The 144,179-nt window shown below is 41.9% G+C and overlaps 1 protein-coding gene across 1 annotated transcript; it reads right to left on the minus strand.

Annotated features, from left to right (window-relative positions):
- Window positions 1–11,216: 11,216 nt before the first annotated feature.
- VIPR1 (vasoactive intestinal peptide receptor 1) lies at window positions 11,217–115,354 on the minus strand. Its single transcript, XM_061474415.1, has 13 exons — window positions 115,101–115,354; window positions 81,830–81,926; window positions 65,036–65,143; window positions 49,146–49,249; window positions 44,318–44,418; window positions 42,291–42,423; window positions 27,221–27,374; window positions 25,219–25,279; window positions 22,810–22,879; window positions 19,866–19,957; window positions 15,187–15,316; window positions 13,824–13,865; window positions 11,217–12,304 (listed from the first exon to the last, which is right to left on the minus strand). The coding sequence occupies exons 1-13, from the start codon at window positions 115,155–115,157 to the stop codon at window positions 12,113–12,115; spliced, it is 1,341 nt and encodes a 446-aa protein (XP_061330399.1). The 5' UTR covers window positions 115,158–115,354; the 3' UTR covers window positions 11,217–12,112.
- Between the last annotated feature and the right edge of the window lie 28,825 nt (window positions 115,355–144,179).

The following is a 144,179-nucleotide window of genomic DNA, read 5'->3' on the forward strand; positions in this document are numbered from 1 at the left end:
AGTTTTTTGGTTTGGGTTTTTGGCTTTGTTTTGTTTTTAGTTTTTTTTTTTTTCCAAAACAAAACATGTTTTTTTTTTCCCCTTCCCTTCCCTTCCCTTCCCTTCCCTTCCCTTCCCTTCCCTTCCCTTTCCCTTTCCCTTTCCCTTTCCCTTTCCCTTTTCTTTTCTTCCCTTCAGCAGCTAAACAAATTCAATCAGTTATTCATGCAGGTCCTAATAACCAATCCATCTGATAAATGCCAAAGCTTTCCTCTGAGATGGGGTAGCTGGGGAAAGCCTAGAGACCTTGTCTATAATTTTGATTCCAACCTTTATCCTTGTCCCGCTCTGGCCACAGTGACAGTAATCCTCTCAGAGACTGCTGGTGCCTGGCCAGTGATTGAAGCAGGAAAGGAGAAAACCATCCAGTCTTCTTTCCCAGCTCACAGAAATGACTGTGATTATAAATAATCTTCTAATTTACAAACAGATCCTTGGAAATGTGACTGTCATGAGCCAAGGAAGGGGCGAGTTCAGACTTAGCCAAGAGGACAAGACATGATTTGGCAGTGGGAGGATCAGGCAGTATAACTTACATTTGTCCTTGCTGCTGTCTCAGTGAGATCTCTGCTGAGCTGTGAGATGCATATGGACCTTCTCCCATCATAGACCAACACCTTTGGCATTTCTCAAAAGCCAAAGAGCTTTGCTGGAATAGATCCCCAGGAGTCCTCTGTTAGACTCCTGTATATGACAGGGAGAGAGGGCTGTAGTTCAGTGGAGAACTAGATCACACAGGCACTGACTTAAATTAAACTTAGCTAGAGGTGTTAAAGATAACAGGAAGGGATTCTACAGGTACATAGCAAGTAAAAAAGCCCCCTCAGGAAGCTCTCGGGAGAACTGGCTACACAGGATTTGGAGAAGGCTGAGGTTCTGAATTACTTCTTTGCCTCGGTCTTCACTGCCAAAGGCTCTGACCAAACCACCCAAGTCTTGGAAGGCAGACACAGGGACTGTGAGAATGAAGACCTTGGGCCCACTGTAGGAGAGGAACTGGTTTGAGACCATCTTAAAAATCTGAACGTGCACAAGTCCATGGGTCCTGATGAGATCCATCCGCGGGTCCTGAAGGAGCTGGCAAATGAAGTTGTGAAGCCGCTGGCCATCATATTTGAGAAATCATGGCAGTCAGGTGAAGTTCCCGATGACTGGAAAAAGCAAAATATAATCCCCATTTTCAAGAAGGGGAAAATGGATGACCCAGGGAACTACAGACCAGTCAGTCTCACCTCTGTGCCTGGCAAAATCTTGGAGCAGATTCTCCTGGATGGCATGCTAAGGCACATGAAAATCAACAAGGTGCTTGGTGACAGCCAGCATGGCTTCACTAAGGGGAAATCCTGCCTGGCCAATTTGGTGGCCTTCTATGATGGGGCTACAGAGCTGATGGACAGGGGTAGAGCAGTTGATGTCATCTACCTGGACTTGTGCAAAGCGTTCGACACTGTCCCACACGACATCCTTGTCTCTAAATTGGAGAGACATCAATTTGATGGATGGACCACTCGGTGGATAAAGAACTGGCTACATGGCCGCACACAAAGAGTTGTGGTCAATGGCTCAGTGTCCGGCTGGAGACCAGTAACGAGTGGTGTCCCTCAGGGGTCGGTGTTGGGACCGGTCTTGTTCAACATCTTCGTTGCTGACATGGACAGTGGGATTGAGTGCGCCCTCAGCAAGTTTGCCGATGACACCAAGCTGCGTGGTTCGGTTGATACTCTGGAGGGAAGGAATGCCATCCAGAGGGACCTTGACACACTTGTGAGGTGGGCTGATGCCACCCTCATGAAGTTTAACCATGCCAAGTGCAAGGTCCTACACCTGGGTCAGAGCAATCCCAGGCACAGTTGCAGGTTGGGCAGAGGAGATTCAGAGCAGCCCTGCAGAGAAGGACTTGGGGGTGTTGGTTGATGAGAAAATGAACATGAGCCAGCAGTGTGCGCTTGCAGCCCAGAAAGCCAACCGTATCCTGGGCTGCATCAAAAGGAGTGTGACCAGCAGGTCGAAGGAGGTGATCCTGCCCCTCTACTCTGCTCTCGTGAGACCTCACCTCTAGTATTTGTGCAGTTCTGGTGTCCTCAACATAAAAAGGACATGGAACTGTTGGAACAAGTCCAGAGAAGGGCCACGAGGATGATCAGGGGACTGGAGCACCTCCCGTATGAAGACAGGCTGAGGAAGTTGGGGCTGTTCAGCCTGGAGAGGAGAAGGCTGCATGGAGACCTCATAGCAGCCTTCCAGTATCTGAAGGGGGTCTATAGGGATGCTGGAGAGGGACTCTTCATTAGGGACTGTAGTGATAGGACAAGGTGTAATGGGTTCAAACTTAAATGGGAAGTTTAGATTGGATATAAGGAAGAAATTCTTTCCTGTTAGGGTGGTGAGGCACTGGAAGGTGTTGCCCAGGGAGGTTGTGAATGCTCCATCCCTGGCAGTGTTCAAGACCAGGTTGAACGAGGCCTTGGGTGAGATGGTTTAGTGTGAGGTGTCCCTGCCCATGGCAGGGGGGTTGGAACTAGATGATCTTAAGGTCCTTTCCAACCCTAACTATTCTATGATTCTATGATTCTATGACTTGACAGGAAATACATGATGCGGTGAAATAAAAAGCTGCACCCAGTCCAAACCAGAAATCACATTACATGCATAAATTTATTACATGTAATAAATTCCTTCATCACTGCAGACTGAAGCCTTATTTCTATCAGATCCCCATATTTTTTAGCTGTGAGCAGATAAGATGCAATTAAATATTATAGCTTCTAACTGTTTTATGCCAAAGAGTTCAGAGTTAATGGTTGATGAGAAACAGGCATTGATTTGGTGTCCCATTGAAGTAAATCTGTAAGGGTTGGGGGATTCAGTTTCTTGGCAACAGTGGCCAACTTAATATTGGGTTCTTGCTGCTGGTTATTTTCCTTCCTCTGTCAAATATGATTCACATGTGGATTCAAGTGAAAAGTGACAATAGGGTGCAAGCAGTTGTCAGGGCATGCCAGAAAAAAAGGGAAAGATATACAAATGAGCTTTAATCTTAGGTGGGAAGAGCATAGGTATTTCTAAGGGGTGAGATTCAGTCAGTCGTCTGATGATCAGGGATGGAGTCTAAGAGAGAGTTCATCACCAAGCACTGTAAACAGGGACTTAATGCCATATACATGCACTATAAGGGGGGACCAAAACTCTTGCCTTCTCTGGTCTTTGACTGCAAGGCCAATTTAGTTCTCCGAATAGTCTTCCAATATATATAGCAGTCTCCCAATACCTAAAGGGGGAATATCAGAAAGCTGGAGAGGGACTTCTGACAAAGGCAGGTAAGGATAGGACAAGAGAGAACAGCTTTAACCTGACAGAGGGGAGATTCAGATTAGATACTAGGAGCAAGTTCCTGAGTGTGAGGGTGATGAGGCCCTGGCACAGGTTGCCCAGAGAAGCTGTGGCTACCCCATCCCTGTCAGTGTTCAAGGCCAGGTTGAACAGGACTTGAAGAGACATGGTCTAGTGGAAGGTGTCCCGGCCCATGGCAGGGGGTTGGAACTGTATGATTTTTAAGGTCCCTTCCAACCTAAGCTATTCTATGATTCTTTGAATACCGCTATCTGGGAAATGGCTATTTTGAGATAACATGTCAACTTTCCTGGCTTTGCTTATATGATCCAACAAAACATTAAATGTGCAGGGAATTATACCAGTACAAATGATTCCTCTGCAAGTACGTGCTGACATAAGAGGTTTTAAGGCTCTCAAAATGTATGGTATTACAGCAGTGGTGCAGTGCCTAGGCTCTTTGTGCCACACTCCCTTGTTAGAGTCTTTCTGGACTTAGTCTGAGGGCAGACGGACTCTTTCTGTGGATTGCATTGAGTCACAGTTCAAACTTTACATCCCTAGTGGGAGGGAGGGAATGCAACTGGTTGCATGTGGAGTAAAGATAATTTAACCATTAAATTTGATTTACTACATGGGAAATTGCTTAAATGTCATGATCATCACGGAAGTCCTTGTCCTGGCATTTTGCCATGGAAACCACATGGGATCAAAGGGAAAGAATGCCATTGGCTGTATTTAATCGTGGCTCTTTCTGATGGAGAATTATGTTTTGTAGTCATGAAAAGCCACTTCACCAATGAACTTACACAAAGAAGCTCTAAAAGCCAAACTCAGAAATTTCCAGATACATGTGATAGCATTTTCTATCAAATTCAAAATAACAGTGAGTGTCTAAGAAGAGCAATGCTTTTCTTATTGTAAACCAGGAAGGATGGCTCTTGCACGGAGAACACATAGCAAGGGTCAAAGATGGTTGGGTTGATCTTTGCCTCAGACTTCTTAGGGAGTTAAGATTGGGCTGGACAGGGTACTGGGACATCTAGTCTAGGTGATGCTTTGCCTAGAAAGGTTGGACCAGATGATCCTTGAAGTCCCTTCCAACCTGGTATTCTGTTCTATGTTACATGAATATATATATACATGAATACGTATGTACACAAATATATGGACATGAATATATATGTGTATGTACCCACAAATATAGGAATCATTTAACATCTCTTGATCCTGGCAAAGGAACCATACTGTTGCATTATTATTACCTCCATGCATGAGTCTTACCTCTGAACGACATTCACCTAGCTCATGCAATGGTGTTGCCTTCTTTACAGTGGATTTGGGGATGCTGGGGCTGGTACTGATTCTTCTGCTGGTACAGATGAACTCAAAGAAGGTCTCCCGTTTTAAGAGTGATTTGGTCTATCTGGCTAACCTTACAAAATCTGAGATCATTATGTCCAGCTCTAGGAAACTGCCTTACCATCTCACTACCTCCTTCTTAGCCTTTCCTTTGTGTCTTCTTCAGGACTGGTAAAGATAAACTATATAAAATTTAAAAAGACATTAAAGTTATATATCAGGAGTAACAGACACAATGTCTTCATGATGGTTTTATTGCTTGTTTTCAGCAGTTTCAACCACCTCTGAAGCAAGGAGATGAACCAAATACAAAGAAAAAAATAGCCAATTCATTGCATATGTACAGATTCAGAACCAAATAAATAGCATTGGTCAAAAGGCCATGAAACAGAAGACAGACATTTCACCTGTGCTGAGCAAGTAGGCCTGTTCTCACTGGCATGAAGAATACATCACAAGCACCTAGGTAAATAAAAGTCCACAGAGACAGTGATTCTCTGTTCACAGCCAGTTTTTCTCACTCTTTGCTGTCAAAGCCTATATACAGGAGGGCAGAGCAGAGGTGCTTAGTTTGACTGAGAGGAGTCAGTTGGCACCAGCTACTGAACAACAGCTTGAGGTGTTTGAAACAGAGTATGAAAAATGCACCTTTGAATTCAAAAGTGCCTTTTTGAACTTATCATTGTCAAAGTATCAAAATTTTTTTAATTTTTTTTTAATATGCTATAGATTTCCTCTATATACAAATTTACAATATCCACAAAACCAGGGTATAAAACACTAGTGCTCTGCTGATGCCAATTCACATGTCCTAAAGGCATGGCCCTCAGAACCCAAATGGGTGTTGTTTCCCGTACAGACCTGTCACGTAGTTTCCAGCCACGTTTGTCTTCTTCCATGTGATTTCACAGTATGTTAGAAATAACCAGGATTTCAAACCCAGAGTTCTTCAGTATATAGTGCAATACCATGTAAGCAAACAAGGAGTTAGGATGTTCGGGCAGTATGAGACGGAAGAGACAGTCCACGGGCCTGGAAAACTCCTAATTCTTACAAGCCATTGTTTACAACTATACAGGTCTCCAGGGGAAATAACAAGATCAGTCATTGTAATTATATCTCATCAGACTGGTATGTAAATGCTGGGTTTGGAGGTGGGGTGAAAAGTTGACTGACTGAAAGACAATGGATTGAAATCCATGATTTTGGGACATCTGACTCCACATACCAGTCTGGGTCTTAATTATTTTCCATATTACAACATTTTCTTTTCAGAATGATAGCAGCAGAGTCATTCCAGATTGACATGGGTATATGAGGTCAAGAGTTTGGTCTCCTGCTCTTCGAGTGCTGTCTACAATCAAGAAGCATATGGTCCTTGCCCCCATGAGCATCGGTGTGTGAAAAGTGCAAAGTTGCTTTGCAAGTCAGGGAGCTTAGGACCACAGTCCTCATCTCCAAGACTACGGCACATTCATTGGTACAGGGATGCCTCAGGAGGAAGCACAGGGCTGTGCCTGGGCTGTTCCAACACCCCAGTCAAGATCCTTTCTTCAGCTGAATGCCCCACTTGAAAGCAGAGGGGCTGGGATGTGGCGGGGTGGAAACATGTTTTACATTGGCTTTGGTGTTAAATCTAGGTTCATCTTCCAGAGATCATCCCTGGCAGTGTTCAAGGTCAGGCTGGACGGAGCTTTGAGCAACCTGGTCCAGTGGAAGGTGTCCCTGCCCATGGCAGGGTGGTTGGAACTAGATGAGCTTTATGGTCCTTGCCAACTTACACCGTTCTGTGATTCTATGATTAAACATTGCTTCTCAGCCTCCTTGCTTCTGACCCAACATGTATTTCCACAGGCCATTTATCAAACCAAGTTGAACTTGTGCAGACAATAAAATAAACTTCTTAAAGACACATATTGGCATTCTGAAGTTTGAGAGATTCACTTTTAGTCTGAAAACCTGTCAGGTTTTTCTTAGTTTAAACGCTAGGGTGAAGGTGGAAGGAATGGAGACAAAATAACCTCAGCAAAGCCCTTTAATCCTTGCTATAGAGCCAAGTGATGTTCACTCCTGAGCTTTCTTTCTGCTTTTTAAAACCGGCAGTCTTCTGATAATCAGCAGGTGCATCTCTCCCTAGAAAGCTGAGATTTGGTCTTAGTCCATTTGCTTGCATAGCCCTGTGACACAGACACCATGCTGCCTCTTTTTGCTTCTGAACTGAACAGGAACCGAGTGGGATATTAAGAAAGAAATAAATCTGCTGATTAGTTAATGTAAAAAGCATTTTTTCTCCATTAACACCATCCTTGAAAAAAACAAAACTGTTTCCTAGGCAAAAGAAATGGAAAAAAAAAAAAAAAAAAATATTCATGCGTTTTCTCTCCTGGGCTTTTTTTTTGATAAACTGCCATAATGATGCATATAGATTTCTGTTTTAAAAAATAGTTTCAACTTAATGCCCTGAAATTCTGCAATAGCCCAGAGTTTCTTTACTGCTCTTTTTTAAACGCTAAATGTGGTCACATTCTTATTTCTTTTTGCTTATGAAAGGGCCACAGAGCAATATATATCCCTGCTGAATAGAAATATCTATAGCCTAATGTTAGCATTGAATCCTGTACCTCTAGACTTTGTGACAATAATTTGGTTTTTATATTTTCTTTGTTCCATACTTATTACTAAATGTTTAATAGTTTAATAACTGAAACATATAGTGACTAATTAACAGGAGGGGTTTGATCTCTCACTGGTATAAAAAAGAAGTAAACACTTCCAGGCTGAAGATACAGGAATTATTCTGACAGTAAATTCCAGTTTAATGCTGATGTACCTCAGGAGTCAGTGTCATGAACTGATTTTGGTGCATGTGGATCAGAATGTAGCCTGATTTCTCTAAGAAGTTTGGGAGTCCAAATTACTGATCCTCAAACATACCTAAAAGCCTGTCACATCTAGCTATGCCTCTTAATCTTCTTTTGTAACAAATTAATGCAGATACCTTCACTGGAGTCATTCCTGTCTTATACCAGAGTTAAAGGGGTCAGGCTGGTGCTTTGTGAGGAGCATTGGCAGTCTTGAGCACTGCATTGTGTATTCTGTGTGAGTTCAGGACAATGCAGCCTGGATTGCTGTTTGGGGCTGCAGTGAAGTCTCTGAACTCTATTTTGTTATTGAGTTGGAGGGAAAACAGAGGAAAGGAGGACCCCAGCATATGAAATCTCTCACCCAATCTAAGAAGGATGTGGACCTGTTGGGGCAAGTCTAGAGGAGGCCACCAAGATCCTCTGAGGGCTGGAGCACCTCTGCTCTGGAGACAGGCTGAGAGAGCTGGGGCTGTTCAGCTGGGAGATTGCTCTGGGGAGACCTTAGAGCAGCTTCCGGTGCCTAAAGGGGCCGGCAAGAAAGCAGGAGAGGGGCTTTTGACAAGGGCAGACATCCCCCCATTTGACAAGTGGGAATGGCTTTAAACTGACAGAGGGGAGATTTAGATTAGATACTAGAAACAAGTTCCTGACTGTGATGGTGAGGCCCTGGCCTAGGTTGCCCAGAGAAGCTGTCGCTGCCCCATCCCTGGCAGTGTTCAAGGCCAGGTTGGATGGGGCTTGGAGCAACCTGGTCTAGTGGAAGGTGTCCCTGCCCTTGGCAGGGGGTTGGAACTGGATGACCTTAAAAGGTCCCTTCCAACCTAAACCACTCTATGATTCATTCTATGATTAGTTATTGGGCCAAATTCCAGCACTATGGCAGTTAAAAGACACCCTGATCTGAATGCCATCATTCACTTGATTGTTCATATATCCCCTGAGTGAAAAGCTCTGATTTAACCAATGACTCCTCTGTTCTCTTGAAATATGAGGCCAACACAGCTGGGCTGGCAGCTCTGCACTGCCTGCATCACTAGTATTGCCATGCCTGTCATAGCAGGTATATTCAGCACATTAATTTCTCAAATACCCTTGACAGCATAATGATGTGTCTGGATGTTCAGTGATGAAATAATTGCACGTAGGATGCCTTGGGGCACTGTTCCTGGCATGCTTATGTAGTCAACATTTTTTTGAAGGAGCCCCTCAATTTAGAACACATCCTATCTTCAGGCTCCAGTGCAGAATAGCCTGATGTCAAACCTCATGGGCTGCAGAAGGCCCTGTGGCATGGGTGAATAACCTTTGGAATTTTTTCCTGTCGTGTTTCTGAAAGGCAAGCCCCTTCTTTCTGCCTTTGGCCTATGGTTGATGCTGGCACAGGTTAGCATAGGGCTGAAACTGAAGAGAAGCTGTAAATACAAAGCAGAAGTTCATCCTGAAAATGTTGTAAGCACAGGGAGAGAAAAAAGAAGGTGAAGAGCAGAATGCACAATGTGTCGCACTGCTCAGGGCTCACAGACATGGACCTTCTAACCCAGCAAGGCTGCCTAAAAAAAATGGGTTTCACTCACATCTCACAAAGGAGGCTGCTGGCAATGCTGCATCACTTATGCTCAACAGGTCTGTACTCAGACTCTTCCTCTGGTTGTCTGGTACCTGGGATCCAAGTTCACATCTTAGGCACCTCACTGGATGCATTAACAAGATTGGGCAGGGCTCCTGTGCAGCTCACCAATTCTGTTGGGCATAAACAGCTACCATGATAGATAAAGAGTGCAAATGACTTTGCAGCCTGATCAATCAAATCTTTCATAGACTGTCACTGCTTCCAAAATCTGAACCACTGAGAGGAAGCATTTTACATGTACAGAAACACTCAGAAGCTTCCTTGCAGCTAGCAATTCACCCAGTGAAATGTAGCACTATGTCAAATCCTTGCTTTGAACCAGGCACAGAAGAACCTCCAGCATCTTTTGTCTGAGTCCTAATCGACGTCTAAAAGCACACACCACAGCAGCACTAGCACCAAACACAGAGAGGGTCCTCTGAGAACCTCATGGAGATTTCAATGGGTACCTTGTTCCTGGGGTGTCAGGGCATAAGGGCTTCAATGCAAACAATATGGGGAAACTTTAAGCATTCTCTTGGTTCCTCTGGAATTAGAGATCTGCAAAAAGAGGATTTTGATGATCCTATGGTACATCCATACTGGATTCTAACTGCTGATACAGTTTCAGTAACATAGCCATAACCAAGATGGCTTGCATCTGACTAGCCTGGGGTCTCACCAGCTTTTTAATTCCAGGATCATCAAGACCATAACGACTATCTTCAGAGTATCTACCAATCCTTTTAGGCTGAGGGCTGGGTAGCCACAGACACAGTGTGGCAGAATCTGATCTAGCTCACTGAAAACTTATGACTGCTGTGTTTACCCTTCACAGCAGTTGTATTGTAGTTTCTCATGCCCCTTACTGACTTCAGCCCTCTACTCAATTCTCAGTACCACATGTGGAGAAATACTTTGGAAGCATCAAACTCAGACAGCAACAGGTACAGCTCTAGGGAGGATTATGGTATGGCATAACTGCCCCATCAGAACTGAGAAAGGACCTGGATGTCCAAGCCTGAAACTCTCCTCCTGGGCTCAGTGTGTTTTGTTGGCAGTGAATCACAGATGATTAAGGCAAGCAAAACAAACCTCAAACCCACCAAGGTTAAGATGCTTCCCATCAGTGAATTACCTTTCATTATGAAGAAAAAGAATTTCAGGTGCTGTTAGCATGAGTTGAGACCTCTAAACCCTGAAAGAGGAACGTATATGCATCGGTGACCCAGATTCTCCTTCACAAGGACATGTTACAGAAGGATGACAACCCAATTAATAAGCATACACAAGAGCTGGGCAGGGATTTCCCACCCTCAGTGTAAAACTGGTGCGAGCCTCTTTGATGCAGTTGGATGGGACTCAAACATGGGCATCCACATCTGTGTCATCTATCTTCTGACTGGGTTCGGGACTGTGGGGATTGTCTCAAATGCAATACATGGGAGTGCAAGGGGCATCTGGTGCCCAGTAAGCCACCAGCCTGGCATATCGTCTTGACACCTCTCCTTTGCCCCTCCACCAAGAAAAGAAAAATTAAAAAATTACTGTTCCCTTGGTTTTAACAGGATCTATGTGCATTCTTCAAATAGGGATTGCCCCTATAGGGACATTAATAGGCCTCCAGAAAAGAGGCAAAATACACATGCACATCTTAAAGATCTAACAATGCCTTCATCACAGGAAGAAAGCTCCCCTCAAAAGGCAAAGAAGAAATCAATTTAATAGCTCCTTCACTCCTTCCTGACTCCCGGAGTGCCCGTTATGCGCTGAGACAAACTTGCTTTGATGAAAGCAATTTTGTTTGCTGCTGTGAAGCTAATATTTTCATCTGGAGAGTGGCAGGTCTTATTCAATTAAGGATTACAGGGTTCTACATCTCCCTTCCCTGGCAGTGTGTGCTAAGTAAGTGCAAACGAATTACAGACCAATTGTTTTCCCCTGATCCCTGGGTGTGCTAATGCACCAAGATCTATGGGTGAACTTCAAAAGAACGAAAAATGCAGCCATGCTCTCCTTTTGGCATCTGTACCTGGATTTTATACATGCAAATTGAGTTATCTCTTCATTGAAAACAACCAAACAAAACACGATGTCATGAATGTAGTGCAAAGAAGGGCATTCATGCTGCTCCTTCTCAGCGACCTGATTTTTCCAGAGGGCACCCACGGGTGCTTAGAGAGCTTTTGCTAAGAAGGATGATGGGCAAACACACACTGCAGCACTGTGGCATTCTCCCAGGGTCTTTCCTGGTGCTGCATCTTAATCTTCACATATGTACAATGCAGAGGCAAGCACTGTGCACTGGCCTCTTCCCTTCCTGCTCATGTTCCTCTTGTCCCTACTCCTCATGTCCCTGACTCATTCTCCGGTACCTTATCGCCACTTCTTATCAATAGAACTTTTGGCACATTCATATGTTTGGCTTCCCAACACCCCTTCCCCCCCCCCCCCCCCCCCTTGCCTCTTCTTGCCTCCTTCTCTCCTGTACTGGCTCATTTTCTAAAAAGTGCAATTTATCTGTTTCAGAGATGCCAGTTCTGGTAAAGCCACCAAGGACTCAGTCTCTCCCCTCCCTTATCACCCATACTTCATTGTTTATGACACTTCAGGATCTCCCAGGCTCTCCTCAAGTGACTGGGACCTCTACTTGTAGTTATCAACCCCTGAGGGCTTGAAACTTAAGAGTGAAAGGTCTGAAAAGAGAGAGAGGAAAAGTATTTCTCTCCCTCCTGGCTGGTCTGAGCTTGTTCTGGATGCCAGTGGCTCTTCCAGTTTTGTGTCCTCTGTTGGCTCATGCGGAGCATGTCAATTCACAGGGATTTGTCATCATATCACAATTTCTGGGGGATTCTTCTGTCTTTCAGTTTGTCACTTGGATGCTTAGTTCTTGGAGAGGCTCTCCCTATCACACCAGAGAGAATTCGGCCTGGAAGCCAGAGCACCGGCGTGTCTTTGGTGAGCACTTGGTCAGCATGGAGATCTGGGTGCTGAAGTTGGTACCGTTGCTGCCTAGGGAGGGGTGGTGATACTTCATGTCTGAACCCAGGAACCGCTCCAGATGCCACCTCCGCCACTTTCGCTTGAGCTCAGCTTGGACCTAGGTGGTGGAAAGGCAATGAAGTCAGCAGAGGGGAGCATTTTGTATTGCTCTGGCATGATTGTGTGAGCAGCCGTGAGCAACCCACCTATGGAGGGGCCAAGAATTATTTTATAAAGGTCACTAAACTCAACGTGGCCAGAACTTTCAGACACGTAGAAGAGAGGTGACACTCCAGACAGCATCTGGAATCATAAATCTGAGCTTCAGCAGAAAGGTGAGCATAAGGAATTTCATATGTGATCCAGTGAAGGTACCAGACTATTTGACTTTAATGGCAACATACACTATACTTTGTGAATACAATTCCTTTTTTCATTGCCCTGTTTTTGTCCAAATACAAATGATTTAGTTATAGATTGCTTGTAAAGCTGTCCATTCAACTGTGCTTTTTTTATATAAGCTACTTGTTCCTGTTCAGGGAGTTTGCAGACGTCATCTGTTTGACACTGTTCAGATTCAAATCCTGAACAAATCTGACCAGCATCCCTGTCCCCTCTTGCAGCCTTCCAGTTCAAACTTATAGATAACAGTTTGAATCAGATAAACCAGCTGTGTATGAGGGTCTGTGGGATCAGCAAGCACAGGAACAGTACAATACCAGCATGCAAACCCCAGAACTGGAAATGTGGGAAAGGCAAGATCAATGCCTGTGAGGTAGAAACATGTTTACCTGGCACTTGTCTGTGCCTAACAAGTCATGTCAATGCCTGTATTGGTTTTGGATCATTCATAAGTTTGCGTGGTACTGCCCTGCTCTGCTCAGGCTTACTGGCAATGGTCTCTGCTGGAGCTGGGCTATCTGCCTGCATGCCACTGTGCAATGTGCACATGGCATCAGTGTGGCTGAAAGCAGCATCAGAGCTATAAGAGAGCACTTTGTGATTCTGGACACCCTTCCTCTCCATAGGAAGCTGGAGCACAAACCCAGATCACAGCTTCTTATTTCTTGCCCTTGATCAGTTTATTTAGCTGAAAGTGCTCCAGCTGACAGCAGCTTCAAGTTTTTAGCTACTCACACCTACTTAGTAGCCTTAGATACAAGTTTAATCAGTCTCTGCTGAATTTCTTATGGACAGATGGAGCATGGTACAAAAATATCACTGCACTAATGAGCCTTCACGTTGGCAGTGGGCCTGATTCTGTGGAGGATTCATTGAGGTACTGAACATAAATACAACTTAAAAGATGACTTTTAGCCTTCCCTGCTGAAGTGGTCCTTTTGAATCAGGGTTTATGCATGGTCATATGGGAGTTCTGCTTATGCTATCTCATGAGTAAATGACAGACTCAGCAGCAGCAACCCTACTGTGCACACAAAAGTCTTGATATGTTTATTAGTTGTGCTGGAAACTGACAGGCAAATGGCTGAGTTGTTTTTTTCTGGAGGCAGTGGTTTGACTTGGATGCTTCCTCCCAGTATGGTAACATCAGGAATGGGACACTTCTTAATTCGTTCTCCACTATCATTCAATTTGTCTTATCTGCAAACATAACCACACAACACTGTTGCTCTTACCTCCCCGTTGAGAAAACAGTACAGAACAGCCACCACAAATCCCTAGGGAAAAGGAGAGAACAGGCTTTTAGCACCTCTCAAACTCACTGCAGCCTTGGAAAAAGGGCATGCTGCTGGGGGACATTAGAAACCACTTGATTGCACTAGATTGGTTAAGGTACCTTGCAACAGATGTATGTATGGATGTCAGTTCAAAGATTGCTCCTGACTGGTGTTTAAAGCAATCCACAGTCCGCTCAGCTTAAAGAGGGGCACTTGGTCATTCAAACTGGGGCATTAGAGGCAAAAGGATGGGATACTAGACCTAGCTTTCCTGCTTGGTCTTGTCAGCTGAAATTCAGGAGATCTAAACATGCTCACTACTACATCACCAAGGTCAGAATGATCTTTGACATGATATAGTGCTAAAATTCCTTTCCGTCTCCCTTGCAGTAACACTTCAGTTTTAAAAATGGCAGATTTCCCTGAAAAAAAAATAAACTTATCTCTAGACCTTATGGTTGCCAATACTAAAGACAAGGAGTGAGTGTAGATCCATTTGTGTCTCACAGGAGAGATGCTGGAGGTGAAGTGACGATGATGTAGTTGGGGATGTTAACTCATTCACTAGTGCAAAAAGCATGTCACTGACACATGTATGGTACACAGTGACAGACACATCCTGCTGCGGGCTGTGAGAGAGCAAAGTGATTGGAGCTGATTAACAGATGAATGCAATGGGACAAAATACGTAAAGAAGTGCTTCTTTTCATGCAACAACAGGTTAACAGCCCAGCCCTGGAACTGACTGAAGTGAAGCATGCAGGGGGGTCTAAGAAGCAAACTTCATCAAGGCTTATAGAGATTAATGTGGAGGACAGCACCATTGCCCATCCTCACAGGAATCCTGCCTCCTATGCCAGTGAACTGGAATCCTGCTTAAGCAGGATCTACAGGCTGGACTTGGCTTATTAACAGAGGAGAAATTTCATGCAAGTCAGTTGGCTAAGACTAAGACAGGCTAAGCTCCTGTAAACGGCCAGAAAGACACACCTCCCAAAGGTGAATTATCTCATCTCACACCATGTCAATAATAAATAAACTGAACAGAGGTGCTCATTTTTTCCCTTAAGCACAAAAATACCCCAGGTGACTAACTTACAGAGGTACATTTTCTTTTCAGGTGCTTAAAATGAGGACAGAAAATCTCCTTCTGGAATTCCAGAAGGCAAACTATAAAATTATCTTCTATCCTGGCCAAGCAAAAGTATAAGAGCATTGGGCATGTCCAGGAAAATCCCATCTCACACATTTACTTATTCCCTTGTCAATTTTGTTACATTCCTCTCTGCCAGCAGACCTGGTGGCCCAAAGGTTGACTTACCTGGAATGACCCAACCACGAGCTCAAACACCAGCTTGACTTCTGCTTTGAAATTGTCAGGGAAGAAAGCAAACATGATGTAGTGAATGCCAAAGAGAGGGATCAGCAGCAAGGTGGACTTGGCCAGCCTCCTGTTGGAAAGACAAACATGAATCATAGGGAGAGAGGGAAGAGGAGCTAAAGGGCTGATGAGAAATCCTGCAGCTGAGCCCTATGCAACACTGAAACTTTAATTTGCTCCAGTACATATTTACTGATTACCTGGATCTTGATGGTGTAGCCTGTATCATGCATGTTAAGTGCCTTTGTTTGCCCTTAGGAGATGTGATATGCGCTACTTATGCTGAAGTCCTGGGAACATTCAGCCTTTTAACAGCAGTCTCAATGAGGCAGGACAGGAGGCTGTCTTTGCCCAGAAGGTGGAAGTGTCTGGGGCACAATGATATGGAGAGCGTTGAGACAGCTCCTCACAGCCTAATCTCCCCAGGATCCTTCTGACAACCAGGGCTGGGATCCAATGACACATGGAGATGGACCCTCAGCTGGCCACAGTCACTGTATGGCAGTTCAAACTAACCAAGGATCGTACTGGGAGCATTTCTATGGGCTTGCTTTCCTCCTCATTGACAGTTCTCATATAAATATATACGTGCCTCCACCTAAGGCAGAGTGAGTAGCCCTACATTATTTCTCCTTGGCCCACAGACTGAAGATGGCTGGTGATTTCAGATACAGTGACAACATAAAATGTGACATCTTTATTCCTAGTAACTACAATGGAGGTATTTCTTTCTTCCTTCTCTTTTCTTCCCCTCCCCCTGGAGATCTTTATTCATCTCTACAAACTAAATCACCAGCTAGCACTGTCTTTGTTTGCTTGGGATTTCTGAAAATTACAGCTTCTGGGACAGAAATGGTATGTTTAGCTCAGAATAATAACATGCTATTGCACAATGAATGTCTCCAAAGGAGGGGGTTGAACAGTTTTAGTTCTTAATGGTAGCAGACTAGGTAATCAGAGGTCTAATTAGGAAGAAGAGATTCTAATTTATTAAATATAATCATTATTAAAATATAGCTGATGGAATAAAATAAATCGAGGGCCTAACGATGCTTATGGGGGTTTTGGCTCCCTTGGTCATCCACATCCTCCTGCATCCTCCTGTCCCAGAGACTTCTGGAGGAATTGAAGCTACAGCTGGGATGTTTGAAATACTTGTTCTTCCATCTGCAAACCCTTCACCTCCAAAGTCTCATCAGGCTCAGTCCCATCAGACCATCTTCATTTATTTGCCATCTGCATAAGCCTGCTGGGAAGGCTGATGTGCCAGCTTTATGCAGATGATGATCATCAATGTATCTCCCGGCAGACCTTTTCAGTTTTCCCTAGGCCTGGACCAAAGACAGCTTGACATTAAGGCTGTTGTCAGAGGCTGTGGTTGCTCAGGGAAAGGCAGCTGGGTGCATCTAATTCCAGACAAAATGACTGCCTGTAGGTAGCCGAGGAACTTTCTAGGAACTGGCCTTTCCCATAGCATTCTTCACTAGCAGGTACATCCCTGCTCCTAGTGAGTAGATCCAGAAACTGAATCCTCTCGGATGTCTTGCTCTGCCAGAGGATTGTCACTGGTGACTGTCAGGGTACCATGATCCTCACTCCTAGAAGCAGCTCTGACCACTGTGATACTCTCTAGTATGACCCAGCCCTAATTCCCTCAGCTCCCAACATACAAGAAGGCAACTCATTTTCGAAGTAGGTAACAGTTCAGTGAATGTCAGCTCTGGCTTTGCAGAGATCTCTCCTTTCTCCCTAATCTTTCAGGAACAGTAAACCTAGAGGATATTGATGCAATGCTACCTTAGTGTACCATATTCATAGGTACACTGTTTGCAAGCTCCAATGGATTAGAAAATGCCATTTTATCATTGCAGATAACACTGTGGCAATGAAAAGGTCATAAATGCCAAACCTTAGGAGCCCCCTCCTCTAGTTTGCACAATACTCCAGAAGAGTCTCTTGCTCCCAGCACTGAGCTTCCCCAAAATATTGAGCGATGTTTTATATCTCAGTTTGGTTTCAAGGCAAGGTCCCTAAGGTCTAGCCCTGTGATATTTAAAAGACTCCTCCCCTAAATGCTGCAATGAGGAGTATCGCCATCTTCAGTCATGGTGTAATTTCTCCCAGAAAGCTAAAGCCTGGCTGTGCATGAGGCAGAACTGCTTGGGAGATTGTCCAAAGCTGGTTACAATTACCTGCTGGCAGCCAAAAACCTCCTTACTTGCACTTCCAGCACAGTGCACACTTCTTAGATCCACCCTCTCTGACATGATGACAGGTAATTTAGTGAAAACACATCTCCACTAGTCTGCTCTGAGTACACTCCTTGGGGTGGATAAGAATGAACCAATATTTTAGTCATCATCCTTGGACACATCACAGAAAAGTTACCCAGAAAACTTTGATGGTAATATTGATCTATGAACATGTACAGAATAGAAACAGATTAATTAACTCAAGATTTCTGTCACAGAAAACAACTTCTTTGCCTGAAATATTGCTGTCCCATTCTTGCATGCCTGTCATTTTCAGAAAACTGATTTGGGAGACTTGTTTTCACAGTTTTGCAATGCATTAAATCCCAGTTCACTATCCATCTGTAGCATTAATGAGTGAGTCAGCAATGCACCTGAATTTCCAGCCTGCAGCTAAAGTGAAACTGGTTGGAATTGAACAATACCATCAACATGTCAACTCATCATATTTTTATAAAATAAACCACATAAAATAAACAAGAGAAGGAGGGAGAAATGCAAATGAGAGATCCCCGATGTTGTTAGTTTAAAACATATTTATCTCGGATTTAGCAGGAGGAGCACACACATATTGTTAGGGGCATGTTTTTTTGCTAAGATCTCTTGGTCCTGCAGCAAAACCTCTGAAGTCAGCTGCACCATTTCAGGTAGTAAGAGAATGACCTGTAAAAGGATCTGGGTACCTACAATTGCAGATCGCACACCTAATGGCATTTATAAAAGGGTCTGGACACCAAACATCTCTATAGATAGCTGTCTACAACTTAGGACCATACTGAGAACTTCCATTGGTGGGATCCAGCCTTCAGGTTGGGACACAGTATTCATTTCCAGAGGAAAGTGTGGTGTCCCATATCCCACTATAGTCAATACAGTCAACAGAGACTTCTAGATGCCCCACAGAATCCAGCTGGTGGCCAGCTGCCACTGTATGAGGGTACAAGTCTCCCGTAGGCCCTGGGTCCTATGTGTCAGGTCCAGGCAAGTATTTCAGACATTCTAAAGCATCTTGTATAGCTTGGACACCTATAAGCGAGCAACTTACTCCTGTCCTAGTGGAACTTGGATGGTTTTTTTTTCCAGGTGGAAAAGGAAGGTGAGGAACTGTAGATACGAATATTATTTGTACTTCAGGAGTCCCTCCTGTTTGGCAGGCCAGTCTGCGTTACTTACTGCCAGGTTGTACTATGTTTGTTTACAAGGCAAAGGGAGCTTTCCTGGCAGCTCCCACTTCATTGGAAAATGTGAAGTAAAAAGCCCTGAACCCAAAGCTCAGCATGACCTCTGAGGTAATCTGGGCATAACCTTTCCAATGCATGTCGGCAGCACTTCTACTGAGATGAACGGGAGCCAACTGCTCCAGGCTGCTGCTTAGTACTAGAACATATTTCAATATGTTGATTTAATCTATGTACCTGGCCAAAGATGTTGCAATCCTGGGGGTACAAAGATACAATTCCCAATTGGAAATACATAAAGGGTGGTAATGTTGGTGTACTATGATGACAGAAAAAGAGGTAATTGGCTTTGGCTGCTGCAGGGAGAAGTTAAGGTCAAATACTGGAATTTCCTTACATAAATCTGAGACTCTCTTGAGGTAGATGAAATGCATAATTCACCGTAACAAGAGAAAAAGATTCAGTGTGGAGGCTGGTCAGTATTTAAGAAAATATTGATAGTGTCTTTCATCTTGCAGAAAGATGAACTAAGCTCAGCTTTGTCTGGGTGCCTAAGTGAAGAGCTCCCTCCAAAGACAAAGATTTATGAGCAGTGACCATGCAGACATTGGACTTTTATCTTCTCTTTTTTTTTTTTTCTAAGAAACATTTAATAAATATCCAGGATAGTTGGAATGCTGAGCCAGGACAGCGGCAAGAGTCAAAAATATTTTGGTCTGAACTTTCATTTGCATTAAAGCCAGAATAAATCAATGCAGATAAACACACGACTTGCAGTCTCAGAATACTGCAGCTAAGACCAGTCTTGGCCACTGAAACAGCACTGATCTTACTTGCATGTTCTTAGTTATAAAAAGCCCCATTAAGGTCACCTTATATCCCTGGAACGAAAGCATTATGTCAAGCAAAATTTCTGAGACAGTGTTACTTTTCAACAGTGAAGACAAATGGATGGAATTACTGAAATTATCATTACTGTTGCTCTCACTCCTTCATTGTTAATCGCAGGAGAAAGCCTTCTCACCTGTCCAAACTGATTTGAAACATGCCCTTCTGTTTTAGCAAATGCCCCTTTTTCTGATTTCTGATCAGCTTATTCAAATAACAAATACTTGATTCTGATCCGTGCAGACAGTCAAATGGGTTTCCCAAAAGACACACAATATGGTTGAAAAAGTTTAGGACTTACGAGTATTGGCTGGTCTCATTGTGTCCAACATCTGGGGAATGCAGCTTTTGGACTAGGATACGGATGATGCAAATGAAGAGAATGAAGTTCACCTGTTGGGATGGAAGAAAGGAAACAGAGAGAGAAATAAAAGTTACTAATTTGCTTGGGTGAAAACAGCCCATCATTAGAGGGGACTTCCTTTCACAGCAATATTTTTGCCATGGAGCAAGCTGCTGTTAAAAAGCCATGAGCAGAGAAACCCAATCTGGGAGCACAAAGTAAACCGACACAGGATGCAGCCATCTTGGGCCTGACATCAGCCTGCTTGGGACTTTGTGTGATACATCCCAAGTATGATGATGTCAAACCCATAGAGCACAGCTATGCACGACGTCCTGCTGTGTGGGGGATTGCCGACGACAGGGTAGGAAAAGAGCCTTGGGAGTTAGTAGAGCGACGGATGTCAAAGCCCTCAGGAGACGGTGACATGGGACCGGATGCTGAGCATGTCAAAGACTGAGGTGGTGAGCCAAGAAAACCAAAACAAAACACAAAGCAGCACTCACTCAATGCTATCGGGCATGTCTACTCTGGAAAGAAGCTGGAGACCTTGTATAGCAGAAACAGACCTTACTGACATAAACATTGTCTCCTAGGATGTTAGACCAGGAGTCTAGCTAATACCTGAATTTTAAATGATGCTGTTCCCTCTCAGAGTGCTCCACCAACATACTCAAGCAATGTTAAACTTATTTAATAGCAAAGGTTAGAGCTAGGAATTGCAATTCCTTAACGGCATGTAGTAGATGGCATGAACTGAATACAGATCTACTTGCTTTTAAGGTCCTGTTCATGGAATCATGCTGTTATTTATGCAATGTATACAACAGAAACGTGATAAGAGACCTCTGTGGACTTAGTTTAGCTTTAGTTTGGCAGACAACCTTCTTCTTTATCTTTTTATGGTTAGAAAATGCACAAATGATTCTGATTTTGAGAGACCCAATGGCTGGAAGGGATTGTGCTAACCAGCCAAGCCGATTTCCTGCAAAAACAGACTGTAAAATTTCCTCCAGCAATTCCTACATTTGTCTCAACAACAGGTGGATAAAGCAGACAGCAGCACATGTCTCAATTAGACACTCTTTTTTTCAAAGGCTTTGAATGATTCAAAATTAATTGTATTTCTTGGTTCTGATGCATTGCATCATTTTTTATCTATCCCATGTCATTTATCATAATTTCTGTTCATATTTATTTGCTTATAAAAATGGGTTGCATTGACTTGGTGGCAAGTAAAATCTATCAGCTCAAGACAGCATTATCTAGATCAATTACTCTAATAAGCTTTGATAGCACACAAGCTTCAGCAAGGAAGGTAAGATCAGAGCAGTTTGCTCATAGTCGTCAAAAGCAAACATGGGGAAGAACAGTGGTGAATCAGGTGGAGTGTGATTATAGGCTTAGTACAGCCTTAGTATTGCATGGTATGGCTATCAGGCTGCTGGAGAAGTTGTTTAGTTTATTTTTCAACCTAGAGTATAATCAAAGGCACTTGATTTGTTCCCAGTGCTTAATATCTTACATATCTATCTTAAATATCTGATATATTTTATGTATCTGTATTTCTTCCTTCCAATGATATCCATGCTTTATTCCCATGGATATGGAGAAAATGTTGCATTTCTCCCTGAAGAAAACTGCTTTTCATCAGATAGCAGTTATCACTCCCTTCTTTTGTGGCAGGTTTATATGATGTCTGCAGAAGGATAGTCAGAAATTTCTGGGTGAATTCTGTTTGGCAACAAGGAAATGATTTATTGATCATATGCTGACGAGAACAGCATGCATTTCTTGACCAAAAAGATTGCCTTGCTAAAGGAAAAATGCTGTCTATAGCTTTCTATGATAATATAAATATTTTGCAATGTGTCATCTACTTATTGTATTTCTTTTCAGTGAGGTGAACAGAGTAAGATGGAATTACTCAAAATGTTTTAGTTTGGGATCCCTGTATGGCAAATACTACAGAAAAAAGTCTTCTTGTAAAGGTCATAATGTATTTGGAATAAGAAAAATGTATGTCTAAGAAAAGATTTCTGTCTAAAAGAGACATATTTGGTTTGATTTTTGTTGCATTCTTTTTCTTCCCTTCCCACATACTTGAATTTATTTAAGAAAACTCAAAGCTAAGTTTAATTTAAGTTCATTTTACTTTAAGTTTTGGCTTGATAGCTGACAGAGGAAAAATGTAATATTCAACGAGGATGGAACGACTCTAAGTTCCTCACAAGTGTCATGGTTTCTGTGGGCAGAATTGATCATATCCAGAGAATTAAAAAGTCAAGTGCTTCTGTGATTTATCTGGACATTAGCCAAGCTTCTCAAGGACTTCAAAACCACAACTACATGCTGGATGCTATAGTAAGAGCCAAATATCTGTGGAAAGCATCTAAATTCTTTTTACCTAGGTAGAAATTTGTGGTAGGACTCATCCCAATTTTACTTTATAGTGTTGACATCTATAATTGAACAACTAGGCTCTACATATGGTCAGTTCAGAAAATAAAACCATTCATGGCACAATTCATCTGATGTAATTTAGACATCCACTGATTCATTAGACAAGATGAGCATTTCCTGGATCTCTAACCATGTTCCTCAACCTCCTTGTGCTGCACACACCCATGGCCACTGCCCCAGGCAACTAGCTGAGATGGAAGTGGTCAAAGTTAAATGAAATGAGCTCCACCTTGGTTGCACTCAAACTCTTCCTATGGTTAAAGTTGTTTATCAGGAGGGTGAACTTCCTCAACCTAAACCAGACATGCGATATACAGTGGGATTTTATCTGTCAATGAATTTCTGTTGGACATTTACAGAACACTTCTTAACACCTCTTCATCCCCCACACTTAGTATTAAGATGGCTTTGCAGCCAGCAGAATGTGCTGATACTTTACCAAAATAGACACCAAAATAGGAGTTTTAATGATCCACCAGAATGGGGATTCCACTATTTCCTCCCAGCACCTGAAAAGAAACAAAACCAGACTTAAAACATCAAGCAAAGCAAACAAGCAGCTATGTAACCTTCTCTGGTACCTGGTTCCCTAAATAATGAAGATAGCTATGATAGGTTATGTGAAGAGGAGCAAATCTGGTGTGCATGAAGTGGGAAGGGCTAAAGACTTGCTTTGCAGCGGCTCTGAGTACTGGGAGTTAGGAGGAGCCCCTGTGGGTTCTTTTCCCCTTGGTAATGGAGCGGGCTGGAGAATGTTATGTCAGTATGAACGTGGGGGAGGATGGTGATTCACTTAATTTCTCCTGCACTGAGGTCTGATACAAGGAAATGCCATCAAAATCACAGATTCATGAGGCCTCCGATGCTATCCACTATCATGGATGGGGGTTTTGTTAAGCACAGAGCAATTGGCACCATCAGAAACAAAACCAACCATGCCCTTCTGAAAAAGACTATAGGCAGCCTGTGGCAGGTTTAGTCCAACTAAATCTGTATAGCTGCCTGAGTTATGGATCTAGTCAGAAAACTCCATAGAGTCCAGGGTATGATTTATTTCCTGAAGCGAGAATTGTCTGCAAACCACACCACTCGCCTAAGTCACTTGGAAGTATATTTTAAAGCTAACAAGGAAAGGACAGAATAGGAATGATGTGGAAACAACTAGCATTGCCTGGGACACATTTATCTTCAGACCTTACAGGAGTCAGGGGGCAGAAGGTGCATTTTTAGGAGATCATTGATGAAAATTGGTCTGCATTCATGTTAGAAACAGATTAGTTTCTAACAGACAATTTCACCTGCATTCAGCTCACCTAATTCAAAATGCTGTAAGCACAGGTAATAGATGAAGAGAGGTACTTTTAGGGCACAGTTCTTGAGACCTATTTTAGGCATCAATTTTGTGATGAGAAGAATTGTGCTTCATGGACTGCACTGACTAAATCCCCAGTAGCTATAAAAGGAGACTAAAATGAACTGCTCACACACAGATGTTTATATTTTCTCAGGTGCATGTTGCCCATTCATTTAGAATTAAAGTGGCCCTAATTATCTCTAGTGCACTTCATCTTAAAAATAAGATGAATGAAGGTCACTTTAATTTGAAGTTAGAAAGTTTAGGCTTAATGTTGTTTAATCCATTTTACATAATTAGATTTTATTTAATCTGGATTAATTTCCTGTAATTTCTCTCTGTTGGCAATTTTAATATGGAAAAAAAATCTAAGTTAGGTATTAGCATACCCTGTAAATTCACACTTTGTTTTACTTGGCACAAAAATGTAGAGCTTTAAAGCCTCCAGAAAATGCAAAGTAGTCTGTATTTTTATTAAGAATTGCTGGAGCTGAGTGGGAATATATGGTAAGAAGAATTGGTATCCAGACTGGTGAAATCCTTTGGCCTCTATCTCATTGTAGAGGCTATTTATTAGCAGTGTAAATAAGGTCAGTTTTATGCAGATAGATTGAAACCATAAAAGAAGTCAGTAGCCCTCAGGAAATGTGTTAGCATGACTATAAATCAAAAATGCAATGAGAAGTCTGAGCTGCTTTTCGTACTGAAATAAGGACAAATCAGGACACATCTGGAGAGAGAGAATGCAAAGGAGAAAATGGAGTTAACCATATGCTGCAAATGCAAGAAACAAGGGCACACACAGTGAGTACATAATAAGCATCAGATTCTGTAACTCTGGCGTGTTTCCTCAGAAAAGCCTTTCAATTACTACAGTTTGACTACTTGAGTAAGAGCATGAAGGAGGATTGCAGGATCGGATCCTATATACTTGCAAATATCCTCGGACAGCTCTGATATCTGCCTCATTTACTTAGCTGTATTATCTCTGCTCCTTATGTAAAATACCAAAGGATGATACTAGGTTAAAGAGGATGAAGAACAGATCCTAAGATCTGCTTGGGAAAAAAAAAATAACCAAGTAGTTTTTAGACATCTTCTGTGGGAAGAGCTAATGGGAGTGTTTATAAAGTGTCTGATGCCTGGGCATATGCAGGGTCAGTTCTGTAGGATTTAAAGCTCTGCTCTGAGCATGAGACAGCTGCTCAGCTGGTATCTTTATTATACACAGGATCACAGAGCAAAACGCTACCATCAGGGCTTGTTCACAAATTCCCTGCAAATATCCTGACCAAGGGATTGGGAAACAAAGAGGCTGATCAAGTTGACATAAACCATGTGTCTTCAGGAAGACCTTTGAGTGTTTCCCAGGTCTGACTGTCACTGAGGTTAGGGAAGGATGGCTGGGTTACTAAAACTGCAGGGCACTCCTTGGCCTTCCTTAGAGATAAAGGAAGGAAGAATTATAAAGGAAAGTTAAGTCCACAGGCTTACCCAACATCGAAAAAGTAAATCCTGACAATTGTCCAAGCAGTGATGAACACAGAGGGGGCACCTGACAAGAGAAGAGATGGTCAGAAATCATTATCCAAGTTTCCAGGGCTGTTCTCTCCCAACTCTCCAACTCTCCTAACTAACTAAGGTGATGCCTTCCCTGAAGAGTCAGCAAAGGCTTCACATTCTCAGTTCCCACATACCAAACAAGCAACATTTGCCTTTCTTTCCTTTATTTATCTTCCTGTTGCAGTGCTTACAAAAAAAAAACCCACCTTTTGATGGTGAAATTCAAGGAATAGGAACCAGTTTAGACATCTACAGTTTGGACACCTGTATCTAAGTCAGTCACCACAGGCTCTCTTTAGCATCGATGTGAAGAAATACGTACTTCCAACACACAGAGCACCTGAGATACACTAGATGTTTGTTTTAGGACAGGAAATATGCTCTTGACTGTATTGCCTGGTCTTCACAGACTAAAAAGGGAGCTTGGGGTGACAGATTCACAAGTAGATGTCTGTAGTTGGCCAGATGATCCCACCTCTGCTGCTCACTCCATCATCTTCTATCTGACTAGTGTTGTCTTGTTCCACCCTTGTGATACCACTTTGTCTCTTGTCTTTGATTAGATTTAAACTGCAAATACTCCAGGAAGGACATGTTCTGTGCTAGTCACAGCATTGCATATTGTTTATTATCAGTGATTTCTGAGTGCAATGGTAATAACAGTAAGAACTGTAATGAGTGCATCCAAATTATTAATTCCTGCACAATCCGTTTTGGATTCATCACCAATGCTCTTGCAAATGATTGATGACTTAAAGGCCAGAAGATCCTTCAAGCATCTATCATTCCCTTGAATTGTCCTTCCTCATCCAAGCAACCTCAGAATACATTACAAGTGCAAGATATCCCCTCTGATTTAAAATCATTAGCTTCATACATTTTTCTTTAAAATCTGCCAGCTCTGCTGCACTGAAAGAATGGGTATCTATGCACAAAACAGGTTTAAAGAAGGTCTGACCTGATTAACTGCATCTGAAACAAAGCCTGCTAACAACATCTTGTCTTATGCTTACAGCACAGAGAATTGCGTCTCTTCTGCAGTGTGAATCCAAGCATAACTTCTGTCACTCTCAGGGGAACTAACTCTACGGCTAACTGAGCAAATCCCGAGTCCAGGCATACCCCTGTATATGACACAATTTTATTTTCTCTTTTCTTTTCAAGATTCTTCCCTCCTCTAATTACTTCTCAGTCTCAGCTATTGAGAGCATGTAATAGAAAGACATTTTGCTTGCATAAATCTTCAGCTAATGGCTTAAAGGGGAAAAGAGGTCTCTGTTTCTTCTTTGGAGAAAGAGAAGAAGTTGATTGGGTAGGATTAATTTGCCTAAGTTTGCAATCCAGCTCTGACTTACTTTGTGAAGAGTTTAATTATGTCTTTATTTTATTTTATTTATTATTTCATTTTATTTTACTTCTATTTTATTATGTGTTTGAGTCTAGACTTATATTAAAGCTGGAGAAATCAGTAAGCAAAAGGTTACCAGCATTAGCACACAGGTGATGGGATCTCAGGATAGCTAGCTGGCCTGAATTCAGTAAAAGTGAGAGTGATGGACTGCAGTGTCTGGTTCGTTCCAGGAGCCCTGCTTTGCTGGGATCCATCCTTACAATATAAGAGCAATGCATGATACCAACTTTGGGATCCTAGTCAGGATTAAAGGGCTAAATGACTATAAAGATGAGGAGGAGTTTCAGTTCTGAAAGACACTGAGGTGCTCAGCTATCAATTAACCTAGCACAAATTAAGTTCTTAAATGCCTTTGAAGATTTAGGTTAATGGAATTAGGCTAAACTCCCCTGGCCATCACTTGATCTTGCTCCTGGTTGCACTAACAATCCTTGGCAGCAAGGTTAAAGGTCTGTGTATCAAACTGCTGTTAAAAATGACTGTCAGGATCATCCCTTCACACAGTTTTGAGAAGATGCATACCCCAGCCAATCAAGATGTACCACCAAAAGTACTTCCTCTCTGAAAAGAAGGAGATGACCAACAGGGTGTGGAGATACAGCCCCTCCACCAGGAGCCAGAAGAAGTTGGCCATGATGCAGTACTGGAAGAAAACCATCATGGCTTTGCAGCCTACCTGGAAGAGAAGAAACAAACAGTGGTGAATTGTTTCCATAGTAAACACAAAGAATAACCAGTAATCTTGCTGTGTGCATATCTTTGGGATCGCTTTGTACAGCACCCGAAGCCCTTAAGGGAAAAAAAATTAAAGCCAAAAGTCCTAAAGCTTGCTTGGGGTGGACATGCTTGATACACGTTAACCCCTGCATCCTTGATAGACCCAGATCATGTCTGGATGCTGTTTCACCGTGTGAGCCTGCAGATACCCTCAAGCTTGAAAATCCTGTTGAAGAGTCACAAACTGATATGCCGGACCATGATCCCTACCAGCATGGTTGCTGCTCTCTGTAGGTTTTGGATGTACATCTGTGGGAAGTTGACTTAGTGGCAGAGTGGATGCCAGAAGGTCCTGCCCTGAAGTGTAGTCACCAGCCTCTGCTCTGCCAGGCATGGGTCCATGGGGCTGAGCTGTGAAGCAAACCATTGCACTGGTACAGAAGAACCTTCTGAAAAAGGCACTACTTTGAACTGAGACCAACCCATTGACTGATTTATGGTGTAGCAAACACACACTTGGGTCAGCATGACTGAGTGATCTGTACTGAAGAATAAACAAGAGTGTGTGGGAATTTCTTATGATATTTTTGGCACTAAAGTCAGCATCTTGAGATATGATGCTCTGAGTGACTTGGACATCATAGTTCCCCCCATCATTCTCAGTGGGGCTGCTTGCTGGCATTACCTGGCTCCTTAAACCAAAAGAAATGAAGCCTCTGACTTGAACAAACTGATTTCCCAGCATAAAAGAACAGCAGCAACAAAAATTTATGTTAATTAGCCCTTGAAAACAAAGTCCAGTTGTAATCAATCCACAGTAGATACTGCAAAAGAAAAAAAATGAAGGAGTTTGAGACATGAGTTTGAAGAAAGCCAAGTCTACAAAGAATTGTGGATACTTAGGGAAAGAAGGACTGGAATATATATTTTTAAAATAAAGGATAAGAAGGAGAAGCAGTGCAAATACTAATGAGCACAGACAGATTTGATTGCATTGGAAAGGGAGATATTTGAAAGGGAAGGAGGATTGTTTTTCCTCAGGAAATGAATAATTAAACACAGTAGCTTGCTGTGTGAATATTTCATTGCAGCACAGGTAATGGGAACAGCCACCTTATAAAGGAAAAAAAAAGGAAAATTTCTTTCTGACACTTGAGAGGCCAAACTGACTGCAAAACACCCAAAGGTAGAAATCAGCTGCTCAATAAAGTATGTCAGCCCTGGCCATTGCCCCCACATGTGATGTATCCAGGTTCAGCTGCAGTCTTACAAGTGATCATTGGTTGCATTGTTACATACATCCGCACTGCGATGTTGATTCAGTGATAGCGTCATTGCATTCTGCGAGACTGCTTGGGTAATACCCTGTATTTACTAGGGCAGGGCTTCAAATACCTGCCTGCTAGGACTCTCTGGTTAGTGGCTTTTCCCTGGTGTTCTGCACATGTAACATGTTGAATTTAGAGTAACAATTGATTTGCAATGGCAACAAGCTCATATTCCCCGTCCCCCTTCTGCTGCAAACAGTTGCCATGAAACACACTGATTAAAAAGAGAAGTTTGGAAAGTGTTTTCTCAATGCCACGTGTTTTGGAGAGGGACTTGTCCCCACTGATCACTCAAAATTCATTCAACCGTCCCTTAGCACCCATCAGTATATCACACTGGGTATCCTCATGGGCTCCTCCGCATCAATTTATATGTGAGGCAGATGGCATAAGCAGAGAGTTGCTTCAGGGTGGTGATGGGGGAAGGTGGAGGCAGAGAAGGCAGTTAACTCCCAGAGAGGGAAGCTGACGAGTGCTGGGGATTAAGCAGCATCTTCCCTACGGCATCCTTATCTCTTCATTTCTCCCTGTCACTCTGTGTGTATGGATATGGGACATTGTCACACCCCATTTCTTTTGCCCCAAACCCAACTGCCTGCTTGGTGTGTCTACAGCCAGTGGGAATTTGTGGGTGTCAGCCCTACTGGGGTTACTGACTTCTTTCATGGTTTCACTTTATCAGTATTTGGCCCAAATTCAGCAGCTCACAGGTGAGACATGAGGTTTAAGGGAGCAGTTTTGATGCATCTCAACCACACAGTCCTCAAACATAGATTTGCTTTCAGGATTAAACATTGGGGAACCCTTTCTGGATGGTTCCCCTAAAGCTATGGCAGAGGCATGAGGCTGGAGGAACTGCAAGTCTTCATGGGACGTGGAAAGTCTTCATGGAACATGCAAGTCTTCATGGAACAAGGAAAGGCTGCTCACAAGAAGTGCACTCAATTTCTGCCTAATAGAGACTCTCAGACAGGGATGCTGAGTTTGTAGAGCTATTGCTGTCAGAGAGGAAGTCATGATGAACTCAGTCTGTGGCAGCAGAAGCCACAGAATCTTGGGGGTCCAAATCCATTACCTCTTCTCCTAGTACCCAGTATTAGCAACTATTGCTTCTGTGTTAGTACCTGGCTCTGCCTCCTTCCCTAACCTGGTGGTAGCTTGTGACAGACTTGAGGTAGATCATGCACATCCGCAGCAGCTGAGCTTTGGCAACTTCTCTGGGGGGGGACCTGTAGCATTGATTCTACATCATCTACAGTTGATGCAGATCAATTCTTTGATCCATGCTGAGGATGTTTTGCTATTTGAGCAATTGCTACCACTGCAGGCATTTTTTGTTTTACCTGGAAAGAGGGTATTTTTATACATAATTTTAAGCACGCAACAGTAACCTATTCCAGCCAGGGATCCCCTGCAGCATGAGGATCTCCTGCACTGGAACAGATTTGGATGCACTGTCACACCTTACAAAATAAAACATGGTATTTTCTTGCTGCCTGGCCTTCTTGCTACTATCGCCAAAGATACCTAAGTTTAAACTAGACCAGATTTTTCTACAAGAAGTGAAGTTTAGCTGCAGTTTAGTTGACTGCAGCGTTGTTCTTCCATTCTATGCTGTTTAACAGACAAGTCAGTGACACATTTGGTAAACAGTTCTTCCTGGCTTTTGAGAGACCTTATTACATGCAACACTTGGTAATGGGTCTCTACCTTCCTGATCAATTGGATTCAGCTTCAGAATGGTTGTTACAATGCTGGGAAATAAAATCCACATTTATGTTAGATGCTTTGCCCTTTAAATGACAGACATTACACTGAGATGAGCTATTACATCTCATAGAAGACTTTTTTGCAACAAGCAGACCCATTGATGTGTCAGTGTTGAAAAACTAATACAGGCTATGTTTAGAAAAGATATTTTCAGCAGGAAAAGCAGCATTACAGCACTGCTTTTTCTATTCTTGCCCTTTCATTGTCTCATTTACAACACCTTATTTCCCTGTGTTTCTTCCGGGATCATGCCTTGCTGATGTCCACATAAGCTACAGAAGGACAGGGATTTACTATGCAGACCTTTGGGATATTCCTAGGCATTTTAAGGGTTATGAAAATCCCATGCTTAGATGGCAGAAGTCAGCCCTGTAGGAAGAATCCTTGCTGACATAGCAGGACAGGGAAAAAAATGTACATATCGCGCTGTACTGTTGTCCTAAAAGGCTATTTCCTCAAATATAGACAAGTCTTTGAAATAAGTTCTATTATTTTCACATCTGTACCTGAAAATCGTTGTCCTGCTGGTCATGGTGTGTTTAACATTCCCTGAACATGGGTGTGAATGCCTGCCTTCTGGATAGGACCCAGGCCTATGGCTCTCAAATAAATGACTTCATTTCAAATGGAGGTGCACTACTCAGGCCCTCAGACAAAGCTGCCCTGAGTATACAAGTATTTATTGCTTAACAAGGCAATAGAGAAGGCAGAAGATACCACACTTGCTTTGAAAGAGAAAGCGACTTCTTGTGGTCATTTTAGGGCAAATATTTAATGAGCTGTTGATACTTAGGAATGTCCACTGTGCTTTCAACAAGGAGATGGATGAGTGGGGAAAAAGCACGTGGTTGGTTAGAAAGCTGTTGGGATGTTGAAATGTACTTAGTTGAAAAGCTGGGCAAAAATTTTAGGGTGTCAATAGTGGATCAAGTTGAGAGCTTCATGGAATGATGAGGAAAGCAATCAAGATACCCATAGCCAGAATGCAGCACAGCATACATGTGTTATAGCTGCTGTGAAAAATACAGCCCAGGTAGGAGGTGAAAGATCATAGGAAGACTGCACTCAAGATTCAACTAGACTTTCTGAGAAAGAGGCAAGAAAAAGGGACATGAAGTTGGGAATAACAAGACCAAGCAATAGCCTTACCAGCCTTCTTCCCTGTGCTTAGTAGCACTTTGTATGCTAGCCATGAGAAAAACTTCTTTCTCCTAAAACTGATGAAGTGAATACCTGATAAACCTAGAAAATGCAGTTCAGATGCTGGAGGAAGTAATTAACTCAGAGCTGAATCTGACAATACATTAAATACATGTATATCATACTTCTCAGTGATAATAACTCTGCTTGAGGTACCCCTGCTCATTAATAACTGCTAAGGATTGTCAGTCTTGACCAGCTGCTGAATTTTTCTAGCTCAATATAAGCAGTGTAGCTGGACAGGAGTCAGTCTGAGGTTTTGAGGTTGGTCTGAGGTTGGTCTAAGGTTGTGACACACAGAGCCAACACATGTTCATGCATCAGCCTCCTGTGAATGCAAGAAAACTCTATCATAAAAGGTCAATCAACTTCACAGACACACTGCAGTCATCACAGAGCACCACTGCACTAACGTAAGCCTCCCTTGTCTTCCTTATTGGGAATATGGCGTGTTACAGGTTTAGGACTGGGGTCAAAGAAAGATTTATATCAAAGAAGTATAAAAGGGCACTTGAGTGATCGGGTATTCTCCTACCTGTCATAGCTGGCCTGTGAATACACTGTGATATAAATGGTCTGCTTGAGTCTCCTTGCCCCAGTCACAGGAATCCCCATCATGAGACCTGACCTGTCCCTTTCCAAATATGACCTATCCTGTACATGGATGCCAGTGCTGTGCAGAGCCCATGATCTCCCCTTGTACCCTTAAACTCTGTGGCTTCATGGCATGGAATGTTAGTGGCAGGACACCAAGCCATATTAAGTTACCATAAAGATACATTTAAGACATCATATGCAATCCTGGGCAAAGCTGCAGCTCCTGGCATTATTTATGAAGTTGGGACAGTGCCTTTGGCAAAAGCATGGGCTCAGATTTGCCTCAATCAGTCATGAAACTTCAGGAGGCTTCAAAATTCCCTTTAAGGTACTTAGGTCCTTTAACCAGGGCTACCACCACTGATGCAGGAGGAAGAGATTTACACAGAGATTTCTGCAGGCCTCTTTGACAGCAGACAGATGACAACTGCTTTCTCAGTGACAGATTTATCCTGCACTTTTCCTTTATGCTGCCTAGAAGACATGACCTATCTGAAGGGCTAGCTGCTGAGTGACTCATGTTGAATCTGCTCACAGCAACAGCTGCTCTTCTCCCCAGCCTGGTCAAGGAGGCTTCCTTCACCTTATTTAAAAGCTTTTTATAGATCCCAATCATGATCCTGCTACCAGGATGAACCTGGAAGATGGGGTACCACTGAGCAAGCACAGAGATGTTGAAATTTAGGTCTTCAAGCCCAGGCACTGGCCTAACTCTGTATTTCCATAAATATAGAGCCATTTTAGACACTCATAATCATGACTAAATTCAGGAGTTTCAACCTTGAGCTGATTCCCTCATGCCTAAATTAGGTTTAATAGCATCCCAGGTCTTATTCTGCTGAGATGTCCACCTTAGGCAAAGCATAATGTTACCTGTAATGATGACATAATAACAAACTAATTGCTCTGCTTGTAAGATTACACAGTATGATTAATTCCCTGTCTAACTGTCATGGCACTGGAATTCATACAACTGACAAATGCCCAATCATATCATAACCTAAATACTGTACAGCACTGCTCATAGACATGCGTTGTCCGTTAATTTTCGTGCATGTTAGAGATGTCAGGACAGACTTAGTTTTCAAATACTTTTCTTTTTTTCATGGGGTATTACTCCATTAATAAAAGTATTAACTTTTATTTTACAGAATCATAGAATCGTTTAGGTTCAAAAAGACCTTTAAGATCATCGAGTCCAATCACAAACCTAGCACTGCCAAGTCCGCCACCAAATCATGTCCCTAAGCACCACATCTACACATCTTTTAATTATCTCCAGGAATGGTGAGTCCACCACTTCCTTGGGAAGCCTGTTTCAGTGCTCGACAACATTTTCAGTGAAGAAATTTTTCATACTATACAATCTAAACATTTCCTGGTGCAAGTTGAGGTGATCTTCTGTTATCCTCTTACTTGTTACATGGGATAAGAGACTGACCCCCACCTTGCTACAACCTCCTTTCAGGTAGTTGTAATGATAAGGTTCCCCTCAGCCTTCTCTTCTCCAGAATAAAAAAAAAAAAAAAAAAGAAAAAAAGAAAGAAAAAGAAAAGAAAGGGGGAAAAAAAAAAATAGAAAAAGAATGTTAACTTATCCTTAGCACACGAAACCTTTTGTGTAACAACAGAAAAAACAAATTAGCAACAAACAAACAGGACTGCCTGGCAAAACGCCATCACTTCTATTTTTTCCCTCTTTTCAATTGCAGTTGTAGCCTGAAGTCAACAGGTTAGCAATAGAAAAGCCCCATAAGGTTTATGTTCTACCATGAAAGGAAACTGAGGTCTATTCAAATAAGAAATCTCTTCCTAAACCAATTGGATGCCTTTGACTTCTTCCTTCCTTCTCTATCATGGAATCTGACAGGCCAGTAATTTCAAATGATTAATTGCTATATTAATGGGTGTAAATTTTCCTCGAAGATTCATGGAGACTTTGGGTGTTGAGGACTTAACACTATCTGTGAGTAATGAAATGTGATTAAAGAAATTCTTAAAATGCTGTTTTGATAATAACAAAGTGGCCTATGATTGAGGCATATAGCCTTCAGTTCGTGAGGGCCTAAGTTACCAAGCCAAGAGCCTCGGTTACAGCAATTTCTCATCTATTAGGAATTATAACAAAGACCTGCATGGGAATAATAATCTTATATCTTGATGATGGACCCTTCAGCTCCTGCTGCCTTCAGGGGCTTCAACTGTAAGTCAACCCTACAAAAAGTACAGTAGATGGATTAACATAACTGATTTCACAGTTGCCATCTACCTCAGGTACAGGGATAAGAGGCCTCAAACACACATTTTCTCTGTTAACATGCTGCTCTGCATTTGTGGTGCCCCAGAAACATTATGCAAGAGTGCTCTTAAGCCCTGGCAATAGCAAATTAATTCAATTTATCTTAACCTGCTTTCCTCTAGGTCACAATACATTGCATTTTCATGCGCCCATCAATTCCTGAAAGCACACACTGGAATACCTACTCCATGTCAGCCGTCACTGGGCAATTTATTAAGCCATTATAACCTGGAGCTTTTTGATTTGTTGCCACTTTCATAAAGCAGAAATTCTATTTCTAGACTTATGAGCTGTGCTGTATAGCCATACACATGCATACACAGACTATTTCAGCAAGCTAAGTCTTGCCTGTTCACATCAAGACTGTTGAAGGATGGAGACATTAGGAAGAACCTATTGGGCTCAATCTCCATCTCTCTTCCATGTACCAACACTTCCACTTGTACTAGGGCTGGGCCACTACTGAACATGGATAAAGTATTCTTTCTCTGGTTAGAGTGTCACTTCTCTAGCTATAGAGAATCCATCCACCCATATGAACCCCAAAGTCCCATGAAATAACCTCATTCTTTCTTTGTGCTTTCACCTCTTTAATGCCAGCTGACAGCTCACTGAAAATAACAAGGAATTTAAAAATGTGTCTCTGCCAATATGGAAGTTACATGAGACAACTTCTATTTTATGTGCCTGCAACACAGCAAAGCATAGCAGGGTCAGATCCTGCACTTGCAGAAACCTTGAGAACTCCATTAAAATAAATGGACCTGTATCAGCTTACACCAACAAAAATATGGTCTGCACGACTGCACTTTATGCCTTGCCCACTTCCCATACAGGCTTCCTCCAATACAATGTTATCTGTTGAATTCAATAGGAAGCTCTTATCTGCTTTGTCTCACATAAGAAGCAAGTTTAAGTCCCATGACTGTACCCTCAAGGCTATTTAAGCATTTCTCTTCCACTGATCTTCACAGGGGTTATGTAACTGTCAGTCTTTGAGGTACTTGGCCTTTCTGTTTTGTCTCCTAGGAATTTCTGGGGGCAGTGTGAGTATTTCTCAGATGGTGATTAGCTTTAGCTGCTCTAGCCTCTGCATCAGATGACTCAGAGTTGAGTTTAGACATAAAAATAAAATTATCTTGGTAAATGGGGTAACAGTCCCTATTTCGCGCTCTTCAATCACAGAATAATGGCACTTCTAAGCACATCTTCAGTGATAAGGCAAGTCAACCACAAGGCAGCAACTACAGAGAGAAGGTCAGTGGAGTTTTGATAATGCCTTTCCTCACACTTATCACATTTTCTTTCATTATTGGCAATACACACAATTGCTTTAAGGTGCCAGCCTGTGACTGTGGCATTGCTGTGTCAGGGATGATGGTCACTTAATGAAAGTTCCTGGTCCAGAGTTCTTCCACAGTCTTTCTGCCTTCACTCCTGGCTTATTGCCGGCAGCAAAGGAGAAGGCAAGGAGATAACTCATCCAAGAAAAAACGTGCAAAACCATGTTAGAGTTTGGTGTCTGTGGTCTAGGCCTTCTCAAGGGTTTCCTGACATGAGCAGTTCAAGGAGCAGAAGGTGCATAAACTCCAGATACTGGAGGAATGGATCACTTCATCCATGCTCTGTGGGCCTGACCTGTGGCAAGCTGTCAGGGAGGGAGCCCAGCCAGAGCTACCATTAAGCTCACCCTCCTGCTTTCTGTTGGCTCTGTTGTGGGACTAGTTGGTGAATATCTGTGTAGGGATATCCATGCTGGACAACAGATGGCTGAAATATTGCACTTTTCCCCTTCTTCTCCCACTTTTCTACTGAAAACCCCATCTCTCTAAAGCAGAATTCCAAACCCGTGGCACAAAACTTCACTTCCTAGCCTGGCATCCCTCCAGCACCACACATGCAGTGCCTAGCTTCATCCCCCACTGCCATCCATCCTTTCTCAAAATGCTGATGTCTCACCTTAAGCTTCTCTGACACTTAAGGTTTCCTTCACTCTCCATCACTGCATGTTCCTTTCTTCCCCAACTCAGATCTGAAGACGTCATTTCCTTCTTATCCCACATCCTTTCAGGAGAGCTTCACCTCCTAGCACCACAAACCTTCTCCCAATCCCTTTTATTCTTTACTTGAAACTGCCAGCCCCAACTACGGTTGAGTCTCTGTGCAGAATAGGATGAAAAAAACCAAGGCTTCAGGTGTGGCAGCCATAAACTGCTATCTCACCAATACAGAAGTAACTGCCATCAGCTCCACAGCATTTACCTGCATTCAGGCCCTCTCTCTTCGGCATGTATGAGATGACTTAGGCCTGCTTTGTAAGTGTCTGTAGGGACTTAGACAGGTAGATGAATTATGTTCAGTCTAGAAAAGATAACATGCTCCTGGATTGGGTATCGCTGGACAATTTCAAAATCCAAGCAAGAACATTAAAACACTCTAGGTGGACAGTTAGTCCATTTCCCATGCTGTTGGCTGCTACTGGCCTTGGGCAGTTAGCATCCCAAACCCCTTATTTATAGCTTCTCACTACTTCACACACCCTTCATTCACTGAACTTGCTGCTAAATCCTAAACTGCACAGTGGCATTGATTTTTGAAAGCATGGTTGAGGCATGTAGCTTCAGCACCTTTGTCTCCTCTTCCCACCCATTCTTTGGTCATCTCTAAAAGTGTCTCAGTACCTTAAAGTGCTGGTGTGATATTTGAAAGAGAACCAGCAAACGTACAATGCCTTCATTCCTCCCCCCGGTTTCTTCCATTGTTTTTTACTTCTTTGTATCATTTACAGGAACTTTCTCTAGGTTTTCATTTTTCCTTCCCCTCTGTCATTTGTTTTGCTGTAAAACTTACAAGTTTGTAGTGGTGATCAGCAGATATGGAGATATCACCAGGTATGGAGATAACAGCAGATATGGGGATAATATTCCATAGAAGTTTTCTGCCAGATGCAAGCCTCAATCTAAAGTGATGGTAAAAATGTAGACCAGGGAGATGGGTGTGTTAAGTTTGCGTTGTGACAGCAATTTCATTGCAACACCCATCTCCTGAAGCCAACAGGAACCATTTGGCTGGATTTCACAGGAATTTGTGGACAGGGTGTGGTGGTTCAGGTCAGACATGAGTGGAAGAGCACAGTGAGAAACTTACACTTCACATCAGCAGTGATCTTTGCTTTGCTCCTTGTGCTCCTCTTTGGTATGGGACACCTTCCACTAGACCAGGTTGCTCAAAGCCCTGTCCAACCCAGCCTTGAACACTGACAGGGATGGGGCAGCCACAACTTCACTGGGCAACCTGTGCCAGGGCCTCACCACCCTCACAGGGAATAAATTCTTCCTAATATCCAATCTAAATCTCACCTTTTTCCGTGTAAACCCATTCCCCCTTGTCCTATCCCTACTTGCTCTTCTTTATCCCAATACTCACTCTGAGGAACATCACTTGTCACTCATCTCCACTTTGTTATTGAACTATTATCACAACACTTAGGGTGTAACCATCCAGCCAATTCTTATCTATTGAGTGCTACATCCATCAAATTCAGGCCTTCCCAATTTAGAGACAAGGATCTTGTGCAGGACAGTGTCAAATGCCTTGCACAAGTCCAGGTAGGTTGCGTCAGTTGCTCTTCCCTTATCCACCAACTCCGTGGCACCACCATAGAAGGCTACCAACTTGTCAAGCATGATTTGTCCTCATTGAAGCTGTGTTGCCTGTCACCAACTACCCCCTTATTGTCTATGTCTCTTAGCATAGTTTCCAGGAGGATCTGCTCTGCAATCTTGCTGGGCACCAAGGTGAGACTGACTGGCCTGTAGTTCCCTAGGTCTTTCTTTTTTGCCTTTTTAAAAAAAGGGGTTCCAGTCAAAAGGAACTTCACTGGCCTACACCTTAATTGAGCAATTGAAGTGCTCAGTTCAATCTTTCTACCAGTTTTGCTGTTTTGGGTACTATGTTTCACATCATGTTCTCCAGGGAGAGAAGGGAAGGGGAAGACAAAAAGTGTGGGAATTCCAAGACAGAAGAAGGTCACTAGGCCTATTAAACTAATGTGAAAAACTGAAACTTGTAAGGAGGTCCCTTGCGTCTGGCAATGAAAAAACAAAACAGAAGAATGCCAGCAACTACTGGCTGTAAAATGGCACAATTTCTCATGCAGTATATTAATCGCTGGATGCAGCAAAGCCATGGATAGAGAATTTTCCATTAGAAAAATATATTCCATTAGAAAAATATATTAGACAAAATATATTCTGAATGAATCAAAATTAATAGTTATTGAAGAGGTTTGAGTGGGTGATTTCACAGATCCCTTCCCATTTCTACATCTGAGTGCTTAAAGCCCAGATTGACTAACACACTTCTGTATATGCCTATTCTTAAGCAATTTAAGACAACAGGATGACTCAGTTACACACAGTTACAGACATACTTTATCACTGAATGCATAACAGAGAAAGTGGTTTTGGTCTACTAACGACTATTGGTACCTCAGGCAATATGCTGTGTGTATCACAGCCATCAGACTCCTCTGCTGTTCCTACCTCTCTAGCAAATTCAAGGTCCCTGCAGTTCTTTGTTTTCCACTGGAAAATCCAACAGTGGGTTTTTAGAGGGCTAGCTTTCTCTGAAGGTCAGTCTACATGCTTCTGCATGAGCCAAGGGATCCCCATTTTGCCTAAGAACAAGCCTGGTTGATTTGGGCAGCTGGGGAGAGGAGAAGGTATGAAGGACATTCGTAGAGGTACTGCTGTTGAGATTTTCTGGTGCAGGACAAGAAGCCTGGGCCACGTTATGCAGGTCCTGGGATCAATGATCATTTAAGATACATTTTGTTATGAAAAAAAGCCTTGCTTGCCAACTCAGGGCTTCTGCCCCATGAAAATAGGCTGAATTTTTTCACTCATGCAGCAAGACTTTTTCCACTAGGAGTGGGTTTATCAAGGGATAAGGACCAAGGAATTCAAGGAGGCTACAGGTGCCACACATCACTCTGTAAACATCACCCAGAGCATGGTGTGCATTCTGTTTCACATGATGGTTCAGTGTTGCCCATCACATGTATTTTGGTTGCATTATCCCTGAAATGCTTATAGCCACATTCTCAGGCTCTGTGGCCCATAGAAATGCCCCCAAAATTTCATTTTTTAGGGTGTGCATGTTGAACTCAATGGTAATCAAAACTATCTGAATTTAAAATGGCACAGAGTTAACACTGTAACTGAGCTTTCCCACGCTAGGTAAAATGAAGTGAAAACGCAAAGCTTATGAATAATTTTTTTTTTTATTACATATACACCTACATGTAGCAGAGTTCCTACTTGATTGGAGTACTGACACATTTGTTGGTGGAAAGCTTAAAATATTTTTGTGTGCCTGGTGCATGAAACATAATTTTAAGTCTTATTACTGCAACAGGCAATGCCAAATTCAGGAATTTTGTCCCTTCACCAGAAAGCCTGGGAGAGACCTCTGTCCATTTATAGCCCTGAATCTGTTCCAAAACAGGGGTGCCTTTATCCTTTTTTTCCTTAAAGGAATTAAGTGCAGTACTTTCTCTTTTAATAGAACATTATTATAGCTTTGGTTGTGACCTTTCCTGAAGCAGCACAGAAGTGAAAGCATTCAGTAAATTGAATTGTTTGTTCAAACCTCTCCTCAGACTGAATGAGCTCAAGGCCATACCTACCTGTTATACATAAAATCTTCAATAAATTGTGTATTAGGCCCTGGGTATATGAACTAGCACCCAGGTCTCCCAAGTTAAAACTTTATCCTGCAAGTCAAAAGCATAAAACATCCAATTATTTACCCTAACCCAAGTCAACCTAACCCAACCAACCCCATGTAAACACAATGGATTTTATAACTATTTCCGCAAACAGATGAATATTAGGAGAGGCATTTTGACTGCATTTCATGTAGCTACTTTTTCCCCTACGATCTAGAAGGTTCTCCAAAATGTTGGGTCAACATGAGTACAGATTTTGCAAGGGGTACACTCAGCATAGTGCGGCAGAGACAGATTTGTTCCACATAGTTTTATAACCGTTGTGCATCATTCAGCCATTCACCCTGAGCTGGCATTTAACATGAAAATCCTCTGATAGGGAGAAATTCACACAATGGTGGTAGCCATGGGTCTGCCAGAAAGCACACTAGCTTCCAGGAGCTGTGGGTTCTGAAGGCCAAAGTCCTGTGTTTATATACAGAAGTGTTTCTGGATGGGCGGTTGAAGCAAATATTTCTCACACAGCTTTTTTCTCACACAGCTTTTTTGCAGTCATGCCTCAGTCACAACCCAGTGGAAACTCTTGCAGGGGTGAGAGGTTAGTTCAAACTCCATGGCTCATTGGGTTCTTGGCTTCTCTGCCCATTAGCATTGGCAGTTATCTGTGGCAGCAGACAGCGGGAAATTGATTATTCCCATTTATATTCCACTCTATTCAAGGACCTCCACAATAAAACTGCAACAAAAGCAAACTACTGGTAATGAACACACATCCCAGTGAGCCACAGAGGGCAGGAGGGGCAGGAACGAGCAACAGAAATGCATCATGCTGCAGATATTCTCAGGGAAACGCTGGGAGCAGTTGATATCAAGTGAGAGGTGCTCAAGCAGAAAGATCATGTAACAGCAGGGATGGGACTCAGGGTAAGGGTACAGAAAGGCCAGAAGGCAAGGAAGAAATTGGATGGAAGAGAAAAGTGAATCTTTTTCTGGTGCTGCATGACATAAAAAAACAGGTCTAGAAAGGATCTGCTGGACTGCTGTGCTGTGATGTTCTGATCACATCTCTTTATTTTGATGACTTCAACTTCCTGCCTGAATTTATTCATGACCAGTGTCCCCTTGAGTCAATATGGCCTTTAGATAAACAGCTCTTCTCTCTCCTTAATGTTTGCTCCAGCTGATAGCACTGAGTTTGAAAGTGGAAAACACATCCCAACTCCTTTATTCCCCTTATTTATCATCTGAGTTGGGAAATCTCACAGTTGCAGACAGCTGGTGTGGGGTACAGATCCAGATGAAAACCAGACAGTGATGTCTACATATAGGCTTCCTGCCTAAGCTCCTACAGAGATACGGGAACTGCAATCAGTGGAGCCCAGAGAGCCATCCAAATGCAGGTGCCCTCTTCAAAGTGAGGTGAAGCACTCTCCAGACTCCAGTGAATGTATTAATTAGAGCTTGAATGACTATGGTTGCACTTTACACACATAGCTAATGTATAGGTACTTACCCCGTAGATGCCTAAAGTATCTGGATCTGACTCCCACCCTCACTGAAGGGAAAGGTTTTACTGAATCCCAAAACACAGGACTGAAAGTCTCCTTTGACCAGCATGTCCAAGAAATTAGCATGGGACTGGGAGATGGACACAGGACTGACAGGAGGTCCAAAATCTTGTAGAGTCCCAGTTGTGGGTTTGACCTCAGAAGACCAGATGCCTATAAACTTTTGACCCTGCTAATTTATTTTATGCCTTTTCCATACAAATTAAACTGCAGCAGTAACACTTTTGTTTCTTTCGAATGAGAAAAAAAAATAAACCCATGAGATCTTCTCAAAGTACTATCTTATACACATTTGCAAGCTAATTTTTGGTGCATTGTTTTGGAGGGCAACAGAATAAGGGCAACAGAATAAGGTGGAAACTTCAATGCGCATGGCTACTTACTGAACTCACAAAGCAGTGTTCAGATTCTCCACTTTCAAACAGGATGACATCTTTTATGAAGACTGCGATGGCTCTCATTATAAAGGACATGAAGAGGTGCATATGAATATAATTTCTAGTACAGTGTAGCTTTCTGTTGGGAAGACATGAAATAACATTTCTGAACAGCAAGGCTTTTCAAAAGCATTATTTATTTCTTTATGTTTCTTCTCCCAAGCCACCAACAAATGTTAGAAACCCTGAGACAGACTATGTTCTGATGTAAATCACTGTAAATCCATTTAAACCTTTTTAAATCCACAAAACATGTGGCAATCCATACATCTGCAGCGGTGTTGCTGCTTTTCCAATTCTCAGAAAAAAAGATCAAAATACAGAATGATAGAAAACAGGTCCATCACGCTGCTCTCCACTGGAAAAAGAAATGTTTTTGACTGAGCAAACTGCGCTCAGGATACAGGTCTGTTTTCTACAGAATGTCTGTACTGTAATAATTCTTTTCATAGTAAAATATTTCTTCAGGAATAGAAACAAAATCTTAGCAGCTGCTACAAAAATTAACACAGGCTTTCTGGAGCAATACAAAATATATTTTTATTTACAAAGGACTCATTATTAATGATATTGAGGACACCACCACTGTTTTTCTGTCCCTTGCCCACTAATATTTTGAAGACTAATGCTGATCAAGTAGGCCTTTTTTTCAAGCGAGACTTTGTATCAGCTTAAGAGAAAGGCCTAATACTCTGGAAATAGGTAATTTGTACAGTCATCAGAACCCTAACAGACCTCACTCAGGAACATGATCAAATTACCACCTCTTAATGAGTCACTGTGCATTGACAAAATTTATGCTGTTAATCTCTGACAATGGCAAGATAATGTGACCGAGCTGAGTCCTCTGTGCTTGCAGGTGAAGGCAAGTCAAATTACGCTGTTTCCAACAAATCGAAAGTGTGAACCCAACAGTTTCACCAGCTCGGCTGGCACCTTGTACCTTGCTGAGTTGAGACAATTTGCCTATGTGTCTGATTCATGCTTCCCTTGTAGGAGGAGTGGTGAGAGTGCTTGTGCTGAGAAAAGCAAATATCCTGAAGGTTAAAGCCAATCTTTATGTAAGTGTGAGAATAACCCTAGAACATGTGTTATTTCCTACAGCTTTCTCTGGGGGTGATGTCTGACCAGGTTGTTATAAATTGGACAACCAAATAGCACATTTCAGGGAAGCCACTGGAAAGTGGCATAAGGAGATGGAATCACATCTAGAAGTTTCTTCTGTCTCATGGAGGTCTACTTCTTGTTGTTCTCCCTATATATAAACAACATTATAATAGGAGATTATCTTATATATATCTTCTTCTTTGGAGGCATCCAAATTTAGATGCCTGAATTTATTATAAAAAATAAAGACTGAGGATTAATTCATTTGCTGCAATCTAGGCATCTAATGCCATTTGATATGCTGTAGAGTATCTGCCCATCAATCCATACAGGCCTGGTCCTCCTGAAGGTGCTGCATTACAGTGCCTCCCTTGTGAACACCTCAGAGGCTCTAGCATACCTAGAATGGCTGTGGATATCTATGTCTTGCCACAGAGCTGTAGCAGGAAACATTTCTGAAATAGACTTTGGGAGGTAGTTTTAGGGTGTGATCACCTGCACCATTTTTAATACCAACTTTAGTAGGAATGCATCATTCCATAGTAGCCATATATACCATACTGACTAGGTCTCTGTGGACTGTAACAATTATGTGATAATGGCCTCTAACACAGAGATCCATCACATAACATTAGTGAGGTGAATCCCCCCATAATAATTGGATTGGGGTTTTAACTCACACAAAGGCCACAAGCAGCATGCCAGATAACTGTGGTACGGAAAGACTGAGGAACTTTTCTCCCTTGCCCAACTGAGATTTAACAGAAGTCCTTTACATTCGTCTTACTCACAGCCTGTAAGTTAAAAGAGCCACTATGTCCTCTGAGTCATCCCCTTACCTATGCCTTTTTCACTCATAGTCTTACCTGAAGAGACATAAAATGATCATAGCAGCTGTGAGAGCAATGAGCGATAAGGTATGTCCAATGGTGTAGCCAGTCTTGACAGTGCCATAGAATGCCGTTTGCTAATGTGAAAGAAAGAAACAAAACATGTCTTTCAAGGAGCTGCCAACATGTATTCCTAAATACACCATCACTGAGCTTTTATTAGCTTTCTTGGTGAGACAAGGAAATCACCCTGCTACAACTCCTTCACCCTTTAAAATCACATCCGATAAAGTACATGACCCAAATACCACTGGTATGAATATGAAGAATGAGTTTGGTTGAAGTAGAACTTGGATCACTCCAAAACCAGGTTAAAATGTATGCAGGGAAAAATTTATGCAGAAAGGAGTCTGATTTGACACTTGCAGAGACAGCTACATGGTTATAAACTTGTGGAACAAGAATGACCAATGTTCACTCAAACAGTGCAGTGACACATTAGCTCTGAGGTGGTGAGTATGATGAACTTCAATCTTGTTAAGGAAGTTTGAAGACAGGACTGGTCTGGAAATTGGTTTGCTTTTTTGGAAGCTAGACATTGTGTTTTCGCAAGTAAAAGCTTAAAATTTTCTCAATGAAATCACAGGTATGTTAATTCAGAAATATATATTAAGTTGGAAATTAGTTTATGGCTTTTCTCTTTGAAAGCACATAGAGGGCATCTCTGAGCATGTGGCACCACAAGACTTAAATCCAACAGGGAATCCTGGTCTAAATAAAATGTGTAAGTAAGGCAATGAAACTCCAGCTCTCCTAAGGTTCTCCAGCAACCCTCTGAATCAATGTATTTCAGTTTTCAGCTTAAAAAAAGGGCAAAAGATCACTTAGTATTTGTTTTTATGAGTTTCTATGAGATAAGTTTTTATGAGATTCTAGCTCAGTTTGTGGAAAATCTTATTTTTCCAGGCCTTGATATATCCTCCTCTGCCCTCCTTGTCACTATTTTCTATGAAAAATCCAAACAAAGGAACTGCAAAAAGAGTTTAAACAGAAAATCTAAGACCAACCTTGCTTGGGGAAATATTCTTTAGTAACAGGGAGGGCTGACATTTTTATATGCTATTTTCATAGGCCTTGACAAGTAGTAGGTACTTTACAGAACCAGTGAGGCTGAGTAGTAATCCTCTAGCATTTGCACAGCCATCTTGGAGGGGTGTTAAGACAGTGCTTTCAGAGAGTGCAAAGGCTACGCTGGTCATACCTCTGTTGCTTCTTAGACCACAGGTATCAAAGATGGTTAAAGGCACAGTGTCTTTACTACCCCATTCCATGAATCCACATCACTAATAGCTTTAGGCCAGTTACTGAACACAGAATTCATAGTGAGGGTTTCAGGTCAATTTATCTACCTGATCTTGCCCATATGATGCCAGGATGCTGCCATGGTGATGGAGTCAGCCAAAACGGTATGGTCACACCTATGTCTTGTTTATCTGCACTGCATAAAGAGACTTGCACTACAGAAAGGAACAGTGGAGGTTCCACCTTTCTACCCCACTGTCTTGTAGATTCCACTCAAAGCTAACTACATATAGTCTTGTTTCCAGTCATCTTTGAGTTTGAGATCCCAAAGGCATCTGAGACTTTTCCAATAAAATCAATCAACTTCATGCTGATTTTGTCGTTTTCCCATTATTTAGTTTCCTTCTTGATCCACAGAAGTGTTCCAGGAAAGACCTGGCCAGCAGAAGGACAGAGCCTGTGGTAGGGGACCGAGTTTGAAGAAAAGGTTGTTCCACACTGTATTTAGGAAAGGAGTGGAATGGGGGAAAGGAAATTAAGAGGTATCACAGGAGATGCTGATGGCGGGCTGGTAGATGGAAACTCTCAGTGTTAACACAGGTATAGACAGGCCTTTTGCTTCTTTTGAGTTACCCACAGAAGCAAGTTATGCTCAGAAAGATCTTGGTATTTTTTTAACAAACAACTCCCTGATTTATATTTTACAATGACCAAACCTTCCCGTGTACAGAGATATGGCTGTGCCTTCAGCTTTAATGTAGGGGTCACCTCTGCTCTGGAAACAGCAAATACTGACTTCTCAGTCTTCATTTGTACTTGCTAATGACAATCACTTACTATTCCACAGGTATTAAAGCAGAGAATTCGACCCAAGATCAAGAATGGAACTGGAATTTGAGTTCAGGTTACTAAAATATTCTTCCTAGAAAAAAGAGAGATCTAGAGAAGTGAAGGAAATGCATACCAGGATGTCTGGGTTCAAACTGTGGACCTAAATTGATTTACAGAATGAAATTAGGCAAATTTCTCTCTGACTTCTAAAAGCCCCTGCTTAATACAATTAGTTAGGGTACATGTTAAACTGAGATGAACTGAGAATTAGCTTCCTTGGTTGTCTTGGTTCCTTGTTCAGTAATCTCTACATTTGTGGCTTGGCAGCTGAGACTAGAATGCAAAACATTTACATTTTTAAGAGAAAAAGAAAAGAAATATTGATATCAAGTCTTCCAGCAGCCCTGTACCCAAACATGTTTTTGGTTCACATCACGTAGCTTAAAGTCATCTGGGTGCCCTCTATAAGGTAAATGCAAAGAAGTCCCTCTGGAGAGAAATTTGGGGTGAACTGACCTCTGGAGATGTCTATGTTCTTCACCATCTTCAGACAGAGCCCATGGGGACATGTGGGGTGCCCCCCTTTTGACTGGATGCAGGCACACAAGGCACAAGCTGTGCATCATGTCTGACAGCAAAACAGCAAAACACTTGATAATACATGGGTATTAAAGGTCAGGTTGGAGAAGGAATCACTGCAAAGACTGCAAGGGCGCTACTTCAATGGCTGCATCATCTCCTTCTTAGGGACTACCAGAATTCACAGCTAAAAATCCCTACACGCAGCCTGGAAAGCACGCTCTTGTGAGACCTCACCTAGAGTACTGTGTGCAGTTCTGGTGTCCTCAACATAAAAAGGACATGGAACTGTTGGAACAAATCCAAAGGAGGGCCACGAGGATGATCAGGGGACTGGAGCACCTCCTGTATGAAGAGAGGCTGAGAAAGTTTGGGCTGTTCAGCCTGGAGAAGAGAAGGCTGTGTGGAGACCTCATAGCAGCCTTCCAGTAGTTGAAGAGGGGCTTTAGGGATGCTGGGGAGGGACTCTTCATTAGAGACTGTAGTGATAGGACAAGGGGTAATGGGTTAAAACTTAAACAGGGGAAGTTTAGATTGGATATAAGGAGGAAATTCTTTCCTGTTAGGGTGGTGAGGCACTGGAAGGTGTTGCCCAGGGAGGCTGTGAATGCTCCATCCCTGGCGGTGTTCAAGGCCAGGTTGGACGAAGCCTTGGGTGAGATGGTTTAGTGTGAGTTGTCCCTGCCCATGGCAGGGGGGTTGGAACTAGGTGATCTTGAGATCCTTTCCCCTAACTATTCTATGATTCTATGATTTATCTATTTTTCATATTTTTCTTGTTGTTTCTGACTTGAAACCAGTAGGTGTTAAAGAGTGCATGAAGAGTTTTCAGCATGGAGGGTTATCACTCTGTTCTGGACTTCATGTGCCACACAGCCTGCTGTTCTGTTTTTTTCTATCCCCTTTATTTCTTCCTCCCTAAATTGACAGCCAATTCAACAACAACAAAAATCTATTCTTCACAGCCTAGTACTGCTTGTTCACCCCCCTCAGCCACCTTTCACACAAATTTAGACTTAAACAGCATGACAAAACAGTGGAAATCAAAAGAAAATAATTAAGAAAGAATTAAAAGAACATAATACATGTTCTCTTGGTAACGCGGCACTCTGGCAATGCTGCAACCCATTGGGTTGCCAAAACATGTCCCAGGAATTCCCAAATCCCCTTTGCAGCTGGAACAAAACCCAGAGCTCCTGAAGGAGGACCTTCCAGAGCAGACCTGTAACAATGGCTTTGGTAACATGCAAGTGGTGCCACACAACTTGATCTGAGAAAAGGGACACTTGAGGATGTGAAGGGTGGCTGGCCTCTAAGGCAGACTAAGGCCCTCTTCAGTAAAGCCCTGAAATTCTTTGTGCAAGTTTCCCTTTGCTATTTTCTGTATTCTTCCACTATTAAGGCTAGCTGAGGTCTCTTCAGATTCTCCATTAACTCTTTGAGTGCCTTGGTAATGTGTGACCGTACATAAAGACCTACCACCACGTATATTTATTTCATATTGAGATTATGTCAAACGTTCAGAAACACTAGCATATGTCATACAACAAAAGAAAGGAAGGACATATTCAGCCTGGTGAAAAGAAGGCTCTGGGAAACCTCAGAGAAGCCTTCCCCATGGCAGGGATTGGAACAAAGTGATCTTTAAGATCCCTTCCAGTCCAAACCGTTCTATGATGCTACGATTCCCTTACAAAATTCAGTAACATTGCAAGAAAATATGTGTGCTCCCTACAGTTTTCTACATCTTTAGCTGGCTGAGATCAGCAGAGCAGTTGTGTAGCAAGTTGTGTGCTTTAGCGCTTTTTAGGCTTATATTGGCCTAGAAATACTGGAATCACCGTATCTACTTAAGGATAAATATAAATGTGGAGGGCTTTGCTTCAAACATGGAAAATCCAGCACCTGAAATTAAATGTAGGTATCACAAAGATGCTGGTCTGAACTCTGGCGTTGATTTCCTGCCACCACTCTGGAAATCAATGGGAGGATTATCTCTTTGACCAGATCTCTGCTTCCAGAGATCCTCAGGAGTATCTTTCCTTCTTGAGAAATCAGAGTGGGAATAAAAAAAATTTGGCATAGGAAGATCATGTGATTCTGATATCACTCTCTGGCAAATCTTGATGTCTACCCATCCAGGTTTACAAACCTCTTCCCCTGGAGTGCTGTTGGAATCATATCCACAAGCTATGGCATATGGTGCAGGGTACACATCCGTCCAGCCCTGGCTTGTACAATTCCTGGTCACGTTTCCTGGAAGAAAAGAGAGAAAGATGATTTAAAAAGAAATGTCCAGCTTGCTGTTCAACAAATACCTGCCTTTTGTTGATTCAAATGCCCGAGGACATTTCTTGTAACACTTAGAACAAAATTCTCATACTTTGTTACGAAGTGTTTACATTACACAGAACACATAAATGGGAGGGACTCATTGGGTTGTAAAGTGCAAACCTCAAAAACAAGTACATTTTAATACTGAGGTGCCAAAAAAAAAAAAAAAATCTCTTCTAATGGTACTACAATGACAGTTTTACTTGGACCTTTGGTTGCTGGCATTCCACCTGGATTGTCTGAGAATGTTACTGTCATACTGCCTTTGTTCCTGGAAAAGTTTTCTCTAAACAGAGCAGTGAATTATTTATGTATTTCACTTCACATGAGAGAAGCCAAGACAGGGATAGATAAATTGCTCATTTTATAAAAAAGATCAGAGGTCTGAGAACTGACCATGAATGCAGTCCTCAAAACCCAGACCTTGTCTACAAGATGAGCCCTGACTGAATGTGATTCCTGGGAAATCTCTGCACCGAACCAAACACTTCAAAATTTGGCTATGAGGGGAGAAAACCCAGATACCTACAACCTGTATTACCTGTTTTAACATGTATAGTCAAAGGCAGGAAGATTTCCTTGACTCTTAAGCAAGTTGAGTGCCTAGAGCTTCCAACTGGCTAAAAAGCACCTTAATTAACATAAGGATGTCCCTCTCCTTCAGGCAGAACTGTCAAAACTGTGAAGTTCACATTCCTCTCTGGTACTCTGCACATCCTGGTCCATCTGGGATTATAAGACTGTTCAGTTCAAAGCATCTCTTACTCCTTAAGACATCTCTGCTTCCCGTATCAGCTAGACCTCAAAACCACATTGGCTATGGGCTGTACAGACCTTAAGCAAAAGAAGGAGAAATTAACAATCTGATCAGGACAGGTCTTACCCTAAAAGGTCTGTAGTCTAAAAGGCCAAGATTGATATTTGTCAGACAGAAATAACAAAGAAGCAACACATTGCACATTGCAAATTCCCCCAGCATCCACTCTGACCACTGGTCTGTATCCTGTCTATCTCATGCATCTCACTTGACTGTGGCATTCCTTCGGTGTCATTATCGAACAAAACTGCCTGCCATTCCCCACTGGAAAGCTGGTACAATAAGCCAGAATGAACAAGCAGTAGTCAAAACTTGGTTCTGAGATGAAGAATTACATCAGTGAAACTCAAGAGCTTGTAAACATTTCTAACAATCAGATTCTTTGCACAAGAACAATAAAACTCCTGCAAACAGGAGCAAATCAATTATGCAGCTATGAGTCATGAAAATGTTCAAGCATCACCTCCAGGAATTTCTGACAATTGAGTCATCTGAACATCTTCCTAAGCATAGACCTGTTTCACACTGAAATCAGCAGCAGCCTATCCCCTGGCTTAATTCGCTTCTTCAGTACCTGTGACAAGTAAAACTTTGACACTACACTTGCCCCTGTGATTTGTCTTTACAACAGACCGAAACTCCACAAATGCTCTGATGCCTTTGTTCATTGTAACAGCTGCTCCAAGAGAACTTAACTTTAGCACAGTTTGGTGAGTTGTTGTTCCCCAGGCTTTCTCTGAATGGTCATTGTTAGCATTTCTTTTTACCAGGGTTCCTATCAGGATCATAAGAGATCTTGTGCAAACAAAAGAGATCTTGTGCAAACAAATCAAGGATGTGACTGTTTAATACGTTTTCTTTTCTTTTTTTTTTTTCTTGCTTGGTGTTTTTTTTTTTTGTGGTTTTTTTTTTTGAGTTGTTATGCAATTTCTGTTATTTCTTTTTCATTACAATGGATTCCATTATCTGAACTTTTCTGCTTCCTATTTCCTGCTCAAAACTCCTCCTCTCTGTTTGACGATGCTTTTAGCTTTCACGGTGGTTTTGATTCTTTGCTGCTTATTCTCAGTGTACTAAGAGGTGCTTATTTCAGCTTAATTTTCTCCTATTTCTTCTTTTTGAGTGCACTTCCTCAACAATTGTTTGATTGTTTTGTAATTCTCACTGCTCTCAATGCTACTTTCAAAAGTTGTTTTAATGCTTTAGCAGATGCGGAAACTAAGGTAGAGGGAATCACGATACATCATCACTGGGATGAAAAAATAGTAATAAAATGTCCCAGATTTCAGGGAAAATCACTTCCCAGAGACTTTTTTCTACCGCCCTTTGATGCTCATGTCAGTTTTTGATGAGCAAATTCACAAACATGGTGTGATACAACAAACCTTTCTAATAACTCTCATATTCGGCACTAGATGTCTGGGAGGTGCAAAAAGTACAAGGTTAGAAGACACAGATTTTACCACACCATAATTATGGCTCAAGTGATGGATGTCTCCCCTCAGAGCAAAAAACTACTACCTACCAGTTTACTTTCTATACTGAAAATTAACATAAAATTTGGAAAAGGGCCTCACAAGCTTAATTCTTACTCCGAGGTTTATAGGCAGCAAACTTTGGACTGAAGCATTACACTGAGATTTTTATGTTACAAGGTCAAATCCCAGCTCTGCCACAGACCTCCAGTGAACATGCAGCCAGTTCTTATGATCTCCCTGGTGGGGATATCTGATTACTGGTGGGGTCTCAGATTCCCCACCAGTAAGTAGGTCTTCCTGGGACAAGTAGTAAAATCCGATCTTCTGTCAATGGGAAGGCAAAGTGTTAAAAGCACCAAAAGTTTTATATACTCTTTTCCTGAACCATCTCCCATTAACCTGTGTTTGTTTCTCAATGCACTAATGCACTAATGAAATACACTGAACCTGCAAAATTTAAGTGGTAGTATCAGAACAGACAGGGCTCCTGGACTTGGAAATGGTATCTCCAGCCTTTGACAGTTCATAACGGTTCCAATACTTTCTCATTTCCAATCAGACTGAAGCTAAATCTTACTAAACTGTATCCCTGGAGAATAAACGAGAAAGGAGACCAGGGTTTATAACTCTGTAACACATAATTAGCAAGGCACAGTGGAGGAGATGATGCACTAAGAACTGAAAAGCAGTACTGCCAGTACGTTTGTGCTCCAGGCTCTTCTCTACTTTGTAGATAAAGGAGGTTCAAGTCCCAGTGTTAACAGAGTCCCTTTAATGGGGTTGGTATTAGTTAACAGCCATGAAATAATCTGTCTTTTGTCAGGTTTGTATTTAATTTTGATCAGAAAAGTTACAGCTTCTCTGATCACTTAAGCTGGTGGATCTACTCCTAAAAGCCAAATCCATTCAGGTGAGATGAGGCCTCCCATTTAGAAAAAAAACAAACCTACAGAAAGTTTCAACTGAAAAAGCCACAACTCTTATTTACGATAACAATAATCTCATAACATGTCTTATTAGAACCCACCTTACAGCTTTCATAGAATCACAGGATGTTTGAGGTTGGAAGAGACCTTTGAAGGTCATCTGGTCAACCCCCCCTGCTAAAGCAACCAACTTGGTCTGGCTGCTCAGAAGCATGTCCAGATGCCTTTCGGATATCCTTGGAAATCTCCAAGGATAGAGACTGTACAGCCTGCTCCAGTGCTTGGTCATGCTCACAATAGAAAAGCGTTTCCTTATGTTCAAATGGATCTCCCCGTGTTTCAGTTTGGTCATGGTTAGAAAATGCAAAGCAGTTAGAAAGTGCAAGGGGGTTTCATTCCTTCAGGCATGCATTTGTGAATGGGAGCCTTGTGTGTAACACAAGTCCTCTTCTGGGTGCTGTCAGGAGCACAGAGCAAATCCCTGGTTCCCATTTCAGGCGTGCACAATCTCTGCAGAAGCAAGAGGCGTTTGGTCCCATGAGGATGGGATATTGTCTGTGAGACGCTGCTACTGATGCTGCAAAGAGGAGGTAAGGCAACTAGGCTAAACTGTTTTCACTGTAATGTAAATTAAGTGAAATCTCGCCACATCTGCCAAAGGTGTAAATCATGCATGCTGGGAGATATCCTGGCTTGCAGATGCACAATAATTGCTAAGGTGCAATAACTCAATTGTTTATCTGAATCTTGAGCAAAGCATTGCAGGGAGACAATTAGAAGGATCTCAGCATCCCACAGCTCTTTCACTGCTGTCTTGTCTCTTTGCAGATATCAGGACAAAGGAGTTTAAAAAAGAAGTTTTGAAGGGAAAGAGGTGTTGACCTTTTCATATGACTCCCTGCTAGGTAGGAGGGGATGGATGTGTAAAGGGAGCAAAATAACAGCGCAGAAATGAGAAAGAGAGGAAACAAACAAACAAACAAGCTAGTTCTTTACAAGCAGCAAATATAATCTGCAGAGGTAATTCTTATATAAGCTAAAGCCTTACATAGCTACTGCCAGAGAACCAGGAAGGGAAACTAAAGCAGTCAGCTTTCCAAAAGAATGCTGTGGTATAAAAGACACTGCTTACAGAAGGGAATTACAAGTGTAAATATAAGGCTAGACCTTTTGCTCATTTATATCAGTGTTTATGACAGTCAATACATAAAGCACTATTGAAAGGCAAGGGGCGAAGCCACAGGCCTGAATAACCAGTTCTGGTGAAGTTTTACTGCAACAGTGCCTTAAAGGCAAATGTGTAATGTGATGGGCCACAACTATTCAATCAAATCAAGGCATTTCTTGGTACTGCCTGAGACATGAGCTCCGCCTCTTTGCAGATATACTGACCACAGAAGTGCAAATGGGTCAAGCCCCAGTGAAATCAGTAGGGTCTCTCCTAAGCTCAACACTCTCTGGTCTGCAGCGCACTAAACACTATCCAACTGCAAAGTTAAGCAGACAAGATGGGCCATCCAAGCCAATGTAAACTGCTGTAGATATATTATATGTATATATTTATAAGAAAACACATCTCTTCCTCATGCTCTACCTCTGCCTGTTTTCCTTGACAATCTGCTTGCAATGTGTCGTGGTGATTAATGATCATGTACATGAAGCACGGGGAGAGATTGCACTTCCTCCATACACTTTTCCGTCTTTCTAGTATCATGTCTGCTGTCAGAGAGGACTTCACCATCTGGCCCAGCAGCCACTCTTGGTTTAAACAAATGCTTCACAAAGCCCTCTCTAATTTCCTAATCCAGTTTAATGGCAAACCTATTATGGAAGCAGAATTGATAGTTGTAATCAATTATCCGAATGCTCTCATTTTTCGTTCTGATTAGCTTGTGTGGCTGTCCAAAATCTGGTACAGGGCTCACATCTAACCTAGGCAGCTTTTTCTTACTTGCAGGGTGATTCAGAAACTCCCTGCTCCGGGTAGCAATGACAGAAGGAAGGAAATTCCTCTTAATGACAACAAGCAGGACTGGCTAAACTCCAAGACAAGTTTTGGTTAAAATCCCCCACGTTTCTTTTTAGCATTAAAAAAAGCCCCAGTAAAATAAAAGAAAAGCTAACACCTGTAAACTCGTGAAGGAAATGTCAGAGTATTCCTGCTTTTAATTCAGGCTTTGGATATTCAGTTTTTACTACCTGTTTTAATTTGATTTCTTTTGAAGAAAGAAGCATTCTCCTCTTCCTATCCCAAATCACTCTTGCCATTTTTTAGTTGGATTAACAAATAACAATGAATTGACAGTACTGATACTGATCAAGAAACATGAAGGACTTTTTTTTGGTCTTTTATCCCAATTGGGTGAAGATTTGTAGAATCTTCCTAGGAAGGTTAAGCAGCTAAATTCCTTTATGGCTTTACATCTTGCATATCCTGGTGACTGTAGAAATATCTTCTTATCTCTCTCAAATGGAGGCTGCATAAAAGCTAGTGTTCCCCTGAGTTTATCTTATTCCTATAGTCTGAATTTTTCTTACCTCTTTTTAATAATTCTCATACCTCTTTATATTTCTGAGTTTCATTTGTACCCTCCAATACCTTTTCAGTCCTATGATTTCTTTATATGCTGTATGAAAACATACCTCCAAATGCTTATTTTAGACCTGCTGATGAACAATTTCATTGAGCACCCCTCCGCTCACATATCATGAAACAATCATTCCTCGCCTACTTTCTCCACAATGTTCATGACCGTATTTACCTCTGACTTGCACCCTTTCAAATAGTGTTTTTAACAGATGAAAAAGCATTAATCTAAGAACTCTACTTGTAGCTACAGTAGTCTGTCCATACCTTTACTCATACATTGTTTCAACGATAGTGGCCTAGTCCTCCTTTGGATGTGAACCTCTCACTATCGCCTGACAGACCTCAGCTGCAGCTTCCACGAGGTCTTCTGGCCTTGATCTTGGTCCCTCTGCTGCCCACACAAAAAGCCCATGAGGTTGACACCAAGCCTCCAGGTTCCTCATAGTCCTATACAAGGAGTCGAACACTGCTCTACAGTGATTACTTATTTCCATCACTGTTTCTTAGGAAAAATGGAGAGATGCTCTGCAGCAAAACACCTCACACACAATTTATTAATTGGGATAGATTTTTTGATACAGGAACAAACACAAGTAAAACTTCAAATTCAATTTCCAGATTTATAAATGGAATGATGTGGAAGAGATACGAATCAAAATGACTTTGCAGATTGGGTTATACCAACTAGTAAAGGTCCTGGTAGAGGAATGACATGATTTATTTATGGCACAGCAGAAGAGAAGTGACAAGTTAGTGGAACCAACATAAAAACCTAAAACATTTTCTTTATGGAAGATGTTTGATCTCTGGGTAGGAGTTAAACACTGAACAAGTGAACTGAATAAAGGCAGAGAGATAACTGCATTCCAAACAATTTGTTGACTATGTCCAGCTCTTAAGATTTTTCTCTTTGTTAATTTCTTTTTGCCTCTCATCTTTTTCAAATACACACTTCAGACTCAGAAACATGTCTGAAAGTTGTGTCACAGGTGAGGTTTGGCTCTTTGATCTTACTGGAAGAAACCCTCTTACTGGCTTTTAATGGGAGCCTGGGTCAGTCATTGCTAAGGCGTGTTTGCTTTTGTCTCTCTCTCACTTCTCTTGCTCTTTTTTTTGTAATAGCTTCTAAAGGAGAGGGGAAGGTCTGCTCTGAGTGGCAATCTGTCCTACTTCTCTGTCATCATATTCCATGGCTAGAGACTGATTTTATTTGTTTTTTTTTCCCCAAGCAGAAGCTATTAAAGCAATAGCAGTTCTTATCATTTACTCTTCTTGAGATGCTGCTGAGGTCACTGGAACATCTCTAGTTCCAATTATTTTATTATTGATCTGTTCTATTGCTGCTTGGAATACCTGAGACTTTCAGACAGCTACAGCTTGGACTAAAGTAGATGATGAAGTAGATCTGGGAGAAGCTTGTGGGGTAAGCCATGACAAGGTATTTTCCAAATTTGCTTTATCTGCCTAAGACATGATTTCACAAGGTATCATTCTTTTAGTACAATTTCTACTTAATGCTTCAGGCTATTTTAAATTATCAGTATTTTATACTTTAATGCCACAGTACAACCTTTAGCGTTGTGTCAACAAGTCACAAGATAGACACAGCGTTCAGTTTCTTCATTTGTTCTTTTTCACATCACTTGGCCTGCATTTATTACTGCCACATCTCCAGCTCTCTGAAACTTACTGCACCCTGTATTTTGGGCTGTCCTAATTGCGTCAGTGGAGCTACCTGAAAAGGGCTTTTAAACCACTTGCTTCAATGAGGGGCTCACCCTCATGTTATTTCATAGGGAGCTCTTCTCTTTGCTCTGTGCAGTTGTGTAGAGTTGTCTGTGTGTGTGCCAGAGCACAAAGGGGTGAGGAGAAGTGATAGTTGGGTATTGCTTCAGCCTGAACCATCGTGTATGTTAACAGTAAATGACATAACCACGTGTATGTTAACAGTAAATGACATAAATTCATAGAATCACAGAATGGTTTGGGTTGGGAGGGATCTTAAAGACCATCTAGTTTCAACCCCCTGCCATGGGCAGTGGCACCTTCCACTAGACCAGGTTGCTCCAAGACCTGTCCAACCTGGCCTTGAACACTGCCAGGGATGGGGCAGCCACAGCTTCTCTGGGCAACCTGTGCCAGGGCCTCACCACCCTCATAGACTTGTTCACTTCTGTCCTAATAAACTTGGGTAATGCTACAAAGGATTAATTAGTCTGTTTCAAAGTGAAAGTGTGGAGTGAGGGCGTAATTTACAAATCTCTCTTCAAATGAATCAGAAAAAAAAAAAACCAACACAAAAAATCCAGAGAGACAACAGAATTAGATCTTTGCTGTCCATCAAACTGAGTTTGTCCATCAAACTGACATCTGTCAGAGGCCAGGAACGATACAAGCCACGTTTTGTGTGTAAGTGCTCACAACATCTGAGATGCACATAGGGTCAAATGATAGTTAAAAAGACTTTAGGCACAATATCAAAAAAGAGAATGACAAAAGACAATGACAAAGCTCTTGGTTTGTATTTGTTGAATCGAAACGTGCCACAGACAAAAAGATACTTTCTAAATTCAAATGAAAAAGCTATCAGATGGAAAAGTACGAATGCGCAAATTTAAAATGGTAAGAAGACACGAAAGAATAAAACCAAAAAAGATGTAATCTTCATGATGGATTACGATTTAAAACATCCACATTAACACAGTGAGACACATGATTTCTCAGGTTAGTCTCTGCACTCTGCTTATGCAGAAAGAGCTTGTTTAATAACTTTGGGTCAGATTCTGAATGTAATGCTGGCATAAACTTCAGTTACTTTGGTTTTAAAGCCCACAGAAAAATTTGTCTCCAATTTCTTTAGATAGAAGACAATATTTGTTTACAACTTGCAATTATTAAACATGCAAGTGATTTTGATGCATCTGGAAATTTTATTTATGTGTCTGTGCATGAGCAGATTTGGTCCACCTTCAGCTGCAGTCCTGAGTGTCTGTTCTAAATAACTCCATAGACTTCCCCCAGTGAAAAGTGGGGAAATCACAGGCTGATTCAAACCCCAGAGAAACACCTCCAGGCCATACAGGATGTGCTTTTCTGGGTAAACAGGCAGGAGAACACCCATATATCTGATTAGATTTACTGTTGAGCTTTCATACAGCTAACATTAGGTGATACTGAGCCTTATTACCTGCACCATGTAGACAGGAAGGAGTGAGGCTGAAATCAGTAGAAAACCCATCTTGATCATCACATGATCTTGTCTGAATTCAGAAGTTTATAAATCCCTTGACCAGATTGAATCACCTTTCTGATGCAGCCTAGACTTTTTAGATTCCAACTGCCATGGAAAAGCTTGCCGTTTTCATGAATCAATGCTGATAAATAACCCTGTCATTTCCAAATTCTTGTTTAAGATTGCAAACCTAACCAGTGTTTGCACAAATATGTACCTTAGAGGTGACACACAATAAACCAGCATTTTTTCTAGTTGATGTTAGCCACGGGAGTCTGGTTACATGACTCTCATACCACCCTAATCCTTGCCTGAAGAATTGCACAAAACCATCTGAACGAGCATCATGGAAATCAGCTTATCAAACTCTGAATGCATATAGTAGCTGTCAACAATAAGCACAGACAGTTTCATGCTTGTTCTAAGACTCCAGGTAGCCAGTAAAAACATTGCTTCCATGGATATACAAAGCCAGATATGACTTGGAGCATTTGCTTCTCAGCATGTAGGATTTCAGACAGCTAAACAGGACAAAGAGCAGCAGCTTGAAGCCAGGAAATATTCTGAGCCAGACAGAGAGCATTCTTAGCAACAACATTGGAAGGAGGGGCCATAATTTTGCTGAAACAACTCAAGATTCATGTGAGACCAATATTTAAAGACTTAGCTTGCCTTTAATAAGATCATAATGCACAAATATATTCTGTGAACAGGTGCAGAATCCTTCACTCTCCTAGCAGTCAGTGAGTAACACGGTCTGGTCTCTTTCCCTGTCTGTATCTTTGGCTCACTGCATATGAAACACAGTGGGGACATCAGAAGAACACACAGAAGCAGCCCTGGAGATGCCCTGCATCCTTAAAATCATCTAATCACTTCAGAAATTCATTAAAACTATCTCCAAAGTTAGTCTTTACTTCCCACATAAAACCCCACTGGAACCTTCCTCCAGTTTCTACTGTGACTCTATTCATGGCAGTTTGCATGTTCTGCTTTTGTTGAGTATTAGCTTAAACTACTCTTTTCCCTCCTTGATTTCATTCTTTCAATGGAAACCCACCTTCTGTGTTACTAAACCAAGCAAGTGTCACTAAGCCAGCTACAATTTTCTAGTCTCTTCTGGTATGATGGGCTTTTATTTACCAGAATAACTATCTTCCATGCCTTCAGTTTGTTGGTTGTTTACATGCAATAGGGGATGACTAAAAAGCAGTGGCAATGTATTTGGAAACCACAGTAGGATGAAGCAAGTCATGTCTGACACTCTTGCACTCTGGAGGAACAGGAGAAGCCTTGGAGAAACTACTCCAGTGGCTGAGTTTATTTCAGGAGCCTTCCAAGTACTAATCCTAGTCCAAGGATCCAACTGGTAGAAGGCATGACTGGGGAATGATGATGTCCATTATTCAAGAGGACATTTGGAAACTTAACAAATGCTTCAGGTGGGCAAGCAAAGTGGTACTGTCATCATCTGTGATTTATGATATATCAGGATAATTTTCATGGAAGCTTCCCAACTGCTTCCTTGCACTGTGCCTTTTCTTTTACATGTGCACAAATGTCACAATAGCTCTTCTAGAATTTCAACCTGCTGGAGGAGGTTATGTCTAAATGCAATAGGAGGATGGCAGAGCATGAACCACTACCGGATGGCAATGCCAGTTAGATGCTGTGATGGCTTCCCACCCTCATAAAAATGCTCTGATGACAGTGCCTGTTCCAGACAGCACTGTCACAGTTTGGCTACACCTGCGAAGTTGTGCACTCTCCAGTAATCCAGAAGAAGTAAAAATTCATTGTATGGGATCCATCAGTGCAAACAACTTCTAGTCCCTTGTATCATTCATGCCCAGTGTTTGGCAGCGTGTTTCTAACATCAGCAAAGAGTTTGTATTTGGCGTGAAAATGATAAACAAAAGACCTAAGTGTTTGAAGACATTATATATTGGAGAAAGGGGGGAAATCAGGGACTTGCGGAGCAGGGGAGAGAAGATACAGCTGCAGCTGTGGTAATATTTGGTAACAATACTGGTATGGTTTCAATGCACTTGACCAACACTGAAGGATTTTGAGTTGAACTATGCAAATGCATGTAAGTATTGGTGTGCTTAGCTCCATGCAGATTAAGCTGCCATGCCTGGGTGACTACCCACCTGCAGACAAGACAGCTCTGTTCTAGATGGTTTAAAAATAAGAATATACCAGTATTCACAGTGAATGGCAGTCAGTAGGCCCACTAAACAGAAGGAAGAGAAATGGAGCAGGAAAGGGAAGCAAAAGGTGTTCATGAGGAAAATGACTCATGGGAAAGGTAAGCAGAAGTAAATTTAGAGCACTAGAGATAAAAAGGAGTTTGGCAAGCCCAAAACTCAGAAGGAGCTCACCTCCTTGAGTAGGATTTCAGATCTTGGTTATTCCCATCCTTGCCCCCTTAATTAATCTCATAGTTAAAACCTAAAAACTGCCAGTGTTATTTTTTTACCATTTAACTTCCGTAAGATGGACAACTTGCTTTTGGAGAAATTGCAGGAAATAAATCTCTCTTATGAATATCACCTTCCATATTTTGAAAGAAAGCCACAATGCTCTGGTCAAGGGATAGCAAGTTATGCATTTTAATAAAAAAAGGTGCAAAAAATATTTTCATCTAGCTCCTTCATATGGTACTGACGAATGTCATGAAATAATAAAAATCTTCTGTATTTGTGAATGGCATAAAAATTTAATGTCAAATGACATCAGGACTATGCTAGGCATTTTAAGGTTTCTAAATGCCACGAGAAATTTTATCCTTTATTTACCATGAGAAATGATATTAGTCATTTGAAGAGCATATTCATTGGCAGGAAAATCACTTCAACTCTTTGTTTCCCAGTATTTCACCCTTTTCCTGCTATAAATATAAGAGATTTTCTCTTGCTCACAACTTGGTATAACCTTTCATGTTCCTGCAAAGGGATCAAAGAGTAAGACATTAACTGGACGATTGATTTTTTTGGAAGTTATTCAATGCTGCTCACTACTACTAAAGAAGAATTGCTCCACAGAGTTTAACGGCATTAATTTTGCAACAAATCATAGAATCATAGAATAGTTAGGGTTGGAAAGGACCTTAAGATCATCTAGTTCCAACCCCCCTGCCATGGGCAGGGGCACCTCACACTAAACCATCTCACCCAAGGCCTGGTCCAAACTGGTCTTGAACACCACCAGGGATGGAGCATTCACAACCTCCCTGGGCAACCTATTCCAGTGCCTCACCACCCTAACAGGAAAGAATTTCTTCCTTATAGCCAATCTAAACTTCCCCTGTTTTAAGTTTTAACCAGTTACCCCTTGTCCTATCACTACAGTCCCTAATGAAGAGTCCCTCTCCAGCATCCCTATAGGCCCCCTTCAGATACTGGAAGGCTGCGATGAGGTCTCCACACAGCCTTCTCTTCCCCAGGCTGAACAGCTCCAACTTCCTCAGCCTGTCTTCATACAGGAGGTGCTCCAGTCCCCTTGATCATCCTCGTGGCCCTCCTCTGGACTTCTTCCAACAGTTCCATCTCCTTTTTATGTTGAGGACACCAGAACTGCACACAATACTCCAGATGAGGTCTCACAAGAGCAGAGTAGAGGGGCAGGATCACCTCCTTCGACCTGCTGGTCACACTCCTTTTGATGCAGCCCAGGATACGGTTGGCTTTCTGGGCTGCAAGCGCACACTGAAGCCGGCTCATGCTCATTTTCTCATCAACCAACACCCCCAAGTCCTTCTCTGCAGGGCTGCTCTGAATCTCTTCTCTGCCCAACCTGTAGCTGTGCCTGCGATTGCTCCCACCCAGGTGTAGGACCTTGCACTTGGCATGGTTAAACTTCATGAGGGTGGCATCAGCCCACCTCACAAGCGGGTCGAGGTCCCTCTGGATGGCATTCCTTCCCTCCAGTGTATCAAACAAACCACACAGCCTGATGTCATCAGCAAACTTGCTGAGGGCGCACTCAATCCCACTGCCCATGGCAGGGACAAAGATGTTGAACAAGAAGGTGCCAACACCAATCCCTGAGGGATGCCACTCGTTACTGGTCTGCAGCCGGACATTGAGCCATTGACCACAACTCTGTGTGCGGCCATCCAGCCAGTTCTTTATCCACCGAGTGGTCCATCCATCAAATTGATGTCTCTCCAATTTAGAGACAAGGATGTCTTGCGGGACAGTGTCGAACGCTTTGCACAAGTCCAGGCAGATGACATCAACTGCTCTACCCCTGTCCATCAGTTCAGTAGCCCCATCATAGAAGGCCACCAAATTAGGCAGGATTTCCCCTTAGTGAAGCCATGCTGGCTGTCACCAAGCACCTATGTTGATTTTCATGTGCCTTAGCATGCCATCCAGGAGAATCTGCTCCAAGATTTTGCCAGGCACAGAGGTGAGACTGACTGGTCTGTAGTTCCCTGGGTCATCCATTTTCCCCTTCTTGAAAATGGGGGTTATATTTCCCCTTTTCCAGTCATCGGGAACTTCACCTGACTGCCATGATTTCTCAAATATGATGGCCAGCAGCTTCGCAACTTCATTTGCCAGCTCCTTCAGGACCTGCAGATGGATCTCATCAGGACCCATGGACTTGTGCCTATTCAGATTTTTAAGATGGTCTCAAACCAGTTCCTACATACAGCTCTGACTGCACTGACCAGATTACTGTTGATGTTAATGGGATCCCAGACACCTATCTGATACAGACACACCTGCATTAGAAACAGCAATAATTAAGAGAGCTGAAGTCACTCCCTCCGACAAAGCAAGTCAATCTGTGCTTTACCATACTAAGCAAGGTAAGACAAATAAGAAATAGGTATTGCCATGGTGCTGTTCATCTGATCTCTTAAAATTGGCTCATTTATCATGAGATGAATCATGTCCTAGCCATCACTGACCCAACCAGCCAGCTATCAAGTGACTGAAACCCCTGGATGACAGATGCAGAAAAATACACTTAACCAGAGGAAATTCATCCAAAGCAGTGTGAAATTGCCTAGAAGGCTGCTGATCTTGCCAACTACAAGGCTAGATGACATTTGCTAAGCTTTGCTCAAAGAAGAGCGCAAAAGCCAGCAGCCATATTACAACATGGGTATGCAGGAAAGGGCCATGGGTTGGCTTGTTTTCAAGGCTCTTTCTTGGCCTGGAACATTAAATGCACAGAGAGCCCAAGTCATGTCCTGACTGCTCTCAGTGAAGTCTGGACTTCTCTCATGATACGAATCATTCACTTGCCTAAGCATAGGGTTTTTTTGAGATACCCTTAACTTATCTGAGAGACCCAATGACACATGTACTACAGGAGAACTGCACCTTTCTGCAAGGGAATGTGGTGCCCTGGGATATCTCGGAGAGTAGTACTTGCCCCTGAGTGGGCAAATTTATTCAGTCTCATAAGCCCATCCTACCACACAGTTAAAGGCATTCCACTTTCATATATACAATACAAATGTGTTTGTGTGCATATATATATATGTATAATCAAATATATACAATACTTTCCTCATTGCTGTGCTCTGGTGGGATGAAGTATAAAAAAAATTAGGTTTTTTCTTCCTGTTTATCTAACTCTGTCAGCTCTCTAAAACCCAGTGAGCAAATGTGCTAAGAGAGGACACAAAGCATCAACAGCCACCAATTATTCCACATGGCTCAACCAACGTTCAGAGTCTCATCCTGCAAGATGTGATATTACAGCAGCTTCTGCCTGCTTTCTCTGCAATGATGAACTGCAGGTGAATTTTGGAAACAGCAAGGTTACAGCACTAGGATAGGACTCCAGGATTTTGAATTTCCCGTCTGGTTCTGCAAAGACTGTTGGCGCGGCCTTGGGCAAGTCATGTAATCAGCATGTGCGGGTTAATCAGTGGAGTGCCGTGGTCTGTTAAACAGGGACAGTATTGTATCCTTTCTCTCATTCATAATCTATCATGCGTGTTTGGACTGCAAAGCTGTAAAAGTGGAGACTTATCAGCTTGGTGCATACTCTTCAGTGCAAAAGCATTTAATTCTCCGTGGAGGCCTGCAGGAATGCTATAATAAAAATAGTAAATAATGACTACGAACTACCAGGAGACAAAGAACCCTGTTGCTGCACTGCCCTTGAGACCTGAGTTTTAAATTAAGGTTTCCCGGAACATCCCGAACAGTGAGTTAAGCTACTTTCCCCATTAACCTTCCCCACCGAGTATTTGCCAGGTTAATTTCTTGGCCTGTGGCCAAATCTGTCATTTCAGCAGAAAAATACTTTATTATGTACAGTTTCAGCTTGTTTATTTTATGTCAGTGACTTAATTAATTACAGCGCTAAACTGTTTTGTTTTGTACAACAAACATACTATTATACAGGTTGATTCAATTTTCACTGCATAACATCCTTATTACTAGATTTCACCAGGAGCCATTTTTGCATCTGTATGATCCAGAGCAATATGTGGTGCTGCACGAAGGATAAGGAGGTTGCTCTAATGGTTTGGGCATTCATGTATGTCTTGGAAACCTCCTTTACCTTCTGCCAAGAGCTTGTTTCTCCCTCTGATTATACCAAGAAGTATGCCCTGGGATATGATATGAAGCCCCACAGGCAGTGAAGCCATAAACCCACTTCAGTGCAATGAGCTGTCTGGTTTTTCTTACCAAGAAAAGTTGTGAGGAATCTGAAGTACTTTGGGCAAGGCCGTACCACAACTTCTCCCACCTCCGCTTCAGGCCAGCATGTGATGTTGTCCCACTGCCTTCTGCAACCTGGGGGAAAAGAGAAAAGCAGATGGTAGAACTAAGCACAAGTGGGATCTGCTGGATGGAGCAGAGGAATTGGGCCAGAGCAGCTGTGCAAAAGTGTGTGGAGCTTATCATCTTGGTGCAGGCACCTTCTGGAAGGAAAGGCAAGAAATATTTTCTTTAAACTCATAATGTTAATCTACCCCAATCCATGAAATTCAGCAGTGGTGTTGTCTGTAATATTCCAAAAATATTACAGAAAGAACAGTAGATCAGTGCAAGAACTAGGCAAATCAGAGTAAATAGAGAACAGTGCCTTTTTTTAAGATGAAAAAGGCAGAAATGCCTAATTAAGTATCTCTCTTCCTTGCCCTTAGCTCTCCTTGTTGCATTAAAACACCTGGTCTGAACATGTGAGATGTGCTTTCCTTCCTTCAAACTTGGGTCACTACCTTTTTCTTCCCCTTGAAATGAGATGATTGCACAGGGGATGTGCTCAGCAGGGAAGGGATGCTGATGACAGTCAAGAGATCAGGAGCCAAATCCCTTCCCCAGAAGCATTTTTTCTCCTTAAAAAAGGAAGAAGGAACAAAACACTCCTGTGGGCTGACGAGGGACAGTGCTGCTGTCAGGGGATGCTCTCTATGGAAGGGTGGCACAAGGTAGTACGCTCCTAGCTGTCCAACCTAGGAATGAACACATAACCAATGCTGCTAACTTCAGGGAGAAAACTTCAGGGTTTGTTATAATTAAGCATCTCTGAAGATTTTCTGCATAGAATAAAAGCTTTCTGGGAGAAAAAAAATTGCATGTCCTTCCTACAGAATTATACTATCTTGTTCTGATTTTGCCCTTTAATTTCTGCTTTCACAACAGACATTAATGATGTCACACACATGCTGCACTGTTGAATAACACAACATTAGAACTGAAGCCAAAAGGACCTGGTAGACCTGAATTAAAACAAACAAACAAACAAGTCATGTTTTTGCCTCAACATATTACATATTTTAGAGTTCTTACTAGAATTTTGAAAAATTTTTTTCCCCCTTCAGGCACATGCACTTCAATTGCTGCCTTGGTTAGATAGACAGGTTGTCAACAGATCTCACTTTTTTTATAGCACCTCTGCTCTCAGATATTTCTCATGCCCGATTAGATTGCAACACTTCCCTAAATGTGACTAGCATGTTACTGTTAAGGTTAACAGCATAACAAGAGGAACTAGACTATGAAGAAGAAAGCTTTGAGAAAATACTTTTCACATGCAAGTAAAGGGAACTATGAAAACCATTGTCAAGCTGCAGTTCTTGATAATTATATCCCAATCTGAAATTCCTCCTTTAAATCATTTCTCACTACTTCAGCTAAGAAAAAGGCTGGTGTCATCACCAGTCTGCTCAGACTGAGACAGTGTGCTGTCTCAGATCAATAAAGAGAGCACATGAAAATGCTTTGAAGCTGAAAAAGATCTCAGCTCTCTTTCAAAGTTATTTTACACGTTTTAGTTTTCTTCTTTCATGAGCAAACAGAACTTTTCAAACAAAGTCCTGAGGTGAGTTTATCGGAGCCTGAGAAACAGAATACCTGGCGGTATCTTCCTCGTGCATGCTTTTCTGTAGAATTCATTAAAATTCAGGTTTCTAATATCAGGTTCAAAGCTCAGTTTCCAAAGTGTCATCTGCCACCAAACAGCCAGCAGCTCCAAAAGTATTAAGATATTAGCTATTCTGCCGATGGAAAATAGATGATTTTGTGACAAGATCTTTCATGTTCTACAATCTTTTCCTCCATCAACCTCAATAAATTATAATGCACCCATTACCTCAGGACAGGTAATAAATTATAATGCAAAATAAAATACAAGGTGATAGTATCAGATGGCTTTTTAAATGCCCTGAATTCTGCATTTTCAGAATTTTTGTGATCTTTATCTGTTTTTGTGTTAGCATTTTTCACCACAACCTGTGATGCATGAAAAAAAAGCTTTTAGGTGCTTACTTTTGTAACAAAAGCTCTCTTTAATTAAAATAAAGTGAAGACACACAACACTGGCCTTGCAAGACACACAAAGTGGATGTTTAAACATTGTTGCCTCTGTAAAGACCTCTCACACATACCTACTGGCTCTTCCAACACTATTCTTCCTTATTGCCCCACCATATGGGCTGACAGTATTTGTGCAGCTGCCTAGAAGGATCCAGGTTTTAAAGGTGGGATTTACATCCCTAAATTTATACATCTAAAAGTCAGATCTAAAGAAGCCAACAGAAACTAGAGCTCTGCCTGGCAGTTCATGTAGTTCACTGTACGATGGATATCTAAAGTTAAGAAAATGAATCATTCTTTGGAGATATCATCTTCTCTCCAATGACTGGGAGACAGCCTGCATAAGCAACTTGAGTTTAATGAACTGGAACAATACAAAGACTGATACCGACAAGGGGCTTTGCATTTGCAGTTTAACACTTGCTGCTCGCCCAGTAGTCATCCCATGACAACATCTGGCAAAAGTCTGTGCCTGTCCATCCAGAACACAACCATTACCAAATATCATTTGAGAAAATGTTTTTCTTTCTCCAAAATTGATAGACCTTACCCAGGCAAACTGCTGGGATCAGGGGGTTGGCAGGCAGTATTCTGTCATGTCAGCATGACAGACCAATACTTAAAAAAAACTATTTGAGGGCAGAAACAGCTGCAGTGTGCTTCAGAAAAAGGAAATCCCTCTCTTCCCTGTGGCATCACTTGGCCTTCACAAATGTAGTAAGGATGAAAATTTGTTTTGTCTGATCAAATCATGTTTAGTGATTGCTAAGTGCTTTTCCATTAATTCATTCTGAACATTGCCTTTTGTTGCCCTCCTTACACTCAGTATCTGTAGGAAGGATGCAGAGGTATTTAACAGTTCTCACCCAAGGCAGCAGGTACAAATGAGCCATGAATACATGTGCCCTTCAACTCCACTTCAATAAAAAGAACTGTTCTGCTCATTTGCTTGTTATTGAAAGCTGAGGAATACACACTGCCAAGGGCTGTGCTTTGCTTTGGAGAGGATCACGAATGGAGAAGCAGTATGAAAATAAGCATGTGACTTTCAAGACAGTACCGTTTACCACATCCCTCAGTAATCAGGTACAGTCTTTAAACTTTTCTCATCATAAATACATATATATATGTACACATATATGAGTCTTTTCCTTTTCAATTATTTTAACTGCAATTTCCATATCTCAGCTTTGTCCTGCTGTTGCCTGGTAGATCATGAAGTGCTCTCTGGAGCCAAATATCTTCTTCTGGAGGGCTGCAGGGGGAAATCCTTCAAGACTCTAAGCTGCCTCTTAACCTTCAGATAAGCAGATCAAACTGCTCATCATTGCCCAGCAAGCCACACAATTAGTGGAAATACCAGCAGACACCTATCACCCCCTTAAAGCAGTCTTCTGAAGTCTTGCACAAGGTATGGGCTGGAGGCTGTGTGCCACACACAGAAACTGTGACCTTTACGTCCAGCAGCTCCCTCTTTGCAAGCCAAATGCCCCAAGTGCAAGCCAAAGGCTGCGTTAGCCTCAGCCGGGCTTTCCAGAGCCTTTCTCTAAGGAGTTCTGCCTCAGAAGTGGCTGAAGAACACTGACACAGTCCTGGCTGCAGTGGGTTGGAAAACTCCACCACAGCTGCAGAAAGTGGAAACCTTTTCCACTGTACCTGCTAAAAGCAGATCAAAGCTCAGGCCCTCATTTCCTCTCGCTTTATAAGGTTAATAAACAGAAACAGGTCAATTGTCATGAGGCTTGGGTATACAGCGGTTTTTGAACTGGCAGACCAGAGTGCAAAACCCATTTATTTGTGTCATATCTACACTTACAGCAAATACATGGTGAAAGCTTATCTAGGAAGCAGCAGAGAGTAACTTTCCTTCATGAATAAACATGACTTCCAGAGCTCTGGCAGGGCTCTAAGATGTGACTAGGTTTCGCTGAGGGAAGAAATGAATGGCAGTAGGATTGTGCCAGGCACTTTCTTAACACAGGTAAACCCCCAATTCAGAAAAATATAAAAGCTTTCAGCACATTTATTATTTGTACTAAATTTTCCTTGATGAATGGTGTCACTCCTGATCTCTTCTGAAGGTCATTCACACACAAGACTTCTGCTCATTCGATCCATGTTCAGATGCAAAGATACCCATTTGATGCCTGAGGTATCTTGGGATCTCTGCACGCCTCTCACTACCTACAGGTTGGTAACAGCAAGGCAAAGGGCTTCATTAAGCCAAGCTGAGATATCCCTCAGGGTACTGGCTGGTGTGCTTGCAATGGAAACTTATTTTCACTCCAAACTGATGTCAGCAGGCAGTTTCCAGCCTCTCTGGAGTTAGGACTGTAAAGAGCTATCGGGTGACATTTGTCCTCTCACTGACAAGCTCATGCAGAAATGCAGCCTAGGTGCTCACCTGTGGTTTGCCCGGTTTGGTCTCATTCCAACCAATTAGCAACCTTCTTATCCCAGATGAGCCCTAAGCTTTTGCCTGACTGGGGAATACAGATCCCAGAAGATGGTCCCTGCAACAATCTACTAACTTGGTTCCAGACAGGCAGCTTGAATTCAATCCCAGTAGAGGTTAGGAAAACCCATCATGAGTGCTGGGTTACTACTACTGCCCCAGACTCCAATGAGCAGAGAGCTCCTGAATCAGGATAATCTTCCATCTAAATCTTGAAAGTTCTATGTAATAATAAAAATTACCTTAGATAGGTTCTTTTTCTTCCGTAACTTTTTTAATTAAATTCAGTTTCATTTTTCTTCTGAATCTCTGGAAATTTTTAAAATTCACAACCTCCTGGGCCAAGGAGTTGCACAGTTTAAGTGTCCACTGAAAAAAGCTACAGCCTTCCTGAATTTGCTTTGAACCTGCTCATTGCTGGTTTCATTAGGAATTGCCTGGTTCTTTTACAAAGACAGAAATATTCATAATCTAACTACAATATCCCTTTCCCTGGAGAGAAAAAAACATAAAATCCTCTTTCATGTCCTTCCTCAGGCATCTCTTTTTCAAGCTGAAGTGTCCTAGCCTATTTAGTTGCTTCTAGCATGGAAGCAATTCCCTCTCATTTCTCCCTTGTATCTTTTGTGCTTTTAATTCTACCCCATCCTGCCCTGCCCTGGACTTGCAGAGTAGAGTTTCACCTTATTTGTCTGTGACAGATTGGGTTGACCAGGGCTAGCTTAACTCCAAGGTTTCACTAAATTAATCCTCCCACGCTTCCTTGCAAAATTCAACCCTTTCCCTCCCGTAGTCACTGCTGTGTCCCTGTCCTTCCTCCCTCCTCGCAGCCCCTCTCACACATTCAAGTATCCTGCGGGCATCTCTTCTCCCCCAGCTCCATCTCATCACCTTTTTATCTTTATCGACGCTGACAGTCTGCTCCAAAGCAAACACATCCCCTCAGAGCTCCCCTTTCAACTTTCCACGGCTTTGCATTTAATCTGAATATTTTTTGCCTGTCATGCTGCCTGCTATCACTCGAGCACTGTAGGCAGGATGTGACTGAGAAACCACATAGCTGAAGGAAAACCACAATTCTGCCAAGGGCATGCAGAAGCCTGATGCCACCCCACCACTGATGTGCTCTTTGTGGTGCACTGATGGCTCTTTATTCATCCACCACTGAGGGATTTGCAGTCCTGCTTCAGGAGAAAATCAACTTAGGCAATCACAGAAAACAAAAAGTATCCCCAGATTGAGGGTAAGTGAAAGATTTTACCTTGGACTTTGCCTCAATATCTGTAGCAAGACAGAAATACTGATTTCATTTTTCCCACTCTGCATACAAGCTGGAAAGTAACAAGAACAATGTTGCTTGCTATAAAAATTGGTTCGCACTTCTTCCAGGAGAAGCTGGTCAAGCACTCAATAAGAAATGTTAGGATATATTTCTTCCTAAATTTGTCAGAAATTTGATTCAAAAGACATAGGAAGGACACCTCTCCTTAAACCCCCAGGCTGAGTCATTCTAAACAGCATGAAAGAAATCACCAGGGACTATTTCTCGAGGATTATTTTAAAGCACAAAAATCTGTTGAACTTAACAAAAAAGTTGAGTTCTTCCATCCTCAACATTTACTAGAAAACAAGTTTGTTATTTTTTTTTTTAAATCAAAGTTTTAATCTTTCTTAACCAACAAACTAAATACTTGACTTTTCCATCCCTTCAGATCACTTCTCTTATAAATCAAATTTATGAACTGAGTCCTTCTGCCTAATTACAGAACACGTAAACTGAAACAAAAGATACAAGACTTTAGATAAAGCGCTGTGACATGCAGCATGCTTAAAAGATAATTCCAGGGCTTCCTCATTCCTTGCTCAAATCCCCCTGCTCTTCCAGAAGCTGTAGAGAACTGTACTTATAGAGAACCAGACTTTGAATTAGGTACCTACTCTTCCTATATGGCTTTTCCCATGTGGGCACCTCTAGACAGAAATTCATAGCAAAGATGATCAGGGTCAACCTCTAGCAATGTTTTCTTCTGACTGTTAGGGGGACAAGAGAAACTACACTGATAATGTAGGGAAGAGTAAAATGGAAATTTCCTCTACAAACTGCAAGCCACAGACTGCCTGTCCTGCTACTAGAAAGATACTGTAGTCCTTACTCAAAACTGGAAAGAGAGCTTCACCCTGTAAAATCTTCACGATCTGGCTCTTACTTATTAAATGTGCTGGAGTTTGTGTTGCAAATATCCTTCTCACCCATACATATAGAAGGGCTTTGTCAAAGCAGGAAGGGTTGTGTGCGTGCCCTGTACCTTAGCTCTGTAGGAAGGCACAAAAAGGACCAGAGAGCTTTGGTTTCACCTAAAGCTATTCTTAATAGTTAAAAGGCAAGAAAAACTAAAAGCTAAATTTGTGAGACAATGATAATTTAAAAGCTTTCCATAACAGAAACCCTACTTACGCCTGGTGGATGTAAAGCGTGTTAACTCTGACCTCAGCTTCTCATGTTCTCCACAATTGCATTTTCTTATGTTAAAAGGTCTTGATATCAAGAAATAAATGCACCTAGAGTACAGAAAGTTCAGTGCATAGTAAAATCAGTGGACAAATCTCCACCGAATGGAGCAGGTTTTTGGGTCTCAGCCATATATTGTAACAGGAGTTCGACATAACTTACGGCAAATGCAATATTTTCCAGTATACTTATCCTACATAAAAAGGTGGATACCATCATGAAAGTGCTCTGATACAGTCAACAGGGAAACAAAAATAAGAAAGGAAAGAGAGATTTCTCAACCAGAAATCTGACAGGATGTGAGAGGGACAAACACAAGCCATTGTCAGAAACAAAAGCTCTGCACAGATGGATTGTATAGATGAGCAATTATCCAGAGCCTTGGAAATGCTTTGAATTTGCTTTCTATTACTCTGTAGCAACAGCATTTTATCATCATTTTTATAACGTGTGCATAACTAAGGCTGTGCGCATTTATGTTTTACCCCATGCTAAATAAAAAAGAAACCAAAAAGCCTGATGGCATTTAAAAATGTTACAGATTCTCCAAACTTAAAAAGCCTTTTCCAGTACAAGACTTAGATCCACTAAATGGCTGCTAATCTCGACAAGTCACAAGACAGCTGCTCCCAAGTCAAATAAACATTGCTGTTTGTTAGAAAACTTGCAGCCAGGACATGTCAGCAACAAGCAAAACAAAAGCACAGCCTCCACCTCTACAGTATATTGAGGCAGAAAACCGATGTTGCAACATCTTATCTCATGATCATGTCTGTAGAAAGGTGAGATCAAGGCAAAAACCAGCTCTCAGCTCTACAGGGAAGAATAACGAGGTGCTGTGCAGAGCTGAGTTTGAATTTCATCCTGTTGCTTGTTCGCATCTGGACTTCAGGCTCAGACAGTGACAAGCAATTGAGGAGGTACCACTGTTCAACTGGGAATCAGCAGTCCTCAGAGGAGAGGTGCACCCTCCTTAAGCAGTGGATTACCAAGCAAAGATGGACAGCCAAATAACACTTTTGGGTTCTATTTCCTCAGAAAGACTCATGACCTGGAAGAATGGCCATTACCTTTGTACTGGATCAAAGCAGACAACACAAAAGTCTGGGGGCTGCTCACATCTAAGGGTTGTAGCTGGGTTTACCCCCATGGCAACATGCTTCTTTCCACCGTTTCAGATGCCAGCTTTCTTAGCACAGTCAAGGGAAGGGTATCCTCTGAAAACTGCAGGGCAGATTTCGTTTGAATTTCCAGAAAGCAGGAGCCACCTCTCTAAGAGCTACAGCAGAAAGTGTTGGTGGCTGGGAAGAGTGCCAGAGCAGATGGAGAAAGCATTAATGAAGGAAGACCATTTGCAGTGCTCTGTCCTAACTGAGTATCATGGCCACTGTTTGTAACTGGAAGAGAAATTTCTGTTAAACAAAAGGCACCTTGACTCTGGTACTGATCCTCTAAGAGTGATAAATGAGAGTCTGAGGTTTAAGGTCTTGATATCACATGGCTGAAATTTCTGCTGTTGTTAGGAAAGGCGACATTTTCAAGGAATAGAGAGGACTGATGTTATCATATCTGGAAGTGGCCCGATGCTGCTGGTCAGAGCAAGACTGAAACCAAAAGGACCTTTGTATCACCTAGACCAGAGTAATAGAGAAGAGTAAACAAAGAAATAAGGAAAGACAACATGGAAACAAGTCCTTCAGGTCCCTTTGCCTTTAAAGAGATTATTAAGTTCAAATGTAGTTACCTATTTTAGACTAAACTAAATTGTTCTCCAAGCTTCTTTGAATATGTTGGCTAGATCATAGCTTGATTTAGCTGTCCAGCAGTAGTCTTTTAATGCCATTCCTTATGCCCCAGGATATAGAATATTTGTGGAGGAGCTGGTGGATACAGGACAAGCCTTATGAGAGCCCTACACAATTCTGAAATGATAACTGGAGGCCACACTGATTACCCAAGAGCATCTGTTAAGAACTTTGATGTGTGGCTAATGGCTCACAAGGGTCAACCCCTATCCAAGGGTCTGGTTATTTTTCTTTACCTTTTTTTGGATTGTATCAACCATGGGGACAAGCCTGCCTGCTTCCCCTGCAAGCAAAGCCTCTCTGCAGACTTTCTCAACCTGGGGACAGGTCTCTCTTCTGGCTGCGCCACTGGCACATCATTACATGGAGTGCCCCTTAGATACCTGCCAAGATCTGTATTTCCCCTGGAAGCTGCCACCCTTCAAATCTGCCGCTTCAGCGGCTCATCTGAATGCTCCCTCTGCTACTGAGCTTAAAACAGTGGTTTTTGCAACAAACCCATCCATCCTCATATATGTGGAGGTGTAAAGAGCAAGTACATGAGCACTTGTCAGGTCTCAGGGATTTACCACCACCCTTACACAGCCAGAAAATGCAACATCTCCCCAGCCTGAGGTGAATGGTCCATCCATCCCTTTCTCCACCCTGCTGTGTGCACTACCTTGAGTGCCTGAGCTGCCATTAGCCAAGTAGTGCCTGCTCTAGCAATGGAGCACCTGGAGAGCTCCTGATAACCAGACTGTCGTACAAATCCAACTGACACATCGTCTATCCCAGGAGGTCTTACGTAACTGGAAGGTGAGAATTCACTTGAACTTTTGCAAGCAAGAAATTATTAATTATTTCTTATCTTACTGCACTATAAACAGATGGCAATGAATAAACAGGCTCCTAATTTAAACTTCATTAATGTTTTTCCAGCTTGACTTTTAATTTCCATATGTTCACAGCTTCTTCTCCCACCAAACACTCCTTGACTTCTTCAAGGGAGACTGACAAAGAACCTCAAGTTCCAAATTTGGCTTTTAAAGCTAGCGTCTGCTCTAGCCTGTAGAACGGCAAAAACAGTATTCAGTTTAAACAACATGGGCCACTTTCCACCTGTATTTCTTTGCATGAGACAATGCTGCTGATGAGCTTGTAGGACTTGGCTCTATTGCCTACAACAAGTGAGAAATGTACAAATAAAGCAAATGTGAACAGGCCTTGGGAGGTGATTGGCACTATTTTCTTTCATATTTTTCCACTTTTCTGACTTTCTGATAGGGTTTCAAATCCTGCTTGAATGACAGGTCTACATTGCAAATGTGCAGTGCTGTACTTGATGTATCAGAAGCAGCATGACTGTAGCAACTTGATGCTATTGGTAATTTTCACGGACAGTTAGAAAATAATCTCAGCTATGTCCAAGCTACTAAACTGTGGGGAACAGACAAATAAAATGCTGGTGTGAAAAGCTGACAGCCTTCAGCTGTGAAGTTCTGAGCCTGTTTCATTTGCACTTAACTTCAAGAATTTAGGATCCAAACCAAGCCAAGGGTCTTCCCTTCTGGAGAAGGAAAAAAAAAAGAAAAAGAAAGTTCATAAAGTGACATAAAGTGACAAAAACCATAAAGTGACAGCAGTTCAACAAACGGAAATGCAAAATCTTCCACTTGGGACACAACAATGCCATGCTGGAGAGGAGCTCTGCAGAGAAGGACCTGGGGGTCCTGGTGGACACCAAGTTGAACAAAAGCCAGCAGTTTGCTCTTGTCACAAAGAAAGTGAATGCAGTCCTGGGCTGAATTAGAAGTGTTGCCAGCAGGTCAAGGGAGGTGATCCTTCCCTCTGCTCAGGGCTGGTGATTCATCTGGAGTGCCAGATCCCCATGCACATGAGGGATGTGCATGCTTTGCAAAGGGCTGCGAAGATTATGAGACCTCCACATCTGAGGAAAAGCTAAAAGAGCTGGGAAGAGAAGGCTCAGGTGGGATCTCATCAATGTGTGCAAATATCAAACAACATTCAGGGGAAAGCAATGAAAACAGAGGGGCAGTGGGCACACTGAAGAACTGAGAACCAGAAAACTCCATTTGATAATATTTTTTTCCCCTGATAACATACTTAAACACTGGACTAGAGACATTGTGGAGTGTCTGGACCTGGAGATATCAAAACCCAACTGCACATGGCCCTGAGCAACCTGATTTGGTTGACTGCATTTTAAGTAGGTGTTTTGACTGGATGATACCAGGAGGTCCCTACTAACCTCAGTGATTTAGTGACACTAAGCCAAGGAACTATGTTAACACAGAAAACCATTTCCCACATGCTCAGATAGTAAAGAGTCTTCTGTGGTTCAAAGGCCTCCCCTCTCTGTTCTTATTTTCCCTCACACTCAAAATACCATGTCGTTAAAGTAAACTCCAAAAGTGGGCCAGGATTCCTGAGCCCAAGTGCTGCCTGATATTCTCATCTCTCATGAAGGCTGTTGGCCATACAATGGCATGCTTCCTGTACAGTGGCACAGTCTCCAGAGCTGTTAATCCCACCCAAAGACAAGTCACAGTACTTTATTCAACTGCTATCCCTAAATACCCCCCCTGCTTCTGAGAGAATATCTTACTGCAGAGTGAATTGATTAGCAAGTGTAAGATGAACAGATAATGAGCAAAGTCAGCTGACATGGACCCGATTGCTTTACTTGGCTTTTTAATGAAAAAGAGAAGGTTACTTTAAAAACAAAAATTACTATTACTATTATTATCAGTTTATTTAGGAACTTCAGATTAAGCTGAACTGTTCGCAAACTACAGCCATGGAGAGGTGAAGATTTCTTAAAAACAAAACCAAAAAACCCTCCTCTGTGCTCTCAGATCATTGCATAAAAAGGTGGAAGTCAGCAAGAAGTAACGCAGTGGTGAGACCAGCCTTGCAGCAAGCCTTTAGGAGCTCAGCCATACTTCATACAGAGAGATGTCTGCCACCATCTGTCAGTCTGGAAAGCAAAACCCCCTTCAGCCATCCTCTCCTCCAAACCCTTGGGAGAGCTTCCCTACTGCTGCTAACTGTATTATCAGCTAAGCAGTCACTGTATTGCATACAGATATCCTGGCTGAAAAGGTATCTGGAGTAAAAGACTGTTTTTTAGTGGGGCTGTGATCACATTCTTCACTTTTGAAATATGTTTGTAAGCATTTTGAAAATAATGCAGAGGCCTGAGGAACTCTATTTATTATAAGCTCCTAAAAACTACAGAGTGCCTTGGAGAATCCCAGGCAGTGAAATCGCCTTCTTTATTTGTTTTACATTGCTTTGGTTGGAAATGCCACCAGAGAAGAGCCAGAGAGCAAAGAGAAACATAGAGAAGACAGCACAAGATGCTACTGGGCACCTTGCAACCTGTGATTGCAGTAGCTGCTGCCAGTGTGCAAACTGCTTTCTGTGAAGCAATCCTTCAGAACTTCTCATCACACTTGTATAGTGGGGTCACAGAGAGGGCTTTCACTGAACACATTCAGATGCTGAGACTGACTTGGCTGAACTGATACTGCAGTTGCCCAGGAAGGACTCCTGCCTCTTCACACCCATTAGAGCACTGCATTGCCCGGCACAGGCATATAGGGCAATGTAGCTTTGAGTATGTTAGACATAACTTGAGCATTCCCAAGGAACTCCCCAAGGAGCTGTTGGGAAAACAATTCCACAAAAGTCTGCTACCGCAGCCTTTGAAGACTGATGTACAGGCTTATCTGGGAAAAGAGGAGTGGGAAAGAAAAGAGGCAACCTAACCTGGATGACGTGAATCTTCTCTTTTGGGGTGTTATTGTATCCCCAGATACATAGTAGCTTCCTGGGGATTTAAATTGTGGGGTGCTGCCAAAATACTGCATTTCCTATTCCTCTATCTACAGTACTTTTGTAAATCCCAATTGTAAAATAGCTGGACACTTTTCAATCTGTTTGTACTTATCACTGCTTGACAGAAAATATTAGCATTTCTATTTTTAAGGATAAAAACTAAGGCCAAGAGACCCAGCAGTCATCTGAACTGCAGCAACAGTGCTGCCATAGTTGCAATAATCTAAGAATATCAAGTAAGACAAAGTCGGCAGAGAGACCCATTGTGAGACTAGCACAGAGTGGGATTAAAACATGCTTAGTGTGGGAAACTAAGGCATCCACAGCTAATGATTCACATTCGTATAATTACAAGCAGACATGATCTGTGTCATTCATGGTATTTCATCTAGTGCATCCCAGCTATGCCAGCTATGAGACTGGCCCATTCCTGGCAAGGAAAGAGACAACTCACACATAACAAAACTACAGACTTCACTAGTGCAGCACTAGTCCAGCACACACATCTGTGTGTTACGCAATCCAGCAGCACTTTGTCCTTAGCTCTGTGATAAGGGAGGAATAACCAAAATTCTTTTTCCAACATGTCAAAACCCAGCAAAAGCCTTCTATATCACTTCACAGAAATGATGCAGACAAACTCTCTGAGTTGAGTTTTAGGTCTTTAGGAACATAGTCTGCACTGAGATTGAGATGAGGCACTTTACACATTGTTGGCTGCATTGAGGAGGGAAGAATCCTGCCACTTGCACAGAAACAGTTTTTTCAGATGATTTTTTTTAATAATGCCTCAAATTATATTGTGAGAACTCTTTGGGGGCCAAACGGCTGGAAAGATCATCTAACAAATACCCCAATGAAAGTCTAGCTCCCTGAAATGCAATTCTGTATGTGATTCTCATCACTCCTAATGACAGAACTGGGACTTAACTGATTTGAAATCCCCTCCAAGCCAGTGAACACCAGGCCAGGAATCATCTGTGAAGTGTGGTTACTTCCAGAACAGCTGAGATACTCACTAAGAACCCCCTCACAGTAAATGAAGATCTTGTGAACAGGCAAGACAATATGAACACCACATCCTAAAAGAGATGCCTACACTAGGCCAGAATACACTAGAGATACCTAAAATCAAGGGAAAGAAATCCCTCACCAAAAATCATACCCATGCAATAGTTATCTACCTGTGTAAAACAAACTGGTCTCAGTCTACTTAGTCTTGGTTTGCATGGTAAAGAATATCCATGTTGAATCACAATTTTCAAGTTACATCCTTACTAGCTATTTCAGCATGGAGGTAAAAAGATAACAGGGCAGAGGACTGTATGAGCAGTCCTGCTCACGAAATCCAATCCTGTGCTGCAATACGCAAATGCATCCTACACACCCTTTCATAAACGGGGCAAGCTCTGCCATGAAGTCAATAAAACACTCCTTCCCGCAGACCCCCAGAAAGGCTGTTCAGAATCCTCTCATGGTTACAAGCTTCCTTTAAAGTCCAGACTTTGATCTCAGAGTGATTTTATTCTCCTGTGTACACAATGCCACCTTAAACTGGTCTTCCCTGCTGTTTTTGCAATATCTGCATCTTCTGCAGCCCTTCCCATGCTGAAAAGCTCACCTCTTCTATCAGAGGTGGTCATGCATTTGATACCAGCTGTGTCCCTCCTAAAAATCTGGATAACTTCATGGATACTGAATCACATTCCTCATAGGGAATAGAGAAACTCCCATCCTGCAGTCCAGGACTGCTGACACTAGGAACAGAAATTGGCACCCACTACCAGCACTAAAACCACAGAGGTTTAATTTGAAAAGAAAGGATCGATTTCACCCATGCATATACACACAGTGTAAGGAATGTGTGCTTGAAGACAAAACAGCATTAAGACAGATGTTATTGTTTATCAGTTGAAATCTACCTGCTTACCCTGAGCCAGTGACCAATCTCAGCAATCCCATTGGATGTTCTTAGTAAGTGACTAATCCATGTGACACATTAAACTACATCTGTGAATAAGCCTCTCTGATCAATACAATTGATAATGGCTTCTAAACAGAGATTTATTTCCAGACTGTACCAAAAAGGTGCATTTCCTTATTTCCACTCATTTAATTAGAAAGGAAAACAAATAATTTGTTAAACCTCAAGTGATTTTCTATTTGCCGAAAGGATGTGGAATGTACAGAAAGCAGCACACCTACCTGGCCATAAATCAAGGTATTACATTACAAATGGCAGGGAATCTCAACTGCTTTCCATTCTCCTTCCCTGGGGGGACTGAACTGTATTAAAATTGCATTCTTCTTCTGAGATAGTATATTTTCTTTTCAGCAACACTCAGATTAAACTGTCATCACCTTCATACAATTGTGCATCACCAACTTAGATTTCTCCCCAACAAACTTCCCTTTCACCCCTAACCGTCAAAATTCAAAGTTTTATTTCGCAGCTATGTTCAGCTGCATTTATTGAATTATGGAGCCCCACTCTAGAAAAACATCTTTTTCCACATACTTGTACTCATATGCTGTATCTTGAATGCTCCAAGGGGGAAACACATCTTCAGGCACTCAGAAGTTGCCAGCCCACACCATTTTCAAAACAGACTTTTCCATAATATGATTCACCCATAGTCACCCATCTGAGAGCCAACACTTTAGAGATGTTGGTTTCCTTCTGTTGATTGCAATGGCAGCCATGAGTGTCTAGGTAAGAGTCAGGTATTGAGCTCTTAAATACCTGCAGATTTTTTCGAGCAAATGGATGCCAGCTGCTTTCCACACAGTTTGCATTGTAAAATTTGGTTGGACACATGATGTGCCAGCATCAGTTCCACACTGATGTCATCAGCAACCATTTCTGCCCAGGACATGCAGACACACACAACGGATATCTGACTAACTTGGGAGTACCAGGTACTGTCCCCATGGACAAAAAACACTTTATAGTGCTCACAACTGCAATTTCTGAATCCATTCCATTTAAATGACTATGGATAGTGACCAGTGGAAATGCAGAATTATCCTAGTCCAATATTTCAGCATTCCATTATGAAAAGCAAACTACAAAGGATTTTTATGTATTTGCTAGTGCTTGGGCATTAAAGGCTTGTAACATAACTGTGGTTTTACATCAGAATAGGGAAAAACACTTTCCGTGGCTTAATTCAGCAAGAAGAAAAAAAAAAAAAAGAAAGCTGTTGTGGATTAAACTTTCCAATGAGAAAAATAATTTCGAAAAGCAGAAAAAATTATTAACACTTCAAGCATTTATTTTATTTTCAATGTATGGTATTTAATTGAATTCCTTTAAATATCCACAAAACCAAAATGAAACATTTAGAATGTTTTTAACTACCCTGACTTCTTTCTTTACTGGATTCCCAGAGAACATTTCTTTAAGCAGCTCCATCTAGCTGTACAGGGACACTTGAAATAGTTTCTGAATCAAAGAAAACCATGTATTGGTAGATAAAAGCAGGGGCCAAAAGCCATCCTTGCATTCGGTGAAGATCCTCCAGGGATCAGCTTGAGCAGATATCAGCTGCCTGGCCCAATTTCATTGATACGTTGCAGCCTTGGGGCATACCCTTCCTCCTCTGTCTCACCACCAGGACAGAAACAATTTTGGCATGAGAAGCAGAGGGCAGTTCAAGAGAAGGAGAAAGTGGCCATAAATTCCCTTGAAGCAAGCCAAAGCCTATGACAACATTAGGCTTTCACTCTCAGGGGAAAAGTTCATTAAGGCACTTCCAGTTCAGAGAGATAGATGATTCACTATGATGAAGCACACTGAGACACCTCAGCTAGGCGTACCGAGCACGAAGGCAGCGAGTGAATACCAGCAAGCTATTCAAATTGTTGGTTGATTGAACTGTTCTTTGGAAGTATTTACTTATCTTCCTCCTAATGCAAGAGCTCAGCATCAGCTGGAATGACTGCCCAGATCCAGCAGCAGAAGGGGCGAGAAGTGGCATGGATAGGGCAAATGTGAGGCTGGGTGGTGCTGGCTTGCAGGCCAGGGAGAGAAGAGAGAATCCCCATACCTGAAGTCTGGTTATCCCAAATAAGCTCTGCCAAGCACTGGCTGCGCTCCTCTTCTATCTCCTGCATGATGCTGCACTCTGGACGTGTGCTGGACACCTGCAGAAAGGGCAGAGAGGAAGAGAGTGAACAAAACCCAGTTATCTTCAGATATGTGTTCTTGGGGATTCACGGCCATCTGAGCTCTCCTAGGCCACTGCACAATGGGGATAAACATCCAGTCTTATTTTATGTTTGCTTGAGAGAAGGGAGAGTAAACCAGAGCCTGCTGAAAAACAGCATTTCCCTCCAAGCCTTCCTTTAAAAAATCAAAACAACCTATTTTTCTCTGATGATCATGAGCAATTTTGCTTCTCTATGCTCCAGGAACCTAACACCAACAGCTATCTGGGGCAGGAAATGGCAGTTTTAATATTCATGTCAAGAGCAGTGGGATCTATGCTTACATGGTTTATTCCCTCTGCTCTCATGTGGCCTGCCTCCTGGCTCATGCTAATTCAAAGCAAAACAAAAATAACAAATCAGATAGGAACGAAATCTCAGATGCAGATTAGGAGATCAAGGAGGTAAAAAGCAGGAAATTCCCAGTAACAAGACCTTCACCCCCGCGTGGGTTCTCCTTGGTCAGACCTAGTTATATGGGTTTGCAATACAATAGTGGCTATAAATGTTCAGGTAATTAAACGTGGACTTCATACAACATATAATTCATGAACTGTGTTAATCATAAAATTTGCAAAGGAACCAGGAGCTCACACATAACACAGCGTCCCCTTGTCATCAACACATGTTCAACTCAGACAGAGCACCTTGCTTTATAGCTATGACAACTGCAAGCAAAAGTTGAGGTCCCATTATGGACTATGCTGCACAAACCTCTGTATCTTTCAAAGAGACTAGAAATGGCATTCAGCAGGGAGAAACTTATTCAGAAACTTAGCTCCAAAGAAATGGTGAGAGGAGAATGATGTGAAGAGAACAGAAGTCTTGGCTTGAGTTTACCCCATCATTATTAAATGTGATGTAGGAAAAAACACGAACTGGGTGAACTTTAGGGGCATGGGATGAGCCTTTGCCTGTAAGAAAGTACTGATGCAGTGTTTGCTCTTGCTGGATTTTGGGAAAAAATATAGTTTCATCAGAAAGAGGAAGAGAAAACAGAATAATATATAAAAAAAAAAAAAAAAAAGATTTTTTCATGCCTCACTTCCAAATCATGTGAGCTACTTCTCTATCCATAAATTTGCCAGACAAGTTTGTAAGAGAGAAGGTCCACAAATCCTCTGAAGGAACAATTCAACGTTTTATGTAAACTGCCCTTTGGATTGAAATTATAAAATAATTTAGCAAGCTAAATTTATTCTCACCATTTCTTACTAACCCAACCTGCTCTTTGCCCTGTTTCACCCCATGTTTTGTTCAGACTGTAATCTCCTTTAGGTTGGGAATGGGCCTTGACTAGTAGTGTATAAACAATTATGTGTTTTTCTAGTCAAATTAAAAATTAAAAAAAGAAAAACTAAACCCAACCAACCAAACACAAGGGGTGGGGGTGAAGGGGAAGTTATCTTGGTATTCAAATGTTTCTTTTTCCCAAAAGGAAACATCTTAGGGAATTTTATCTTGGCTAATCTGAAGTACCACAGATTCATTTTGTTTTGACTTACGGTGCTTCTTGCCTTTTTACTTTAACCTTTAAAAATCGTGAAGGGAAGCATGAGAGATTTGCAGAACACTTGCTGTAAAGACTGAAATGTTTTCAAAACATTCTGACTTTTTCAAAGTAAAGATTTAACTCTCTGGACTTAAACTATTGCCAAATTCATCTCACATTTACAAAGAACTCAAGTTTTCACTTTGAAAATTAATTCACGCAGGTCCGACTTTGATCAGGGTTGGCAAGTGCTGTGTACTTGTACAACATATATTAAATTCTTTTTGTGCATTAAATTTTCTACTTAGCCCATTAGCAAGTACTTCACTGCTGCATCTTCCCTTCACTAAAAATGCATGCCTCAATTAGTTGATTGCATATTTACCTCAACAGCCCAACATTTACTTCTAAGTGTTTTATCACCTTTCAGTAAAAAAACGAGGCTGATTCTTCATTAGTATTCTGAAAGGTGGGCTTGTAATAGATTCAAGTACACTTGATTATAGATGGAATTTTAAAAAGCTCATCTTTTTGTCAACCAGTCCAAGAGGACAGGCATCTGTGTTATGCAAACCACTGGAGAAAGTGTGTCCAAAAGCTAAAATATCAAAAAACAGATGATCATGGCTTTTTGTAGTAATGGTCCTGAATTGCTGTGAGCTTTTAAACAAGGAGAATTAAGCAATGGCTCTATTGACTAAAACAGGTTTAGGTGCCTGATCCCCACTGATTTCAAGCAGAGCCAGACACTGAGTGGAGATTTAGTCCCCCAAATAGAGGTATCTAACCTCAGCTGAGATGTCCTAAGGTATCTTCCAACACCTTTTACTCCAGGGGGCATAGGCCTGTGTAAATTGGATGTCTTTCAACCCTCCAAAAGCAACCTCATATACATTAAACTGTCTAAAACAATACTAGATAGTTACAAGCAAACAAACAGTGAGTTTGCAGATGATACCAAGTTAGGCAGGAGTGTTGATCTGCTTGGGGTTAGGAAGGCTGGACAGAGGGTTGTGGACAGGCTGGATCCATGGGCTGTGGCCAATAGTATGAGGTTCACCAAGGCAAAGTGCTGGGTCCTTCACCTGGGCCACAACAACCCCATGCAATGCTTCAGGCTTGGGGAAGAGTGGCTGATTGATGGCCGCTGAACATGAGCAGCTTGTGACCAGGCAGCCAAGAAGGCCAGTGGCATCCTAACCTGTATCAGCAGTAGTGGGTCCAGCAGCGGCAGGGAAGTGATTGTCCCCTGTATGAGGCACTGGTGAGGCTGCATCTCAAGTCCTGTGTTCAGTTCTGGGCCCCTCACTATAAGAGAGACATTGAGGTGCTGGAGCAGACCCAGAGAAGGGCAACAAAGCTGGTGAAGCACAAGTGATGAGGAACAGCTGAGGGAACTGGAGGTGTTTAGCCTGGAGAAGAGAAGGCTCAGGGGGGACCTTATCACTTTCTACAACTGACTGAAAGGAGGTTGTAGTGAGGTGGAGGTCACTCTCTTCTCCCAGTTAACAAGCGATAGGATAAGAGCTAAGGGCCTCAAGCTGATCCCGGGGAGGAAAAATTCCTTCACCAGAAAGGTTGTAAATGTGGCACTTAGGCACATAGTTTAGTGGTGAACTTTGCAGTGTTAGGTTAATGGTTGCCCTCAATGACCTTTAAGGTCCTTTCCAACCTCAATGATTCTATAAACAAACAAAGAAAAAGAGGAATATATCTTACCTTCTCTCCCAATAGGACACATCTTCCTTCATTTTAGCTGGGTAAACGATATATGGTTTAGTCTGAACTTTTACTATTCATTCTAGTCCAACAGAGAGCTAGCAAGCATCAGCCCTGAAGGCTTTCATCCCACTTCACTGATTGTACTTGGACCAGTTCAAACTAAAACACCTACTATTTAGCTGAAGAAGGTTAGTGATGTGTGAATTTAATGTCTAAAGACCTTTAACAGAATCATCAAGGTCAACAAACAGACTCACACTGGAGGCCTTCTAGTTTATGGCTCATTTTCCACATTAACTAAACAAGTAAATAAATAACCCAAACAGTCAGGACAACACTCCTCCTACCTGCCTAGTGATAACGCTGATAACCCTCACACATCGCAGCTGTCATTGCTATGGGCTAACAAAGGCCACTGGAATAATAATACAAAAAAAAAAAAAAATCGCAGTTTTGGGCATCATTAGGAAACAGAAAAGTGTGGGGTTTTTTTTGTTGTCAGGTCATCAGTTCAGGTGGCATGTTGCTGTGCAGAGCAACAAGTTCAGCTTGTCCGGCAAGACCCCTGTAGTCTTGCCTGCTAAGGGGGATCTTCACTGGGACAAGAGACTAATAACTCTCCTTCCTTGGTGTATTTCTCCTAGAAAAACTTCAAGTATACTTTACAGAGAGCTTGGTACAAACTTACTTTTTTTCTTCCCCAGCTCTTTTTTTCTTTTTTTTTTTCCTCCTGTGTTGTTTTGGGGCTTTTTGTTTGCTTTTTTCCTGTGGAAAAAGCAGAGATCTGGGGCTTTGGCAACTTTCCTGGTCCAGCAGTCACCTGGCCATACAGACACGTGGTTGAGAGTACACTAAGTTCACATTTCCCATCCAAAAAGTATAGATAAAAGAAAAACATGACCAGCTTTGGTTAGCCCACATGAACATCAGCTAGAGTGAACAGCAATGCAGTTACCTGGACATATCCACTGTGGGTGAAGGTGAAACTCGGTAAAGCCACCTTCGCTAAACCCTCCTGGCATGCCCAAGATGCATGTATAAACTATGGTGGCCTTGTCAGGGGTTGTTTTTCCTGCATACACTCTGAAGCCCTGAGCAGAAAGATGAAGGGAATGTTTTTCTGGATGTGATTTCCTGCAGCTCTGAATTCTACAGCAACTCTCAAGTGGAATTATCCCCAAAGTCTTCATTAATGAGAGTTTTCCTTCCCTCTGGATCCCAGCAATTGTTAGAGGATTACCGTACAGTCTGTTACTGCAAATAAAGCCATTACATACACTCCTTAATTAAGTACAATTCAAAGGATTGTTACACACTGAAGGAGCCACAGAAATGTTTAGTCTCGTCACTAGCAGAGCCAGGCTAACCACAGGCCAGCTCCTTTGCTCACATGGTAACACCCCAAAGACAGGTGGGATTCACAGAGAAACCAAGTAGGTTGGAATATGGGCCCACAAGAAGTGCCATAGTACTTCCTCTTCTCCTGAGTCCCAGGCCGTTCCTGGACTGACCTGAAGCTCACCATATGGAGACTCCAGCAGAGATGGCAACTAGGGTGACCACTGTTATAACAGGATTTGGAGTCAAACAAGGAAAGAATAGAGCTGAAAAGCCTACAGATGATGAAATCACAGTCCTCACCCATTTCTGATCAGCTTCCAGAGCCTACACAGCAGTGACACATGGGAACACTTCTTGTTACCTGAATGAAAATTTCTTGCACCATTACTACCTTCCCTTACCTTCTGTTAAGGCTGTAAAGGTGTAAGATGACATCATCAATTTCTATAACTTGACTTCAGTCACTGCTGTAAGTAGAGATGGAGTTTCTTGCTTGTCCACATTTTTCATGTGGACAGCAAAGGAAATTAAAGGTTTCAGAAGCAGGTCTTATTTCAAGACTCCGCAACATAATCTGAAGGAGCTTCTTCTGGCTAGCTGCCAGAAGAGCTCACCATTAATTTCAGTCCAGGACTTTCGTTTATGCTTATTGGTTGTAGGAACACAGGACCAAAAGAACTTCTTTTGCAACAATCTTGACTTTGATTTCTTTCATAATGTCATTCCGCTCTGTCTTAAAACTAGATTTTCAGCTTTTCATTCCTTCCTTTTGAACACCCTCAGAAAAATGCAGTTTTATTCCTAAAAACCCTCTGAGTGAGCCAGAAAAATACTATGAACAAGTACAAGAATGAGCAAAGAGAGTGAACCAAAGGAAGACCCTGACACAGCAGTTTTACTTACATTGATGGGCAACACAATTTCCAACAATAACAATGTCTAACTTAAAAGCTGCACAAACTCTGGTGGTCGTGAGGGAAAAAAAAATCCACAACATATTTATGGAGTATTATAATTATTTGCTCTTCTAAAGGACCTTTGTCTACTAACTCAAATCCATGTTACAAATATGTCATGACAGTACGGGGAAGAAAATGCTAGATACCCATAATAGAGACATAAACTGGGAGATAAGACCAAGTTCAAAACATATCAAACACACTGTGTGGCCTTTGTAAGATCAATAAAGGAGTTGCAAAAACAACTTTTTTTTTTTTTAAGCAGAGAAAAGCTATATTCTGCTATGACCTCTACTCACGTTGTCAGTACATGAGTACTCTCATGTAAGGGACCCTCAGAGCACGGGTGGCAGCATGTGTCCCTATGAAACTTTTCCGTATAAAAGAGGTCCAGGCAAATACCCAAGTATCCTGACTCTCACTCTGCTGTTCAAACCACTCCATTTTATGCTTCTGCCAAATGTAATCATGCCAATAACAGATCTATCATTTCATGAGAAAAGCAGATGTTTTTTTCCGTCTCATCTAAGCAGGCCCTGTTAAACAAAGACAACTCAGCTAAATGAATCCAGCAGCTTGAAGGCACTGAGACTTCATTTAGTCTGATTGTCCCCCTTCTGTGTGAGGGGTTGGAAGATCAAGGAAGCTGCAGAGTGTTTTGCAAAGTGTTTGAGAACCAGAAGGGAAGCTGAGCAGCTGTGTTAACTCCTTAGTGACAAGCTTGTTTATGCCTCTCTTAAAAAGCAGAGCTGAATTAGGGTCTAAAGAAAGAAGTAGCACTTCTACTGCAGAAATACAGGGACACTGCAACACTGACATTAGCGGGGATTAGATCTACATTTCAGAGTAAAGAACAAAATGTTATAGTATCTTTCTTATGATTGAGAAATAAGCAAGGAACTATCACAATTGCCCCAAGAGTACACAGGGGCAGCAAAGGAAGGGACGAAATGGACTCCACTAGCTGACTTCCGTACAAATTGGAGGCCAGCAAAGGAACTTGCAGCTTTCCCTGAACTACAGGTAACTGGCTGCTTTTCATTTCCTTTTACCTTTGGATCTAAGGAGCAGATCCTGGTTGAGAAAAAACTCTTTTTCCTTTTCTTAAAGACTGTTCAGAAACTTAACTACTAAACTGATCAAACATTCACAGGAAATACACCTCCAAAGTGTCTGCTCAGCCAATTATAGAAACAGCAGAGATACAAAGGAAATGCAGACCCAGAACTGCTTGACCCCCAGCACTCAGAAACATGATTTGGGGATCCATGGGCAAAAAGCACGTACATATAATGTAAACACCTACATCTGCCTACTTTGTATTGATCATCCTTCCTCACCTGAAGAGAGAAGCAGGCACATTTCAGGCACATTTAGGGCATAAATCACTTCAAACTAAAGGGTCTAAAATAGGTTAGAGGAAACTTATCATTTCATTCAGCCTTAGACAAGTGGCTGAGGGGTAGATGTCTAGACCGGAAATACCTACAGTTAAATGAGATAAAACCCACAAATGTAGGCTCATGTCTAAACTGAATGATTCCCCTCCTGAGAGCCCCATCCTTCCCCACGGTGCACCATGAGCAGATGTGAGATGGTACTTGGCAGGATCCCTGTTGAGTAAAAGGCTAGGAAGTGCACTAATTGGTTTACAGGTTGTTTTGTTTTCAAGATACATCAACACTGAAATGCTGCTGTTCAAAGAAGGCATTTGGCTTCGGGAGAATATGCAGGTAACCTGTTAATACTGTACTTAATTGCTGCTCACCCAGCACTGAGTCAGCTCCTGAGCAGCCACTTCTTGAATGCTGTGCACAGAAGAAAAGATCCCTAATTCAGTTGCAGTCTCAGAAGGGGCTAGAATGCCCTGAGTGGATGTCTCAGCAAAACCTGTGAGTTGCTTGTGCTTACTCCTCTCTTCTCTGTCTTGAGCAGATCCTAACTCCTGACGAAGCTTCCACTCAAATGGCTTCGATTCTTGCATGGGGCAACCACAGAGGACCCTCAAACAGTCCTGCCTGCTCACCTCTGCATCTCCAGTTCATTTCAACTGTGGGACCAGAGTCTTGCTTTTCTCCTGAAACCAACCCAAGATGTCACAATCCACCAGGTCCACCTGCCACAACATTGAAGATTTGGAGGGAACTCAGATCTGCTCAGATGGACCCAGAAAATTGTAAGGCTTTGGGTCAAGTGTAGAGTAGAAGGGGTTCCCAAATCTAGAGCAATAAAGACTGGCAGTTTGAGGAATGTCCTAGCATTTAAATGGGCATTTCAGCATGAAGATTGTGACAAAATGAGAGTTTTTTGAAAGAGCTGAAAGAGTGATGTCCTTGTGGTTTCTCCCCTGCCCTTCACATTCCCAATCACTCCCCAGACCTCTCGCACTGCCTGGGAGCTGTGTACATGTCATGTACACAAAACCTTCAGCAAACAGGATCCCACAAGCCTCCTATGAGGCTGGCTATTGGATGTTATTTATAACCAGGGAGCTGGATAAAGAAAGCTGGATGTTCTCTGGTTCTCAGAAATACTGCAGTCATTTGCTTTGAGGAACAACAGTTTTGGTTAGCAGCATAGGCAGCTCCTTTTCACTTTTAGGAGAACTGAAAGTTCTGTGAGTGTCTAGAAATCCAATTTTAATCCAGTGTCATTGCATCACCAGTAAAGCAAGGGCTTGAGTGACTGACACCAGGCTTGCCCACCATTCATGCTGAAACCATCACAGCTATGATAAGCTGCAACTTCACCTAGAGCTTTGGGCTGTATGGAGAGGATGCATTTCTAGTGCACAGGATCTACGTTGCAAACTCAGACTTTTGTTTCGGTTTGCTTTGGTTTTGCAAGAACTCAGAAAAGGACTGTGAAGAAGACCTGTGAAGACTATCAATTCAATATCTTTTATTAAATCAACATTAGGACCAATTCCAGCATGATTTTGCTACTCGTATATCACTTCCCATCCTGAAAAACTGCTCATAAACAGGGCTTGTTTGTGCCACTATTCAAAGCTTTCTATTGAAATCCAGGTACATGCCTGGAACAATCTGTAAGTGCAGCTCGTTTCAAAGAGTTCACCTCAAAAAGCCTGATTACTTACAAGGGATAGTACAAAAAAAAAATATAAATCGCAAAGACATTGGCAAAAAAAGAATTTTATTCAGAGATCAGGAGGAAATAAATCTTCCCTCTTTCAAACAAAGCAGAAGTGATTCAGTCAACAAGGCTCTGGGTGAGTATGTTGTTATGGATTTATAAAGCATTCTTCGTAAAGCATCAGAGCTCTCTATAGAAAGGACTTCAAATCTCACTTTAGGAATATTGGATATAAGGAAAAAGGTAGATGAGATAATTAGGAAGATAAAAACCTAGATGGGAGATTAGGCATAATCATAACACCTGGGCAGAGTGTGTGATGGCTCTGGAAAGAAAACCATGTTTAGAGCACTGCAAGGAGCAGCAAAACTGAGCACTGCTAGAAGTCTAGCCTTTGCTGTCAAGACCATATTAGCTAAGGAGAGCAAGTCTTTTCAGCAATAAGAATAAAAAGAGAACAGCAGGGAAAAGAGTGAGATCACTATGCAAAGTGCTGAAATACAAGACAAAACTAATAGCCCCCCAAAAAGGAGAAATCACATGCAGACCCACCCCCCACTAATACAAATAGCAATAGTTACACATGGTTAAAGTGATTTAGCTTGAACAACTGAGAACAATGACAGGGCTGATCTGTGAACAAAAATGAGTGTATGGAAACTGTTGTACATGAGTGCCTCTCAAAGAGAACAACATGCTCAGGCTGGATGGTGGGAGTGGTACCATCTGGCTGAAAGTCAACAGTATAATGTTTTTTTATATGTAGGAAGGAGGGGGGAAATAAAAAATTCAGACAGCTATCAGTAAGTTAATTTGAGCACAGAAGTATACATTTTTAACACCACTTGAAGGAAAGAGTAATTGAAAGCATGGCAGCAAATGGAGATTTGGATAAAATACAAAATGTGATTTATCAAAAGTAAATCATGGCAACATAACTGACAGCTTTTTCGGATAAGGCTCCTGGGTGGTTTTGGTTTGTTTGGGTCTTTTTTTTTAGAAAGGAAAATCAGTGGATCTAATCTTTCCTGACTTCAGTAAATAGTCTAATGGATGCCAAAAGGAATGATGGCCATAATAATAGATACAGGGAGTAATATAACACTGGAAGGAAACAAAAGATGTGGCTAGTGTGACAACTGATGGCTGGAATGAAGGCAGAAATACAGAGAGCCCTAGGGAGGTCTGCAGTGGTATTAGTTAAGGATCCATTGGCTTTATTAAAGATGGAATGAAATGCAGTGATAAAAAGAGAATAGGAGGAAGAAGCAACCAACAAAAAGGTCAGTGAGAATCTGAAACCTCTACTGGAAATGACAAGAGCAGAAGGACCTATTAGCTGACTGAACTTGAGGGATGCTCTACCACATAAACCACAGCTACCCAGTTGAAATATTACAGGCAACATACTCTTCTCCAGATGGTCTCTGTCTCCAGAAAACACCTTGTGGGGCATTTTCTGAACATCCCCAAAGGTGGCAACACTCCTTGGTGGCCTCAGTGAGCAGGGTGGTGCAGAATCCATCACATCTGTGCACACATGCCTGCAAAGGGCCGATGCAGATACACCTACAGCTAGAGATGGGGAAAAGGACCCTTAAAAAGGGACAGAGGGAGATAATTTAAAAGGATGATGACAATGTCTATGGATTAATTAGGACTAATCAGCCATTTACAGCCACCTTCTCCATGCCTTAGTAGCCTGGAACTTGACATCCACAGCCTGGTCTTTCCTGGCTTCTCTTCAGCACCCCTCGATGCTGTATGCTTGGTCACATCAAATCAAGAGAGCAGTAATACCAGACAGCTGCCCCAGAAACTGCAGTCCTGCAAGTTAACCGCAATAAGGCTGGAAAGGCAGGAGGTGGGAAAAAAAGAAAAGGAAGGCAAGGGGAGGGAAAGAGGGGGAAAACCAGCAACTAAACCCAACTTAGGTTCTGAGGAAGAAAGTATGAAACCAAGGCAAAAACCATTTTGCTGACTCCCCGAAACTCCTTCAAGTATGCAAACTGAATTAGCTGAAAGACAGGCAGCAGCATGCAGAACAGCTAGAGTACCAGTGACAGGAGCATCTACTTCCACAGCATTCATCCTCAGAAGGGTGAAAGGAGGAAGAAAAATAAAACTGCTGTGAATAAATCAGCCCTATCTGCTGCTTGTTCATCCTTTGTCTTGTGCATCTTTCAAACATTGAATGTAATATGGGATAACAGAAGAGGAGGCTTTCAGGTATCCTTTTAATTTCTCTGGGATTTCAGAGACCTTAGGAGACCTTATGAAGTGCAGTGATTTCAGACTGACACTCCTGTGCATTCATAAACACGGCTGTGCACAAAGCCAACAGGAGTGGTTATTTTTGCTAACATAGCCTACAAATCTCAGTGATTTTCTCTCAGTGTTACTGAGCAATGACTTCTGGTTTTGACAAAATGAATTTGAGACAGTCAGATGCTCTGGCAAGCAGAATGCAAGAGCCTGAGCCCCAGAAAAAGCTCAGTCCTTTATTAGTGACAATGGTATCATGCTTGTCAGCTAATAACATAATTACAGCCTACTTAGCTAATTCTCTTCACCTGTAAACTGGTGGAGCTTTTCAATAGCAAAGTAACATAGCTGTGAGTTACCCCTTATAATTATTGTTTTAACAACCTGGTCAGTAGTAAATTTGGCCAAATTAATATCCCAATATTGTTCAGTGCAAGGATTTAGCAGAGGCATCCTGGTGGCTACAGGAGATCAGGAAACATCTAGTGCTACTTAATCATAGAATTACAGAAAGGTTGGATGGAAGGGATTTCTGGAGCACGCCAGTCCAGCCTTCAGCTTGAACTTGGACTAGCACCAACACTACTCTTCTCAGACAGAATTTCTCTAGCCAAGTCTTAGAAACCTCCAAGCATGGAGATTGCACAACCTTTCTGGGTGACTGTTTCATTGCTGCACAATCCTTGCAGTGTGGAAATCCGTACTATTTGAAAGTGCTCTTCAAGTATCTTTTAAACACAACCTTGGGGACGACATAACTTAAGCTCTTACACGGCAGAAGGTCATCTACATAGTTAGGTGTCCACTTTTTCACTTTTAAAAATAATCACCAAGAAATTTGTACTGGAAGTCAGTAGCCTTTTTGCAAGGTAAGTTGTAAAACACAAACTTCAGTCCAAGCATCTGACTCCATCTGAAACAGTGATAGCTCCTAACACCATGTGCCTCCTGCCCAGCTGCCTGGGCCCTTTTAGGTCATTTGTGATCCACTATATTCCTTCACCTCTTGTTTGCAGCAACTTCACGTTATTGGTGTCTCACTGGGTACTTCAGCAGCAACCACTGTTAAGACCTTCACCTGCCATCCCCACCCAACACCACTGTCTTGTTAGGGTATAATTCAGGATGAAACTGGAAATAAAGATGTCACTTGCTAAGCCATCCATATGTACAACGGATGACTAACAATGATTACAGACAAGTGTATCCATCCCAGGAGGATATATCTCACCACTTCAAGAAGCTCTGGATGTATGCAGAGATAAATATACAAGCAGATCTAAAATCCCATTAAAAGCACCCCTGCAATAGCTCGAGCTGCCATCAAAGTTTCTAGACACAAGATGCCATGGCGGAAATAATCACAAAACCCAAGCCATAATAAAGCAATTAAGGTGCATGATTAACAAATAAAAATAAAAACATTTAAAAAATACATCTTCCCTTCAAAGTTTTATCTTGAGCAAACTCTTCTTGGCCACACTACAAGCTCCTGGAAGTCACAGGCTTCTGCAGAAGGTATCAACCACACTAACAATTCAAGCACGGACACACAACAAACGTATTCCAAGAATTTTTAAAAACATTAACTGACACAAGCCCAGCCAAGTTTTTAAGCTTGCTATCCAAGTCATATGAATGAAAATATATTCTATAAACACATATGTATCTCTACAAACAGTGATAGGAAACACAAGATCCCCATTCGCATGTATTCCACTTACTGAAAGCTGAGTTTAACATAAGGCATGTTTCTTTTTCTTCTCTGGTATTATTAATTGTACTAACCATAACATTGTTAACGAAACGGCACTTAAATTGTTCATAACAACATTAAAACTATCTCCCCATGAAATGAATGAACTTCCTCTCTCGGATCCTCTCCAAACTGCAGGAAATTTCACTACACTGATTATAATGTTTATTAAAAGTTGATTTTTGAGTAAAATATGGTTGTAGTAAATTAACTCCTGCACTTATGTCCTCTTCTCTGTTGATCCTTCATAATTTTTCAGGGAAAGTGTGCCTACACTTTCAAAATATCAGACAGATGACATCTCTTTATCCCACTTCCAACTTCTGATCTGTATCTTTCAGAAAAAACTCCAGCATGTTGTGATACACTATCAAAATATCCCCACTGACCCCCAGATTATGCTCCTGCTATAAAAACTGTCTTCACTCCCTTTGTGATCTGTGCATCCTACAGCCAGGTACCAGTTTGATGATGGGTTACCTCCTTCATCAGCCTGGTTGCCTTGTTTGCACACAGTACTGTGAGAGAGGTCATGGTTCTGGAAGGATGGGCCAGGCAGCCAAAGACATAATCATCCAAGCCAAGCATTATTTCCAATCCAAATAATTAACTTTGAGTAAAACCTAATCTCAGTTCAACTGTGAAATAAAAAAGAAATCAGAAGTAAAAATAAGTAACTAAACCAACAACACAAACCCAGCAATACTTACTAAACAGAAGAGAAATACAGATGAAGAAATATAAATGATGCATCATGAAGCTTAAAAGCATTATGAGGGAACCTCAAGACATCAGGAACATTTGCAGCTAGTAAGAGTTTAATGAGAATTTACTATTTTGGGGGGAGGAGGGATGTCTGGCTGGGTTTGGGTCTTATTTTGTTAGGGCTTTTTTTTGTCTTTTTTAATTGTGTTTTTTTAAACAAAAGCATTACAAAGTCTTACAGATGGTACAGTCCAGTAGAGGAAAGGTCAATGTTGATCTGTATTTGGAAGCAGCAGGGCAATGTGCATGTCACTGATGATGATGATGAAGCTTTTTCCAGTCCCTTAGTAACAAAGGCAGACATTAAACAACATCTAAGAGAGATAAACATTTTAAATCAGCAGGCCTAGATAACTTGCACCTAAGAGCACTTATAATAGCTGGCTGAGAAGGCCTATTTGAATACAGCCAAATACAAAATCTGCACTCAAGAAAGAACAGATTCACCGCAGACCTCCAGTACAGCAGCCTGAATTCTGGAAACAAAGTAATGTGGTGGAGAATTTGGGTATTAAATAAAGTAAATAACTTAGTGTGAACGCCCAGTACGTGCTGCTGAGAAAAGGCTAATGCAACTGTTTGCTGTATAATCCGAACAGCAGGGAAGAACAAGAATATAATACTCCTCTTCTACGTGGTATTGGGAAGAGCTGTGCTGTGACACCAGCATCAGGCATTTTTCAAAGCACCATAATGACCAAGGCAAGGTGTGGAATGAAGCATAAAAGCAATTAGAGGAGCTCTGCATCCTTCTAGAGCAAGACCTGTATGCGTCCATTACAATGTTATCTCGGTAGACACTGGACACCTATGTTTAGGCAACTCAATCAGGAGCTGAATGTCTTCAGAGGTACTCTGTTATACGGCAATTCAAACTAGCAAGAGTAAGGCATAATGAGTTGCAAAGTGAAAACCTGTGCAAATTTGTAATTCTCTCCTGGGTATGTAGATTAATAGCTAGAGCAATGGGAAATAGATGTGCTGAGTTTCCATCTCAGTTCCTGAAGAGTTTAACAAAGTTCAAGTTATGTTTTATCAGAAACAGGTTGTTGGACTAAACTTACTGGAGGTAACTGGTGAAAATCAGCTGCTTTCCGTAACTAGCCAAATAAAATAATCCACCCTTCCCATTAGGGACTACTCTAATCTTAATATAGCTACAACTGCACAGACTTCCTGGGTTTCTCATGTCAGATCTTGGCCAAGGCACTGAAAACTTACATTCCATTTGGAATTTTCTCAACTAGCTGCTGGCATCTCATCATGGAAGCCCGCTTGCTATAGTTGCTCTATGTTTGGAAAAAACAATACATACAAATAATGAAACTTCAGTAATGTTCTTAACTTCAAGGGGATGAAATGCTGTGCACGAGTCCTTAAAAACTCCATTGTAGGGGCACCCCCGTCTGATTAAAGCTGTTTTGTTAGAAAATGCCCAATCAAGGCGTAAATACCCACTAAAGCTCCAGTGACCATAGTAAAATTACTTAATCTGCAAACCAGTTCCACTTGGAGACATTTTTAAAGGACAAAAGGAGGGTCTACGTCCAGTTCTTACTAAGAGATGAAGGATGTTGGAAGTCTAGCTGTCTTTTGCATAACGCCTTCTCTGTTCCCTTATATGGGAGAAAGAATAATAGAACCATAGATTGGTTTGGGTTGGAAGGGATCCTAAAGATCATTTAGTTCTAACCCACCTGCCATGGGCAGGGACACCTTCCACTAGAGCAGGTTGCTCCAAGCCCCATCCAACCCGGCCTTGAACACCAACAGGGATGGGGCAGCCACAGCTTCTCAGGGCAACCTGTGCCACTGCCTCATCACTGGTGCCTCTTCCTAATATCGAATCTAAATCTCCCCTTTGTCAGTTTAAAGCCATTCGCCCTTGACCTGTCCTTGTCAGAAGTCCCTCTCCAGCTTTCTTGTTGGCCCCTTTAGGCACTGGAAGCTGCTCTAAGATCTCCCTGGAGCCTTCTCTTCTCTAGGGTGAACAAACCCAGCCCTCTCAGCCTATCTCCATAGGAGAGATGCTCCAGCCCTATGATCATCTCCAAGGCCTCCTCTGGACTCACTGCAAGAGATCCACATCCTTCTTACATTTGGGGTCCCAGAGCTCAAAACAGGGGCCCCATAGCTGAACACAGAAATCCATCTTGAACAAAGGAACTGTCCCACTGTTGCAGGGAAAAGACACCATTTTTTCTTTTCTTTGCTATCATCTGGTCTTCAATGCAAAAGCATCCATGCCATCACTTCTGGGTTTGCTCAACCCTACAAACCCAGGCTTGCAGTACTGAGCCAGGGACACAGTGAACTCTGGCTGCATCTGCCAATTACAAATTTGGATGTACTTCACCTAACGAAATCTAACAGATTGTGCAACTCCTATGACTGCAGATGTGCTGTGAGACAGCATTTCAAACCACTTCCTATCTTAGGTGCGCATCCATATAAAGTAGGGTTGCACTGTACATGGCTTATCAGACTCATCTGGGTGTTAATCTGGGAACATGGACTCAGAACACATCTGAGTGTTCACAATCCCATTTCTTTACTCTTCCTGTGAAGAGTTTAACCTTTTCCTTGAGGGTCAGAGCTCAAAATGCACCGCAGTGACACAAGCTCATACTGCCATGGCAGGGTTTGCTTCAGCTAGGGAAGATCTTCAAGACAAGGCATTGAAGCCTATTGCCAAGAGGCATCATGTCTGAGGACAGGAGTCCTTAAGAAGCATTTCCCAGTTCCACAGCCTACCAGCTAGACAAGTGAAAAATGAGGATATTCTGTTTAGCAGCCCGTACCTGCCCACCTCAATAAAAAATTGTGTTCACCATCATCTGATTCTTGCCACTAACTTCCCTTCAGTGGGTTTTCTGCCCCAAAGGGTTGCTTCCTGCCCAGAGTATCCTATTCCCAGTCCTGCACATATTGTTGAGAACCATTATTTGTATATGAGAATTTATGGCACTCTGACATAGCACAAAGCTGAAATGCTTTTAAATTGCAGCAAAACTAGCATCAGGATACAGCTGTGCCTTGTGTTCCCTTCATAGGTTATCAAACTAGGAGTAATTCTGAGAGAAAGTGGCTTCTCCAAGTGTGGAAATACAGCTTTGTCTCTCTTTAATTCCTAAATTTCCAGGCATGGGATCAAGGGAATCACACAGCAGACACCGCAGTGGCACAGAGTGAGGAAAGAGAAGAAGCAACAAAGCCTAAAATCAAATCTTAGTACCTTATTATGAGGCATATGTTTTAATATAAGGACTATTATTCCAGGAATTATAGCTGTGTTTACTGTCACTTGTCACTTGATGTGCTTTACATGCTCACAAGACCACAGGCAAGGAGGGAGTGCTCTTCCTCCACAGGTTTGCCAACCTGGGCAAGAAGCCATCCACTGATGCACACTCCCAGCATGCCTGTCCAGCTACTTATCCAAAGCCGAGCTTTGCAAAGTGCTTTAGGAAAATGAAAATCAACAATCCTGCTCCACTTAGTTACAGCGACACTCCAGACTATAATATGGACTGGAAATACTCCTGTGGCTGAATAAATGGAACAAAAAACAAACCTTCAAAAAAAAATCTGCAAGACATTGGAGAGTCCTGGATGGAGTTTATAACTATCACCATGCTGCAGTTCAGGTCTCAGTTGATCTTTTTGTACATCATCCTTTGGGAAAGATATGTCATTCACAATTCAGTGACACAAGTTGCTATCAGACAGCTGTTACTGGAGTTATTTGACAGCAGTATCTCATGCCACAGCTAAACAGCATGACCAGATAAGACCAAACAGCACAAGTGAACAGAATAGCATCTTTATTTTCTCCTAGTTGTACACTCGTTTTCAATCAACATAGCTAAATGTTCCCTAGATTTAGCCCAGCTCCAGGCTTTGCTCTGCAAAACTAAATGCAGCATATGAAAGGGACGGAAAATAGAAGTGCATTACTCAGCGTAAGTGTACATTGAAAGGTGCAGTTCTTCTCTGAAAAGCCCTTGTTTAAGAGGCAACAAAGGTCAAGGTTGGACCCCTGAGTGCAGCAGCCCCCTGAGATGGCACAATTAACTCCTTAATATGTAGAGCCAATTCAGGGATAGCTTACTGGTCCTTCTGCTGAGAAGATGTGAGAAAAAAATCCCAGCATTTCTTCCGAGGAGCCCAGAAACCACTCGTGACCTGGGATCCAAGCCTCTGTGGATTAAAACTCTTTGGAAGGAGAAGACTGTAAATTTTATTTATTTTTTTTTTCTCTTTTTTCTAGCCATAGTCATTTGTCTCTTCAATGGCACAAAAATTAAACCCAGCTGGAATGGCTTTTTAATTAAAATCATACTTTGCTTATCAAAATAAGAACACTTAACTGATTAAAAAAGAAACGTGGAAGCCTCTGGCCCTCCTGTTCCCCATTCTCCAGCCAAGCTGTGCAGCAAACTAACTCTGATAAACAATGTGTAACCCTTTGGAGAGTGCTCCTATCAGCTCTCCTCACCCCATTTATGGGCCAGAAAAAGTCATATAGGACATATAGAGTCCTTATAAAAAGGTATGCACAAAGGCCTGCTCTCTCTGGCTGAACCTGCTGCAGTTCACTCCCATTTTAATTTACCAACTACTGGAAATTCCCTATGGAAACAAAGAATATCTATATATTACACTTCAGCCCCTTGGCTTGTGTCATTATTTATCTTCACAGACAAGTGAAAAGTTTCCCACTGTCTTCAAAGTGCCCTCAGGCCAAAGGCTGAAACTATACACCTGACTCTTTCCTAGCAGATACATCCCACCATCCCACTCCAGTTGTTAAGGACCAGTTTTTCCCCAAGCCCAATAATTCAGCCTTCTTGCTAGAGTCCTCTTATTTTGTTGAAGGCCACTTCATATGGTGACAACAAAATTCATGGGTAATGACATGGGCAAGAGTGGGTCCACATGAGTTGTACCACCCACCAACATTGAAGTGTTCACTAAGGAACATGTCATGTGCCACAGTCTCTGACCATGGGGGAAGACTGCTCTCGCCTGCCCTGCATTTGGGTTTCAGCCTTGAAGGTTGCTTCCATAACAGTTTTCTCAAGCATTAATCTCACAGTTGGATCCTCAGACAACACGGAACAGAAATGTTAACGTCAGCGAAACTAAGCTGATTTATTCTGTCTGAGGATGGTAACCTCAGGGTAGGATTTTCCCAAGCACAACTATTAGTTAAATTCCTAGGGCCAAACGAATATGTGACTGAGTACCTGCATGCTTTTATCTTTCTGTTTTCACTGCCAGCTCCTGCTAGGGAAAGGGATGTTGAGGCAGACACTAGAACTGATGGTCTTGAATCCATGCTGTTTGCAATAATCTTACGTGACTTTCCATCAGAATAGCACTGTCAGGGGAACTCAGCAGCATTTTCCTTATAGACAGAAAGGAGATCTCTTAAATGCTACTTGAATTGGGAAAGTTTCTCTATTTTTAGCTCCAGTAAGAACATTGCAACCACAAGGTCCTGGATTACAGAGGCTGAAATAACCATCTCCCAGACAAACCCAAGAACAGACACGTTGATTTCCAAGTATCTCCCAAGTAATGAAGAAAATGCAATTTTACCCTTGCGGCTCCTCCTACCCTCTCCCTTCTGACACCGAGATGTGCTGCTTCAGTCACACTGTTTAAATTTAGAAAAACATAATTTGGGGGTAATCCACTGATATAACCTATAGGAGACACCAAGATTTCCTTAGTCAGAGCTTTCTTAAGATTCTTAAATACCTTTAAACTGTAGACTTCGTCCTACATTATATTCCCAGGCCTGGAAATTTTCTTCTCCAATTAAATCTGCTGCTGTTGAAGAGAGTTAGAGATCCCCAGAATGTAAAACAGGATATGCCTCAAACTGATAGTTGTGATCAAAAAGCTTTCAAACAAAACTCTTCCACTATCTGATCTATGATATAAAACACAGGTCATTAACCCATCCTTAAAAGCATGTCAGTCTTCCAACCTGCAAACAGGTAAACTAGAGTTTCCCTCCTTCCCAGAAACGGCTGTGCCAATGTTTACAGGTATGGCACATTCTGAACATTTTCGCACCTGAAAAAGAAAGTTTAAAAATAAACCATAAAAAGCAAGGTTTTTTTCTTTATTCAGTCTTCTGTCAAGAAAAATAACACAGAATTTGTGAACTTATCCAGTTTCTTGATGAGAAGAAAAAAAGAAGGAAAGCTACTTTATTTTTCCTCTCCCATTGATCACAAATTAAAATCTCCAAGGATAAATATCTCACACTGCGCAATTTTGCAAACAAAAAAAACACCTTCCTGAAAATATTCATCAAGTGAAAGGTTACCATTTTTTTGTTAAGGAAAACGCATTTGGAAGACAAATGGTCAGCAAGGTCTAATGTGAATAGAGCAATCAAGGTTCTTTGTATCTTGGCCTTCGGACTAATTAAATCTCATTCCACAGTAACCATGTACCACCCACTCAGTGGCCAGCTGCAGCCACTAACTGGGTGAGCTGTGCATGCATAAGTGCAATGGTTCCCCCAACACAGACCTCACTGTTGGTGTACAACATCAATTTTAAATTTCTCACTCAACTGCCTACCCCTTGCAAGCAACACATGCCCCTGTGCATGTGCAGTTAGAGATGGCTGACCACATCTTTTCTGGAGGGATGCACCATTGCTGTTGCTATTTTAGCACAGAGTGAAGGATCTGGGAGAGACTCCCTATTGCTCATAGAAGAGCAATCAAAAATATTAATCCTCTTCTGCCTCCCATCTGAAACAAACATTTACAGGGAACAGACCAAATCTGCTCTGTGAAACACCCTGCTGTGACTGGCAAACCAGCCCCCGGCTGAACACTGAACGTACGGCCAGGATCATCCTGACGAAAACCTTTCCCTGCCTCTGCTCCCTAACAAAAAACTTACCGCCTTTCATGGCTATGATCTATCTCCATGACAGACTGAATTACGAATGACACTGCTGGCTGGCAAAAGAAGGCATGAGTCCACTGTGGATGGATCTCTTGAAAGAAGGGGCAACGGTGGGAGAGAGCAGTGCCCGCTATCACACACAGAGCAAAGTCATCCAGTTGGCTTTGAGTTTTCTGCAACAGAAACATGTCCTGCAGCATGCCCAAATGCACTCACACGAACTTCAAAATATGAACAGACTGAGGGGAAGACTCCTATCGTTGGTGGGACCTTCTCACCAAAGAACTAGCAAAGCTGTAACTGGGGGGACTATGTGAAACCCTAGAGAGATCCTGCCCATCTCTCAACAAACCTGTAGCTTCCCAAAATGATCTGCTTCCATCTCCTACTTGTACCAGTCTCAGTCAAACATGGATGTGTTTGTCAAGCCTGGCCAACCTCCTATTCCTGTAATGATAGGTAGATCCATATTGCAATAATGCCTTGCTCCTGCTAAAGACAGTTTTGCCTTAAGCAGGAGGGTGAGCACTGCATTGTGAACAGTATCACATCAACTGCTCTCCCTGCATAGCAGCTGAATGAAATACACATCATATAAGAAGGCCCCTCCTGAGGCAGCCTCTGTGACAGTCAACACATCCCTTTCAGAAATGGGCCAACCTCCATCACACAAGATGTTGGCATTCTGGCTCCCAGTGCTGCTCTTGGCAGGCTCTTCTAACATCTCACTCCCCTCACTGCTACAAACCTTCCTACACCCAACCAAATTCAATCGCATTGAGCATACAAACACTTGCACCTGAGCTAGCCCTTTACTCTAGAAGATGATTCCATTCTTCAACGTTAATACAACTGCACAGAGGTAACCACATCATCCTCACAACATCAATTTCCAAGGCTAATCTAACCAAACACTAACTGCAAAGTCTTTATGATGCTGGCAGACAAAAGTGAAAAGAAATAAGCAAAAAGCAAGTAAAGGAAGCATATTTTTCTCATTTCCAGACTGGGTTTTAGGCATTCAGCTGCACAACCACCTCTACCAGAAAGCTCATTTACAGTCTGGAACAGAAGTCAGAGCCTCTCAGCTTCCTCCGATGCCTGAACTATTGCCCCTCTACAGCTGTAGTTGAATTTACTGGTTGATCTCCTTCTTTTCATGGTTACCCCATTGGACACTGTTTCTTGCCTGTACTTCTTCCCAGGCTAATCTGCAAGACAAATAACCATCTATTTTTAGGCGCATTGTATTCTGCCTGGTTGGGCCCTCCTCCCAGGGCAGCAATATATATTTAATACTTGCTTCCAGAGCTGACAGCCCAGGAAGCTTGAGTGGTGAACTGGCAGAGAAGAAATAATTACAAAGTAGAAGGGCATCAACCTGCCAAGCACTTTAATACCCCTTCTAGAAAAAGAGGCTTGACTTTTCAACAGTCCTATAGTAGTGAAGAAAGCAAGACTGTATCAAAGACACAGCTGCTGTTTTATTATGATGATGACTTCTGTTGTGCAATAACAAATCTTGTCTGATCGACAGCAGAGAGGAACAGGAGGAGAAATAACGCTGTTAGAGCAATATGCAGAGAAAAAACATGCTGGAATTAAGGCAGTAGAGAAGAAACAACTGCACGTAGGCTGGTCAGCGTTCCCAGCATAGGCTGTCCCTAGGAGTGCTACAGCTCTGGGATACTGCTAGGATAGCAATGATTCAAGTAGGATCAGCAGATCCAGTGATCAACCTGCACAAGAGAATCAGCTCAAATGTGGGATTGTTCCATAATAGATCTATGTAAAAGCTGTGGCTCCTAAACGCTCTGCAGCCAGAGTTCATGACTGCTGCACTCATGTTTCTCTGGCCCATTGCTCCTGGCTGCCCTTCGACACAGTCCTACAACCTCCCCTTTTCCCTCATCCCAGCCCTCACCGTACCTCCAGGCCAATACCATGCTGGGATCACTGGTACTGGATCCTGGCCAGTTCCTGAGGCCCCAGTCACAGCATGCAACAGCCACTTGGACTCTTTTCCCTTCTGCACCTCTTCTTCCAAAGAGTAAATACAGTGCTGTGAACGACATTAAGTGTCTTTCTTTTCGAAAACTGCAACCTTTACTCAACCCTTTACTTAGCTATTCTTCCACAACTGAATTTAGTGTTTCTGGAAGAGGTCCCTTCAATAAATCATGGCTGGTTTATCTCCCTGTAACAACAATACATAATAAAAAAAAATAAAATTAAATTAAATTGAACAGACAACCAAAGCTGCAGCTTCATAGCTAGGTTTAAAAATATTTCCAGATGCTTATTGGTCTCTTAAGACATTTCTGAGGCTCAGGTCAAGTAGACCCAAGGTTGCAGGCTCCAACTTTTAATTTCTTTTCCATCTACAAAACCATCAGGGCTTGTCTAACATAGTTTAACCACAGTTTCCTAGTCGAAGGAACACAGCAAAAAAATGAACTTCAAGAAGTGAAAGCTAAAACCATATAAATGCAATAGGAGCCCTATGCTGGCAGAGACCTCAAGGAGAGAAAAAGGTTTTTGCTGCCTTATATTCCCAAAACTTGAAGATCCGAATGAAAAAAACAGTTAAGGTGAAAGGAAACAGATACACGTCAACATTAGGAATCTCTTTGTATCACTATGTAAATTTCATTATAGTGCAGATCACACACTTCCAGCTCAACTTCAGCCACTGACAAACATCCAACTTAGTGTCTCCACAAGAGCTAGGGACCAAGATGAATGGATCTCTAGAAGTAACATCTCACACCACAGTTTTATTAAGAGCTATTACAGCTATGATTGACTACTGATAGACGGCACATAATTATTTTATTAGACAGACTAAAATAGCTGGAGATAGAAAAAAAAGCTTCTGAAGCTCTAACTCTAAAACACACAGGAAACTGCAGGCTATGTGTAGGTTTGAACTAATTGGTCTGACTTTAGTCAGGTTTGTTAATTATAGGGAGGGGGGAAGAGTAATTAGCACCTGCAGAGGTGACAAATCACTTAGCAAGGGAGGAGCTGGTAGGACCATCAAACCTTGTAGAGCTGAGCTGCAGGGGTGGGCAAGAGTAATCACCACTGTGACAGCAAGAAACTAGCAGGTGGCCAGACATGAAAAAAACTGTGGTATGTCATAAAAATCAGTGTCTCCACTGAGTCTGAGATTTTTAATGCCCAGCAGAACCATGAATGTTAATTTGTGAGCTTGGCTTTCTAAGATACATTGTCAGTCTGTAACACAGAAGGATGGTAGCAATGGTTTTGCAATAAAACCGTCTCCAACCAGCACACTTTTTTTCCATGTTGTCCCACTGATAAACATCTTCAGGCTAAACCCAAACAAACTGCTACTCAGCTCTATTTCTCTTTCAGACCTCAGGAAGTACTGTTATGCCTTAAAAGCACATATTTTTATTTTATATTTATATATAAAAATATAAAAATAAGTATCTCAGTTGTTCCAATATAAGCTGTTGTTTCTCCTGACAAACCTTGCCTCATCTGCACGGTACACAAACAGCCTGAAGATAAGTCTTTGACATGCTGTTTGCTGAAACACGTATTGAGTTCCCAGGGGAAGGAAGAGAGAGCAGGGCATGGAGGAGCAAAGTTTAAATTTGCCAGAATTGGTGCTGCAAAAGAAACTGTGTGAAGACGACAAAGAAACAAGAATTGTCCCAGTCACAAAGCACCAGCTCCAGCAGGCAGAAAATGCTTTGCACAGAAGAACTGCAAAAAGGACACTGTACAAGTCAGTGAGTCGAGCAAAACAGAAGGGGTTGGAAAATCCTTTGAAAGGAACCATTGCAGCACTGGAGTTAAGTGCATGGCATAGCTGAGACCCACACGTCTCTGTAGCTGTGTTTAATGTCATCCCCCCAAAACTGCAAGCAGCCCAGCAGTTGACACTTGGGCACATCAAGTAATTCTTCACATAACGTTTGGCTTCCTTTCAGTGCCCCATGAAGCTGTGAACCATCTCAGCAGCAGCATTCTTCTCTGCCTTTGAACATGTCAAGCAAAAAGACTACCTGGCTATATTGTGAAAAAAAGCTGGGAAAGCCTAATTATGCTTAAGAACCCGGATGAAAATGAAAAATTACCAAATAGATGGATGCAGACATTGCAGGAAACAAGAAGCTTGTTTCAGCATTAGCTCTTTTTGCACTTTCACCTTGCTTTGAAATGACCCCAGGGCAATAAGAAAACCCTGTGACCTCACCCGGAAAGGAGTCCCAGAGGGATCCCCAGCCAGCAGAGGCTGGTGGAAGGGCTCCATCACCCCTCTATGTAGCTCCCAGCACATGACAGGCCTCATCAAGGCAAAGAAATCAGCCACATCCCTTTGCATTCCTTGTTGAATCGTCCCACATTACTAGCCCCGGACTGCAAGGGAAAAAGCAGTCAAGAAATACTGAGCACAGCTCAGGACTAAGCCCGATCCCTAATGGCAACGACGATGAAGCAGTTTTAACAGCAGGATGCAGGCAACCACATCAGCCGGAGCTGCTGCAGCTCCATGGCTGAGCAATTTTCCTTTGAGGAAGGGCTGAATGGTCCTGGGGAGGATTTCATTCACTCCCTTCCTCTGCAAGAAAGCACGCCTGCCAGGGCAGCGCGGTTTAATCTCTGCTCTGGAATCTCCTAAGGACTGTGAAAAGTGACTAAATAAATAAATAAATTTTAAAAACCAACTGCATGTGTCCCACACAGCCAAGAATGGGATATGGGATGAACTTCTTAAAGGGGTTCACCTCTCTTCTGATAAATAGACAGGGGTCTGTAACAGGAAAGAAACTATTAAAAACAAAAACAAACGAAAAAACAACAACAAAAAAAAAAAACAAAACCAACCAAACCAACCAAAAACCATAAGCACTACATTCACTTAAAATAAGAATTAAATTTGGCTACCACAGTATAAAAGTGGAAGAGGTATAATCTCCAGCAGGATTTCGATTCTGGCTGTTTCCCAGCTGAGCACTTAAAAATGCTGCGTCAGCACTGAAACAGCTTTTCATTCTGTTGTCAATGTACAGCGCTGCTAAGGATTTTTATTTCTGAGGGGTGGACAACATACTCAGTATATATGACTGTTTCCTTTTTGCCTTGCAAAAGGATGTTTTCCTTAAAGTTTGAACTGCGGCAGCCTGGCCACTCTGGAAAGTTGAAATAGAAGCTGGTTTTCAGTAATGAATAAAGCAGGCTGCAGGGAAAAGCTCAGCATGAGCAGGTTTTCTTCTCTGCATTCTTACACAACACAAAAGGTGCCTGGGGAGGCTTTCGGCTTGCAGCTTAGGATCTCTTACGTGTGGGCGTCTACCTGAGGACTGAGCTGCTGTTGTAGTCAATGAGAGTTCGAAAAGGTGCACAACAGAGGCACACAGTGCCATCTGAGATATCTTTATATTCTGTGCTCACAGCATCCACATGGGACTGCCAGATAACACAGGGTCTGCAGGGGTTTTATACTCTCAAGAAAGGGACCATGTGGGATAATGGGGTATCTTCTTACATCTCAAACGGCCTGAAGTGCCTGAGAGCAAGCAGCCAAGCTGAATCCGATGATATTGCTGACCACAAGAGTTCAGACCATCTGGGTCACACATACACACCTACACATCAATGCTGAACTGTAGGTGTCCTAATCTGCAAAGGGAATCCCTCTCCGAGGTCACCTGCGGGGAAGCTCACAGACTGATTAGCTGTGATAGACAATGACATTTATAAGGACCCTGGAGATGTTCCCTGCTCAGATACTGGTTGTGATGTTACATATTACCAGGTATTAATTGGAACATCTGTTAAACACAGAATCAAGGCTGGAGCCTCAAGCATAATTTTAAAAGACACCCAATAGATTTCAGCTTTGCAAAGGAGACATGAAGCATTGATATTTTCCCCTCCAGAGAAGAATTGCATTCAAATAGAATTTTTTTTTCCTCTTCTCTCTTGAGGAGATGCAGTTTCACAGGGATGAAGATTAAAAGAACGTGGAACTCATATTAAGCATCCTAACTATCAGGAGTAGGAATATCCCTGAGCCTGCTGCAAAAGCAAGGAGATCATGGTGATAATGTCTCAGCAGAGAGTTTTGGTCTCTCTATTCAGTTCCTTTGGTCTCTTCGCGCCCTCAAATCAATGCAAATCAGTGACGCCAAGACATCCAGAAGAGTTTATCAAAGCAGCATCACCAAGTCTGTTGTCCAGCCCAGTAGTGAAATGCATCAGAAAATAATTCCGAATTGGCTCTGAATTAGAAAATAATCCCCATTCAGTTCTAACGCTTGAATTTAAACGCAAATGACAGAAGTGTAAATCTCCCACCTCCCAACAGTGTAAAAAGTGAAATGGATAGTTAGTGACTCCCCTGAGGGTGAGAAATCTACCTAATGTGTCTAATGGAGAAGTTTAAGGCTATTAGCATCCATTGTTTTCAGTTGACTGGAAAAGTGACTTTGTTAAAGTATATCAGGGTCTCCAAAATTCAGGTACAGCTCGGAAACTAAAGTAGTCTTTAAGTCCCGGAAAGGCTATACATATAAAAGTTAGTGCTGTAGATAAAATCTGACACAATAAACCGCCAGTAAAGCAGCACTAATGTGTTTCCCAGCCTCAAGCAACCCACAACACGCACTCCTGTGCATGAAAACGTCCCTAAATTCGCTTTATAAACCAACCATCTAAAAATTACAGAACTGAGTTCTGATGTCACCTACACTAACTTCACACTAAGGCTGCACTGACCTCAGGGCACCGCATCTGCCTTGCATCTGCATGACTGACAGATGAGTGGGGAAAAGAATATCGGAGGCAAGGACCATAACAACAAAGAAACAATCACACCTGCTCCTGCCTCTTAATCTTACCTGCTCGCCTCCAGGGGGTCAAGCCGTGCTCACACAGGCTATTTATAGTTGTGCAGATTGGCAATTATTAAACATAAGTGCTCTTGCTATTATAGGTCTTCCCTAATTAGGGTTTATGCATGAGGCTAAGCAGTTTAAATGTAATTTGTAGCAAAGCTAATAGCCAGTAGATGCTTCTAATAAAGCTGAAGTTCCAGGACAGAAAAATTAGGTACTTTATTAACAACATCTTTATCAGAAGGAAACTTTGCACTTTTATTTACAACTTCAGAAGCCATTCCATTTTCTAAAAAAAAAAAAACCCAGTGCTGAAGAAGACTGGTATTGCTCCATTCAACAAATACAAGGGCTGTATAACGATGCAAGGAGCATTCAAGCAAAAAGTGCCTTTGGGGAGCCCATCATCTTCTTCAAACCTTTCCCAAGGACTTTCTGAGTACTAATGAATGAACTCCCCGGCATTATGGGTCATTGTGATGTGAAAGGTGAAGCTCGTGCCTAGAGAGATGAATCATCCCAGAGAAATCCCTTTGGGTCAGGCATGAAGCCAAGCATTCTGCAGGTTGCTCCAAAAGGGAACGGTGACAAGATGACCACTCAGCTGGTGAACAGCCTTCCCCAGCCACGCACAGGACCTCTCTGCCATGGCATTAGCTTTGTTAGCTCTGGACAGAGGCCAGTCTGATGGCTGGCATCAATCCCCTGCCTGTCTCTTACCTTGAAACAAAAGGTCCTATTTTAATTCCACTGCAGTCCTCTGGGTTGGTGTTTTCAGAGGCAAAGACATCTCTCCTCTTGGCTCAGCTCCCACACAAACGAAGCTGTGAGAGCTCATGACTTCTGGAAAACATCTGGGAGGGTGGAAGGGAGGGAGCAGTGAAAGAGCAAGAGCTCAGCACTCACCGAGGGGAACTCTGCTTGGCTGCACAAGGCAGGAAGATAAATCACTGCCACAGCACAAGCGAACTCAGCAAGTCTCATGGAGGGAGCAGGAGATTCTGACCTGCCTGCCTATCTGTCCTTCCATGCTCTCCATCCCACCTGCTGGGCTAGAACTCCAGCCCCTCCTGCTCTAGGGTCTCCAGCCATCTCTGACCCATTTTTATTGTGGTTTTGGCCCATTGATTGAGTATTTTTCTTGGCTTGATTTCCTAGATTTTTGTTCCTACACAGGACTTTCCTCTTCTTTCCAATACAGAAGAGACAAAGTTGATGAGACCAGAGAATCGGGATATATTTAATCACATAATCTTTCACAGGCATTGGAAAACCACATATCCGTTTCCACTGAGCCAGCGTGATGCAGTAGCAATCCCATTTGCAACAGTGAAATGACACTGCCATGCTTATGCTGATTTGGTCCGAGGGCAGGACGTGACCTACTGTGTTCATAAAACCAAGCTAAGTCCTGCTCCTCATCAAAACTTGAGTAACAGTTTTCATTCTGTACAGATAATTTGACTCCTTTCCTGAACTTGAGCCACAGATGCCATGCAGAGTCTGACAAATCTCTTCCAAGCGTGCTCAGTTCCAACTTAAAAAAAAAGAACAAAACACCAAATCATCTTGCCTTGGGTCTCATTGATCTAGACAGTGTCTGGTACCCTTCCTCAGACTGCCAATAAATAGGACATGATGCTGAACAGGGAGATATCCTTCTTGCTCCTGTTCCTTCACTTTTCCATCTCCAACAAGGATCTGCATTTACAAGCTAGCCCAAATACCAGGTAATTTTCCAGTCCTACCAGACTAAGTCAGCATATGATGTGGCAAGTAGAAGACTGATTTTGACAAGGTACTAGTCTTCCCAATTGCTTCTGCTGGAGACCATCTGGTAAAGGGAAAAAGCTATCTTATTTTTTTATTTCCCTTTCCCCACCCCTCCAAAAACTGATAGAAACTCTGTGTGTTTGCCATTTCCAAGGCAGGCCGCCTTGCAGTAAGCACCTTGGGAGAGCTGAAACACCTCTTTCATGACCTTGGTCCCGTCACTTAATCATGCCCCAATTGCCTATGTATAAAATGTGCAAAGCAGCTCTGTGCATCTACCCAGTACCAGGACCCCTCCTCGGATATTCAAGTGGGAAAAGACAAAAACCACTCAGCACAGTCACACAACTATGAAACAATGACAGTAAGAGCAAAATGTTACAGTAGCCTCACAAGTCAGCAGTGGACACACTTAGAACAAAACCCAGCACACTCACTTCTCATTTTCACCTGGTGCAGCCCCTCTGGTTGGTTGTCACACAGCTTCTGATCTTACAACAGGAAGGAGTTTGAACCAGAGTATTTTTAACGTGCGGTAAAAAGGGGGAAATTTACGTACACTCCCAAATCCACAGGCCAGGCAGCTTTCTCTGTCCATGGTCCCATCTGCCTGTTGATGTGGAGCATTTTGCAGCCATCTCTCTTTTAAAAAAAAACACCTCGGTGGACTCCTCTCCTTTTACAACACACCACAATTCCCTTCCCTCTGGTTCTCCAGAGTTTTCATGACTGAGAAAAACGTCTCAGCTGCGGAGAGGGTGTGATAATTACAGTGTGAAACCCCCTGCTGGCATGCTGGTGGGCTGGAGTAGCAGTAACACATCGTTGGAAATAGTCTTGAATATTTTGCATAGCATTTTTCCTCCTTTGATATTGTAGTTTTGCTTGCTTTATTTTTGCTCTTTGGCCTTGTTATGCTCTAAATAAGAGGTAAAATACACGTACCAGTGAAAACATGCACTCTGACAACTTTCAGTGCTATAGAGAAGCAATGAGACTTTCAGAGCTACCCAGTGTTGCGCAACTGGTTCTCCTAAATAAAGTCAGTCATGCATTTACACATGTATAAACTTAATAAATCATGCACCTAGAAATATGCTGAGGTTCTGTGGCAAGGCCTTTGTTAAACACATTGCTAAAGGATCTTTGTGATGAATACAGGAATTAGGCTGGAGGATTATAGCAAGTAGCTAGCCTTTTAGCCAAAAATATTGATTGCTTTGTTTTAAATATATTTATGTCACTTTGCAGATTCTCAGTCAAGAGCATGAAAGAGATACAGTTACAGCTTAAGTGGCTGGTTTTTACAATGATCCAATTTCCAGCATTTACACTGAGACTCCTTTCCACCTCTTCATGTGGCTACTTCATGGCAGGAACAGAATAAAAACTGTGAAAAGCATAAATTACACCAGCTGGACAGATTTGGCTAATTCAACTAGCTTGTAGTCTGAAGACATGTAGAATCCATCAACTGTTTTGAATTATCCACATGGAATCATGGAATAATTTGGGTTGGAAGTGACTTTAAAGATCCTCTAATTTCAATGTCCTGCCATGGGTAGAGACACCTTCCACTAGACCGCCAACCTGGCCTTGAACACTGCCAGGGATGGGGCAGCCACAGCTTCTCTGGGCAACCTGTGCCAGGGCCTCATTTACCAGACACACTGAAAAAAAAAAAAAAAATAATTCAACTTGTATCTCTCTGGGCCAGATTATTTTAGTTACAGCCCTAAAAAGTTAAACCGACCCACTAGAACACAATAGGGATTATTCTAGATTCACACCATGCCCCCATCATCACCTGTTTCCACACTTGCCTTCCAAATGTCACAAGCTGACTTCTGCAGGAGGCAGGTCTCTGGCAAGCATGGCCTGATGAACTGCAGCAAATGAGATCTGCCCAATTTCCCTTTTTCCACATTTGTACATCATGAGAGGCCAGGGTGAAAGTTTATAACAGCAATTAGAAGCCACATGGCTGCAGCAGTTTTATAGCACTGAACTTCTTGATCAGCCAATCCTACTCATTCAGTTTTTCCAAGGACATACCAATAAAAATTATCACAATAACTTAGGAGGGGAAAAAAAAAAAACAACACCTTTGCTGAGCCATTGTAGTTCCCAGAACCAGGATGTTACAATTGTAGAGTTAACTTCTGCTTAAAAAATGAGCACTGAATCCCAGGTTTAAACTGAGAAACAAGCAACAGGGATTTTCTCTAGCATTGAGGCACTTCAGTGTTAGTCACCTTGCAGATCAGCGCTGATAAGAAGCATGTGAATCTCTTTAACCCACTAGTATGAACCAGGTCCCAGGAACATTAACACAACAGAAGAATGAGAAAACAACCAACAGTTCTACTAAACCAAGGGCAAGGAGTGAGATAAAGTATTGAAAACAGGATAATAAAAAAGTTGCAAAGAAACCAATACAGAATTGCACCTACGCTGTGCCTTGCCACTGTCTCAGAGCCTTAAAAGGGGTTGAGTTTACTGATAGGAACAGTCAACCCAAGAGCACCAGCTTAAGGGCCCGATCCTACACACTGAACTTCAACAGACTACGTGACTTAACCCTCTGAAGGATCAGGCCCCAGAGGACCTCTTCATGCCAACAGCATTTAAAGAAATGGGATTTTTGCTATGGGCTTCACTGAAAGCAAGAATTGGAGCAGCTCCAGCAGCTGATTGGATTGCTGCCCCTTCTCATTTCCCCAGCTCCAGCCCCAGACAAGCTATTTTGGATCTTCCCTAAAGCAAAGTCTGTAGATCCCAGGAAATAAGCGCCTGATTTTTTTTTCTTTTTTTTTTTTCTAATACTTTAATCTGTTTTCCCAGTGTGTTCTTCTTCAAAGAAAGTCTGTGGCAATGCAGATGGATGGCTCATGGTGACAGACTAAAAAACTGAATACGCCCATTTGTCTCATTTCTTAAAGAACAAGGGGAGAATAAAGGAGGGACAAGTGATGCAGTGACAAACCTGGGTTACCTTCCGCTCTTAGAGACTCCTTTTGGTTAGTCCAACTCTGCTCACTGGAGAACAGGGCAGCTTTGAGCAACGCACTGTCACCAGTCGAGGAGAGCAAACAGAAGAGACTTGCAACCCTATCCAGCCCAACAGGAATCTGGTATGGCACCCTCACCTTCCAAAGAAGAAAACAAGTGTGGGACAAGACTAAAAGTGAGAGAGGAAAGCTCAGCTACAGCCAACACCTAATATGTTGTGTTGTGTCCCTCCCCCCAAGCCCAGTACTGCGTGTGGTATCAGAAATCACACGCTGCAAGGAAACAAGCTGTAAGAGCAAAGCCCCGGTGAAATAAGGCAGAACCCCGTGTCTGCGCTGTTTGCGGAGAGCATTAGCTTTTGCTTGCACACGTGCGTGCTTGTGCGCACAGACCCACTGCTAGAAGAAACAATCCCGTTTACTAATTCTGCGCCGTGCTAGGAGCCATCTGCGGCGGGGGAGGAAGCACCACTGCCCCAGCCAGGGACCTGCAAAGCGCTGAAATTGCAAGCAGAAGAGACACAGCAGTCAGAAATCACATCCTTTGCTCCCAGCTACTGCTCTTTCCTCAAGCAGTGCATTCACATGAGGTCTTAGTGTCAGAGAGCAGCACTTAGCTGAACTTCTCATGGGCATCTAGTCGTTCTTCAACAAGAAGAAGGTCCCATCCGAGAGCCCTCTCCGCCCTGCAGCTGCATTGTCTCCGGGAAACCTCATCCCGTTATCCCCTGGTTTGAGGTGGGGGGGAAGCTGTGCACTAAACGATAGAGCTCCTAAACAAAAGCTAAAGCAAACCGAAAGCCAGACTACAAACCTGAATGACAACGAAACCAAGAGCGAGTCCTAAATAAAACACTAACCCCCAAAGAGAATTCCTCTAGCGCTAGAAATTTTCTTACTCCCGAAAAGGAGATGCCGGGAACGAAAAGAACGTTAGGGGATTGCTGATTTCGAGGTTATCAAAGAGAGGGAAGCCCAACAGAGATACATCTGCCTTGCACCGACAGCGCTTCCGAAGTTGCCCAAAGTTTGCCCGCAGCTGAGCCTGTCACCCCCAAAGCCGGGGGAGCGCGGTCTCAGCAGGGCCAGCCCGCCCCGGTCCGGAGCACGCACTCACCGGGGAGAGGAGCCAGACGAGCAGCGGCACCACGACGCCCAGGACAGGGGGCTCCATGCTGGCCACGCCGGGCCGGGAGGTACCGCGCTCCGGTAGCTCCCAGCGCTGCAGCCAACGCTGCGCTGCGCTCCCGGCACCGGGCTGCGCGCATCCAGCGAGGGAGGAGAAGGAGGAAAAGGAAGGAGGGAGAAAAAGAGGGAGGTAACATTACAAACCCCCGCGCCCCTCCGCACCGCTCCACCGCCTCTCTGCGCGGGGCGGGGCCGCACCGCCTACCACCCCCCCTCTCGCCCCAGGTGCCGCCGGGCCCGCGGGCAGACGGCGCTTACCGGCCGTCTCTGCCCCCCTCCGGTCCTCTTCTGTCTTTTTTCCTCCCTCTCGCTTCCCTTCACCCCTTCTCCTTTTCCCCTTTATTAATTTTCCCCTTCGTTTGACTTTTTCTTTTTTCGATTTTCTTCCCTCTTCCCATTTTTTCTTCTTTCCCTTCTTTTATCCTTTCTTTTTTTTCCTCTTATTTTTTTTCCTTTCTTCTCCTTTCTCCCTATCTCCCATGTTTCCTTTTCACTATCTTCCCCTTTTCTCTCTCTTCCTTTTTTTTTTGTTTCCCTGTTTCCACCCTTCTTTTTCCTTTTTCTCTTCCATCACCTTTTTTCTTTTTTATTTCCCTTCCCCCCCCATTTTCCCTTCTCCCACTTTTTATATGTCTTCACCCTTTCCCTCCCTTTTCTGCTTCCCTGTTTTTTTAATCCTTCCCTCCCTCTTTTTCCTTGTCTTTTCAACTTCTTAAAGCATTGGAATGGGTTGAGGAGAAACCAAGGCTGAGGAAATCAGCAAAGCTCATTTTTTTCCTTTTTCCCTCCAAGCTGATGCAGTCACTATGGGATTCTTCCAGCTGCACAGTGAGAACCTTGCAGATCCACAGCTTGCAGTGCAAAACCATCTCATCTCTTTGCAGAGCCTGGAGACTCCTTACTGGGTTCATCCCTGAGAGATGCTGAGATGGGTAGGGGGAAATGGTCTTGTTAGGGGGAGTGGTGGGTAGAGGCACAGAAGGCCCAGTATTGCCATGAGCTCTACAAGTGTGTTGAGTTGTGCTGGGAAAGGAGATGAAATGGTTGCTTGGAGTATTTGGCTTCCTGTGAAATAGCTGCTCGGTTACAAGGGGCTTAGGTAGACAAAAGTTTGCAAATTCCAACCCAGTTCGGTGAATATGTGTGTCCTTTCTCTGTCCTTCCCCTCGGAAAAAGAGAGAAAAGTTCCAAAATGCAGGTCAGTGACATGACATTTCTGGGCTTCTCATTTTGGAGGGACAGCTCAAGACCGGATCGACCTTTTTTTTTGATGCGAATGTGGAAATCCCTCCCCTCTGCTGCATGAGATGGAGCATTTCATTTAATATTAAGTGCAATGCTCTTTTCAACTCAAGAGAAACCACAGGCATAAACTTGCTTTAGGGTGAAAACCTAAACAAATCTTATGAAGAAAGGTAACAATAAGAAACGTAGTATCTTTCTTGCTGTTCTTTTATCCCCAATCCGGCTGGATTTTTAAGCTCCAACAGATGGACAGATTTAGTGTCTTTTAAACCACCTGCTGAAGAGAGAAAATAAATCCTTGTATTTGGGAGGCCCTGGAGACAGCTCCCTGATTCCAGGCTGTTCAACTTACTGACACAGCCAGGAAAGCTGCTATTTTTAGAGAAAGGGCTTGAGGGTTAAAATCCTAGAAGTTGTATCCAGTCTCTACCTCTTGTTAAAAAATCACTAAACATTTCACTCTTTAAAGATAACATGCAAAGGGTGTGAAAAAAGAGTTTAGTATCTTTTCCCCCCTTGAGCTTTTTCGGAAAGACCTGTGCTTTTTTTGACTTTTTTTTTTTGCTTTCCTTTGCATTTTAGATGAAAAATCCTACTTCTATCTCTTGTTTCTTATTGTAGGCTTGATGGTGGCTTATAATTGCCAGTGTAAAAAGAGGGACAAGATGCTAATTACATCAATTAGTTGTACAACAATTTGAATAGGCAGCAAAGCTATATAAAGCTCAGTTTGGATCATAAAATGAAAGGGGAATGACCCATTAGCTGGTCACTGCATCTCGCTTCTAATAATAGCCACTTTGTGTTTGCTTATTTCATTTATTCATGCAGCCTGAAGGCTTTCAAGTAGCCTGTTAAAGACAAATTTCCCTCTGGGGGAGAGGCGAAGGTATTGGCAGATGTTGCTCTTTAGATTCTTTGCAGAGAGTGAATCTGAAGGCTTTGTGTCTCATAACAGTGATTTTACAGAAAAGGTCTCAGCCTGAGTGGTACATTTTGCCCTGCGGATTGCACTGGATGGAGTTTAAGCTAGTCTGATATCCTGTAGGCATAGCGTGAACTCCAGGGGGCTGGTAGCAGCCTTTGTGTTTGATTTGAAACCACCATCCCATGCCCCCAGATCTTAACTGCCAGTACCAGTGAACACTCATTATGTTCTCCATGTGGCTAGAGATTTTGTATCAGTCCTTGTTTTGTAGGCTGAAAGCCTGGAGCCTGTGCCATACCTTTGGTATCATTTTCACCCTCTTCTGTACCTGTTCTTTCCCCATTTATCCTCTTTGGGACAAGGATGGGAGCCAAAAGGATTCAAAATGTTGGTGCACTGTTGTTTTATGAAGTGGCATAGTGATGGTCATGGTTTAAACCTTTATTTTTCTTGCCTTGGGTACAGGAGCTTTCCTCTTGGAGCAAGTCTAGATGATGCCATGGAAATGTTCCGAAGGATGGAGCACCTCTGCTATGGAGACAGGCTGAGAGAGTTGGACTTGTTCAGCCTGGAGAAGAGAAGGGTCCAGGAAAACCATAGAGCAGTTTCCAGTGCCTAAAGGGGCTGATAAGAAAGCTGGAGAGGGACTTTTTGCAAGGACATGAAGTAACAGGACAAAGGCCGCCTGGTCTTGTGGAAGGTGTCCTTGCACATGGCAGGGGGATTGGAACTGGATGGTCTTTAAGGTCTCTTTCAACCGAAACAATTCTGTGATTCTATTATTAGGTGACTTAGTGGTGCACTGTAATACCAAGATTTTCTCCCACAAAGGATGATTCTGTTTTGAGCCCATCTCTGTGTAAATCAATTAGATACACTGTGGGACATTTTGCTCATTTGCTTCACTTTCCATTAAATACACTGAAATTCAACTTCTGTTTCACTGTCCTGCTGATAGGTTGGTATTTGCCCCAATTTCTTTCCATTCAAAATATCTCTGTGAAAGGTTTTACAAGGCTTCAGAACTGTGATGTGAGTTTGGAAGTAGCTGCTTGGTGTTGAACAGGGTCTCTGCTAATAGATTGATGCAGCCAGCTAGAAGGCCAGAATTTTTCCTTAGGACACTCAGTCATGAAAAATTCCAGAAAGCCTTGATCTAATTCCTTGTCACATCACTAGCAGCATAGCTATTTCAGTGATCACTGTCTCATGCTAGTGCATCTTCTCTGTGGCTATCTTATGTTGTTACCATTATTTAACCCTTTTCCTTAATGATAATTAACATCTGAGCTAAAGCATCCATCATTAAATGGCTTATCTTTCTGGGAATTGCTTTGGAAAATATCAAATGAATGTAAGAATATTTTTGTGGAGGGTAACAATAGAGGTAAATAAAAGCAAGTAGTTTTTTTCCTGTCTGTGTTTTTTAACTCTCTGTCGCAGCAATCAGAAATACAAAAAGTATTAACAGTAGTGTCTAGAAGGACAATATTTGAGAGTTGATTCATGCAGCAGTTTGCTGAAGGCTGGGTTTGCTGTTATGTGCCCTTGGGGTTATGTTCCTCATTTAGCTTTCTCTGGAAGCCCAGCACAGTACATCTATTCTGCTTTCCGCTTTGTAACTTTATTTAAATAAAGTAATGGCATCACATTCCATAAACAAACTGTGAAATGTATTTCTATGTATTATTTGCATTGGGATTAGTGGTAACAAAACACTCACTGTGTTGTTTAGCAAACAAGACAATTAAATCCCCATACAGGACTTCATTGTTTGCAAATGCAACGTAAACAGTTGGTTGTTTCCTGTGTTTTAAGTCTCCTTACTCAGGGTGGTGTGGGCTTGTGTGCAGATACTAGTGTTGCCCTAGGAGAAATCTAAAACAAATTGACCACCATTCAGAAGAGCTAAAATCTCTTCTGTCCCCAACCATCCCCAGCAGTTACCCAGTGGAAAAGTTCCAGAAATTTCCACCTGCCCATATCCTCATAAAGCTGAAAGAGCAGCAGAGGTGGGTACATCAGAGCAGAATGTGGAACATCTGAACAGAATGTTTCAATTAAAAGGATCTACTTGATACAAGCAGACTAGAATCTTGTCCTTGGTCTCCAGGGCAAGGGCAAGTTGTCCAGCTCCTGTTGCTCACCTCAGTCTATAAGATAAAGATAGTAATAACTACCTTCCAAACTCCCAGGAGAGTTAAGGATTAATTGCTTCATAGTACTCAACATTTATTTTCACATAATCAATGCCACTGGGTGCATAGAAATAAACTTTGCAATTACTATTACATATCCACAGGGGACCATTCAGTCACGAAGCACTTGGATGAAACAGTTTTCTTACAAATAATTATTAAAAACTAATCTTATTTATGTTTGGGCTGGAAAAGGAGAAACTCTTTGGGCTCAGGAAGAACAAATGCAAGCAAACAAACAAACCAGCAAGAACTTTCTCTGAACTCAAGATGGCAGTGTGTTGGAACTAGACTGAAGGTGAATAGAAAACCGTGCATTATTAAAACAGCGCTATTTACACTGGGAACATTGTAAAACCACTCCAAGGTACATGACGTTCTAAAGATAGAGGAAACTGGGTGCCTGCCTCTCCCTGCTTTCTCCTTAGAGCTTTGCAGAGCAAAGGAAGACAGAGGAAGCAGTAATGACAGTGTTATGTGCATGGAAAGCTGATGAGCAGAGTATTTGGCATCATTACAACTGTATTTCTTAAGACAAACTGTGTCCAGTGGAGGTAGGTTTCCTCCAAGGTTGTGGCCATCATGAAGAACCATCTGGCCCTCATGAAGAAGAGTCTGGCAGCAGAAACCACATGGAGCAGGGCAACCAACATATTGATTGACACCAGAGATTATACAAGCTAAAAGGTTGAGCTAAAACACAGCACTCTAGAGACTAAGATAAAGGCTCCACCTTATCATTAGAGGATGTGACATGGCTGATGTTTTTTGTGGAGGAGGCAGGAAATGGAACATTTTACACAGCCCAGTCAAATGCATCTGAGATGCTCTGTACAGAGAGTATTTTCTGCCAGTGTCCACAGATTAAAATCGGTTTCTGACCGGGTGATAAGAACCTCTCTAGCTGTGAACTGTATTTCAGACCTTACCAGCTGAAAACAGGAATTTCTACATTGTAACTGAGTTCTGTGATAACTGTTGGTTTATGTTGTAAATAAATGTTGTAAGTCAAGATGCTGAGTGAATACACAGTGAATAGTAAATTCAGAGTTCTTCCTAAGCTGTTTGCTTGCACTTGTTCTCCAAGATCTGGCTTTACCAGTTGCAGACAAAATCTGAAAAACCTCAGAGACTGGATGTGCCTGAATTTACTGGGTGCCTGAAACCAGTTTTGAGAAGTCTGAACTGCCACATTTCTCCTAGCAAGAATTAAAGTGGAAAAAGATAACATTTCAAAAGTCAGCATTGTTCATTGCCTTCATGCTATTAATGAAGATCTATGTGCTCTATTTAGCTGGTTTGTGCACTGTGAATGCTAGAACCCTGAGGGGTCTGGCACAGCCTTGGGGGCTGTGAACTCTGATCTATGGCTAGCCAGACTCAGGGAAGGATCTGAGTGCACAAGTCAGTACATAGCAGAGCTTTTCTGGCCACACTGCAAAGCAGTATCCCTGTTTTTACACTTCCCTTTTTCTCTTCTTTAACTCCAGCCCCAGCACAAGGAAAGGTCCAGCTGATGTCCAAAGCACTGAACATACATACTCACTGGGATTTCTCTGTCACAATACCTCCTCCTATTTATTTATTTATTTAATTTTATTTTCCACTTCGAATATGAACAGCAAACTCAGGCTGCCTCCATTCCCTTCTTTTGCATTCAAAGAGGGTGCTCTTTCATCTCAACAGACAATTGCCTTGATCTTTTCAGCTGTGTTCAAGTCAATTGCTTGCACAAGAGCGCTACACTTGGATGGCAGCTGGCCAGCTGTACAGTGTGCCCAGACCTCTTGGACTTGTCCCCAGCCACACTGAGCTACCTGAAGGCATTGACTGGGCAAATGGCAATGGAGAATAGGGAGAGGAGAATACAGCCCCTTCTTCCCCCCAAACCGAAAGGAGTTTTTTTTGCAGCTCAGTAGGAACTAAACACCTAAGTCTGAAACGTGCTGTCTGGCTTTCACACATCTCAGCAATGTGGATGTTTCCAAAGAGAAAAAAGAAAAATCAGAGACTCTCTGAGCAATTAGTATGAAGGTATCTGCCTGCTTGGAGGGCTCTCCTGTCAGCTCACTGTCTCACATCCCAAGTGAACCAATGCAACTGTCATATCAGTTTAGTATGAATTTCTGCAACCTCTTGGTTTTATTTTTGTCAGTCACTGAACACGTTTGTTAGACTTCATCTATTGATCTATTGATTTTTCTGCTGTTTCACTGGGATATCCTTTGTTTCCACACAAACCTGCTATTCAAAATCCTTCCTGCAGCAAAAAAATGAGATCAGGTCTGTGTGTCTCTTATAGAAGAGTTATAAATCTCTCGTAGAGGAAGAGTCCAACTGGCTAGTTGTTTGGTAGCTCTTACTCCATCCCTTCATACTATGCATCAGATCTTAAAGAAAGACTTACTGTCTGCTGCAGTTCAGGTCTTTTGGTGGAGCTGAATATCACAGTTAAGGGTTTAATACTGCTTGCTTGATTCCTTTCTCTGATACATTTCTTACATATTTGCTGCCTCCAGGATATATTTGTGCAAGCAAATTAAGCATTCTTACTGTATGTTAATGTCCTGGGCTCAGCCCAGTTACTGGCTCAGCTTAAACCACGACAGTTAACAAAACATTGCATCTACTAATGGAGCTAAGTCTTATGTTCTAAGTCCCTTCAACATACATGAAAAATTCTCTTTAATGAATGCTGCTTGAAAAGAATTGGTCTCACATGGATGTAATTTTACAGACCATTTTGGTGTGCTTTTTTTCCTTTATTCCCCCCCTCCCCTACACAGCCTTTCTTCCATTGTAAGCAGAAAATACTCTCATGCCCTAAACCTGCCAGTCTGACTATACAAAACAGGGAAACCCTCTTCTAATCCAGGGGTATTTGCAGACTAAATCATGTTAGATTTAACTGGATTGACAACAACAGATTTTTCATGGTTCCTGTCATTTTTTGACAGTGTAAATGCCAATTACATGATACTCCAGGAGCAATCATTTCACCAGAGAGATCCCGTTCTCATTTTCAATATCAAGAGATGAATGATGGCAAAGGAGTTAAAGTGCATGGCTTTACTTTGATACCTGTGAATTGCAACCACCTCCAGGAGATTTTCAACCCATGGATGTTGCTGTAGCCATCTAGAAAATATCAGGCATATAAAGACGTATTTCCTATGGAAAGCTAAACATTATCCAGGAAGATGACATAACATATGTTGAGGGAAGTGAAACATCAAGGCTCAGTGCTTTTGAGTTAAGATAATGGCATTGAATTTATTAAGCTTTACTGATGTGTAAGCTTTGTGCTGATGTCTCCTGTGTTACCTGGTGACTCCAAGATGCTACATTGCTGTGCCTTGAACTCACTCCTCATATATCAAAGTCTTGGCATAGCCCAAGTGAGGTTCACAAGGGTTCAGCAAGTTTTCATTTACTTCAGAAAAAAATATGACCCTTGTCATTTGTAACATCAATCTTCTTCCTGAATGTTACCTTATCTCTCTATTTACTCTCAGTCCTCTGTGTTTTTACAGTGTCTACTTTTCTGTGTCTACCACTTGGATTACAAACCCTGTAGAACAGAGCAATTATTCATATTTGTGTTGTGTGCTGCGTCATGCACATTTTGGTCAGCAAAAAAGTATTTAGGCTAGGGATAGCAAAGAGCAATCACTCATGCTCCACAATTTCATCCTGGGCTGGAGATAGCCTGAAAACTAGGCTGTATGCAGCTGCCGAAGGAACAAATATTCTAATGCAAACATTGAGGACAGCATCAAACATTCATGGATATAAGATTTTTTTTTTTTTTTTCTCAGGTACCAACTTTTTGGTTACAGATAAAACAGGGCATCAACCTTTTTAAACAAATACCTTTGCTGACCCCACTGAGATCTTACTATGATGAGGCATTCACAGCAGGCAAGATTCCCAGGAGAAACTGGGGGTGATGGATGTGTTTTGCACACAAAACAGCCCATTGACAAGAGCAGCTGGGCTAAGAAACTTGCATCTTTTCCCTTGTTAATGCCACTAGTTCTCTGAGGGTGAATTCAAAGGCAGCTGTGCCATATATCGCGCTGTTTGGGGAGGTGAGTGGGTTGTACTCTGCAGTGAGTCATCCCCATCTTGTTTAACTGCAGTTTACCAATTTTCATTTGTTTATGTGTGTGTTCCAGGCATATCTGATTGATGATACATGTGACTCTGGAAACTTACTGCATCAAGTCTCCACACTTTCCATCAAAGTTTTCCAGCAGTATGGGTGGAGACCACAGGAAACAACATCAGATATGCAGATACAATTTGCAGATCTAAAGGTATTCTGATTTACTCATTTATTCATGCCTAAGTCAGACCAAGGTTTTCTGTTTCCCATAAATACCAAGGATGACTGTGAAATGTGAGACTATAATCAACTCCAAAATGAAATCCAGTCTTCCAATTTGCTTGCAAGTGAGAAAATAGTAATTTTAAACAATGTAAAGCTAACAAGGAATCTCTTAATTGTGGGTTATAATCAGCTAAGGGCTCATTATAAGAAATCATCTACAGTCAGGGAAACTTATTCTAAACTTTAGTTACTCAAATCCTATTGAAGCTGGTTATACCAAGTGCTTAGAGCAAAATGCCTATTCAAACTGTTTCCTGTTGGAGGACTTACTCAGGGATTTCCTGAGCCAAGTCAAAAGTGTCACAGATCAGATAAATAGGACTGTATGTCAGAGCAACCAGTCAGGCCCAGGCAAGAGTCAAACATCATATAAAAAGTTAGATATCACTAGCAGCTGTCTTCCATCATCTCTCTGCTGCCAGTGCATGCCACACTCATGAACCACAGGCTGCAAAATACACTCTGCAAGGGAGATGGCTGGTTTTAACTCTTCAGTGCAAGCAGGGTGAAATCTGTTTCACCTCAAGGAGGAAGAATGGCACCTATACCTCCTCTGGAACTAGATGGTCTGAAACTGGAGCAGGTTCAGAGAAGGGCAGCAAAGCTGGTGAAGGGTCTGGAGCACACGTCTTATGGGCAGCAGCTGAAGGAACTGGAGTTGTTTAACTGGGAAAAAAGGAGGCTCAGAGGGAGATCTTATTCATCTCTACAGCTACCTGACGGGAGTTTGCAGCAAGGTGGGGATGAGTCTCTTCTCTCAAGTAACAAGCAATAGGATGAGAGGAAACAATTTCAGGTTGTTCTGGGAGAAGTTTAGATTGGATATTATGAAAAAATTCTTCACCAAAAGGGCTGTCAAGCACAGGAACAGGCTGCTTAGGGAAGTGGTTGAGTCACCATCCCTGGAGGTATTTAAAAGACGCGTAGATGTGGTGCTTAGGAACACGGTTTAGTGATGGATTTCACAGTGTTGATCTTGAACCAGATGATCTTGAAGGTCTTTTCCATACTAAATGATTCTATGATTCTATGAAAACCCATGTGTGACCTACTCATCTTGACTACAGTCTAGACTGTTCTTGGCAAGGCTCTCATCTAGGAGTACTTGGTCATGGCTAGTGATAGGTCTTCCAGATGTGCCCTGTGTTCTGGTTTTGGCAATGTAGTAGGCCACTTCAGGCATTAAAATTGTGGTCTAAATGGAAATCTTGATGCTGAAATGCTTCCAGACACCACATTGTTGAAGGTTTAAATCAGCAAAACAGCATAGCCTCTGAAACAGGACCCTCAGTTCAAATCTGGTATAATTCTTTACTGCAGCTATTTCAGCAAGTTGACTCTCCTATTTATGCCTTCAATTTGGTAGAATTTAGGCTTCTTTTTTTCAATCCATAAAGCCAGGAAGTGCAATAGTTATACAAAAAATAACAATCTAAGCTGCAATTATGTGCTTGGAGTAGCTAAGTTGGGAATCATGGAAACAGTGACCTGTGGGCTCATTCAAAGGATGGTCATCATCTTGATATCCACATCATCTTGATACAAGCATTTACTTTGGCTTTGGTATATAATTAAAAATTATAAATTATATTAAAAGTTGTAGATATATTAGTGTAACCCTTTATATACCATTCATTTACAAAGCCTATAAAGACATTTCCATTTCTCTGTTGTTTAAAAAGGGAAAAATAGAGGCAGATAGGTAAAAAGTCCATTATTTTCATTAGAAGCATTTAAAAAATCATTTTCTTATCTATCCGGGGTGAATTAATAATCATACTGTGGTGTCAATCTGAATGTTATTTATAGAGGTTAAGCTATAAAAGTTTGACATGGTCTGTACTTATGACTCTTTTTCACATGTATCTCATAACAGTGACAATATTTACGTAGATGTGCTATGGAGAACTTGAGACAGCTTTTATTTTCAGGGATATGGACTTTGTATGCACTGCAGTGAGCTCTGTGTGGCAAAATACTTAGATTATGCCCATGTGACTTCCAGGTCTGCTGCATATCATCATCACAAGGTGTGTCTGTTCAGGGTTTGATTTCTGGCTACTGGGCTGATTCACGTGGCACGTCAGGGAGCAGCAGGACTCTGCTCTCCCATGCTGACCTGACAATCCCACTGGGCTGGGCTCCAGCACTGCAGAAAAGTTTCAAGTCCTTTTTATTTGCACAGAAGGTGGTTTAAGGAAAACACTATCTGGAGTTCAAGAGGTAGCTAGGCTGTGGTGCGAACATAACTGGCATTCAAATGCTGGGTCTAATCAGCACACTATTTATATCTTCAGGCAGTTATTCATGAGTATGCCACATTGATAAGCTAGATCAACAGACAAAAAGATTGATTACAGCAGAGGTACCAGGAAAACCTCACACCAGCATGATGAAAAATTAATCCAAGGTAGAACCCAACCTCTGGATCTGGCCAGACTTTAGGGTACGCAGATTGCATCCTCATAAGTAGATGTATTTTTCCATAGTGAGCTGCTGGAGGATGATCCTGTTTTGACCTGAGCAAGGTAGACCATGAACTTCCTTGGCTGACAAGCATTCATAAAGGGGGTCTCTCCAAGGAGCTGGTAAGTAGATCAGGCCTTTACAGTGAAATGGAAACATGAAGGAAGCATGATGCTCCTGATAATTAAGTAATTAAGTGTCCTGGTTTTGGCTGGAATAGAGTTAATTATTTTCCTAGTAGCTAGTACAGTGCTGTGTTTTGGCTTTAGTCTGACAATAATGTTGATAAAACGATGATGTTTTATCAACAACTACTTGTTGCTCAGTAGCATTTATCCTGATCAAGGACTTTTCAGTCTCTCGTGCTCTGCCAGTGGGGAGGGGCACAAGAAGCTGGGAGAGAGCAGAGACAGTCCACCTGACCCAAACTAACCAAAAGGATATTCTATACCACAGCACATCATGCCCAGTATATAAACTGAGGGGAGTCACCTGGCAGGGACTGATAACCACTCAGGTCAGGTTAGGTACTGGTCAGTGGATGGTGACCAACTAAACTGTGCATCAATTGTGTTTATTGTTTCTGTGGTTTATCTCTTCATTTTTGTAGTTTCCCTTTTCACTATTATTATTGCTAGTTGTATATTGTACCTTATTGTAATTATTAAACTGTTCTAACTTCGACTCAAAGGTTTTACCTTTTTCTGATTCTCCTCATCTGACATGGGGGAGTGGGTAAATAAGTGAGTGGCTGTGTGGTACTTAGCTGCCAGATGGGGTTGAACCGCAGCATTAAGTAATTGTATGATTAACTTGGGCATATTACCACAGTGATGTGATTAGTTTTCATTTTACACCGTATCTTGCTTTTTCTGCCATTTTAGATATCTCTGCTCAGGTTTGAGGTATGTTTTTTTGCCATTTCAAACCAGCTTTGATAGCTGTCTCGTTGTTAGCCAAGGAGGCCATCTGCAGAGTCAGCACTGTAATAGTATGTCAGTGACAGTATCCTCTAATAGTGATCTGGCATGCTGCAGTATCTTCAGCTGTAGATACAGCCAAAACCGTTGGTCCTGTAACTGTGCAGAACCATTTACCATACGGATATCTGGAAATTTATGAGGCACCAACAGTCATATTTAATTCACATTAATCTTCAGTGAAGTCACTGAAATCATAAGGGGGATGAATCTAACTCAGATATAGTACAGAAATGGAATCAATTTAAAAAATATAGCCATTTTTTCATCAAAATGTCTATGAAATCAATCTTCCACTTCAGAATATAGCCCAAAGGCTTGAAGCTGACTGAAATTACTCGAATGCAAAAAGAATGTTTAATTACATGCTCATTTGGGAGGAGAAATGTAAGACTGTGTCCCTAGATTCATTTTTCAGACTAATTTAGTAGTCTTTGTATTGAATATTCTCTTCTGATGCTGGACTCAAAAAAATATCCAACATGGAAATTTGCCTTGTGAAGAAGGGCCCATTTGCATTATAGCTGCCTAAGTAAAATTTAAGTAAGATGTTACTATACTAGATCAAATCATGGTCTATGTGGTCCCAGAGGCTGTCTTTGAAAGTGACAAGCATGTGGTAGACCTTTCAAATTACTGGAAACTTAAGGCAAAATATACACTAGGCTATCATTCAGATAACCAGCTGTTCATGTTGAGTGTACACTTCCTTTATGGAGCCATGTGACAGACATGGTCTCAGGTCAGACAGTAAGGATAAAAAAAGGTAGTAGTCTGTTATTGGGGAATGAGATTTTTGGTGTCACATTATTTGCAATGTAGCAAATCACCATGGTCTCTTTCTTCTGCTGGGGCCTCACTGCAAAGAGCAGTTGGGTGATCAGCTAATTTTAGTGCCTGATGCATGGGATCGTTCAGTGGAGCAGAGCAGTGTTACTGCAGCACAAACTCATGACATCCTGGGACAAGGTGAGTGGGTCAAACAAAGGACATTTAAAAAGTGTGTCATATGATTACAGCGCAAAATGGGATGGGTCTGGTTTGGTTGCAAGTAGAAAAAGTTATGAAGCAGTCAGCTATGGAATAATTTAGCCACATGGGTAGTTTCTTCCTAATCCCCGTTTCTTGATTGTTTTATCTCTGAAGCGGAGAATTTCAGTCCTTTCCCCCAAACTCTCCAGTATTTTTAAATCATAGTATTTAACTCTGCATATGCTTTTAAAAATCTTGGCTGGCTTCAGTTTCTTACAGAAATTGGTTAGGTTTTCTGACTGTGTGTGAAAGCAGTGCCTTGAATCAGCTAGTATTTTTGGGATTTTCAGATAGGAGCATTAGCTCATCCACCCTGATCTTTTACACGGTATGTGGGATGGGATGCACCTCACCATTATTTAAATAGTGAAGTTAGGGATAGACAACGTGCTCTAAAACGAACTGGTTTCTCTCTGCTCCTTTTACAGTCAATGGAAAAGGATGATTCCCTGCAAAGGGTAATTCATTCTTCTCTATGACAGACTTGAATCTAGGATGTATAAATTGCTGGGACTGTGGACTTCTTACAGTGAGTTCACCAAACAGTCTTTGGCTGAGGCATAGCTCCTAGGAAGGCAATTTGTGCCTGAAATTGTCAAGAGATGGAGAGTCCTCTGCTTTCCTTTCTGGACTTCCCATGGGGTTGTAGCCTCCTTTGGGCATCCCCCTGCTCCAGCATGGGGTCCCCACTGGGCTGCAGGTGAGTGTCTGCTCCACCATAGACCTCCATGGGCTGCAGGGTCACAGCCTGCCTCACCATGGTCTTGCCACGGCCTGCAGGGGAATCTCTGCTCCTCTGCCTGGAGCACCTGCTGCCCTCCTTCTGCACTGACCTTGGTGTCTGCAGAGTTGTTCCTCCCACATATTCTCACTGCTCTCTCTGGCTGCAATTGTTCCTGCACAGTAGCTTTTTCACCTTCTCAAATACGTTATCCCAGAGGCACTACCACTGTCACTGATGGGCTCAGACTTGGCCAGCAGCTGGTCCTTGGAGCTGGTTGGCATTGGTTCTGTCTGACATAGGGGAAGCTCCTGCTGCTTCTCAGAGAACCTATCCCTGCAGCCCCCTGCTACCAAAACCTTTCCATGGAAACCCAGTACATGGGCACATTCTGATACTAAAGCAAGAAGACTGATAAAAGTGAGAAGCAACTAATTTAAAATTATCATAAAGAAGCTTATTTAATTACAGAGACAACAAATAACCCAAGAAATTAAATGTCACCAGATAAATTGAAATGCAAATACAAGGTTAGGAGGGTGAGTATATATATTTTAAGTGGCATTTATGGATACTATGTTCCACTGAAAATCAGTGGATAATAGGATATATCTGTAGCAATGTTAAGTAGAACACATAAGTCATGCTTTGGAGTACAAACTAAGAGCAACAACAGCGTACGAACCATCAAAAAGGTAGCAGGACCTGTTTTTTACTGGCAGCTTCTTCTGAAATATGTAGTATTAGGTGGTGCTTGAGACAGACCTGACTTTGAAACTGATGTTCTTCCCTGCCACATTACATAGCATATTATAGTGTGGATGACGGAGGGTATATGATGCTTTTCAGAGGAGGAAATAACTACATGAATTGAGAAAAGCCATGGAAAAGGTAAGGAATACACTCACATGTCCTGATAATATATTAGTTGAGATACCATGTCTAAGTCTTCATTGACTGTACAGTGAAATGGAAATAGGAAGCCTAAATTTTGAGTCATCTGGTTTTCTGACTTGAACAAAAAGTCTGTGGGATTTGTAGTTAAGATATTGAGCACCTGTAACAGATGGTCTCATTAGAACCTTTATAGATGTGTCTGAAATAATCCAAGTAGTTTGTAAAGGACGATGCATCTAAATCCTAGTCCCTAGCTCTAATCACTGATCCAAGCTGCATTTTTGGGTATGAAAAGAGACATAATATTCAGTCCAGCCTGATAACTCCTATGTGTATGTTTCAGTTAACTCTGATGTAGATGCGTCCCTGTCTGTATCTGAAGAGCTACCCTGCTCACAGTGTCTGGGTGTTAGCGTGGACATCAGGCTGAATATAAACTAATGGTGTACTCCATCTGAGATAAAGGCAAAGCCCATAACAACATTCATGAGGGTCAGTGTGGTCTGCAGATCAAATAAAGCTGTTCTTCTTCTTGTGGTCAGTCCGGGTGAGGTCAATCCTGAACCCCTGTAGACAGTTCTGCTCTCCCCTACCCCTTCTGGCTCAATGGGGGTGGGAAGAAACTAAAAGGGATTGAGAAAAGGGCCAAATTTGTCAGGAGCCCAAAGCATACGTCCCATTCAAACACGCTGAGGGACACAGTGTGATAGACAGGCTTCATTCAGAAGAGTAGCGACCAGCCACAAGGTTTCCATGGTTTCCATCCTGTACTGACCCATGGCATTTTCCCACAGAGCTTTGTACTCCCCCATGTTGACACACTTTCTACAGAGGATGGAGCTAAAAAAAAAAAGAGGAAGTTATTGTGGCTGTTTTCCCAATCAGTTTGTATTGGTTGCATGGTTATATTGGTCAGTACCCTTAGAGTGTGGAATGATGATATTTGCACAGGTTAAAGAAATATTTTGCAGGCCTGGACTTGGCTAGCATAGAGATGGAATAGGTTAAATAACTTCTTGAGGTTCCGTCTAGGCTTGTTTGTGTGATTCTACATCCTAAGCACTTGTCTTGACATTTTTGATTTATCTTGGGTGTATAGGGAGCAATCCTACAGCTGTCACAGCATGTGCTATTGATTTATTATGCTAAAGTAAATACAAACTGAAACATGAAAATTCATTAAAAGAGATTGTTTATGCCTGTGGACTCAATATGCTTTCAAAATGATGCTCTACAATCTCATTAGAGTCTTGTTCGCATTCATGGATTCACCTGTTGAGTGGCAAGAGAAGAGTGCAAAAAATTGATCCTCAGCACTGATGTCTGATTCCTTGAGAATTCAGCAATTGCTTCATCATTCTGGGATGCCAGTTTAAATCAGGTGAATTCAATGACTGTATTAAAGCTCTGAAGTAGAATTATTGATGGGTCAAACACTGAGGAAGGAGTTTAAAAGATACAGGATTCCTTCAGGCCCTTTCTTAAAAGTACAACTGCTAGCTTTGTTTGGGTCATTCCTCATATGCTCTGACAGATAAAAAATCCAAACAACACATTCTGATTATTTGTAATAGTGTTCTGGTCTCTTATTATCCCTTGAATAACCTACCAAGGAATTTTCTAAAAGGTAGTCACAAAGAGATTTTTTATTCCTTTTTAGGGAATGTGTTTGCTTCTAGATACATGAGTAATCCTCTCTAATGGTGTCTGCCTCAGATCTCACTTAGCACTGCAACATGACAAAAAGGTAAATTAAACGTATCCATTTGGATGCTTTTAATTGGCAGTCAACATCAATGGTTCCAGTGAGAAGTTTTGGACTGAATTTAACCAAACGGAATTTCTAAAAGGTTTATCTCTATTGGTATCTTTATTTAAATGCCTCTTTGGGCTGTTTTCCTGTACAGTGGTTGTGAGAAGTCAGAAAGTCATTTCCATATCTGCAGCTGCTCTTGCAGTGATAAATCTCTCTCTCTTCCATGTTCTGTACATTGTTATCTGCCTGTGATCTCCCTTGAATGTGCATTGATTACACTCTCCCTGGGACTGAGGTTTTAACTGTTTTGAGGAAAAGATGTTAAAATGTGATTAAAGGTGTTATGAGCTCCCAAACCATCGGGTGCATGGGGCAGTCGACTCCTCTGCATAGTTGGTGCGCAGATGCACACACTATCAAGATGTAAACAGACATTTTTATGCTCTTCAGAGTGAGAATGGAAGGTTGGTGTAACAACAGTGGTGACATGAAGAAGGTAAAATGTGGAAACAGTCAGCAATAAAGATTCCACATAGCTCTGGAATTAGTTTCCCTAAGGACCCCTTAGGCTGTGGTTTCATTAATCCTGAAATATGCTTGATGAGTCACACTCTAGTAATGTCACACCTTGTCTGGCGTGGATGGTTTTGGATAAGAAGTGTATTGGAGATGTAGTCTAAACAATTTACAAGTTAGGACCAAAGTAAGAAACTGAGTCATTTCCCTTTGAATGACCTGCAAAGTTTTCATCAGTGCCCACAACATTGTATGTTTTGGAAGTCAGATAGTGCAGTGCTGTATTTATACAGCAAGGTCCTGTGAACAGTGGATAGTTGCAGGGTAGATATGGGATAGGGTCAGTGTAATATTTGTGGGATGGATGTAACAGCTGCAGGATGTGGCTTTGGTCCATGTTGCTTTCCAGGATGGTGGAAGCAGCCTTTCAATCTCTCTTGACTACTCCACGTCCAGGGCCAGGTCTGTCCCTGCTGCCTTGGTGGCACCTACAGACTGCACAGCAGAACTGTTCATGTGCACATGCCAAAGGTATTGGAAAGGGCTTAAGCTCAGCTCCTGAACTCCACCCTGAAGTGATTTATGATAGCTCAGCTTCTGAACTTCACCCCATAGTGATTTATGAGAGCTCATATACTCCTTTTCACCAGTTCTGGTGTAAAGCTAAACCCCAGCAGAGTGACAGAGCAGGCAGGCTGTCTAGTAACTACTTCAGCCTCAGGTTAGAGCTTGGCTGAACTGGCAGCTCAGGTTTTCCCATGAGCAGAACAACGCTGATAATCCTCTCTCTTCTGCAAAGCATTTAGTGCTCTCCAAAGGGCAACACAAGGTAGGATTTAATGGTGATGATGATCTGAACAAAATATTTTGCAGACACATATTAAAATATCAGTGGTGAGGGCTGGCTTGTTGCAAGATGCAATTAGAGATGCTGTTTGAAGTTTATGCCAGCTACCCTCTGGGAAGAAGGAGGACAATGCATGCCAGCAACTGTCATCGTTACAGAGAAAAGACTCTAGAATTGAGGTCCACAGGATGTAAGGAAGCACTACTAGAAGAAGAAATTCACATTCTTAACTAGTTGGAAGGGAAAGCAATCTACTTAATAACCATTTGAGAGACATATATAGCAGCAAACAGAACTAGGATACTAGTAAACTGTGGCAGAGAGCCACTTGATTTATTAGCTTCAGTGGGTTATCATCTTGAATGGAAATTTATCCCCCTCCAAAAAAAACTAGGCAACATAATTGCAGGGACACAATATCAGTGTGCTTTAATAAAGGAGCTGGTTATCAAAAGGAATACCCTGGAGGAAGAAGCTCAGGGCTCAGGTGACGATACTTAGCAGATGGGCAGGTTTATTGTAATCCTACTCCAAAATAGCATATATTTTATTTTGCTGTAACCAGGGACCCAAGTAGAGTGCCCAGCTTGAAAGTGGGCATAATATGGTTTATGGAAATAATATGATTATGGAAGATAGAAGAGGTGAGAAAAGCTTGGGAGCTGCTGGATTAGAGAATTTGAATGACAGGAGAGAACTGTTGCTCTAGCTGCCAAAAAGGATAAAAACCTTAAGGTTAGTCCTGGTAAAGCATTCATCCAGACAAGTAAACCAGGACGGATGGTGGAAGAATGAGAATCTTTGAGATACATGTCAGCAATAGTAACCACTTAAGCAACAGAGTGTGACATTCATCTGATGTCAGCCACTGAGCTGAAAAACTTCATCTCTCTTTCTGAACAAGAGAGATCTAGTGAGTACACTCTGTGGAGTGCAGTGAATGATCTGTTTCTCTCTAAAGTAGCTGTCTAAATCTGAACAGATGGACAGTCCCTCAAAATGCTTATTTCCCTCCATGAACTGTAAAGTAAAGCAGGATAACTCCTACAGAAGGTGCCCTTAACCTTAGGTGAGATGCATCACAAACAAAAGACTCCATCTTTAGGGAGAGCAGATCTGTCTTGGGATTGTAATGGGGGTCTTTCAGAAGTCAGCTGGTTTGACTCATAAAATCTGAAGATGCATGTCTAGGCTAGTGTATCTAAAGGGCTGCAAGAAACATAATTCCCTTTGAAATACCTAAAGGGGGCCTACAGAGAAGCTGGAGAGGGCCTTGTTATTAGAGCAAGTAGTGACAGGACAAAGGGGAGTGGCTTTAAACTGATAGAGGGGAGATTTAGATTAGATCTGGGGAAGAAGTTCTTCCCTGTGAGGGTGGTGAGGCACAGGTTTCCCAGAAAAGCTGTGGCTGCCTCATCTGTGTCAGTGTTCAAGGCCAGGCTAGATGGGTCTTGGAGCAACCTGGTCTAATAGAAGGTACTCCTGCCTGTGGCAGGTGGTTGGAACTAGATGATCCTAAGGTCTTTTCCATCCCAAACCAATCTGTGATTCTATGTTTCTATGAAATTAATCACTTAAGTACCCTTAACCTGCTTGCCTTCTGGGATGAGATTCTTGGGTTTTAGAATTTAGAGAAGCTCCAGTTGTAGTCTACTGGGAACATTACAGGATATTGACTACACAAAACAAGATGTTTCTCGTTTATACTCTTAGTCCTCTCTTAATCTGAGAGCTGCAGCTTTTTGGATGGAATGCTGCTTATGTGTGTGTGTATATATATATATATATATATATATATATTGTTTTATACCTTGGCCTTGCATATGCTGAAATGTACTGACTTTGAACATGAGCCAGTTTACATGTGGTTTTGTCTAATACTGGGCATAACCTGCAGTAGACCTTAATGCCATTCAGTAGAAAAATGACATCAAATTTAGAGGCAGAGAGGCTTTTTTATTTGCTCCCTGAAACCACCTGGGCAAAAGAAATCATCTACTAAGAAGATGTGGAAACTCCAAACAGGGTATGAATGAAGATAGGTGGTTTCTCCTGCTCCCACTGAAGTCCTATACCTAGTCCAGCAAGCTTAACTCTGGTGGTTAGCATGCAACACACGTATGCTTAATTATGAGAATGATATTTTTGGATTATCATGCCCAGCTATGAAAAGTCTGCGTTTGTTGCACAGAAATCTGAGGAGGAAATCAGTCCTGTGAGCAGTAGAGGGAAAAAATGGAGCATAAGCTGCATGAAAGCTTTGCCACTGTACAGCTGCTTTCCCCATCAAATTATACTTGTTAAAGAAGGTCTTCAATCCCAAAAACATACAGGTGCTGGATGAAACATATTAATACAAATCCAGGATAGCAGGCAAAAATTGCTTAGTACTCTGAAGGCAGAACCGCTGGAAAATAGAAAGGAAACATCGGTTAATGGTTATCTTCTGTGTAAAGGTCATCAGGGTGAGGTTAAAGGGCTGCATGTTTTTCCCTGCTTTTTAATGTCTAGAGTGTGAGATCTAGGTTTTTTAGTTGAACTGAAATCTGATATAAATAAATTATTTTAGAGGGTGAGCTGTGAAATCTCATCTTATTCAAGCTACCTTCTTTGAGCTGCACTGTTTGAAAAGTCTTTCCTCACATGAGAATCCAGCCCACGAAGGAGGTCAAAATACTGTGCTGGCATTTAGTCCAACCAATATTCGTCTTGCATTTTCTGTACTTTCTGAGTCTGGCACCAGCTGTTGGGACAAGTAGAAAAATAGGAAAAGCTGGGTAGGTTTAAGTTATTTTTATCTCTGCAGCTGTTGAATGAGAATCTATATGAGCGTCTCAGTTCTGTGGATAATCTCAATGTAATTAGAAGGTTTAGGTAAAATTCAGATATTTAAAATTTTGGTTATTATTATTATTCTAAAATTAACAGTGGTTACAAGAACACAGTTATGCTCTGCGTTGTACATTCTCATAATGGGAGACAATCTTGGCTTGCATTGGTTGCAATAGAGCTGAAAAATTTCTTTTTGCACAAATCCTGTTTCACTTTTTATTTTTTTTTTAAATGTGTCAATTACAACACTGAGGGTGTTCGTGACCAGTTAAGAATTAAAAAAAGAAAGTTGATACCTTTAAATAATCTTTTCTAAAAATGTTTTATTTCTAATTCTGAGCTTGATATAATTAAAAAATATTATCTGTAAAAGCTAAAATTAAAGGGTCATTTGGGATTAATGGTTTGGTGGCCACAAAATTATTTTCTCCCATTTTTATTTCATTAAGAAATTCAAGTTTTTGAGGTTGACCCAAAATATTTGTCCTACATTTTTTAAGGTTTTATTTGGCACTGCAAACCCCTGAAAATTTAGTTACTCAGCTGCAAACAACAGAGGTTGTATCAGTAAGGCAGCTGACAGGAAAAGTCTTAGTAAGCTAGAGGGAGAAGACAGGATCCTGCTGGCTTCCAGCGCTGTCGACCACCTACTAGCTCTGCCTCCATGATACTTCTTGCACACCCTAGTAATATATATCTGTTGCTTGAAAGACATATCTGTTTCAGTTAATAGGATTTTTTTCCTATATATAATATAACCATTCCTGCAAAATCTTATCAGCTCACCAAGTGTGTTACACCATTTCCTGTGACATGAATCTTCTTATATTTTTCATCCCAGATTCCAATCTGAGGGACAGTACAATCGCAAACCACCTCTGGTAGTTTTTTTTTTTTTCCCCTGCCATTATTTAGCTGGAATGATACAACTCTGAGGTGCTATTCTCACAAACCATGTACAATCAGAGAGCACACCTTAATTTGAGGAGTATCAATAAGCCCTTTTCCCCCACATTTGAACCTTACGCATTTGATCTACCAGACATGTTTGTGTATTCACTTCCTACTCTAGTGCTGCTCTGTGCAGCAAACAAACATTAAAAATAGGTATGCCGAGAAAGTAAAACCTGTAAAAATGTCCTTTGGGATCAACCTCCAAACCTCCAGTATTCTGTTTTTAATGTGTCCAAAGCAGTTACCCATGGACAGACATAAGAATATGACAAGTTTCTTTGGTATATTCTCTTAGCCTCCCACATTATGAGACTTGGATGTGAGGTGGAGGCTTGGAGAACTTCCTGAGATGAAGTGATGTGTTTGAGTGGTATACGAGTTTTCCTTTTTGGCATATCTCAATTTCTTCTTTTTTTAACTCATGAAAATCTGCTTCAGAGAGTTTCACAGTTCAACATCCCTTTTCTGGCATCTCCTTTTGTTTTGAACTTGCCAGTTGCTAGTTTGATTTGATGTGGAATAGTTACCACACAAGAAAAGCAGGGAACATTTGTCATCCCACTGCCAAGGTAGCTGCCAACCTGTTCAGTTGCTCCTCATTCATATGCTTTCTGTCAGTGACTGATCATCTGTTTAGCAATGGATCTTTCCAGTAGCTTTTCCAGCTTTTTTTGCTGTTAGGTGATCAGAACCACATGATTTTCAAGATGCAAGCACATTATCCATAATGTCATGGCAGTGTCTTCTATTTTTTCCTTTATTTATTTTCTCAGAATTCCTAAAATTTCATTTGTTTTTTTGACTGTTACTTGCTGCTGAAATGACATTTCCATAAGAGAATTGCTCCCTCAAGACCTCATTTTTCAGTGGTAATAGCTGTGTCAGAGCCTGCCATCATGCAAGAAAGACCTTTCAGTCTTCAAACTGTAATTTGACCCTTCCTGCTGAGGAAAGTGGAAAGTGAAAATCACTGCAACTGCCATCATGCCTGTTTAACCAGGTACAGAGGAGGCTGGGAGAGACAAACAACCCTTCATATGTGACAGAGATAGGGAGCAATGTTACCTCATTTTCTGAGTTAGAGGTTGTCTTTGCATCCCCCAGTACCAGATAACATGGAAGTTCAAAGCCATCCTTATAATCTCCGACTGATTAATGCTGCAAATGCATTTATATGAATGCACATTCCAGGAGCCCCCAAACTGCTGTCAGGACCCACTACACTATGCACAGACAGAGAGCAGACACCAGTTTTCGCTAAGGGCTTTTACAGCCTGTGTCACAGTTTCTGCAATCCTTTGTGTCTCGTATTAAGTGGTGTGGGTGAGTGTGTGGGACACTGGTGGTTCAACCTTACTTAGGGCACAGGGTGGATGAGAATATTTCTTTAGAGGTGGAGGATGTTTGTTTAGGAGACCGAAGTTGGTGCAATGGTAAATATTATGGTTTCATGGAAATGTTTCTCCCTTATGACTTTTCTATGCATTTGTCACAGTACTGGGTAAGGTGAGGGTGGACGAAGGCTCCCATGGGTTGTGAAAGGGAAAGTCATCATTTAAAATAACAGCAAAATAAGCAGACCTTCAGTATAAAAAATAAGCACCTCACCCACTAACCTTAAATATATTACTCTATTATTCAGTAGAATCAATAACAGTTAATTTTTCTTGTGCATAAACCACTGCTGGTTGAAGAACATAAGGGTTTCAAAATATGCTCTCATTAGAAAGAAGATATATTTTAATAAAATCCTTTAAATCGTCCTTAGATTTTTATTTTTCGAAAGTAAGCTTCGTTCATCTTTTACACACTGGAAGAAGATGAAGGTAAGAGAAAACCTCTGGTTTCCTGGGATTTCAAAGCTTGCACTAGCTAATGAAAAAAAGTAAAGGCAGAATTCAGTGGAAATATCTTTTCTTCCTTCTACTCAGTTTACATCACAGATATTACATGAGATCTCTCTGTTGCCTGCTGATGCCTCAGATTTAGCATGAGGGACAATGTCAGCAGGGACAGCTGTGTAGAGATACAGACAGTGCTGCTGTCACAGAGGATAGGCAGTCCATATGGGCATGATGCCAGAGGTTTTACCAAATTCCTGGGTTGGATGAGGATTCAGAAAAGCCCCAGTTTCTGGTTAGTTCAGATGTATTTTCAAAAACATCTGGAGCACTAGCACAGACAGAAGGAGTAAAAGTATGAAGTCCAGCAGTAAACGCTCAGATTTAAAATCCAGGAGTCTCAAGTTCAATCCCAAATTCTGGAAAGTCAGTGTTTGCATTTCATAAACTAAACACTTATACCGTAATTGCAAAACCAAACCAAAAAAAAGAAAAAAAACCTGGGATATTCTAAAAATACATGCAACCCTCAGACTTGTGCAATGAAGTTCTTAAATTTCTGTCCATGTAATTAGCATTGTTTATATCACTAAATCACATAAACAATAACCCAACAATAAACACAAATCATGGGCTTATTGGCAAGAGGCTGGAATGCAGGCGGTGCCTTTGTTGAAGACACAGGCTACTGAATGACTCAGTGTTGGGAAAACACAAATCTATTGTGAAATAGAATTGAGGCTGCGTTACCAAAATGGACATCATACAACGGTGCTATATAGAAGTTTTCAATACTAATATTGTAGGGGAAATTATTTTTCTCCTGTGTAACATTGATTTAATTCTCTATTGAATTGATAGTCAAAAACCTTAGATCATCATCATCATCTTCATCGAATGGTTTGGGTTGGAAGAGACCTTAAAGATCATCTTGTTCCAATCCTCTTCCTTGCTGCCTTAAAGATCTCAAACTCCACCATTTCACTGTAGTGAAGGCTGCCCTTGAGCTTCACATTCCCCATCAGTCCCTTCCTGCTGGTAAGAACAAGGTCTAGCGGAAAACCTCTCCTTGTTGGTTCCTCTGTCACTTGCAGAAGGAAGTTGTCATCATTGTATTCCAGGAACCCCCAGGATTGCTTAGGCCCTGCTGCATTTTTCCTCTAAAGATATCGGGGTAGTTGAAGTCCCTCATGAAGACCAGGACTTATGAATGTGAGGACCATCCTATCTGTCTATAAAGGGCCTCAGCTGCTTGGTCTTCTTCATTGGGTGGCCTGTAGCAGACCACCACTGCCATACCACCTGTCCCTACCATCCCTTTAGTTCTGATTCACATGCTCTCGATCAGCTCCTCATCCACCCCCAGGATAAGCTCCTTGCACTCCAGTTGGTCACTGACATAGAAGGCGACACCTACTCCTCAGCTCCTGTGCCTGTCCTTCCTGAAAAGCCTGTATCCTTCCATTCCAACACTCCAGTCACAGGAGCCACCCAACCACATCTCTGTGATGCCAATAAGATCATGGCCCTGCAGACATGCACATGTCTCTAATTCCTCTTGTTTATTCCCCATGCTACATGCATTTCCTTAGAAGCATTTAAGTTGAGCTCCCAATGAAGCCGACTTACTGGCTGGAGTGCCTGGAATTCCTTTGTGCTGCTTTTCAGGTGCTTTGCTAAATTGCAACCAATCTCCAGGCTCTGAGCATCTCTTGCTGACACTGGAATCAAAGCTGGATGGACTGAGGCTCTCTTCCCCAGGAATCATCACAGGATTGCCGATTACTTCCAGTCACGGGTTTTGCCTCAACACTTCTCATTACAGGTCCATTTGTTTTTATTAAATAGATGGATAGTCTAGTGATATGGTAGGTATTATGGGTTTGCATTCAGAGAACAGGCTTCAAAGCCTCCAGTACATCATAGGGAATATGATCTGAAGCCCAGCCCATGGTAGTGGAGACAGTCAGTGTGCTTGACTCCTACCCAGAAGTCATGATTTCAACTCCCTTATTCATTAATCTGATCAAATGGCAACAGTGATAAAAACTTAGCACGCACCCAGGAGAAGAAAAAGAATTAATTTAGGATTGATGAGGATTGGCAGAGCTGTTAGGCACTCAACAGTAAAGTAAAATTGATACTAAAGTTCACAGTTCAAAAGAATTCACTGTCTTATTCAGGAATCAGGGCTGAAAGAGCAGAACAGACATATCGCAGGACTAAGACTTGAGTAGCTCAGTCAGTAGGGAAGATGAAGACAGGATAAAATATCCATTTTAATGACACCAGGATCAATTTCATCCAATATTAAACTTGTTAGTAAAAGCCTTTCCTTTTCCCAGCAAAGGTACCAAATTTGAGATTACAATGCAGTTCTTAAATCCACCATTTAATCTGACAGGTTTAGCATGAAGACATTAACAGCATATTCATACCTCCTCTTTATCCCTCCACCATTAGTGGCTCTAGTTTTGAGATAGAATGTCAGTTTTGAGTCTGAGATAGAATAAATGAGGATTGAGAAATAAGATGAATAGAATTTTGAGCAGCAATACCTACCTTCTGGCTTCAGAGATGAGAGAAGAGAAAAAAGCCCAACTTCAATGCTTTAAGGAAGTCAGAAGCATTACTCACTGTAGCTTAAATCAGATGGATTAGCTGGAGTAAGAAGATGTAGTAATCGGATTCCTGTTGGGACGGTTAATTGTATTACACCGATATTGTCCACAGATGAGCGTTGCATGTTCCCTCCCTTCCTGGTTCCTGATTGGTGAAAAATGGGACTAAGAGGGTCTTAATGGGATTTCAGGTCTTGTACTGATCCACCCCAAAATGTTGATGTCCCTCTGTAAACTGAGTCCTAGCCCAGTATAATATTCCCTGAAGAGGCATCAGCGTAACTGGAAGAGCAATAATGTTATTTTACTTTTGAAGTGAATCAGTGGAACTGACAAATTAAAAGGGATGTCTTTGCAGATCTGGGATTGGAAAGAAGTGGGAGGGACCTGCCTTCATTTCATTTCACTACAAACTTCCAGTGCTGTTTTGGGAAAGCTGTGTCAGACCACATCATTAGAGATGTTCAGATTCTTTGGAGATCCTCAAAACTGCCACTTAGACACCCCTATTCAAGTCCAAGTTCAACTCTGTCAAGTAGCCTCTAAATCACCTGGAAGTGTGTTCACAGAATGTGAACAAATCATTGCAAAAAAAAACCCAAATGAATCCTTTCCAATCCTTAAGTTTTGAGACTTAATGTTGCAGATGTAACACAAAAATCTACCATTGGGAAAGTATAGCGCCTTGGCCATCACATGGCTGAGGCAGACACTGAATGGAGTGAGGTGACACCAACCTTCTGTTACACCAAAGTCTACTGATGTATTTATGAAAGCTTTTACTATTACAGGACAGATTGTAAGCAGTGGAATAAAGAGAAAAAAAAACATTATCAATCTGGAATATTAAACTGGAATGAATTTAAGAGGGATTATCCAGATCTTACATTCACAGAAGATATCATGTGATCTGTCAGGCCAAGATTAAAATGTCAGCCCTATTTTGAGAGTTACTGAATTTGCACAGTGCCCAAACTACATTATCCTGAAACTAGAAAATCTTTCTAAATAACATATTAAGGAAGACGAAGGGAGTTACACAGTTTTCATGGCTCTGAGACAGAATCTGGTAAAAAGATTTTTTTTTGCACAGAAGTAAGAAGAGGCTGCAATAATTGTTCTGTTGTTTTTTTTTTTCAAGTTAATTTCTATAATGTGTTTCATATGATAAAACAATGATAGTTTACAACAGATAAATGTACAGCATTTGAGTGTAAATTCACTGTAAAATTTAAGATAACCTGTATTATTGACTTGCAGATCTAGGATAAAAAAAATAATTAAAAAAATAATCAAAGGAACTGAGAACAATTCAAATACACATCATTGTTTTTGAAAAAAAAGAAGCCAGTGCTGGTACCATTGACAGAAAATATGAAATGTCTAAGCAGAATCCATTAGCTGCCAAAGTTGAGCAGAACAATGAAGCATTTATTACATCTAGGCACTGCGAGGTTTGCTTTCAGAAGGACCATGCATTCAGTGAACATCTATATTAATTCCTCAGGTTCTGCATGACTACTGATATTGATTAAAGATTTTGAAAATCTTCTGAATACAAAAACTAAGGAGTGCTATCCATGAATATAAACCTGTGTTCATCTCAAGCTGCTAAAATAATCTGGAATAATTTTCAGAAATTATGGCAAATCTACAACCAAGCAAACAGAACTAATTGAACCCCAGTGGCTAGAAAAAAATAAATTCCCATTCTAAAATTGCCAGACCTTTGCAGTTGGAAGACTCATAGGGTTAATGAGAAGTGAAAGGAAATTATGCAGGAAATACGAATGAGTTTAAGAACATCACTAGGTCCACAGAAAAAGATCAGGATTTATGAGCTCTGAAATAGCATTTTGAGATGCAAGACGAGCTCTGGGACATAGTATAAACTGCTTGTTCAATAAATAAACTTAGTGCATAAATAATTGCATAAAAATGTCTGGAAAAAATGAAGCAGTTTCTTTAGGGGGTGAAATGTAAGGTATTATGGAAGACTAACACAAATCATAGAATCATAGAATCACAGAATTATAGAATGGTTTAGGTTGGAAGTGACTGTAAAGATCATTTAATAGTACCTCCCTGCCATGGTCAGGAACACCTTCCAAATATTTTTAAATACGTGAAAGAACATAGCCAAACACTTTGATCAGAGCACCTATTGAAACTATTATGTCTCCAAAGCCAATTGAGTTCATTTGACTAAAGTATTTTCATTTGTATCCTCAATTTAATATAAGATCCTAAAATAACCTAGTAATTGTGCTTATTTTCTCAAAAGTTGAACAGTAATGTGCTGTGACACATAAGCCTTGTAAATTAATTACTGAGGAGCCTTCAATGACTTTACGAGTTCTCTGTTCAAAGAGATCAAATCAAAGGGGAAAAAAATATTGAGAATCACTCGTCTTTAAACAAATCCACATGTATTCCATAATCAGAGGCAACTCCTTGTCACTTACCAGCAGTGTTCCAGCTTCAACATTTTACCATATTATACTGTTTATTTGAAACAGCAGGAAAAAACATGAAGTTAAACTGGGAGAAGAGTTTGAAAATGGTTATGCTTACATAATTGCTGGTGAATTAGTAGCTGGTTTAATTATTGCAGTTTTCATTTTTAAAAATAATCTTAAATTTATACAAAAGCATTGAATGAATGTTAATTGAAACAGAATGTTTTATTACAATTTGATAAAAGTCATTTGGGTAGCCAAGAACAATGTGGAAGGAAGAGGGTTGCTCCCCTCTTTATTCTTTTTATTTCAGTATTATAGC

Source organism: Pezoporus flaviventris, unplaced genomic scaffold (assembly GCF_033815535.1).
Source record: "Pezoporus flaviventris isolate CSIRO_AGI_PZ_B2104156 unplaced genomic scaffold, CSIRO_AGI_Pfla_v1 ptg000079l, whole genome shotgun sequence".
In the NCBI taxonomy this organism is placed as follows: Eukaryota; Metazoa; Chordata; class Aves; order Psittaciformes; family Psittacidae; genus Pezoporus; species Pezoporus flaviventris.

What these genes read in the sequence shown, in the direction of transcription:
- VIPR1 (XM_061474415.1), bottom strand. Translation starts at nt 115,157, where the DNA reads ATGGAGCCCCCTGTCCTGGGCGTCGTGGTGCCGCTGCTCGTCTGGCTC. An exon ending in TCGTCTGGCTCCTCTCCCCG is followed by an intron (nt 81,927 to 115,100) that starts GTGAGTGCGTGC and finishes CCCTTTCTGCAG; the next exon opens with GTGTCCAGCACACGTCCAGA. An exon ending in ATTTACTTTTTCGATGTTGG is followed by an intron (nt 22,880 to 25,218) that starts GTAAGCCTGTGG and finishes GTTTCTTTTCAG; the next exon opens with GTGCTGGGAGGAAATAGTGG.